Source organism: Ictidomys tridecemlineatus, chromosome 3 (assembly GCF_052094955.1).
Source record: "Ictidomys tridecemlineatus isolate mIctTri1 chromosome 3, mIctTri1.hap1, whole genome shotgun sequence".
Lineage (NCBI taxonomy): Eukaryota > Metazoa > Chordata > Mammalia > Rodentia > Sciuridae > Ictidomys > Ictidomys tridecemlineatus.
Genome location: NC_135479.1, coordinates 60,032,998 through 60,154,893, shown reverse-complemented (window position 1 = coordinate 60,154,893; position 121,896 = coordinate 60,032,998). Strand labels below are relative to the sequence as shown.

The following is a 121,896-nucleotide window of genomic DNA, read 5'->3' as shown; positions in this document are numbered from 1 at the left end:
AGCGACTCCCAAGGCTGAAGCAGGAGGATCCCAAGGTCCAGGCCAGCCTGGGTGACTAAGTGAGCCCCTCAACAATTTAGCGAGACCCTTTTCAAAACAACAATAACAACAACAACAACAACAAAAATCTGAAGGGCTAGGGATGTAGTTCAGTGGTAAAGTTCCTCTGGGCTCCACCCATACTATCCTCCTCCCATATCCCCTCCCCGAAAAAGAAATGGGTTAGAAAATGATGAATTAAAAAGAGGCGAGAAGTCTGCTTGCAAAACGTGGGAATTTTCTGTTATGGTGACACATGCCAGTAATTCCAGCGATTTGGGAGGATGAGGCAGGAGGATCGTAAGTCCAAGACCGGCCTCAACAATTTAGCAAGACCCTGTTTGAATATAAAAAAATTTAAAGCCTGGCAATGTAACTCAGTAACTTGTAAAGTGCCTCAGGGTTCAATCCTGGGTTCCTTCCACCCACCCACCCACCCCCCAAAAAAACCCACAAGATGTGGAAGTTTATTTTCAAATGCTTTTCCTTAAACACATTATATTGTGAGGCAGGACAAAGGTATTAAATTGGACCGCATCGGGTTCGGGTCAGCTCTGAAACCTAGCAGGCATAAGACTTCGTGTACAAAAGATGGAGAGAAGGTTGGGGATTTAGTTCAGCGGCAGTGCGCTAGCCCTGAGTTTGGTCCTCGGCTCTGAAAGAAAAATAAAGATGGAGAGAGCACAGTATGCTGAGAAGCTTCAGTGTCAGAAGACAAATCCTACTTTTAAGTCGCAAGCAAAGATGCACTCAAACGCTGAACGCGGAACGGAATTTCAGTGGGTGCGGTTTTCCTGCCGGAGTCAGGGTCAACTGCAGCCTTCCCAATTGCACAGGCGCAGTGCCACTTACCCAGCATGGAAGCGTTGTGTCTCGGCTGTGTGTTGGCGGCGGTTCTAACGTGGGGTTTTCTCTGCTTTTGCGACTCTGCAGAACGAATGAAGACTGCGGAGCAAGCAGGCCTGTTGAAATCCGGAAGCCGAACCCTTCTCGTGATCGCGCACCCCGATGATGAAGCCATGTTCTTTGCTCCCACAGTGCTAGGTTTGGCACGCCTGAAGCACCGGATGTCCCTGCTCTGCTTCTCTGCAGGTAGGAGGCCTTAAGTGATCGCTGGGAGCCTGGGCTGTGAGGGATTTGGGTACTAGTCAACCTCAATATACTCCTTCCCGAAGGGTTTTCAATTGTAGGGAGCTAAATGAATACAACAAAGGTCTTTCCTTTGAACTCCTTCCAGGCTGACAGGGAGCAGCTGGCCTCCCAGGTGAGTTTGGGGGGATGTCTGCAGCTTGCATACTCCACTCTCCGCTGGCAGGATTGAGGAGAGGAAAAGGAGTTTCTCACCATTGGTTCCACTCAGTGCCAGCATTTTCTTTGGGAACTGCGACTGTATTAGTTATGTTGGAACCTTTCATTTGCAGAATGGTCAAGAATAGTGATATTACTATGTAGTACAGCAAAAACAATTTATTCTGTATGGTGCCTGTTCAGTCCTTAAAATTTCGCTTCTAATAATAGCAAAGGACCTTCTTGCATGCTGGATCCGTATAAAGTTGCGTGTGTCAAACTGGAGGAGGGACTCAAGATAAATAGTAATTTTGTAGATAATTTTAGAGTTCATCTCTACCCAACTTTCCGTGAAAGAGCCATTCAACGAATAGGGATAGTATTCTGATACAGAAAACATCAAATGAGAAAAAAAAAAAAAGTGACCGTGGTGCTAAATCATGGCCTTAATTGCACAGCTGTGTAAATGAAGTAATCGAGCTGTATACAATATGTGGATTTTATAGTATGTCAAATTATATCTCAATAAATCAGTTGTTTTTAGTTGCTCATAACCTCTTTTCCTATTTGGTTTTGTTATTTCAATCCTTTCTATACAAATTTCACAGAAATCACATTTAATACAATTGTATTCTTTTCACTTAACATTTCTTTTTCACTTACCTAGCATATGTTAAACATTTATGGTAGGCCTATTCTGTCTGTCTCATGGAGCTCAATGTCTAAAATTGACTGTTTTAAGGCTTTGCATATAATTTGAATTCCCTAAGGCATACCAGTTTTACATTCTGAGTGGTAGTAATGAAGAGTATCTCTCTTACTTTTTTTCCCCGAAATTAATCGTTTATTATCAATAAGATTAAATTATCTTTATTATTTGTTGAGAATTTGGATCTAAGCACTTTTTTCTCTCTTAATGTTAAAGATATTATTTGCAAATAGTTGCAAGTAACAGCCTGATTTTTTCCTTGCTTTTAATCTTATTTATACTTCATACTACAACTATGGGAGTCAAATATAGGCAAGTTTTTGTTTCAAGATCTTCAAGAGAAGCCTGGATTTTATTTGCAAAATATTGTAGATGCAGTGTGATCTTTAATAAAGTTCTTATTTTTATGAAAAGGCTCATAAAAATTTAGTATCAGAAACCCAAATTTTTCCTGCCTCATTTTCTATCTTTTGTTTTTGTTTTTGTTTTGCTGCTGGGGTTCAAACCCAGAGCCTCAAACATGTTGGGCAAACACTCTACCATTGAGCTGAACCCCCAGCCTCCCAGGCTTTTTGTTGTTGTCGTTGTTGTTTGTTCTAATTAGTTATATATGGCAGTAGAATGCATTTTGACACATAGTACACAAATGGAGCATAACTTCTCATTCCTCTGGCTATAAGTGGTGCTGAATCCCACCAGGAGTGTAATCATACATGTATATAGGGTAATAATGTCCATCTCATTTTACCATCTTTCCCATCCCCACTTCCCCATCCCTCCCATTACTCCCCTCTGCACAATCCAAAGTTCATTCATTCTTCCCTATCCGCCCCCCTCCCGGCTTACTGTGGATCAGCATCTGCTTATAGGAGAAAAGATTCAGCTTTTGGTTTTAGGGGATTGGCTTATTTCACTTAGCATTATATTCTCTAGTTCCATCCATTTACCAGCAAATGCTGTAATTTCATTCTTCTTTAGGGCTGAGTAATATTCCACTGTGTATTTATATCACATTTTATTTATCCATTCATCTGTTGAAGGGCATGTAGGTTGGTTCCACAGTTTAGCTATTGTGAATTGAGCTGCTATAAACATTGATGTGGCTGTGTCACTGTATATGCTGATTTGAAGTCCTTTAGATATAAACTGAGGAGTTGAGTAGCTGGGTCAAATGGTGGTTCCATTCCAAGTTTTCTGAGGAATCTCCATACTTCTTTCCAAAGTGGTTGTACCAATTTGCAGTCCCACCAGCAATGAATGAGTGTATCTTTTTTCCCTCATCCTCGCCAATACTTATTGTTTGTATTCTTGATTATGTGCCATTCTGGCTAGAGTGAGATGAACTCTTAGAGTAGTTTTGATTTGCCTTTCTCTAATTCCAGCCTCCCAGGTTTCCCCCACCCCCTAATAAAAATTGTAATCCCAGCTACTTGGGACACTGAGGCAGGAGGATCTCAAATTCCAGCCCAATCTGGACAACTTAGAGAGACTCTGCCTCAAAATAAAAAAATACAAAGGGCTGAGAATGTAGCTCAGGGTAGAACACTTTCCTAGCCTATGCAAAGTCCTGGCTTCAAGCCATAAAAGAGAAAAAAAATGTGAGCATATACTTAGAAGCCAGCATTTTTTAAATTTATTTTTTATTTTTATTTTTTTATTTTTTTAATTTATAGATGGATACGATGCCTTTATTTTTTATTTTTTATGTAGTGCTGAGGATCAAACCCAGTGCCTCACATGTACTAGGTGTGTCTTTCATTATTTCCTCTGAATCTAAATTATCATTTTAAATTGTTCTATCTTGGATTTAGTTGGGCGCATTGGTGCGCACACTGAGCTACAACCCAGCCCCAGCAGTCAGCATTTTTGTTGTTGTCTTTCATTATTTCCTCTGGAATCTAAATTATCGTTTTAAATTGTTCTAACTTGGATTTTTAAAATTATATTTTAAATCACAACTCATTCAAAAATATGTATGGAACATTTTTCACACTTCTGACTTAACATTCTGATGTACAAAACAGGACACTGATAATTTATGACACAGTATAATGAAAGCTATGATGATGTAATGGAGAAAGTACTATGGGTACAAAATATAAAAATCCATTAATTCTCTTTGAGGAGACTAGATTAAGGAAAGTTTCTCCAAATAGGTTTTCTTTTGAGCTAGTCTTTAAAAATAATATTAGACTACCTATGACGCAGAGTAAGTCATTCTAGACAGTAGTAAAGACATCAGTAAGTCCTGAACTTGTATAAATAATTCATTCTAACTAGAGCCCCAGGTTAGGGAGAAGGGAGAAGCAGGGGAAAAGATAATTTTTTTGTTACTAATGCCTCTTTTAATCCTGTCAGTAACCCTGTGAAGAAGATAATACTATTATTCCCATTTTACAATTGTAGCAACTAAATCACAAAGAGTTTAAGTAACAACCAGAGTAGCTACAGCAGAGACCTAGGTCTCTGTAGCTTTTTTTTTTTTTTTTTTTTTGTTCTAAACCATTATACCCAATCTGCCTCTTGTATTGCTTTGCGTGCCATGTCAGTTATAAAATATCTGTATTGATTCCCAGTGTACATTTTTTAAGCTTTATTTTGTTTATTTATTTTGATGTGGTGCTGAGAATTTCTGCTATTTAAAAAAAAAAAAATACTTTGGCCTGACAATTTTAGGGAACTTAGCCAGATATGCTATCCCCCATTTAGAAGTTTGCAGTCCTTATGAGAATATAAACATCATTGAGAAGTCTTACTATTAAAATAAAAAAAGATCTAATTGGGCACAGTGGCACATATCTGTAATCCCAGCAGCTTGGGCGACTCATGCAGGAAGACCACAGGTTCAAAGCCAGCCTCAGCAACTTGGCAAGGCCCTGAGAAACGTAGTAAGATCCTATCTCAAAGTAAAATATGAAAAGGATTGGGGATGTGGCTCAGTGGTTAAGTGCCCCTGAGTTCAATTCCTGGTACAAAAAAAAAAAAATTAATTTTGTTTAATCCAGCATTTCTCAAATTTATGTAACCACCAAAATGCCCGCTAATATGCACATCCAATAATGCGGAATTGATATGATCAATTCTCTGTTTTAAAAAGCTTATTCTAAGGCTGGGGCTGTAGCTCAGTGGTAGAGTTTGCTTTGCACATGTGAGATACTGGGTTCGATCCTCAGCACCACATAAAAATAAATAAAGATATTGTGTCATCTACAATTTAAAAATATTAAAAGAAAAAAAAACTTATTCTAGCTGGGCACAGTAGTGCACACCTGCAATCCCAGCGGCTGGGGAGGCTGAGGCAAGGATGATTTTGATTTCAAAACTGGCCTCAGAAATTTAGGGAGGCTCTAAGCAACTCAATGGGACCCTGTCTTTAAATAAAATACAAGAAAGGGCTGGGGATGTGGCTCAGTGGTTAAGTAACCCTAGTACCAAAAAAAAAAAAAAAAAAAGCTTTTTCTAGGGGCTATGGTTTTAACTCAATTATAGAGCACTTGCCTACCAAGCACTATGTTCCATCCTCAGCATCACATAAAAAAAAAAATAAAAATAAAAGGTATTGTGTCTATCTACAACTAAAAAATAAATAAATAAACAAACAAGCTTATTCTAGTCTGGCACAGTAGTGGAGCAGGCTGTAATCCCAGTGGTTGGGGAGGCTGAAGAGGAGGATGAAGAGTTCAAAGATAGCCTCAGTATTTTGGCAAGGAGGCCCTAAGCAACTTAGTGAGACCCTGTCTCAACAAATAGAAAGGGCTGGGGATGTGACTCAGTGATCAAGGTGCCTCTGGGGTCAATCCCTGATACAAAAAAAAAAAACTCATTCTGATGGCAATGTGGAAAAGGTTTGAAAGGAAAGATTATAGTCAAGAATACCAATTCAGCCCATCATTTCCTCTCTAGATTGCAACTGCAGACTCAAACATTAGATTCCCTTGTATTTCTGGTCTATGTGCTGTTCCTTCAGTCTGACATTCCTATCTTAATTACTATAGCTTTTATAGCACTGCTATCTGATATGACCAGATTGCTTCGGGGCATGTTTGCTGATTTTGACTTTTTTTCCTTCTAAATACATTTTATAATTAGCTTGGTCATGTTCAAGGAAAAACTTTGCTGGCATTTTTATTGAAATTTCACTGACTTAATATAAGGAGACTTGACGTTTATATTGTAAAGTCTTTCCATCTATTATGATATGTCTCATTTATTTTGGCCTTCTTTCATGTCTGCTAATAGTTTCATTTTTGGTGTTAGAGATTAAACCCAGAGCTTCAAGCATGCACTTTACTACTGAACTACACCCCTAGCCCCAGTATTTTTCTTAGAAGAGACAAGGTCCTGCCATGTTTTCCAGATTGGCCTTGAACTTGAGGATCATCCTGCCTCAGCCTCCTGAGTAGGGAGGGACTTTAGGTGCCTACCAACATTCTAGGCTGTTAACAGTTTTATATTTAAGATCTTACAAATGTATGGAGATGGTAATTATGCAGTTTGTCCTTTAATCTGTGTCTAATGTCTAGAGGTTCATGTTTCAAATATTATAGTCTATGTTACCCTCTAGTATTTTGATAACCTCATTTCTTTAAATGTATAAAACACATATCTAATAATTCCAGTTTCTATAATCTGTATATTTGAGTCTGCTCTTTGTTCTGATAACTCATTCTGGGTGACACATTTCTATGTGTATTTTGTGATTTTTTTTTTTTTTTAGTAGAAGTAAACACATATTTCTCAGAACTGTATTTGTGATAATACTTTCATGATTTACTTTGGCCAGGCAGCTAAACACACCACCTACCTCAGAAGACTCTAAAATGTTAGATTGAGATTTTTCAGGCCACAGAGGAGGTATAAATTTAGGATCCAAAACCAGGCATATTAGTTGTCTAATATTATGTAACAAATTATCTGAAAACTTAGTGGCTTAAAACATTAAGAATACTTGTTCTTATGGTGTCATACTGAGAATACTGTCTCTGCTCAGTACCTTAATTGGAGGAACCAAAGACTGGAAACTAGAATCATTCGAAGATTCATTCTCTTAAGTCTCTGGCCTTCAGCTAGGACTTAGCTAGAGATACCAACCAGAACATCCACGTGTGGTATATCCAGTGTCTGTGTGTCTTAGGCTTCCTCACAGGTGTCCTGAGAAGGAATCTCTGCTGGGGGTAGTCATATTGTCTTTCATGACCTTGCCATAGAAATCATACAGTATCACTTCTGTTAACATTCTTCTTGTCAAGGAAATGTATCTCAATGATCTCTGTCTAGAATGGGCTTTTTTCTACTTCATCCTCTGAAGGAATTGCCTTTTGAAGGTCCTAGCTTTCGTATAAACATCTTATTTTTGTCTAAGCTTTTCTCCCTAACTTTAGATTGTCAACACACAAGTGCCCTAGGATCAACACAATAATACCTCTCAGGATTCACACTCACCTATTGTTTTGGTCTTTTAGAAAAAAGCCTTTGCTTTTCTGCTAGTTCAATCATACATCGAGAACATGTTTACCTTTATTTCACGTTCAGGTATTCTATACTAAGAGTGTTTCTCCAGGTATCAATACATCATGTTTCCTAAAGAAGAAATTATTTTTTTTGTTTCAGTTTAGTACCAGAGATTGAACCCATGGGTGCTATTTTATTTTGAGATAGGATCTCACTAAGTTGCTATGGACTTGCTAAATTTCTGAGGTTAGCTTTGCAATCTTCCTGTCTTAGCCTCCGAAGCTGCTGTTTTTGTGATAATACTTTCACAAAAGGTAAGTTTACTTACCTTTCTCTTATAACTAGCTTAGAATTTATATGCCACATCACCTTATACATACCCTCTATTTAAAACTCATCAACTGTGTAAGTGCATATGAAAATGTTGATGTCAGTGGGTATGGTGGTATACCCCTATTGTCCCAGCTTCTCAGGAGGCTGAGGCAGGAGGATCATTTGAACCTAAGAATTCAAGTCTGGGTAACACAGCAAAACTCTGTCTCAAAAAATAATAATAATTGTTGATGTCTTGCTGATTGCTTTTTTTAATTGGAGCATGTCACCCTTTTCAGAGCTTTTCATTATTTATGTAATGAGTTAGGTTTTTTGCTATAAAAAATAGGCAATTTGATTAAACAATGAAAAGCCCTAAAAGAAATGCTAATGAAACATTAGGGAAGAGATCATTTCAGAGACCAAAGAGAAAGAAATGCCACCGAGACAAAAAAAAAAAACAAAACAGTAAAACAGAGCCTCTGAATAGTAAAAAGAAAAGAAGCAAGTGTTTAAAAAGAAAGTACAGTAGTACTAATCTGAAAGAAGTATAGAGTGGGGCCAGGTGCAATAGCACAGACCAGTATACTTAAAATGATTAAAATGGGCCAGGCACTGTGGCACAGACCTGTAATTCCAGCAACTTGGGAAACTGAGGCAGGTAGATTGCAATTTGAAGTTTCAACCCTTACAACTTAGCCAGACCCTGTCTCAGGGTGTAACTCAGTGGAAGAGCGTCCCTGGGTTCAATCCTCAATATTAAAAAAAAAAAAAAAAAAAAGCATAGGATGGGAATCGTCAACAAATTTAATTCATTTTTGGTATTGAAAATACTTGCTGTAACATAACTGAGATGTGCTGGACTCTGTTCTGATTCTGTATACTTCTCATTCCATCTAATAAATAAATGCCTGCCATATTCAGAAAAAGATAGTTTCCCATATGTTTGGACTTGTTAATGACCAACTGCAAACAGAAAAGTTAACAAAAATTAACATTTCCAAAATTAAAGTTAAGATGAATGCAGTTTCTTTAGAAATAGTAAGACTTCTCCCAAGTACAGCTAGATTGGTTGATAATGGCATATGATAATGTCTTTCTTTCTTTCTTTTTTTAGTTGTTGATGGACACAATATCTTTATTTTTATTTGTTTATTTTTATGTGGTATTGAGAATCGAACCCAGGACCTCATACATGTGAGGCAAGTGCTCTACCACTGAGCTACAACCCCAGACCCAATGTTTCTTGATTTTAGCTGGATAGATGTATATATATTTTTTTATTTAAACAGTCCTTTAACTGTATTTGTTCATCAATTGTAAAGATATAATTTAAGTTTTATAATGATAACTAAATTAAAATATTTTTATTAATGTTTTATTAAGTTGTGGTAAAATATACATAACAAAATTTACAATTTTAAACATTTTTAAGTGTTCAGTTCAGTGGTAGTGAGTACATTCACAAGATTGTGTAACCATCACCTCTGTTTCATCATCTAAAACAAACACTGTAACCCATTAAGCAATAACTGTTCTCTCTTCAGCCTCTGGCAACTACCATTTTCTACTTTCTGTCTCTTATGAATTTAACTGTTACAGGTACCTCACACAAGTGAAATCATATAGTAATCATCAATTTATATCTATCTTAATGTTGATTAGAATAATTTTTTAAAATTCATCAGTGTTGTAGCAAGTATCAAAATTTTATTTTGTCTTATGGCTGAATATTTTATCTATATATACCAAATTTGTTTTTTCATTTGTCTGTTGGTAGACACTTAGATTTTCAACTTTTTTTTTTTTTTTTTTTTTTAAGAGAGAGAGAGAGAGAATTTTTAATATTTATTTTTTAGTTCTCGGCGGACACAACATCTTTGTTGGTATGTGGTGCTGAGGATCGAACCCGGGCCGCTCGCATGCCAGGCGAGCGAGCTACCGCTTGAGCCACATCCCCAGCCCGATTTTCAACTTTTTGACTACTGTGAATATGCTTCTTTGAACAGTGTTACAAGTATGTTTCAGTACCAGTTTCTAGTTCTTTTGAGTATATACTTGTGAGTACAATTGTTCAGTCATGTGGTAATTCTGTTTATATTTCTGAAGAATCTCCAAACTGTTTTCCATAGCAGCTGTGCCATATCACATTCCCACCACTGGTGCACTATGGTTCCACTTTCTTTTGTTTCTTTTCAGGACTGAGGTACACTCAGGGCCTTGTACTTGCTAGGCAAGCGTTCTGTTACTGAGCTGAATCGCCAACCCCAGTTCCACTTTCTTTATATCCTTTTCAATGCTTGTAATTTTCTGTTTTCAGAACTGTAGTCATCCTAATGGGCATGAAGTGATATGTTATTGTGGGTTTGATATGCATGTTCCTAATGACAATGATGAGCATCTTTTCACATGCTTGTTGGTTATCTTCTTTGGAGAATGTTTAGTTAAATCCTTTGGCCATTTAAAAATTTTTATTTCATTTTTGAATCATGATTTCTTAAGCTAGGGTATGTAGACACATTCTAATGGAAGGGAGTCAAGTCCTCTTGGTTTCAACTTCCTTTGGGAGCCCAGGCCTCTCTGTTTCAATAATACTGCCTCCTTCCTTTATCTTGGTAGTCACTTTTTGCTATCCCTAATCTCTTGACCACTTCACTGGTGCCTGTTTAGCCCTTCATTCTTTCATTGGTGATATATCAAAATCTTTGCATTAAATTCTCTATTACTGTATGATATGGTTTTTGTTATCCTGGGTAGACCTTGACAAAGCATAAGCTCCCTCATTTTATTTTATTTATTCATTTATTTTGGTATCAGGGATTGAACCCAGGGATGCTTAACCACTGAGCCACATCTCCAGCCATTTTTTATATTTTACTTAAGAGACGAGGTCTCACGGAGTTACTTAGGGCTTCACTAAATTGCTGAGGCTGGCTTTGAACTCACAATCGTCCTACCTTAATCTCCTGAGTGACAGGGATTACAGGTGTTGCCAACATTCCCAGCTCCTTCATTTTATAATGGGAAAAAACTTGGACCTTTTTTCTTCCAAATACTTTTTTTATTACTTGGTATTCAAGGGAAAACTGTACTGGAATTCCTGAAACTAAGAAGGAGGATCACAACAAGTTCAAGGCCAAACTCAGTAATTGTGCAAAAGTCTGTCTCAAAAACAAGATCCTGGGTTCAATCCCCAGAACCTAAAAAAAAAAAAGAATTTCTCCGAATTCATGTAGCTAGTGGGCAGCCAAATGTTGTAAGACCATAATACCTTGATTCTCAGTCCCTTTCTCATTCTAAAAAATTAAAACTTTCCAGCCAGACACATAGTGGCACATAGTGTAATCCCAGAAATTTGTGAGGCTGAGGCAGGAGGATTGTAAGTTCTAGGTCAGCCATAGCAATTTAGCAAGGCTCTAAGCAATTTAGTGTAACCCTGTCTCAAAATAGGGATGTAGCTCAGTGGTAAAGTGCCCCTGGGTTGAATTCCCAGTACTGCTAGAAAAAAGAAAGAAAGAAAACTGAGGGGAAAAGTATGTGGAAGACAGTCCAGAATTAAAACTGTTCTCTACAGTTTTTTTTAGGGTGTTAGCCTCTTTGTCAGATACAATGTAATGACTGTCTCCTATTGAGACAGTTCAGATCTAGGGTAACCCCAACTCAAGTTGAAGGGTTTCACATGGTAGTTTTTCTTTGAGTTACCTGTAGTAAGCAGAGCTTCTCTTAAAATTCTTCAAGAATACCTTCAGTATGCTGAATATTAGGGATGATACAAGTTTCATCACATGACTTTTAAGGTCAATGACATTTACAGGTTAATTAATAATTTGATAATGGAGAAAATTCATAGTTAGAAGTAAAATACTGGACATGATTACTTTCCAGGGAAAATAGAAGAAGGCATTTGACATATGATCTGGATGATAAAGATGAATTGTAATTCAGAAAGAAACAAAGAGGAAGCAGGAAGTAAAAGTAAAGATTCGTGGAAAGAAAAAACTAATTCAGTACCCAACTGGGTACACTGATATGTTATCTCAAATTACCCTCCAGAAAACCTTATGAGCTTAGCTATTTTAGAGGTAAAGAAACTGATCCCAGAAAGTTAAGTAACATGAATAAATCACAGGTCATTATTTGTTCGAAACTTGAATTAAAGGGGTATATTAACTAGGTAGTTGCTTACAGTGAATGTGCAATTTAAATGGTACCAATTTCATTATATTATTTATAAGACTGCAGAGGAGTCCTATATACAGAGGGAAGATTATTCTTAGGGACTGTAGTATATATGTTGGGAAAATAAAGAGTACAAAAACTTTGGATATACATAAAGTTTGGTTTTGAATACCAAACTTCAAGAGAGGATGTTTTCCCAAATGGTGCCTGTACATTTTCCTATAATACCCAGGAGTAGCACCCTCTTTTTTCATAAATGTTAGATAGTTGATGATTGGTGTGTGTGTGTTTGTGTGTGTGTGTGTGTGTGTGTCTGTGTGTCTGTTGTCTGTGTGTTTTGTTAGGGATCATACCAAGGGCCTCAAGTACACTCGACAGGCTCTCCACCACTAAATTATACCCCAGCCCAGGAGTCATAATTTAAAGCAGCCCAAACTAACAGTGTCACAGACCCCAACTGTCCTGAGTGATTAAATAAAGGTCAATTCTAAATCTTCAAATGCCTTGTATTCCCTTTATGACTGAAATGCAGATGACAAGCATACAGTTAGAGAGACAGACTGACAAGCATGTAAATGATGATTCTAAAGAGTATACTGCTGGGGGGCTGGGATTGTTGCTCAGTGGCAGAGCACTTGCCTCACAAGTATGAGGCACTGAGTTCCGTCCTCAGCACCACTTTAAAATAAAGGTATTGTGTCCATCTACAACTAAAAAAAATAAATAAATAAAAGAGTATACTGCTAGTAGTCTTCTCATAGGAATAGTTTATAACAAGCTTAAGTATTACATTTTTTTCAACTCCTTATTATAATCACACATTTTTCAGGTAGCTTAAATCCTATAGGGAACAAATGGGATGAGAATAAACAGGGAAAAGAAGAAGAAGAATAAACAGGTCTCCACTGTTAAAGAAATCTACTACTATATTTGTTATTCTCAGGAAATTACTACAATCAAGGGGAGATTCGTAAGAAAGAACTTTTGCAGAGCTGTGATGTTTTGGGGATTCCAACCTCCCGTGTTATGATTATTGATAACAGGTAATTTATCTTTTTTTTTTTTTTAAACACAAGTGGAGCACAACTTTTCATTCCTCTGGTTGTGCACGATGCAGAGTCACACCATTCATGCAATCACACATGTACATAGTGAAATAATGTCCGTCTCATTCCACCATCTTTTCCACCCCCACTCCCTCTCCCTCCCCTCTGCCCAATCCAAAGTTTCTCTGTTCTTCTCCCTCGCCCTTTATAAATCAGTATTCACTTATCAGAGAAAACACTTGGCCTTTGGTTTTTAGGGATTGGCTTACATCGCTTAGCATATTCTCCAAATCCATCCATTTACCCACAAATGCCATAATTTCATTCTTCTTTTAAGGCTATATAAAATTCCAGTGTATGTGTGTGTGTATGTGTGTGTATATATATATATATATATGTATGGTGTATATACACGGGTGTGTGTGTGTGTGTGTGTGTGTGTGTGTGTGTATGTGTGTGTTTTGTTAGGGATCATATCAAGGGCCTCAAGTACACTCGACAGGCTCTGTACCACTAAATTATACCCCAGCCCAGGAATCATAATTTAAAGCAGCCCAAACTAACAGTGTCACAGACCCCAACTGTCCTGAGTGATAAAACAAAGGTCAATTCTAAATCTTCAAATGCCTTGTATTCCCTCTATGACTGAAATGCAGATGACAAGCATACAGTACACACACACACACCCACACACAAACACACCACAGTTTCTTTATCCATTCGTTTACTGAAGGGCATCTAGGTTGGTTTAGGTATTGTGAATTGAGCTATAAACATTGATGTGGCTGCGTCCCTGGAGTATGCTGATTTTTAAGTCCTTTGAGTATATCCCAAGGAATGGGATAGCTGGGTCAAACTGTGGTTCCATTCCACGTTTTCTAAGGAATTTCCATGCTGCTTTCCAGAGTCATTGCACCAATTTGCCTCCCACCAGTTTATGGTTGCTTGTATTTTCTTTTTGACTAGAGTGAAATAAGATCTTAGAGTACTTTTGATTTGCATTTCTCTGATTGCTAGAGATGTTGAACATTTTTTCACATACTTGATGATTGATCATATTTCTTCTTCTGTAAAGTGTCTGCTTAGTTCCTTAGCCCATTTATTGATTGGGTTATTTGTTTTTTTGATGTTAAGTTTTTTGAGTTCTTTATATATCCTGAAGATTAGTGCTCTAACTGGATGTGTGTGAGATAAAGATTTTCTCTCATTCTATAGGCTCTCTCTTCACATTATTGATTATTTTCTTTGCTGAAAAGAAGCTTTTTAATTTGAATCTATCTCATTTATAGATTCTTGATTTTATTTCTTGTGATTTTTTTAGGAGTCTTGTTAAGGAAGTCAGGTCCAAAGCTGACATAATGAAGACTTGGGCCTACTTTTTCTTCAGTTAGGTGCAGGGTCTCTGGTTTAATTCCTAGGTCCTTGGATCACCTTGAGTTGAATTTTGTGCAGAGTGAGAGATAGGGATTTAATTTCATTTTGCTGCATATGGATTTCCAGTTTTCCCTACACTATTTGTTGAAGAGGCTATCTTTCCTCCAATGTATGTTTTTTCCCCTTTGTCTAGTATGAGATAACCGTATTTATGTGGGTTTGTCTGTGTGTCCTCTATTCTGTACCATTAGTCTACATATCTGTTTTGGTGCCAATACCATGCTCTTTTTGTTACTATAGCTCTGTAGTATAATTTAAGGTTGGGTATTGTGATGCCTCCTGCTTCATTCTTCTTGTTAAGAATTTCTTTGGCTATTCTGGTCTCTTATTTTTTCCAAATGAATTCCATGATTGCTTTTTCTATTTCTGTGAGGAATGACATTGGGATTTTAATTGGAATTGCATTAAATCTGTATAAAGTATAACGCTTTTGCTTTTTTTTTTTTTTTTTTTTAGTAGTGCTGGGGATTGAACCCAGGGACTTGTACATGTAAGGCAAGAACTCTACCAACTGAGCTATATCCCTTGCCCCTGTATAACGCTTTTGGTATTATGGCCATTTTAATAATATTAATTCTGCCTATCTAAGAACAAGGGAGTACTTTCTATCTTTTGAGGTCTTCTTTAATTTCTTTAGTGTTCTGTAGTTTTCATTGTAGAGGTCTTTTACCTCTTTTGTTAGGTTGATTCCTAAGTTTTTTTTGTTTGTTTGTTTTTGTTTTGTTTTGTTTTGTTTTTGGTGTTGTTTGTTTGTGGCTGTTGTGAATGGGGTAGTTTTTCTAATTTTCTTTCACTGAAGTACAGAAATGCCTTTGATTTATGGGTGTTGTTTTTATACATTGCTACTTTGCTGACTTAATTTATTAGTTCTAGAAGTTTTCTGGTGGAATTTTTTGGATCCTCTAAATATAGAATCATGTGGTTAGAAAATAGTGATAGTTTGAGTTCCTTTTTTTCCTAATCATATTCCTTTAATTCCTTTTCATTTGCTTAATTGCTCTGGCTAGAGTTTCAAGTACTATGTTGAATAGAAGTGGTGAAAGAAAGCAGGCATCCCTGTCTTGTTCCAGTTTTTAGAGCAAATGCTTTCAATTTTTCTCCATTTAGAATGATGTTGGCCTTGGGCTTAGCATAGCTAGCTTTTACAGTGTTGAGATGTGTTCCTATTATCCCTATTTTTTTTTTTTTTAGTGTTTTGAACTGTATTTTGTCAAATGCCTTTTCTGCATCTATTGAGATGTTCATGTGGTTCTTATTTTTAATTTTGTTGATATGATGAATTATGTTTATTGATATCCATATGTTGAACCTACCAACCTTGCATCCCTGGGATGAACCCCACTTGATCGTGGTGACTATCTTTTTTTAATATGTTTTTGGTTGCAATTTGCCAGAATTTTATTGAGAATTTTTGTATCTATGTTCATCAGCGATATTGGGCTGAAATTTTCTTTCCTTGATGTGTCTTTGTCTGGTTTTGGTATCAGGGTGATAATAGCTTCATAAAAAGAGTTTGGAAGGGCTCTCTCCTTTTCTATTTCATGGAATAATTTAAGAAGTACTGGTATTAGTTCTTCTTTGAAGGTCTTGTAGAACTCAGCTGAGAATCCATCTGGTCCTGGGCTTTTCTTGGTTGGTAGGCTTTTGATGGTGTCTTCTATTTCCTTTCTTGAAATTGATCTGTTTAAATTGTATACGTTGTCTTGATTCAGTTTGGTTAGATCATATGACTCTAGAAATTTATGTCTTTGAGATTTTCCATTTTGTTGGGAGTATAATTTTCGAATAATTTCTAATATCTTCTGTATTTCAGTAGTGTCATTGTGATATTGTAATTTATCTTTTAACAATGTAGAAATTAGCAATAAATATGTAGTTATGCATTAAAAAAAACAAAAAAATAGTATGGGTAGATAAAAACATTGACAATTCTACTTAAAACTATTTCACATTTATTTTTAAATGACATGGAAATTATTTTCTTCAACATGTGTTCAGGTGTTTTTGTCTTCTTATAGATATTTCTCTATATATCTATGTCTTCAAAATTTTTTTATTATAATTTCATAACCACACAAAAGTATAAAGAACAGTACCATGAACTCCCATATGCCTATACTACCTAATCCCAGTAATATCCCACTAATTTACTTTACTTGCTTCAACTATCCCCACTTAACATCTTATGTGTACATGAAGTATGTTGGGTTTTTTTTGGTGGGGGGTGGTACCAGGAATTGAACTCAGGAGCACTCAACCACTGAGCCACATCCCCAGCCCTGTTTTATATTTTATTTAGAGACAGGGTCTCACTGAATTGCTTAGTGCCTCACCATTGCTGAGACTGGCTTTGAACTCACCATCCTCCTGTTTCAGCCTCCCGATTATAGGCATGCACCACCACACCAGCTATGAAGTGTGATATATATATATATATACACACACACACACACACACACACACATACATATATACATATATATATATATATTAGTTGTAGTTGGACACAATACCTTTATTTTATTTATTTATTTTATGTGGTGCTGAGAATCGAACCTAGTGCCTTACATGTGCTAGGCGAGCGCTCTACTGCTGAGCCACAACCCCAGCTCAGCTATGAAGTGTTTTAAAGAAAATCCCAGACATTAGGCTATTTCACCCTTACATACCTAGGCATGCAAAACTAAAGAACATGAAAATTTGTCTATGGCTATAATGCCATTATCATCACATCTAACAAAATAAACAATAACTAATTCTTTGGTATCCTCCAACACCAAGCCCATATTGAAATTTTTCCAGGTAACTCAAAAACATTTTTACAGTTGGTTTATTTAAATCAGAATCTAAACAAGGTATATACATTATAGTATATTAATATTCTGCATTTAATTTTCCTTTCCTCCATGTCATTGATTTATTGAAGAAAATGAGTTTGTTTTCATATAGAATATCCTATATTCTGGATTTGTCTGTTTCTTCCTGGTATAGTTATTCCTCTATCTTCTGTATTTCTTATTCACTGGAAATTAAAGCCCGATTAGATTTGGGCAACAAGATTACTTCATAGGCTGTTCTGTGTACTCATATCACATTGTATCAAGAGATACAATAGCTGTTTCCTTCATTTTAAAGAAACCCATCAACTCTTTATGTAATGTTCTTATGATTATAACCTGAATCATTAATTAGAAGTGATAAAATAGTGGGTTTTTTAAAATCTTTATTTATTTATTTATGTGGCGCTGAGGATTGAATCTCATGTGTGCGAGGCAATTGTCTCCCATGTTACATATGTACTAGCTGTAATTCTTTTTTGCAGCACTTTCGTAATTAACTTGGGACTATTTAACTACCTGCTATATAATTTAAACCAATAAGGCAATATATTTATCTTTCCCTCTAATTGATGTTCTCAGAATAAGGAATTGATGCCCTAATTGTGATCCATTGTTTCTTGGACGATAGGGGACACTTTTTGATTTCATTAGAAATGTATGTGTTTTTATATATTCCATGTTTTAGGTTCAGTTATGTTTATGGTTTAGATGTGAGGTGTCCCCTAAAAGCTCATGCATGAAACAATGAAAGTTCAGAGGTCAAATGACTGGGTTATGAGAGCTTATTTAAACTAATCAGTACATTAATCTTCTAATAAAGATTACCTGTGTGGCAACTAAGTGGATAGGATGTGTCACTGGGGGCATGCCTTTAGGGTATATATTTTGTCCCTGGTGACTAGAGCTTTCTCTGCTTTTTGGTACATGTTCTGAGCAGCTTTCCTCCTCAACACCTTTCCACCATGATGTTCTACCTCACCTCAAGAGGCATAGAGGGGCTGGGGCTGGGGCTCAGCGGTACAGCGCTTGCTGTATGTGTGAGGCGCTGGGTTTGAGCCTTGGCACCACATAGAAGTGAATAAATAAAATAAAGGTATTGTGTCCAACTACAACTTAAAAAAAAATGGTGACTATTTAAAAAAAAAAAAAAAAGGCATAGAGCAACAGAGTTGGCAGTCTCTGAACCCTGAATGCCAAATAAACTTTTCTTCCTCTAAAAAATGTTCTTGGGGCTGGGGCTATAGCTCCATGGTAGAGTGCTTGCCTGGCACATGTGAGGCACTGGGTTCAATCCTCAGCACCACATAAAAATAAAGACATAAAAGGATACTGTATTCATTTACAACTAAAAAATATTTTTTAAAAATGTTCTTGTTAGGTCTTTTGGTTATAGCAGTGAAAAAGTTGACTAAAACAGTCATCATGTTCTTTAATTCCTAAGTTGTCTATCTCTGGCTAGTGAACTTCTTCATGATGGTTCGTATATATTCTGATGGCTCTCTTACATCTTTTATGATTTATGGACAACAAGACTTTCCAGTACCTTCTAATATGCCTCCCTGCCCTAATTCTGAAATCAGTCATTTCTCCAGGAAGCCTTGGTATGTCTTAGTAAGGAATGATATTTGAAGACTATAACCAACATCTAGGAGTATTATTTGCTATAGAGTTGTTATTTCTCATTGCTACCTGACCCTTATAGTGAATAGAGCTAGGATATATCTTTTTTTTTTTTTTAAGGGGAAAGAAAAACCAGTAACTTATACTGATGATTATACTTCAGCATTTATATTTTAGGGATTTTTGCTTAACATCTTTGATTTTTACAATTGAATCTTTACTCTTACACTGACCATCTTGCTTTCCAACAACACAAAAATAATTACTTGTTTTCTTTAACCTTAAGAATTTCACAAGACATAGAATTAAAAAGTCTTCTATTATATATAATATTCAGAAGAGCAGATGTTGGAAACCAGAGTTAAATATAACTGTCTGTAATTCACTTCAAAATAAGTGAGAAAACCAGGTGTGGTGGTGCACATGGGAGGCCAAGGCAGGAGGATTGCTAGTTCAAAGTCAGCCTCAGCAATGTTGAGGTGCTAAACAACTCAGTGAGACCCTGTCTCTAAATAAAGTACAAAATAGAACTAAGGATGTGGCTCAGTTGTTGAATGCCCCTGGGTTCAATCCCCAGTACCAAAAAATAATAATTAAAATAGGGCTGGGGATGTGGCTCAAGTGGTAGCGCGCTCGCCTGGCATGCGTGCGACCCGGGTTCGATCCTCAGCACCACATACCAACAAAGATGTTGTGTCCGCCGAGAACTGAAAAATAAATATTAAAAATTCTCTGTCTCTCTCTCTCTCTCTCTCTCTCTCTCTCTCTCTCTCTCTCTCTTCTCTCACTCTCTTAAAAAAAAATAATTAAAATAAGTCAGGAAATATGTGCATATGTATATATGTATGTGTGCATACATATACCCATATATGCATGTACACATACATTTTATATATATATATATGTATTTATACACACATATTTTGTATATACACATATGTACACACTCGTGTGTGTATATATAATAAATTAGCCTAAAATGGCAAGTGTTAACAATTTGAATCTTGGTAGAAGGTACAAGAGTATTCATTATACTCTTTTTTAACTTTTCTATTTGAAAATTTTTATAATTTTTTAATGTACCATGCATACTACATGCCTTTTCTCCTATTTTCTGGCATATATGAAAATATTTTACTGTGTGTGTTTCTGACTTGCTTCTTTAACTTAAAAAAAAAAGCTGGCATTTTTAAGTTTTACATTTTAGGCTTCAAAATCTGTTTCTGGTGAGCAAGATAGCTTTTGGAGTTTATTATAAATGAGGGAGACACAGTTCATTTGGCTTACTAGTAAGTGGTTTCCCTTATGTAGATTCCAGATGAACAACTATGGACCAGAGAAAAGCTGTCAAATAAGAAGTTGTCAAGTCTGTACACAAAGAATATCCTCATCACCCTCATTCACCACTTATTTATTTTTAATTTCTACATTTTTCCAACAAATGTGATCCCAGTTGTTTTTTGGTTTGGTGTGTGAGTTAGGGTTTTGTTTTTAGAGCAGAACCAGTACATTATTAGATGAGTGAAGGGAGTTACCACCAATAGGCACACATCCTAGGAATGTATAAAAAGCTAAAAGTGGTAGTTAGTCTCTGTGAGTAATAAATTACAAATGAATGCTCAGTCGGCTGGGATCCAGTTAGGTGGCTTTAACAGTAAGAGTTGTCCTCTTTCATATGAAGTCATCCAGAAGCAAGATTAAGTCCAGTGTGTCTCAATAGCATCATTAAAAATTCAAGTCCTTCCCATTTTTTACCGTGGCTATTCTATCAAATCAACACACCTCTCCTTGTGGTTACAAAGTGATTGAAGTAGTTTCAGATGTGGCATGTAAGCACAATTGTGTCCTGCCAAGAAAAGGGATATTTTCCTCCCACACATTTCTTTATGTTATGGAGAAAAAAACAGAAATCCCATTGGACTTTCTCTCAAGTCTCCTGCCCTGCATGGCTTACCACCACCACCTATGGTGGGAAGATAGTATTACCTTCCCAGCCACTGTAGCTGTTGTACACTAGGCAAAGTGGTATCTAATTTTTTCAGATTTTGTAATGCCAACAGGGTGTTAGGAATGGCTATAGGAAGGGAAAAGTGCTTAATTAGTTTCACTATGTTGAAAAACATGTATACTTTATACTCCACATAGACTTTTATTTTTTGTTGAGCTAGATTAATGAAGATCTAGGGGATTGACTTAGGCTGGAGCCTAGGTATACAACAACTTGGGTTTCAGAGCAAGGAAGTGTACTTCAAGTGTCAACTCCATAGCAAAAATGAACAAAAGGTAGGTTAAGTAGAGGGAATGAATGAAAGCAGCCCAAAAAGAAGTAGGGTGGTACTTGGAGATCTGCCTACCACCTTTAGAATATCTACAGTAGAGTTTGGAAGTGGGAAGAAATTATCAGTGGCTCTAAATTTTTTAAGAACACCTTGTTGAGAAAAATTCAATGGATTGTTAGGCTTAGATTGGCTCTCTGTATTCTTCATGAACTCAGTCATTCTCCTTGAGGTTCCTTTTTCATTCCAACTTCTTTAGTTAACTTTTCCCACTCCACACACTCATAAACACACAAGAATGGGAAATGCAGTAGAGTTCAGGTAAGCTAAGAATGAATTAGCCTTGGCGAAATATGCATCTCTTTCTCTTTGAACATTACATCAGTATAGAAAAGTGAACTGAATAGTGGAGAAGGATAATGAGTTTTATGCTTTAGAACAATCACCGATAATGGCATAAATTGAAGAGATTAGGATCATAGATCAGTTAATCTATTGCATTTGTCCTGGTAAAAGGAAAATATCTCAATTTAGAGTAACAGTGTCTGAGATGGAGATGATGGTATAAATCAAGTCTTACTTAAGAGGTTGTAATGGCAAGATTTCAAGGAATAGAATTTGAGATAATGGAAATCCCCCTAGACTTAAGAGTGGATAAAGATTAGCTAGGGTAGTATGCAAAGGATAATAGATGAGTTAACAGGGAAATAAAAGATTAGACATCCTTATTTATTTAAATCTTTAAAAGGAATGAGTTTACCCATAGATAAGTTGGAGTGATAAGAGAGTAAGGCTCATCAAAAGGAAAAGGAAGTAAAAACACAACAATGATAATAAAAAGAATTCAAAGTGTGGTGTCCTATAAACTGAGATGTGGGGAGAGGATACTTCAGAAAATTATACGGAAAAGGAGACTTGCCTGCCCAGTGTTAAACAAAATTAGCATCAGATGGTATAGAATATTGCATCCTGCTTTTTTCCCACAAGAGCACTGATCATATTCCCATGCCATTAAATAATACATAAGCCTTTGTAAATCAGACAATCTTTTATTTATATTCAAACTTCACATCTAATGTGATTGACAGATTCTAAATTCTTCTGAAACTCAGGTTTGTTCTGTTGTAATAACCAAATGAACTTGTATACGTGGAGCACTTAATATGTATTGTTTAAAACATATGAAGTATGATAACCAATTTTGTTTAAAATTAAATTAATGCTAAATTATTTAGATTTGATAACATGAATTCTTCATGACATAATATATGAGACTTTAAATATCTATTTATTTATTTATTCATTTATTCATTTATTGTTAGCAGGGATTAAGCACAGGAGTGCTTAATCACTGAGCCACATTCCCATCCCTTTATTTTATTTTATTGTTTTATTTTATTTTATTTTAAGACAGATTCTCACTAAGTTGCTTTGGGCCTCAATAAATTGCTGAGGCTGGCTTTGAACTTTCTTTTTTTTTTTTTAGAGAATTTTTTTTTTTTTTTAATTTTTATTTTTCAGTTCTCGGCGGACACAACATCTTTGTTGGTATGTGGTGCTGAGGATCGAACCCGGGTCGCACGCATACCAGGCGAGCGCACTACCGCTTGAGCCACATCCCCAGCCCTGGCTTTGAACTTTCAATCTTCCTGCCTCAGCCTCCTGAGCCTGTGGGATTACAGGCGTGTGTTACCATGCCTGGCTTAAAAATATTTTAGATGAGGCTAGGGTTGTAGATGAATGGTGGAGCTTGCCTTGCACGAATGAAGCACTGGGTTCAATCCTCAGTACCACATAAAAATAAATAAGTAAAGGTGTTGTGTCTGTCTATAACTAAAAAAAAAAAAAAAAATTTTTTTTAAGTGGAATTGAACATTTAAAACATATATATATTTTAGGTGATGCCCATCAAATGTAGGAATCTACCTTATTATGTTAAGTGCTTTCATTTTAAAAAAGCTCACCACTTTTAAGCTGCCAGTTCCATTTGACAACTGTCAAGGTTTATAGGAAACCCCAAATCTACTCACATTTTGATACTAGCCAGATAGGTAAGTGGGTAATACTTAAGTCCCTTCCCTTCCCTTCCCTTCCCTTCCCTTCCCTTCCCTTCCCTTCCCTTCCCTCCCCTCCCCTCCCCTCCCCTCCCCTCCCCTCCCCTCTCTTCCCCTCTCTTCTCCTCTCTCTCTCCCTCCCTCTCCCTCTGTCTCCTCTCTCTCTCTCTTTCATCTCTCTCTCCTCCCTCCCTCTCTCCCCTTTCCCCTTCCCCCTCCCCCACTCCTCCTCCTCCTTCTTCTTCTTCTCCTTCTCTCTCTCTCTCTCTCTCTCTCTCTCTCTCTCTCTCTCTCTCTCTCTCTCTCAGTACTGGGGATTATTGAACAGGTCTGCCTAAATCTTCCAGGCTGCCCTCAAACTTGCAATCCTACTGCCTTAATCCTCCAAGTAGCTGGGATTATTGGCATATGGCCTTAAGTCTTTAAAGGTTGTAAAGATTTGATCAGAAAGATTTACCACAGGGTTGGGGATTTAGCTCAGTATTAGAGCATTTGCCTAGCATTCTCAAGGCCCTTGGTTCGATTCCCAGCACCACACTAAAAGGAAAATCTGTTATTAGAAAGAAAGATGTATCAAAACTTATTTAACATTCTCTTATTATAGAATATTTAAATTTTTCAAATATTTAAGAATTTAAATTGTATTAGTAAATCTTTGAACCATAAGTAGATTCCTAGATGATGAATTATTGACCAAAGTAGAGAACTTTTGTAGTTTGTATGTATGTGGTACTGGGATTGAACCTAGGGCTTGGTACATGCTAGGTGAGTGCTCTCCTGGGTAACTAGAATTATAGGTGTGTACCCAGATTCTTATAGTTTTTTTTAATTTTGTTGATAGGATTTTAGTGTTTTTTTGCTTTTGGTTTTTTGCAATGCTGGTGATCCAACCCAGGGCCTCACACATGCTAGGCAAACACTTAACCAATGAGCTACACCCCCAACCCTGTAGTTTTCTTCCTTTATGTACTACACAGTTCTCGTTAAGGTGATTTTGACTGGTTTATTTTTTGTTGTTATTGTGAATAAGGTTTTTATAAGAATTTACTATTAGTGTGTAGATTTATTTTTTTTTCATGTTCATTTCTTTTCTGTTTATTACTTAAACAAAATTTCTGTTAAAAACCTACTAGTATTTCCCTTGCTTCTCTTAAGTTTTACAGGTAAATTATCTGCAAATAATAATATTTCCATTTTTTTTAATATATGCCTCTTATTTTTGTTCTACTTCTTATTGCTTTGGGAGAAATCCTTGAACTATAAGAAATCCCTTAAACTATGTTAAGCAACATGATTAAGATCAGGCAATTTTATATCTTAATGATTTGATTAAGAACACATCTAGTGTTTAATCATTAATGAATGTTTGTTGCTGGATATGAAATATATTCTTTATCATATTAGGCAATGTTAGGAATTGATGTCCATTTTATTAGATTAGGGGAGGGAATTCTGTTCATTTCTGTATCCTACAAAATGATAAGGAAAGGTTTAGATTTTTTTCTCAGTCTTATTTGGTTCAGGGTAAACTGTTGGGATCATCATGGGAGAATTTCTTCTCTTCCTATGCCAATGGGTTTTGTAATGTTTTAAAGAGCACAGATGTAGATAGTGCCAGACTACCCAGACTGAAACCCTAGCTCTATCAGCTTATTAACTGTATAACCTAGACAGGTTACTTTTTTTCTATTTCTAAATTTCTTCATCTGTAAACCTTGAAAAATATATGGTTTCAAGTTAATTTGTGGAAGAAATCATTAACTCCTGTTTTCATATATGATACGGCCCTTTTATTCTGTGGGCCTGTTTTTATTTGTTTTCTCCCTATTAACATTAGTATTAATGATATTTTGGGTTTCTGCCAGGCATCCCATTTGGACACAGACTCCTGCCTATACAGTGCCTGCTCTGGCCCAGCAACACAAGTTGTTTTCTTTTTAAGGGACAGATCTGATTCGTGAGAACAATAATGAAGCCAAAGACCTTTGGTTATCAAGATCTTTTATTACATTTTTAATCTGTTCTGGGAAGATCATGCAGTGTCAGCATCAGTTCCCTACTTGTGAAATGATAGAGTGGAGTGATAGTAAACTTGGTAGAAATAAATACTTTTAAGAAGCTAATTGCCTAGCATGTGTAAAGCACTGGGTTCAATCTTCAGCACCACATGTAAATAAAAAACTACATAAAGGTCCATTGATAACTAAAATATATATTAAAAATATATAATGTATATAAATATATATATGCTAATTTAAAGATTCAAGGAAAATGTGGTTTGGGCTGTTATAACAAAATTCTATAGATCAGGTGGCTTAAACAACAAAAATACTTCATCAGTTTTGCAGGCCAAAAATTCCGGATCAAGGTCTGATAGGGTCAGTTTCTGATGAGGGTTCTCTTTGCTTGCAGATGGCCACCTTTTCACTTTTTCCTCACAGGGTGGAAAGAGAGATCTCTCTTTTGCTTCCTCTTTGAAGACCCCCAGTTCTGTAAGTTTCATGCTAAAACCCTATCTCCAAATACAGTCACATCTGGAGTTTGGGCTTCAACATATGAATTTTAGGGCAACAGACTTTAGTTCGAAGCATGCCATTCCAAATCACCAAAATTCATGTCCTTATTACATGCAAATTACATTCATCCCATTACAACAGCCTCCAGAATTCTTGACTCATTCCAGAATTAACTCTGCAATCTAAATTCTATAGTTTAAACTAAATATTACCAAAAGCAAGTATGAGTGCAAATTTTATCCTGAGACAGACTTCCTCTCCAACTGCAAATCTGGGATATCAAACAAGTTATATGCTCATAAAATACAATGGTGGGACAGGGTGGGAAAGAGAGTCCTGTTTCAAAAGGGAGAAACCAGAAAGAAGGAAAGGGTAACAGAACTTAGGGTTCACAAGGGTCCAAAACTTAGAAAGCACATTCTGTTAGATCTTCAGGCTGGAGAATAATACTCTTTGGTTCAATATTCTGTCCTATAGGCCCAGTGGGGCCTATGATGAGAGTAGCAGCCCTGCTGATTTTTGAATCTCCATTGGAGGTCATATTTTCCTCTTTTTTTTTTTAATTTGTTCTTTTTAGGTATGCATGACAGTAGAATACATTTTGACATATCATATGTAAATGGAGTATAAACTTCCCATTTTTATGGTTATATATGATGTGGAGTACATTTCCCTCTTATTGAAGGATGGTGCATGTACATAGCCAGATTTTATTGTGTGCCCTTTTTTTTTTTCTTTTTTCGTCTCCTGGTTACTATTGAGATAGCCAATTTTATAATTTGCTCATCAAATGGTTATTTGGGCACACCCTACTGTTCTCTTCAGAACAGGCTTTCTCATTTTTTATAAAATGGAGAGGCTGAAATTTTTCCAAACTCTTTTTTAAGTTCTAATGCCTTTTTGCTTTAAGTTCTAGTGCCTTTTTGCTTTATAATTTCTTCTTCAATACATCTCTCAACTTAATACTTTACTATAAGCAATAGGAAGACTCAGGCAGCACCTTCAACATTTTGCTTGGAAATCTCAGCTAAATATCTAATTTTTTCCGTCACCAGTTCTAAACTCCACAAAACACTAGAATACAATTCAGCCAAGTTCTATGCAACTTACAGAGATGACCTTTTTTCCATTTTCCAATAACTTATTCCTCTTATCTGTCTGATACCTTATCAGTGTGGCATTCCGCATCCAACATTCTGTTCGGGATTATTTATGTATTCTCTAAGAAAATGGAGGATTTCTCTCCAGCTCTCCTTTTGACTTCTGAGCCCTTACCAGAATCAAATTTAATGTCCATATTTCTTTTTTTTTTTTTTTTTTTTTTAAAGAGAGAGTGAGAGAGAGAGGGGGACAGAGAGAGAATTTTAACATTTATTTTATTTTTTCTTAGTTCTCGGCGGACACAACATCTTTGTTGGTATGTGGTGCTGCTGAGGATCGAACCCGGGCCGCACGCATGCTAGGCGAGCGCACTACCGCTTGAGCCACATCCCCAGCCCCCTAATGTCCATATTTCTACTGATTGTCCCTTCATGGTAATCTAGGCTTTTCTAGCATACACCTTATAATTCCTACATTCTTTATTCATTATCTTATTCCAAAGCCACTTCTACATCGTTTTGGTGTTTGGTACTTAATGGTACATATATATATACCTTAGTCTGCATGGGCTACCATAACAAAACTCTGTAGATTAGGTGGTTTAACATAAATATGTTTTCTCACAGTTCTTTATGTTGACAGTCCCAGATTAAGGTCTGGCAGGGTTAGTTTTTGGCAAAGAGCTTCTTACTGCTTTCAGATGGCACCTTCTCACTGTGTCCTCACTTGTGGAGAGAGAAAAAAATGTATTTAATTACCTCCTAAAAACCATTATCTATAAATAAAGTCACATTGGAATGGACTTCAATATAACATGAGTTTTGGGTAGAACAGAAGTTAGTCTATAGAAATAAGTAGCCCTCGGTCTTTTATCCTCTCATAACCCAGAAAAAGCAAAACTTTGGAATCTTACTTTAGGCCATTTTAAATGTGTTACAGAGAAAAGTGAAGGGAAAGAATAGAGAGAAGTTTTGTAGAGGGCCTATAACCTATAACAATTAAGATATGTATAAAATCATTACTGTTAGTACCAAAAATGATTCTAATACATGGTCTTTCTTAATCTTCAAAATAATCCAATTATTTTTTCCATTTTACAGATAAAAAATGGACACATAGTGAGAGGTTGAGTAATTTGCCCAAGGTCACCCAGCTAACAACATGTGGTGGAGCTGGCATTTGAACTAAGTCCATCTGGTACACAGCATATACTTTAACTACTCTATTTCTACTCCATGCCTGACATATACTTTCACTATGTTGATTCATTAAACTAACTGTACAATTTTATTATCTTTTTTCATATGAACAAACAAACTCAAAGAAAGTAATAGAACCTCTAAGATCGTACATTTAATAAATGGCAGTACTAGGATTTGAAAACAGGGACATGAAATTGATTCTTGCTTTTTTTTTTTTTTTTTTTTTTTTTGGCGGGAGAGGTTACCAGGGTTTGAACTCAGAGGCACTTGACCACTGAGCCACATCCCCAGCCCTGTTTTGTATTTTAGATACAGGGTCTCATTGAGTTGCCTAGAGCCTCGCTTTTGCTGAGGCTTACTTTGAACTTGCCATCCTACTGCCTCAACCTCCCAAGACACTGGAATTACAGGAGTGTGCCACTGTCCCCAGCTTGATTTCTGACTTTCTACAGTGAAGTAGGTCAACACTTTATTACCATATTGAAATGCCATCATAGGCTTAAGAGTACATTTAGTAGACTTTGTGTATGGTTAATGCTTTCTTACTGCTCTGAACTTTAATGTTTGATTTCAGGGAAACATTTAACCAGAAGAGCTCACCCAAATAAACACTTTATAGGAAAAAATTCAGTTCCCAAGAAAAGAAGATATGATCTTAGCCATTAGACAATTAAATGGTTATTATCGGGAACCTTACCTAGTTTCTTAACAGATTAGTTCTGCTAATTTAATGAGTCATATAATATTAAAATGCATTTTCCACAGATGGTAACAAGTACCTATTATTAAATTCATTGAATGAGCAAGTCTCCAGTCTAGATGTTGACGAAAGAGAAACACAGTTTAGAGGGTAGGAAATGAAAACAGGTATTGGCGTGATAGTCACTGTGGCTACATTTATACATTGCTGTTCCATTGTGCATGTGCTAAAAGTCAGGCCTAATGGAGATTCGAGAGCCTTTCCAGAATACCTGGAAAGTTTATGGGGTTGGAAAATGCAACCTAGACTTAGTACTTTTTTGTGACTTTTGTGCTTCTTAACATATTATGAAGAATCTACGAAATTATTTAATTTGTATATCAAAACAAAAACACATTTTTAATTATTGGTAATTTCTAAAAGGATACCTAACAGACTCTTTAATAGCAGCCTACTATCCAATTGGGACCACAGAAGAGACAGGCTTATTTTAATTCCACACACTTCTGTACAATTTTGATTTTCCTTTGCAAGCCTATTTGCTTTTTAAATTATGTAGATTTTTTTTAAAAGATCATCCCACATATTTAATGCATCATTCCTCCCTCTCCACTCAGCTTCTTCTGCCTATTCAAATCAATACCAGATTAGAAATATTTCTGTATCCATTTTGATAATATTTGATTTGATAAGTTCAAAACATAGAACACAGTTCCTTGAAAATTTAACTGTGCTTTGAAGCTTTTTTTTATAACTACTGTGGTCTGCACATGGACCTCATTCTGGAGGGTGAGTGAAAAGAGGGATGGAAACACTGCTCTCAAGCCCTCAGACTGGAAACAGCTGGGAATTCAGGAAAGGCCTGATTATGAGGAAATAAACAAGGAGAGTCCCTCAATTATAACTCATGCTCCAGTCCATTAAGTGCTTTTGGACAGTGACTTGTTGTTTGGCAAAATTTATAAGTTCTCAAATGTGTTGTGATCAAAAAAGAAATACAAATTTGGACAGACATGAAGACCAGTGGTACAGAATAGAAGACACCGAGACAAACCTATGTAAATACACTTATCTCACACTAGATAAAAGCTCCATAAACATACATTGGAGAAAATATAGCCTCTTCAACAAATGGTGCTGGGGAAACTGGAAATCTGTATGTAACAAAATGAAATTCGACCCCTATCTTTCACTCTGCACAAAACTCAAAGTGGATCAAGGACATAAGCATTAGACCAGAGACCCTGCACCTACTAGAAGAAAAAATAGATCCAAATCTCCATCATGTTGGCTTAGGAACTGAATTCCTCAACAAGACTTCTAAAGTGCAAGAAGTAAAATCAAGAATCAAGAAATGGGGGGCAAGGGTTATGGCTCAGGAGTAGAGCGTTCACCTAGCACGTCTGAGGCCCTGAGTTCAATCCTCAGCACCACATAAAAATAAATAAAGATATTGTGTCCATCTACAATCAAAAAATAAATATTAAAAAAAAGAATCAAGAAATGGAATGGTATCAAACTAAAAAGCTTTTTCACAGCACAGGAAATAAGAAAGTGAAGAGAGAACCTACAGAATGGGAGAAAAGCTTTACTACTGCACCTCAGATATGTCTCCAGGACATATAAAGAACTCAAAAAACTTAAGAGCAAAAAAAAAAAAAAAAAGCAAATAACCCAATCAATTAATGGGCAAAGAAACTGATCAGACACTTCACAAAAGAAGAAATATGATCAGTCAACAAATATGAAAAAATGTTCAACATCTCTGGCAATTACAGAAATGCAAATTCAAACTACACTGAGATTTCATTTCAATCCAGTCAGAATGGCAATTATCTAGAATACAAGTAACGATAAATGTTGGCAAGGATGTGGAAAAGAGGTACTCTTGTACATTGCTGGGCGGACTGCAAAATGGTACAACCATTCTGGAAAGCAGTATGGAGATTCCTCAGAAAACCTGGAATGGAACCACCATTTGACCCAGTTATCCTACTCCTCAGCATATACCCAAGGGACTTAAAATCAGCATACTACAGTGAGGCAGCCACATCAATGTTTATAGCAGCTCAATTCCTAATAGCTAAGCTATGGAAGCAACCTACATGCCCTTCAACAGATGAATGGATAAAGAAAATGTGGTACATATATGGTATGGTATAATACTCAGCCATAAAGAAGAATGAAATTATGACATTTGCCAGTAAGTAAATGGAACTGGAGACTATCATGCTAAGTGAAATAAGCCAATCCCCCAAACCAAAGGCCATCAGATGTTCTCTCTGATATTCAGATGCTGACTCACAATGGTGTGGAGGCTGGGGAGGGTGATGGGAATGGGAAAGATAGTAGAATGAATCAGACATTACTTTCCTATATTCTTATATGATATATGACCAATATAACTCCCCATCATGTACAACCACAAAAATATATACATATGCTCCATGTATGTATGATATGTCAAAATACATTGTTCTGTCATATAAAAAGAACAAATAAAAAAATTTTAAAGGTTAATCTATACCACCAAGTTAAAAAAAAAAAAAGAAATACAAATTTGGAGTGATGAATGTGTGAATTAGCCTGATTTGATCATAATGTATATGTGTATCAAACGTCACATTGTACCCCATAAATATGTACAATTATTATTTGTCAGTTAAAAATAAAACTTTAAAAATAAAGTTTTGTTCCTGTTGTAATCCCTACCTCCCTGCTCGACCTCATCTTCAGCACCTGTTTACACATATCATCTCTGTTTTCACAACAAAATTAGTCAAGTACCCCAGTTTGTACCCCTTCTCTGCATCTCCTGGTCTCATATTTAAGCTGTGCCTCAAACATACTGTGCTTTCTTATGCATCCAAACATTTTTTTTCTTTTCTTTTTGTGGTACTGGGAATGGACCCAGGCATATTCTATACCACTGAGCTATATCCCAACCCTTTTTATTTTTTATTCTTATTAGGTTGCCAAGGCTGTCCCTGAACATGCAATCCTTCTGCTTTAGCCTTTCAAATCACTGGGATTATGGGCATGTACCACTGAACTCTGCTGCATCCACATCTTTGACGTGGTAGCCCCTCTCGCTAACATACTTCCCCCATTTCCTAATACCCTCACCTTTTCCTTATTTATCCTTCAAACTTCAACTTGGGAATTACCTTAAACTGAGGCACCATCCCTGATTTGCCCAGGTTTCCTTGGACTCATATCTCAAATCTCCTTGTCCCATTAAATCCTATACACATTATTTTCTTAGTCTAGATCAAAAGCCCTTCTGTATCTATTTATTACCTTTGTCATAACCCTTAATAAATAGTAGCTCAGTTATGTTACGTTGGATAAGTGAATCACTCCAGTTATGCCATAAGTTTTTTTCTTATGGTCAGCATGAAAATGTATGATCTGTAAGAACTCCAGTGATGCCTATGCTTTGCAGTACCTTTCCTTGTTTCTTCTCTATTTACCTAGAAATGGAGATTAGCAAACAGATTTCTGAGACCTAAAGGAAATTGTTTTTACTTTCTTTAATTAAAATCTAAGGGGCTAGAGTTGTAGCTCAACGGTAGAGCGCTTGCCTCACATGTGTGAGACACTGGGTTTGATCCCCAGCACCACATATAATAAGTAAAATAAAGGTATTGTGTCCATTTACAACTAAAAAAAAAAATCTGAATTCTTTTTTTTTTTAAAGATTTATTTATTTTTTTAGTTATCGGCAGACACAACATCTTTGTTGGTATGTGGTGCTGAGGATCGAACCCAGGCCGCATGCATGCCAGACGAGCACGCTACTGCTTGAGCCACATCCCCAGCCCAAAAAATCTGAATTCTTAACTTGGATAGTTATTTTTAACCTTAAGGAAAGTTCTAAATAGACGTTTTGATTTGGAAGCATTTTTCTAAATATTTATTTTGTCATTCAATAGGTTGGGCAACATTGCTTTCTAAGTTTCAGCAACATTAAAAATATTCATTTTTTTCCCCCAGTTCTTGTCTTAACATCAGTGTGACATTAAAAAGCCCAAGACTGGGCTGGAATCGTGGCTCAGTAGGGGAGCACTTGCCTCCCAAATATGAGGCACTGGATTCAATCCTCAGCACCACATGAAAATAAATAAATAAAGATATTGTGCTCATCTACAACCAAAAAAGAAAAAAGAAAAAAAAAGACTTTTACAGACTTAGTTTAGCTGCACAAGAAAATGGAATCCAGTACCTACTAGAAAACAAATGAGCCTGAGTTGGTAGTGATTCCTGGAAGAGCTTGTGTTTTCCAATAAATTCATGTAAATCATAGTGAAAGAGAGAAGCATAAAGAAGAATCTGAGACTATTGGGATCATGTTGGTAATTAAACCCTCTCTCCTCTTGACACCCAGTAAGAGATCTCCCCCTATAGTAGAAAACAAAAAAAAAAACCTATATGCTTATTGCCAAAGTGGATCTGACCAAGTGTCCTCTCACCTAAGTGATGAAAGTAAAACCTCTTACAGTTCTTTTCTCCAAATATCGAAAGAAGAGACTGGTTGAGGATCAAAGGCACAGTTCAAGTCCCTCTTGGCAAGAATAAGGCAGGGAAGGAGGAGGTATGGAGCCCCATACCTCCTAAAGGATACAAAGAACAAGAATGTTCAGGAAGGAGACAAAAGTGGACCTAGCTGATATGAAACTATTATGTGAAAACTGAAAGCTGCTATAGTATTGTTTTAAAGCCAGATTATTCTGCGAACCAAAGAGAAGTTTGAGCCTTCAAATAATATGACTAGGGTAATCAGTGCAAAAGAAGTAAAATGGGACCAGAGAGCATTTGTGTCTAACATTGTCTGTTGAAAGAGGTTGTTTGGAAAAGTTTTGCAAATATCACAAAATTAGAATTCAAGGTGATTTTGTGTATTGTGACATTCATTGCAGCACTATATATAATAGCAAGAAGATGCTAGCAACCTAAATATCTAGCAGTAGGCAATTTATTATATAGCCATGCTCCAGAATATGAAACCACAATCCAGCATCTTCTGTGTATATTTAACAAACCTGGAAATTGTTTATAATATAATATTAAGGTTTTAAAAGGAGTATACTTTTTTCTTTACACTTTTCTGTATTTTCCATAGTTTTGATAATGAGTGTGCATTAATTATGAAACATGTTTGTTAGGTTTATTTTATATTATACTAAATATTGCTTTTTCTGCTTTTATATTTGTTTGCTTGTTTTTAATAAAGAAACATGGAACAAAGTAACAAGGTGGTCAGATTTTTACTTTTCTTTGCCTTTTTTTTTGAACTGGGGATTGAACCCAGGAACGCTTTACCACTGAGCTATATGCCAGTCATTTTTATTTTTTTTGTTTTGAAACAGTGTCTCCCTAAGTTGTCCAGGCTGACCTCAAATTTGAAGTCTTCCTGCCTCAGCCTCCCAAATAGCTGGAATTACAGGTGTGTGCCACTGTGCCTGGCTGCATACGTTTTTGTTTTTGGTTTTTAGTACCATGGATTGAACCCAGAGGTGCTTAACCACTGAGCCACATCCCCAGCCCTTTTTATTTTTTATTTGGAGACAAGGTCTAATTAAGTTGCTTAACACTTAGATCCTGGTTTATCTTGTCTGTTCCATTAGCTTTGTCATTTTCGTCAACAACATTAATTAAAAAACATGTTAGATCTTCTTTGTCTTCCATAACTTATCATCTCTTCTGTAATCTATATGTCAGTGTTCTTTTCAATTTAAAGATTTCTTCAAACATTTTCATTATTTTTTTATTATTATTATTTTGGTTGTAGAGGGACACATACCTGTATGTGGACACATATTATGTACACATATCTGTATGTATGTATATATGTATGTATGTGGTGCTGAGGATCAAACCCGGTGCCTTATACATGTTAAGCAAGTGCTCTCCACTGAGGTAAAACTGCAGGTCACCATCATATCTTTTTTCAGTAGTTGCATATTTATTTTTTCCTTTCCTACTTTCAAAGCTGTTATATACTAACTTCCATTTATTTTACACAAAATCCTTTTCTTGAAGCCCTGAAATATCTTCTTTAAAACTCTCCTCCCTTTTTAAAAATTTATTTATTTATTTAAGATATCAGGCTACCAGAAATTCTTTGAGGCTCTTAAAGATATTTTGAGATTATATAAAGTTTTCCTCTCCTAATTTATTTTCTTCCTTCTTTTATTTTTGAAGTTGTCATTCATAGATTTTCTGTTGGTGGGTTGTTTGGGGCTTGTATCTCATGTTTGAATAGGGCCAGCTACCCTAGTGAATAATAGTTTTGAAGGACAGAGGAGGGCATAAGGACAGAGAAGGGCATATATCAAGCTGAAGGCATCTGAAGCTTCTTCTGAATCTTACTGTCATTACTACTAACTCATCTTACTGTCATTACTACTAACTCCTTTATTCTGGAGTCACCTATATTTTTTATATATTCTATACACCTCATGTTATGCTTCTGGGTCAAACAAGCTTAATATAGGCACTAGAAATAGGATTTTTGTTGTGGGGGGCTAGGTATTTGTTTTGTTTCATTTGCAATGCTAGGTTTGGAACCTAGGGCCTTGGGCAAGCTAGGTGAGCACTCTGCCACTGAGCTATATCCCTAACCCTAAATATAGCTTATGGCATCATTCCTTCCAAAGTAAGTTTGTCCTGGACCATTTATTGTCTCTAGATCTTGTGGCTTAATCAAAGATCACTGGGTGCCTTTGAGGTTGGTTAGACTCCGTTTTGAGGGATTTCTGTATCCTATTGTAAGTCCAAGGTGCAGCATGTGTTAGATGGCTATATAGCTTCTCTTTCTGGGCAGATTTCATAGTTTAAAGCAGTTGTCTCAGGTTTTGTGGTTTTCAGAAATGGTGGGGTTTTTGCTTCATTGAAGTTGATGCTGTTTAATTTTGATTTATTTTTTTTTCAACGAAGTTTCAGGGAGGAGAACAAAGTGAAAATAGTACTAGTATTTTAATTAAAACTTCATATTTCCATTTTAGACATATTACTGCTGGCAGTTGAAAGAACAATAGATGCAAAGAATGTGAGATCAAAGAAAAGAAAATGTGGAAAATATAGATAGTTTGATAGAGTTTTTGTCCAAGAGTCATAAAATTCAAGTTCTAGTTGTGGTTCTGCCATAAAACATCTGTGCATCCTTAGACAAATAATTTCCCATCTCTGGGCTCCTCTTTTTATATATGTAAAATAAGATGAGATGGTGATTTTACCTAAAGATCAGAATAGGGCATATTTAGATGTGACTATTCTTCTGTAAATGGAAGTTTTATCTTGTTTTTTCCTTTGTTGTTGTTTATTTTGTGGTACTAGGGATTTTACCCAGGTGACTCTACCACTGTGTTATACTCCTGGCCCTTTTTAACTTTTATCTTGAGGCAGGGTCTTGTTATATTGCCCATACTGGCCTTGAACTGGTGATCCCCCTGCCTCAACCTCCCAAGTCAGTGGGATTATAGGCATGCACCACCAAGCCCAGTTTAAAAATGGAGGTTTATGTGCTTTGCTCAACATATCTGATATTTTGCAAAACTTTCCATTTTGCCACCTCTTGTAATGACATTTAATGACATATTCATGTTAGAATATGTCCATTGAAACAAGCCGGAGCCCTCTCATGAGAACACTGGATAGGAATATAAAGACAACTCAGCATAGACCTTTTTTATTAACCAAAATTAATATAGCCATTTAGCTCTTGCCTATACAGAAATTGTAGTTGCGACCCAAAACTTTGTATATGGGGCAAGTACTTCTGTACAATGCAACAAATAATTATAGACAAATTAATATCCAGAAGAAAGGTTATTGGGTCAGTTTTTCATATAATTTCCCCAGAACATCAAGTTCCAAGAAATAATTCTTAGTTATTTGTGGGATGTTCAAGAACCCTTGGGATAAGAAAAGTTGCAGCTGCCCATGTGTGTTGCAATTTAAGACAGTGTGTTGTTCCATGTGTTTGGTCAGACTGTCATGGTTAGATAGACCTAATTCTTCAAGGCTGAGACAGAATTTAACCAGCTAGTTTCTGTAGTGGAATGATTAATGGGCATTATCATTTTTTCCCCTTTTTTTGTTGGTTGGTTGATTTGGTTTAGGCTGTTTTTGTTTTTGTGTTATGATACTAGGGATCAAAACCAGGGCTTCACACTTTCTGGGCAAGCACTTTTACTGAGTTAAATCCCCACCCCTCTAGTGGGTTTAATTTTGAGATAACAGATATGTTCCCAGAATTGATTGTATTGATGGTTGCACAACTCTGTGAAGATACCAAAGGGGGGGGATGATTTTAAGCTGTAAATGGATAAATTGTATGATATATGGATTATATTATTACATCTAAATAAAACTATTATTTTAAAAATATCAGTACAAAAATATAGCAAGTGAAAAAAGGATTATCTCCCTTTATTCTTCTGCCATCCACTTTGCTCCTCAGAGGTCCACTATTAACTATTTGATGTGTTGTAGTCCATTCACCCCATATTTACAAATATATATTTACATACAAATACAAATTATATTATTTATGGAATATCTGTGTCACAATTTATTTATTGGGAGCACTAATAAAAGTGTTCCAGGGCCTTCTAGAAGAATCATTAACCATTATGAAATAAATAATCCCCACTGCTACTTATCCTGGAGTTATACATAGAGTAAAAACAGTTCAGTTATCATTGGTGTCCTCAGTACACTGGACTTATGCTATTGGGACTGTTCTGATGGATGCTGATTTTGGAAACCCCTCTTCATTCATTTGTCTGCCCATAGTGTTTCAGTACCTCAGACAGATCAGCTGCTCTGAGATAACTGCCTCTCTTTGAAATACTTCATCTGGAATACCCCCACAAAGAATTTTGTTTTTGCCACACAACCTCTATTTTAAATGAAGGCACTCATCACAAACATACACTAATATTACTGAAAAGCTGTGAACAGATAGGCTCAAGTTTTTTTTAAAATTTTTTTAAGAGAGAGAGAGAATTTTTTTAATATTTATTTTTTAGTTCTCGGCGGACACAACATCTTTGTTTGTATGTGATGCTGAGGACGGAACCCAGGCCGAATGCATGCCAGGCGAGCACGCTACCGCTTGAGCCACATCCCCAGCGCCTAGGCTCAGTTTTATAATGTTTCAGGTCAACTTCTGTAATAGTGCTTCTTAGAGTCTCTCTGAGAAGGTAGGAAAGGGCTTTTGTAAGCAATCAGCCAACCAGCTCAGAGTAGTGGCATTCTTTATTCTTCCCTGTATGAAAGGAGAAGTGACACTGAGGTAACATTTTTGAGAATACCCCTAAGGAATAAAAAGAACAGTATTACCTTGAGAGTAATAGGTATGTTAGGAAACTTGAGTTTTTATTTCTAGCTAAAAAAAACAAATTCTTGCATGACCTTAAATAAATAACAAAAGTAGTTTTTTTAAAAAATGAGTAACATGTATGCAATAATGAAAGTAGGGATGATAATCAGGTCATCCTCATAAATGGGTTGAGGATGATGCAAAAGGACAGGAAGTAAGTTCTGATCATGTGGTGATTTGGACAGGTAATTTAGGGCTGGAGCCTCAGGTGTTCTTGTGCTGACTATATAGGCACTCAAGTCTGCCCAAAGTGGAGTTTTAGTCACTAAAGCTAAATTAAATCAAGAATAAAGGGAACTTTCGTAGAAACAGGTGGAGTTAACAAGCCCAGCAAGTAAAGGAGATTTTTCTGGATTTGGGATGCCAGGAATTCCTCCCCAGGCCCTTAAGGGCATCACAGACACTATGCTCTTTTTTTTTTTTTTGGCACCAGGGATTGAACTCAGGGGCATTCAACTACTGACACAGGACACATATCCCCAGCCCTTTTTTGTATTTCATTTAGAGACAGGGTGTCGCTGAGTTGCTTCCTTGCCATTAAGAATAATCAAAGTCCTAAGAATTCTGTTGGGAGCCATTCCAACACTGGGTAGCTAGCTTCTCTGTGTTCATCATGGGGAATGGGAATTAGAGTCCCTTCATCACAGAGGATTCTTCTCATCCTAAAGAGAAGTAAGTAGGCACACTGGAACATACACTAAGATATAGAGAATCCAGATAGTTTAGTTGATCTAAACTATCTGGATTCTCTATATTTAATAGCACTTAAATTATTCTAGACTCTTTCTAGAATAATTTAAGTGCTATTAAATATGATCTTATTCCTTTCTAGAATCAGACTGGAATTCTTCCATTACTTCATTGATTGTGCCAGATAATATTGGCCAACTGAAATCATGACTTTGTATCTACAAATTTTTTTTAATATTTATTTTTTATTTGTAGTTGGACATAATACCTTTATTTTATTTATTCATTTATTTATATCTGGTGCTGAAGATCGAACCCAGGAATTCACATGTGGTAGGCAAACACTCTACCACTGAGCCACAACCCAGCCCCTGTATCTACAAATTAAGGTAGTACTTACATCATAGGCTTCTTGTTGACTGAATCAAGAACTTTAAGTACTTGGGATACTAACTAACAAGTGTAGCTATTCAATCTTTTTCTTTTTTCTTTTCTTTTTTTCCCCCCTGGGGGATGGTGAAAACCAAATCACAAATCTCCTTGATCTCTGAATTCATCAAATAGCACCTGTCCCAGAAATTCCTTTTAATTATTATTGGAACTAGTCAGTTACAGACAGAGTTTCTTTGGCCTTAACCTGAATTTGTGTTTCCTAATTTGGCAAGTAGTCTTTCTCTGACCACTAAGACTCCATACTTCACTGACAACCAGCCCAGAGGGTGGATTAGTCACAAGTACAGAGGATTAGTCATAGTACTGGAGGATTCACAGTCTCTCCTGATGGAGGCAGGTTTTGTTTTGCTCTGCTCAGCTCTAGAGCAGATGTGTGTGTGAGTGGGGTGTAGGGCAGATTCCTTTTTTTTTTTTTTAGAGAGAGAGAGAGAATTTTAATATTTATTTTTCAGTTTTCGGTGGACACAACATCTTTGTTTGTATGTGGTGCTGAGGATCAAACCTGGGCCGCACACATGCCAGGCGAGCAGGCTACCACTTGAGCCACATCCCCAGCTCCCCCACCCTTTTTTTTTTTTGTCTTTTTTTTTTTTTTTTTTTTTTTTTTTGATGACTGGGGATTGAACCCAGGGGCACTTATCCATAAAGCCACATTCCCAGCCCTTTTTTGTTGTTGTTGTTCTACTTAGTTGAACATGAACCAGAATGCATTTCAATTCATCATACACAAATGGAGCGCAACATTTCAATTTTCTGATTGTACATAATGTAGAGATGCACCATTTATGCAATCATACATATACCTAGGGTAATGATGTCCATCTCATTCCACCATGTTTCCTAACCCATAACCCCTCCCAACCCTCCCTTTTGCCCAATCTAAAGTTCCTCCATTCTTCCCATGCCCACCCCGCCCCATCATAGATCAGCATCCACAAATCAGAGAAAACCTTTAGCTTTTTAGGATTGGCTTACTTCACTTAGCATAATATTTTTCAATTCCATCCAAATGCCATGATTTTATTTTCTTTTAATGCTGAGTAATATTCCATTGTGTATATATACCACAGTTTCTTTATCCATTCATCTATTGATGGGCATCTAGGTTGGTTCCACAGTTTAGCTGTTGTGAATTCAGCTGCTGTCAACATTGCTGTGGCTGTGTCACTATAGTATGCTGATTGTAAGTCCTTTGAATGTAAACTGAGGAATGGGATAACTGGGTCAAATGGTAGTTCCATTCTAAGTTTTCTGAAGAATCTCCACACTACTTTCCAAAGTGATTGCACCAATTTGCAGTCTCACCAGCAATGTATGGGTGTACCTTTTCCCCCATATCCTCTCTAACACTTATTATTGTTTGTATTCTTGATAACTACCATTCTGACTGAGGTGAGTTGAAACCTTAGAGTAGTTTTGATTTGCATTTCTCTAATTACTAAAGATGTTAAACACTTTTCATATATTTGTTGATCGCTTGTATATCTTCTTCTGAGAAGTGTCTGTTTAGTTCTTGAACCCCTTCATTGATTGGATTGTTTGGGGGGTTTTTTTGGTGTTAAGTTTTTTGAGTTCTTTATATATCTTGAAGATTAGTGCTCTGTCTGATGTATGTGTGGTAAAAATTTGCTCCCATATTGTAGGCTCTCTCTTCACCTCAATGATTGTTTCTTTTGCTGAGAAGAAGCTTTTTAGTTTGAATCCATCCCATTTATTGATTCTTGATTTTATTTCTTATGCTTTAGGAGTCTTGTTAAGGAAGTAGTGGCCTAATCTGACATGATGAAGATTTGAGTCTACTGTTTCTTCTATCAGGTGCACGGGAGATCTTTTCATCTTCTAAAGTCTTCTGAAGTCTTTTTCAATTTCTTTAGTGTTCTGTAGTTTTCATTGTAGAGATCTTTCACCTCTTTTGTTAGATTGATTCCCAAGTATTTTATATTTTTTTGAGGATTTAAAAAAAATTTTTTTTAGTTATTAGACTCAATACTTTTTATTTATTTTTATGTGGTGCTGAGGATCGAACTCAGTGCCTGGTATGTGCCAGGCAAGCACTCTACCACTGAGCCAGAACCCCAACCCCTAATTTCTCTTTCAGTGGATTCATCACTTATGTACAGAAATACATTTGACTTATGGGAATTTATTTTATATCCTGCTACTTTGCTGAATTCATTTATTAGTTCTAGAAGTTTTCTGGCAGAATTTTTTGGATCTTTAAATATAAAATCATGTCACGGCAAATAGTGATATGAGTTCTTCTTTTCCTGTGCATATCCCTTTAATTTCTTCAGTCTGTCTGATTGCTCTAACTAGAATTTCAAGGACTATGTTGAATAGAAGTGGTGAAAGAGGGCATTCCTGTCTTGTTTCAGATTTTAGAGGGAATGCTTCCAATTTTTCTCCATTTAGAATGATGTTGGCTTTGGGCTTGGCATATATAGCTTTTACAATGTTTGATATATGATCCTACTATTCCTAGTTTTCTAGTGTTTTGAACATGAAGAGATGCTGTATTTTATTGAATGCTTTTTCAGCATCTATTGTGTCTTTAAGTCTACTGATGTGATTTATTACATGTATTGATTTCCGTACGTTGAACCAACCTTGCATCCCTGGGATGAACCCCACTTGGTCATGGTGCACTATCTTTTTAATATGTTTTTATATGTAATTGGCCAGGATTTTATTGATAATTTTTGCATCTATATTCATCAGGGATATTGGTCTGAAGTTTTCTTTCTTCTTTGAAGTTCTTGTAGAACTCAGCTATGTATCTATCTGGTCCCAGGCTTTTCTTAGTTGGTAAGCTTTTGATGGTGCCTTCTATTTCCTTTCTTGAAATTGATCAGTTTAAATTATGTATGTCTTCCTAATTCATTTGGGTGGATCATGTTTCTAGAAATTTGTCAGTGTCATCAAGATTTTGTATTTTGTTGGAGTATAAATTTTCAAAATATTTCCTAATTATCTTCTGTATTTCAGTAGTGTCCGTCGTGATATTTCCTTTTTATTCTTTTAATGAATGAGCCCAGTGCAATGAACTTTCCTCTTAGCACTGCCTTCATAGTGTTGCAGAGATTTTGATTTGTTATATCGGTGTTCTCATTCACCTCTAAGAATTTTTTTATCTCCTCCCTGATGTCTTCTGCTATCCTTTGCTCATTCAGTATCATATTATTTAGTCTCCAGTAGCTTCTATTTTTTACCATTGATTTTTAATTTCATTCCATTTATAATCTGATAGAATACAGGGTAGTATCTCTATTTTTTTGTATTTGCTGAGAGTTGCTTTGTGACATAATATATGGTCTTTTTTATAAAAGAATCCATGTGCTGCTGAGAAGAAAGCATCTTTGCTCAACGATGGATGAAATCTCTATGTCTGTTAATTCTAACAGATTGTATTATTGAGTCCTGTATTTCTTTGTTTAGTTTTTGTTTGGAAGATCTATCCAGTGGTGAAAGAGTATGTTAAAGTCACCCAGTATTATTGTGTTCTGATCTATTTGCTTTTCGAAATTGAGAATAGTTTGTATGTTCTATTGTTTAGGTCAAAGATATTTATGATTGTTATGTATGGTTTCCTTAAGCAGTATAAAATTTCCTTCTTTATCTCTTCTGAATAACTTTCATTTGAAGTTCACTTTATCTGATATTAGGATGGAAACCCCTGCTTGTTTACATGGCCCATATGAATAATATATTTTTTCCCATCCTTTCACCTTCAGTCTGTGTATGTGTTTTCCTATGAGATGATTCTCTTGAAGGCAGCATATTGTTGGATCTTTTTTAAATCCAATCAGCCAGTCTATATTTTTAATTGATAAGTTTAAGCCATTAATATTCAGGATTATTATTGAGACATGGTTTGTATTCCCGGTCATTTTGGTTTATTTTTGGTTTTTAACTTGACTTGGTTTCTCCTTTTATTGGATTTTTCTTTAGTGTAATTCCTCCTTTTGCTGATTTTCATTGTTTTTCATTTCCTCCTCATTATAAATTTTTTAGTTTTTGTTTATCATACAAGGTTTTTATTTGATCATCAAGACTGAAGCTTACTTTTGATGGACATAGATTCTTGGTTGGCATCTATTTTCTTTCAGAGCTTGGTATATGTTGTTTCAGGATCTCCTGGCCTTGATGGTCTAGGTTAAGAAATCTGCTGAGGTCCAAATTAGTTTCTACCATATGTAATCTGAAACTTTTCTCTTGCGGCTTTTAAAATTCTATCCTTATTCTGTATGCTAGGCATTTTCGTTATGACATGCCTTGGTGTGGCTCTGTTGTAATTTTATACATTTGGTATCCTGTAAGCCTCTTGTATTTAATTTTCTAATTCATTCTCCATGTTTGGGAAATTTTCTGATATTATTTAATTGAAGAGATTATACATTCTTTTGGTTGTTTATCTCTGTTCCTTCCTCTATCCTGATAATTCTTTGATTTGGTCTTTTCATATTGTCCCATAATTCTTGGAGGTTCTGTTGTTCATGGTTTCTCATCATCTTCTCTGTGTAAGTCAACTTTATTTTCAAGATTATATATTTTGTCTTCATTGCCTGAGGTTCTGTCTTCCAGGGAATCTAGTCTGTTATTGATGCTTTCTATTGAATTTTTTATTTGGTTTATTGTTTCCTTCATTTCAAGGATTTCTGTTTGTTTGTTTTTGTTGGGTTTTTGTTGTTGTTGTTGTTGTTGTTTGTTTTGTTTTTTTGTTTGTTTTCACAGTCTCTATTTCTGGAAATAATCTTTAGCTACCAGTATTTCGTCTTGTATCTCTTTGTTGGAGAGGTCAATTGTTGTCTGTATTTGATCTCTTAAAAAATTCATCCTTTACTTCGTAGGTCATTCTAATTATGTACATCCTGAACTCCTTCTCTGACATTTCATCTACTGTGCTGTCAATGGAATCTATTATTTTATCAGCTTGGTTTGTTTTGGGCACTTTCTTCCCTTGTTTCTTCATGTTGTCAATGTGTCTTCCTCTCTAGCAGCATGGTTTCAAGATATTATAGTTTCTACCTAATCTTGTAGTGTCCCTGCAGGTTACCAGTATCTTGCCTGAAGGAACTGGATGATGCTCTTGTAGGTTCTGGCTGTTTTCACTAAATGGAAGCTGGCTGAGAAAGCCACCCCATGCATTGGTAGATGGGACTACAGCGCTGTTGCTGTCCTCCTTCTATGGAGGGGTCATCAGATCAGCTACCCAGCCCTTTTTTTTTTTTCAATTGTAGGTGGACACAATATCTTTGTTTCATTTTTATGTGATATTGAGGTTTGAACCCAGTGCCTCATGTGTGCTAGGCGAGCACTCAACCACTGAGCCACAACCCCAGTCCTCCCTAGCCCTTTTTACTTTTTATTTTGATAGAGCGTTTTACTAAGTAGCTAAGTAGACATAAGTAAACTTAAGTAGACATAAACTCTCCATTGGACTTATTTCCTGTTCAGATTATTAGTTCTCATCCATTTTGTAACTGGAATAGGTTATAAATAATTGTTTAGTTTAACAAAGCATCTTTCCATCAATAGTTCTACAGGCTGAGGAGCTTAGGGCCTTGCTAAATTGCTGAGGCTGGCTTAGACGTTGCAATTCTCCAGCCTCAGCCTCTTGAGCTGCTGGGATTATAGGCATACTCCCCTACATCCAGCCAAAAAGCAGATTCTTTTTTTTTTTAATATCTTTACTTTGTTTATTTATTTTTATGTGGTGCTGAGGATCGAATCCAGGGCCTCACATGTGCTAGGCAAATGTTCTACCATTGAGCCACAATCCCAGCCCCCAAAAAGCAGATTCTTGATCCCCTTAGATTGAAGATGGTATTAGAGCCTAGGTACCTTTGTTTTTTTAAAGGCCCAAGTAACTCTGACCTCACTCACTTCTTACAAAATCACAAAAGTAACTCACAGTTCTTGGTCCTTGATTCTTGTTTCTTGGATGGGGCTCCTGTTGTGTTCCATGACTAAACACTCAGGGTCACTCCTGATGAATTTGGCTACACAAAATAATCACACAGAGACAGAGAAATACCTTTTTTCTTTGGGTCTGGTGACAGCTCCTCTGACTTTAGGGGTCCATGGAAAGAGAGAAGCGCATGCTTAACCCTTTTATTGGGAAGAAGCCATTCAAATGAGGCAAGGGGTAGGATTACAAAGGAATAGATGAGTGTAGCTCAACCCCCCTAGGTGACACCTATACTTGAAGACCCACCTTGCTATCTGAGCTGAGACAATGCCCAAGTCACCACAAAATGTAGTAATTGGTCAGAGCCTCTGCTTCAGGACTGGAAGCCATGGTCATTCAGAGCGGCTCCCTAAGGCTCCCTTGGCTATCACTCCCATCTCACCCATCTCACCTTCCTCCTGCTTAATAGGAGAATGAAGTTTCACAAAACTACACTGCAAATTTAGTTTGTGTCCTCATTTTCTCATCATCTAATTCAATGTCTTCTTTAACTTTGGAAATCACATTTTTTTTCAGAAGAAAGCTTTGCATCCATAATGTAAGGCATAGGTACGTTTTTCATCAGTCTTGGCTTAGGTGAAGGAGAATCTAAATGTCTCTCATTACTCCTGTAATGAGACACTTCTCAAAGAAATGTCTGTTAAGCAGAATTGTGATAAGGCGACAGTGACATTGTAGACATTTTTAATCCCTCAGCCTCCTGGTGGGGCTGCAATGGCATACTTCAGGAGTAGAAGTCAGGACAGGGACGATTCCAGATACCAGGTCCAGAGACATGCACAGAGGCAAAAAAGTGCAGGGGATTCAAGCTTCTAGTGGCCCAAAGAGGCAGGAAGGACAGGAGGATTGGAGCCAGAAGACAGGTTTGGGGTTTGGTGAGTGGGCTGTACAGAAAAGGAGTGATGGGCTAGGGATATAGCTCAGTTGGTAGAGTGCTTGCCTTGCATGCACAAGGCCCTGGGTTCAATCCCCAGTACCACCACCAAAAAAAAAAAATTAACCTAAAAATGGGCTAGAGTTGTGGCTCAGTGGGCTGGCATGTGTGAGGCACTGGGTTCAATTCAATTCTCAGCACCGCATATAAATATATTTTTAAAAAAAAAGAAAGAAAGAAAAATAAACGGAGTGATGTTCTAAGCATTGCCAAAGCACTTAGTTTGCTCATCCAGTCCCCTGAGCTTCTGGTATAGTAAGCCAAGGATTTTTTTTTTTTTAAATAATGAGTCATTACATCTTCCAAATATTCAACCAAGAGTATCTTAATCTTGCATTTCATTCATCAGTCTTTACAAAGTTACACAGCCAAATCTGTGTCCTAACAAGAGTTTTCCTCAGCACTAATTTAAACTTTTAATCAGATGCCAACCTCACTATCATTCTCCATCTTTTTGCTACAACATATTTAATGCCCACTCTAGTTTTCAGTTCTTGGCCTATGTTCTTATTTTGCAGGTGGTTTCCTGGACTGATCTTCTGTGATCCCACAATAGTTTCAGGTTATTAAGTAGAACCTGGGAAGGTTTTATTCATTTTTTTTTCCATTAGATTATTATCAGCTTCCTGCCCTCAAGCATGCAAGATGTTACCCACGTAAACTTAAGTAGACATAAACTCTCCATTGGACTTATTTCCTGTACAGATTATTAGTTCTCATCCTTTTTGTAACTGGGATAAGTTATGAATAATTGTTCAGTTTAACAAAGCACCTTTCCCTCAATAGTTCTACAGGCTGAGGATATAGTTTAGTAATAGAGCATATTTAATATGCACCAAACCCTGAGTTCATTCCTTAGCACCCTAAAAATAAGAAGAAAGAAGAAAAAATAAATTCTTAACAGCTCCCAAAGAAGTCAGAGAATATATATTTATATTCTTTTTTTTTAATTTTTAAAATAGTTTTTGGTGCCAGAGATCTATCCCAGCGTCTTGTGCATGCTGAGCACATGTCTACAGCTGAGCTATACCCCAAGTTCCTATATTCCTATTTGTTTGTTTATTTTTTGGTGCCGGGGATTGAATTCAGAGATGCTTAAGCACTGAGCCATGTCCCCACCCTTTTTTGTTTTTTATTTTGAGAGTAGGCCTTGCTAAATTGCCTAGAGACTTGCTAAATTTCTGAGGCTGGCTTTGAACTTGTGATCTTCCTTCCTCCCCAAGCTGTTGGGATTACAGGCATGTACCACCATGCATGGCTGTATTTCTCTTTTAAATGAAGTTCATTAAAATTAATTAGCCTAGAGGGCTGAGGCTGTAGCTCAGTGGGTAACGGGCTTGCCTCACATGCATGAGGCACTGAGTTCAATGCTCAGCACCACATAAAAATAAATACAGATACTGTGTGTTCATCTACAACTAAAAAATACACATAAAAATATTTTAAAAAATTAATTAGCCTAGGGCTGGAAGCACACTTGTGTGGCATGTATGAAGCCTTGGGTTCAATTCTCAGCACTGGATATAAATAAATAAATACAATTTTAAAAGATCCACTTACAACTAAAAAGTATTTCTAAAAGTTGATTAACCTAGAATACACAAGACTCTTGAGTTTCATCCCCACATAGCACCACAAATTAATAAAGAAATATTAAATTAATTTGACTATAAGGCATTTCAGAAAATGTCATTGTGTCTCCAAAAGCTACACTTAAAAATAGACTTGGGCCGGGCGTGGTAGCATTACTTTTCTGTAGCAGCAGGGTAGGATATTGCCTCACTCCACCTTGTGTGACAGCAGGCAGGCATATCTGTGCTCTGATCATCAATCCTGTGTTTATAAAATATAAGTGGTATATTAGATTATCTCTTAAGGGCTTTTTTACAACAAAAAACTTAATGAGGTCTGGGGATGTGGCTCAAGTGGTAGCGTGCTCGCCTGGCATGCGTGCAACCCGGGTTCAATCCTCAGCACCACATACAAACAAAGATGTTGTGTCCACCGAAAACTAAAAAATAAATATAAAAAAAATTTTAAAAAGGTTAAGAAAAAAAATATATATATATATAAAAGATGCAAGACACACTTAAAAAAAAACACTTAATAATTCAACAAGCAATAATTGCCCTGCTAAAAGGTAGGTACCTTAAACAGGATTAAAGATAAATTTTAAGATGCCCAATTAAATTTCAATTTCTAATAAATAATTTATTTTTAATAGTAAGTATGTCTCAATTTTTTCATGGGACATATTTATTTAGAATAGTCATGATTTACCTGAAATTCAAATATGAACTGGCATCTGGTATTGACAACCCTCACCCCCAAAACCATTACCTTTTATCTCATTTTTTGAAAATCAGTTTCTCTACTTCCTACTTTGAATTTGCTTGTCTTCACCTGTCTTTTATCCTTACCCTGAAACAACTTGTGAATATTAAATTGCTGCTTACTCTGTTGCTTTACCTGTGAAAAAAATTCTCAGAATTCAGAGCGGATAGTTACCAATGATCTGTTTCCTAGAACTGGCTGCCAAGACTGCACCCAGACATCTGTTATTTATAGCTGCATTACTGGCATTTCATCAATAATCCTGACCTTTACTCCATAATTTCTTACACCCAGAGCATGCTTTAGTGGAAATTTTCACTTGCCTCTATTTGTTTTTATTTCATATCTGTTCATTCAAGATTCTTTTATTAAAAATAAGCATATAGGAACAGGGGTAGTGGCTCAGTGGTAGAGTGCTTGCCTAGCATGTGTGAGGCATTGGGTTCAATTCTCAGCACCACATAAAAATAAATAAAGTCCATTGACAACTAAGAAAATATTTTTAAAAATAAATAAGTACTTGGGCTGCGGTTGTAGCTCAGTCGTAGAGTGCTTGCCTCACACATGTTGAAGCCCTGGGTTTGATCCTCAGCATCACATAAAAATAAATAAATAAAAATAAAGATATTGTATCCATCTACAACTAAAAAAAATTTTAAAATAATGATAAGTACAATTCCAGCACCACATTTTCAAAGAAAGAAAAATGAAAACTTCTGTTTAATCCTCCCCATTATCACCCTACTTCTCTTTCTTCCTTTACAATCCAGTTTTATCTATACACAGGTCTTCTTGTCCTCATTTTCCCAGTGCAGTAAAACCCGACTTATCATGTTTCCTCCTCCCTCTGCTATTAAAGCTTCTCTTTGCCATGGTTGCTGGTCATTTCCTGGTTGTCATATCTGTGGGTACTTTGCAATTCCAATCTTATTGACCTCACAGCAGCTGTGGTCAATGTTGACCTCTGCCCCACCTCTGGAAACTACTCTTGACTTCTAGAACAGAATATAGCTCTAATTCCTCTACTCTTTCCTTACTTTTCCAGGCACTTGGTATCAGTTATTGTCAGCCACACTATTTCATCTCTTTGGGCCTTACCTACCAAAGGTTTTACCTCAAGTCTTTTTCTGCACTTTCCTTTAATCTATATTCTTAGTGTTCAATACACATCCTGCACTTGCAACTGGGGCTATGTACAAAACACCAGTGCCCCCATGGAGCCAGGTTTGCATGGAAGTCGGGAGGAAACAGGATCCTGAGAAGACATGAGATGCTCTTTTGTTTCAGTTTCCTTCAATCCATTTGTTCATTCATTTAGTCCTCATTAATACTCATTTTTTGAGCTTACATTATATCTCAAAAACCAGGTCCTAGGAGTACAAGATGACAAGTAAATTCTTGCCTTCTGGGAGTTTATAGTCTAGTTAAAGCCAACAAACTCATGATATGAGGACACAGGACTATTCCAAAGGCCAGCAGAAACAGGTAATCTGAGCTTTGATGGACAAATAGGAATTAGCCAGATGGGTTCCATGTAGAGTATATTCTTTCAGATTGCTGAGGTACACATGCCTGAGGGAATATAGGAGATGAAGTGAGACAGGTAGAGGGATACCAGGTCTCAAAGATTTTATGTTAGATTAAGGTTACAAAATTGAAACATTTTATTAAAACTATAAAAAGAGCCAAGCACAGTGATGCAGACCTATAATCCCAGTAATTTAGGATGCTGAGGCAGGAAGATTGCAAGTTCAAGTCCAGCCTAGGCAACTTAGATCTTATGTCAAAATTTTAAAAAGTGGGGACAGGGCTGCAAATGTAGAATGCTCAGTAGTAGAACGCTCCTGAGTTCCATCCCCTAGTACCACAAACACAGTCCCTCTCTCTCTCTCTTACTGGTGGGCAGAGTAACTGATGGGGAGAGTGCTGAGTGATAAAGTGATTGCCTAGCATGCTCAAGATTCTGGATTAAGTCCCCAACCCAGCAAAAGAGAAAAAAAATTGTAAGGAGCTATATAAGAAATATGTTAAATCAAGAAATGACTTGATCTGATTTGTATTTTATAAAGATCTCTCAGAGAACATTGTAACAAGTGGTTTGAGTTAGGGGGTCCAGACTTTTTGTGTGTGGCAGGGAGTACTGGGATTGAATCCAGGAGCATTCTGCCTCTGAGCTATATGCCTAGCCCTTATTTTGAGACAGGTCTTATTTAGTTGCTGGGATCACAGGCACTGTCTGCTACATGTTTTAGATGCCCATTCTATCAGTATTAGGGCCTTTCTATAGGCATAAGATAGGACGAGCATCAAAAGACTGTCTTCCAGATGATAAGATCTTTTGCTTACAAGGCCAGTGAGACCACTTAGGATAGTCTCAGGCTCAGCATTATTCTTGAACAAAATATTATCTAATTTAAATTCTCATTTGTTTTATTTTATTGTTCTTCACAAAAGGGGACTTTCTCTGCATTTTATTAATTTCTTCCTGCTATACCTAAATTCAATTCCCATTGTACCTCTCTTCCTTCATATTATCACATCTCAGACAGATGTGTATTCCAGAGGTGGGGGAACTTCAACAGCACAAGCCAGTGAGTCAGTTGTGAGATTTTAGTAGTATTAGGATAAGGTGAGTGAATTGGAGTAGTGCCTATTTCCAAGAAGATCCAGTCAAGTCAGTAACAATTACAGCAAGTGTTTTTAGCTAATGAGAGGGTCAAAGTTAGGCAAGTATTCCTATTGTGATTCTGGGTTAACCTTCTTTGGTGATAGACCATAGCCAGCATCTAGGACAGGAAACTAGTCGAAAGTCACTAGAATTTAACATGTGATCTTGCCAGATTCTATTAATGCCTTGACCAACATGGCTGTTTTAATTCTCAGTAGAGGAAAGGACAAGCAAATCAAGGCAGAAGCTCAAGAACAAAGACTTGGTAAACCATAGGAGTTATTGAGGGAAAGACTGGAACTTGATGCCCACACATTCATTGTGGTACTCATTTTGAAGTATGCCTTCACATTGGTAATTCTAGGATTGGCTTCTACCTAATGTGCCTGCATGGATCCATATTAACTCTATGCATAAGAGAAAGAGGCTTAGGATCCTAATGAAACTGGAGAAGAAAAGAGTTGATAAATGTAGACTAGCCTTTATTGTTTAGAAAACATAAGCTGGCATTCAACCCACAACATTTAATTGATATATGGATCTTTTTGTTTCTTCTAACATCTTTCTCTTCATTTTTAGCTTATATATAGTATTGGGTCCTTTTTCTATAATTTTTTTAATAAACTTTTTTTTTTTTTAAGTGCCGAGTAAAATTGAGCAGAAAGTACAGAAATTTCCCACAAGCTCCCTGGTCCCCACACAAACATACAGCTCTTCCATTATTAACATCCCCAACCAGAGTGCTACATAGTTTATATTAGGGTGTACTGTTGATATATGTATGTGTGTATGTATATACTGGTGCTAGGAATTAAAGCCAAGGCTTTGCAGGATGCTAAGTATGCATTCTACCACTGAATTACACTCCAAAGCTGAACTCTAGATAGATAGATAGGAAGGAAAGAAGGAAGAAAGAGAAGCAAAACAAAACTCAAATACTTTCAGAATACTCCTGTGTCCTCACATGTAAAAATGCAAGGCCAGGCATGGTGTTGCACACCTATAATCCTGTAGACCAAAGCAGGAACATATGAGGCCAGCCTGGGCTACTCAGCAAGACCCTGTCTCAAAATAAAAAAGGGCTGGGGATATAGCACAGTGGTAAAGTGCCCCCAGATTAAATCCCCAATGTCACACACACAACACACACACACACACACAACACACACACACACACACACACACAAAGCAAGTGCTAAAATCACATGAATGTATTCACTTTAAGTTGTCAATGAAATTGATCATAGAATTTTTATTATTATCTAAAGTGAAATTTCTATAAGAATTCATGGACCCCTGAGAATTTAGCCACAGACTATCAGGTATTTGTTGATCCCAGCTGGAAAACATTACTATGAATCATACTTCGTTTTGAACTCATTTTTACAAGGCTTATTTTTTACACACTTTTAAATGCTGGTTCTACGAACATTATATATTACCTAAGAAAAGTCTTAAGTATTTTTTTATATATTTATTTTTTAGTTGTAGGTGGACACACAATCTTTATTTCATTTTTTTTTTTAATGTGGTGCTGAGGATTGAATCCAGTGCCTCATGTGTACTAGGCGAGTATGCTACCACTGAGCCACAACCCCAGCCCATTAAGTATTTTTTAACTGCTCTGAAAGAACATCAACTGCCTAATTTTCCAAGAGGTTAATTTACAAAAAAAGCCATCCTGTTCCTGAGAATATATATATGAATTTGCTGTCTACAAAGCCAGATTTAACATATCTATTAAGAACAAATTAAATAATTTTTAAAAAGTTAAAAAGCTTGATTTAACATTTGTAAAACTGACTTCTTACAAAGAATTAGCCATACAGAATCAGTACAATTGGAAAAGATTTTGAAATGACTTGGATTTTATTCATTCATTCATTCATTCATTCATGTATTAGGGATTGAACCCAAGGCACTTTACCACTGAGCTACATCCTCATCCCTTTTTGTTATATTTTGAGACAGGTCTCACAAAGTGACCCAAGCTGTATTTGAACTTGTGATCCACCTGCCTCAGACACCTAAGTCACTGGAATTATAGGGGTGAGTCACCAAACCCTACTGAAGTGACTTGGATTCTTTCTTGTATATTTTCCCTATAAATCTCTAGTCCTGTAAATGTGAATATTTTCTGCAGCAATGTTTAATGCTTAGTTCTTTGTCTGTAACTAAGAAACATTAGTCTTAGAAGAGTTTGTATGCCAATATTGGCTAATTTTTATTGAAAAAGGAAGAAGACAAAGGTTCCCATGATAGAATTTTCTAGGAGAAATATTGGTCTAGGTGTAGCACAGAAGCAAGAGTAAACCAGCCAAAGTAAGCTAGATCAATGAAAACCTTTAGGTCATACTCCTCAGAAATTTTGGTATTGTCCTAGAGGGAGGAACAGGTATCCATGGGGGTCACTGCTTAAATGGGGTTAATAATAAGCAGGTCAAGACTATAACTCACCATGGAGGTGAGCTTCCCTATATGGAGATCACTGTTCTTTCAGGATTCATCTTGTAATACTATCCGACCATCAGCAGACAGGGTCTTCCTGGGAAATGGCAAGCATCTCAGCTTCCCCTCAGCCTTTCTGACTCATAGTCCCTGAAAGCCCTCCATTGTTCCAAGTGCCAGGGAAGTGCCTTAGGGTCTCTAGGCTTAGTTTTGTCCTTATCCCCCATGGCCAGGGTCTCAGAGAAAAAGTGCAGGAAGGAGGTAGAAAGAACCCATATTGTTGTTCTTTACAACTTTAGGAAAGCCCAAGTTTTGGGCTGGAGTTATGGCTCAGTGGTATAGCATTTCCCAGCATGTATGAGGCCCTGAGTAAAATAAAGACCCATCAGCAACTAAAAATACATATTTTTTTTTAAAAAAAAGAAAGAAAGAAAAGAAAAGCCCAAGTTTTAAGAGAGAGATGGCACAACAGAATACTGAATCAGAGATGATAACTGGTCTAGGGTTTGTTTGTTTGTTTCCTTACCAAATGGCTGATACTACTAGGGAATATATTTATTTCTACATAGACTAAATACCCATACCTACACCCCTTGAAAAGGGAACCATTTTATCTCTCAAACATACTGTTGGTTTCATAAAAGAGCCTTAGACTGACTTTAAGGCCAACAGTACTTAGGTTGTTGACAGAGTCCCTTGTAACTCTTAAATTCTCTCGCTAATGAATCAACACTATCACATAGGAAAAAGGCATTCTTTCTCAAACTACCACTCTTTTTAAAAACAACCTTAAGGAATGCAGAATGCCCATTAAGTTGGTGAATGGATCAGTGCAAAATGCAGCACAAATATTAACTTTCTGTTAATATAACAAAATACCTAAGATAATCAACTTATAAGCAGGAAAGGTTTATTTTGACTCATAGTTTTGAAGGTTTTAGTTCATCCCTACCTGGCCCAATTGCCTTTGAAGCTGTGAGGAGGAAACACTTAATGGCAGAAAACAAGTAGTGAAGCAAGATATTCTCCTCATGCGTGGGAAGCCAAAGAGAGAAAGAAGAGGAGACCAAGGCCCACATTCCCCTTCAAGAGGGCATGCCTCTAATAACCTAGGACCTCCCACAAGGGAGGATGGAATACAGGGATTGAAGCCAGGGTCACTTAACCACTGAGCCATATCCCTAGCCCTTTTTATTTTTTGATACAGGGCCTCACTCAAATGTTGAGGCTGGCTTTGAACTTGCAATCCTCCTGTTAATCTCTGGATTACAGGGGTGCACCACCATGTCTGGCTAGGCCCCATCTCTGAAAGCTTCCACACCTCCACATAGCATCAAGCTGAGGGAGGACTAAGCCTTTAACTCATGGCCTTGGGGAGACAGTTAAAATCCAAACCATAGCAAATGCATTTGCAAGAAGCTGGGGAAATTGTTCAAACTGGTCATAGGACTCAACCCCCATTATGGGTCCAGCAACCAGTAATAAAAAAAAATAATGCCTACTTCAAAAGATATTTCTGGGGCTGAGGTTGTGGCTCAGCAGTAGAGCACTTGCCTAGCACGTGGGAGGCCCTGGGTTCAATCTTCATTCAGCACCATGTAAAAATAAATAAAATAAAGGTAAAAAAAATAAAAGATATTTCTGAGGAGCAAAATATCATTCAAGATGCCATTGTTCATAGAAGAGATGTTAATCTATATTAAGCAATTGGACAATGTAAAGATTTCTTTTAAATATTTACTTAGTTGTAGAGAAACACACAGTATCTTTATTTATTTTTATATGGTGCTGAGAATTGAACCCAGTGCCTCACATATGCAAGGCAAGAGTTTTACCACTGAGCTACAGCTCCAGCCCCAAATATGAAGATTTTGTAAACATTTTTTAATCACTGATTAAACGTAAGCTCTAGGCCTGGGGTTGTGGCTTGGTGGTAGAGCACTTGCCTAGCATGTATGAGGCACTGGGTTCCATCCTCAGCCCATAAAAATAAATAAATAAAATGCGTCTATCTACAACTAAAAATATTTTGTTTAAAAATCATGAGCTCTTATTGAATTGTTAAGGAGTTTATGGTTATTAGTATTTTTTTTTTAAGTACTGGAGGTTGAACCCAAGGCCTTACACATACTAGACAAGCACTGCCATTGAGCTACATCCTAAGCCTTTGTGATTATTTATGCTATTGGATTCAAGTAAGAATACACTTCAGCTCAGTCAAAATCCACTGACCAAGCTTAAAGCCTTATCTTAGAGTTCACCTCGTGGTCTATGAGGGTTGCCTCCATACTCACAGATCAATCACAGCTTCTGAGTCACTCTTAACACTTCAGGAACCTCCACAGCTCAGGCACCACTCACTAGTTTTTCTTGGCCATCCATTAAACTCCTATGAGCTCCATACTCCCCTTCCTCCGAGACACTAGAATTTTTTACAGGGTAGGAATACATCCTTCATCTGACTTATGAACTGAGATGCCCACCAGAACATTGCTCATGGGAGCTGCTTTTATAAACTGTTAGGCCCTTTGCTCATCATGGCTTGGTCACCAGCACCCAGCCTAGCTCTTGGCATGCTGCTGGTGTTTGGTAAATGTTTATGTATTACCCAGAGCCAGTCAGACAGGCAATCTCCAACTGTTCCCTCTCAGTCTCCTTTGCTGACTCCTTTCTTGCTGACTTTTTCTTTGTAGATTTTTAAAAGCCTTCTTCTAGGACATTTTTATTTCTCACATCTGTGCTGCTAGCACTGTCTCCCTCCCTGCAGTCCCACTGGCAGATACCTCAGGCCCTCTTGCTCAGCCTTCCTCCCTTACTTCTCTTCTCTAGATAGGAGAGTCTAATTCTGCATCATTGCTCATATTTATCTTCATCTTCATATTCCCACCATCTTAATTGAGGCACTCATCATGTCCTGTAAGAACTTATGTGGAGACTTTTTTCCCATTCATATTTCCCCAAGATATATGCCTTTCTAAACCAGAGATTAAATTTTGACAAAGCTTTAAAATCTCCCTGTTGTGTTCAATCACTTAAGCAGAATATTGAAGGTCTTTTATGGCCTGGCTCTACTCCATCTCACTTTGTTAGAGTATGTTCTTTTAGATGGCAGAGGGACACATGCCTGAGGGAATATAGGAGATGAATAGGCCTGTCTATTGTGGATGGACCACCTTTTTGTGAGTTCTCATACCCCATTGCTCATTTCATTCCCTTGCATTAAATGAAATGAGCTTCTACTCTCAGAAATCAGTCCCACAGGCTGGGCACAATGGCTTAGGCTTGTAATCCCAGCAGCTCTGGAGGCTGAGGCAGGAAAATCGTGAGTTTAAAGACAGCCGCAGCTGGTTTTTTGTTTTGTTTTGTTTTGTTTTTTTTCTCTTAGACCCAAAGCAACTTAATGAGACCCTGTCTCAAAATAAAATTTAAAAAAGGACTAGAGACATGGCTCATTGGTTAAGCACCCCTGGGTTCAAAATGCCCTACCCTACAGCTAACATTTACAGGACACTTGCTAGGTATACATCTCAGGTCTGAGTGTTTTCCAAATATTACCTTATTTAATCCTCATAGCAACCAGATGAAGCAGGAAGAGCTAACCCAAAGAAAACCAATAGCTTTTTGCTTTACAGCCACAAATTGCCTTGTTTTTTTGTTGTTGTTGTTGTTTGTTTGTTTGTTTGTTTGTTTTTTATTTTTGTTTTTACCTATATCTCCTATTGTCCTGTCTCTGTTATTTTGCCCCTTTCAAGCGGCTTTATTCTCTACCAAACTATTGATTCTTTGCTTCCATCTTCAAACATCCCCAAGATTATAGAAACTCCCTCCCCAGACTGCCGCCTTTCCTAGACTGCTATTGTGTTGGCTTTCATTCTGTTTCTTCTTTTCTTAACATTCTCAAACTTATTTAAAGCACTGCTTGGCTTCTCACCACTCATTGACCCATCCTCATAATTTAGCTTCTGCCAACCCCCATTCTGCTAACACTGCTTCACAGTGTTCCTCAAGGGGAAGATCCAGTAACCTTTTCTTAATACTCATCTTCCTCAACCTGTTAGCAGCTTTGATTCTCTTGACTGCTCTGCTCCCTCCTTTAATCTCTCTCGTGACTTCCATCTTTTCCACACTGTCTTTGTTGTCTTGTCATTGAACCTGTCTATCCTCCCCTGTTTCTACTCAAGAGCTTTTCAAGCTAGAGTTCTTGCATACTTGATACAATGCTTGGGTAGTTTCTCTGTGGCCCCACTTTTTTTATTGTGTTTTGTTTTGTTTGGGTGCTAGGGCACTCAACCACTGAGCCACATCCACAGCCCTATTTTGTATTTTACTTAGAGACTGGGTCTCACTGAGTTGCTTAGTGCCTTGCTAAATTGCTGAGGCTGGCTTTGAACTTGCTATCCTCCTGCCACCACCTCCCAAGCTGCTGATATAACAGGCATGCACCATCATGCCCAGCCTGTGGTCCCATTTTTTTTTTTTTATGAGAATTTTGAATGTGCTGTTTTAATTTTGGTTATCTTCAGATGAGTTCTCTGGAACTAAGAGCTGCCAAAGATAGCTTTGGGATGCACATGGGCAAAAGAATTAGAAAAGCCTTAAAATAGTGAAATCCAAGGGAAAACAAACCAAACAACCAAAAAAGGAGTATAAGAAAGTCAACCAAATTGCTTATTTACCTATAATGGCTCTTCAGATTGTTTTACCAAATAATCACTAGATAGTGACAGCATTTGACTTTAAAAAGGACGCAAGGGGGGCTGGGGATGTGGCTCAAGTGGTAGCGCGCTCGCCTGGCATGTGTGCGGCCCGGGTTCAATCCCCAGCACCACATACAAAGATGTTATGTCTGCCGAAAACTAAAAAATAAATTTAAAAAAATTCTCTCTCTCTCTCTCTCTCTCTCTCTCTCTCTCTCTCTCTCTCTCTCTCTCTCTCTCTCTTAAAAAAAATAAATTGTGATTTTAAAAAAAAAAAAGGATGCAAGGTTTTTTGTTTGTTTGTTTGTTTTGTAGTGCTGGGTATCAACCCTTACTCATGCTAGGCAAGTGCTTTACCACTGAGCTATACCCCTGTGAAACAGTTATCCATACTGTAGAACCTTTTTTATCTTCCTTCTCTGAACCTTCACAGCATATTAAAGCATCATTTCTACTTAAAGCTTCACTGTAGTTCTCTCATTCTTCCAGTGAGTGCTTAGCAACCAGAATGTCTAGTGCCTAAAGAATGAGGCAGAAATTTTAGGCAATACAAGATTTAGAGATGAATCAAAGGTTAAGCTCCTGCCCCTTTCTTCTCTATTCAAACTAATATGACAGAGATTGGTGGCAGTAACTGGGCCAAGATTCTGTGGAACCTGCTGGGTCTTCCTCAGATTGCCCAGAGGACTATCAGCACTGCTTCACATAGGCACTTTTTTTTTTTCCAAACATTTATTGCTTCTTTTTCTTTTTAATTTTTTTAAACATTTATTTTTTAGTTTAGGTGCATACAATACCTTTATTTTATTTTTATGTGCTGAGGATTGAACCCAGTGCCTCTTGCATGCTGGGCAAATGCTCTACCTCTGAGCCACAACCCCAGCTCCTGTATAGAACCACCATGATTTTTACAGTTGGTAGAACAGCATTTGCCGTGTTGGCCATAGTTTTGTTTTCCAGAGAGCAGAACTGACTTTAGTCATCTCAGAAATCATTTGGTCCAATATCATGCAACTCTCTATGAACCCGTAATCAGATAAATAACTGAACTCTTCTTTTGGGATCAATATTTATTGACTTGTACTGCCACCAATAAAGCAGTCTTTACCATGAGGAAAAAAAAAAAGTATGACACGGTCTTTTCCTCTGAAGATCTTTTTCCCTGTTTCTTATGTCCAAGAATACTTGGAAACCCATTGCTACCACCAGTCTCCGTGGGAAATGAGGGGAGAGAGGAAAACAGGTTCAGATATAGGCATCTGCCTCTTAAACCACCCAATTGAGGCACATCAGGGCAAACAAAACTCTGAACCTCTTTGAAGTAGATTCATTGAATAGATTTTTTTCTGTTTTTAAAAAACAGACACATTCAACAGTTTTTTTTTCTTTTTCTTTTTCTTTTTTTTTTTTTTTTTTTTTTTTTTTTGGTACTGAGGATTAAACCCAGGAAACCTGCCAATGAGCCACATTCCCAGGCTTTTTTATTTTACATTTGAGACAGGGTCTTGCTGATTTGCTGAAGCTTGTATGGAATGTGCAATCTTCCTGCTTATCCTTGTGAATTGCTGGGAGTACAGACATGTACCACCATTCCTAACAAATTGGCAGGGTTTTTTTGTTTTTGTTTTTTAATTAATTAATTTTTTTAGTTGTAGTTGGACACAATGCCTCCATTTCATTTATTCATTTTTATGTGGTGCTGATGATCGAACCCAGCACTTTGCACGTGCTAGGTGAGCCACAATTTCAGCCCCAAATTGGCAGTTTTTGAAGAAACATTTCTCATAAAAATTCACGAGCTTTGTTGTAGTGATTTGAAGTGCAACTTTCTAAGAAAGATGTGCACAGGTAACTGATTTTGATACGGTACCTAATATTCATGATTTGCTGATTTGCTAATCTCTTGTATCCTGTGAGAAAGGAAAAATCTATCTTATGATTTGGTTTGGGGACTTGAAGTCTTACGTGGACCAGGGTCTCTTGGGACATTTGGTTAATGTTGAGGTTCCAAAACTGCTTGATCATGAGGCCCTTATCAGAGCAGACTTTGTAAAAGTGGATTTTGTGGGAGGAAGAGTACCGTGGATTGAATTTAGGGGCACTTGACCAAAGGGCCACATCCCAGCCCTATTTTGTACTTTATTTAGAGATAGAGTCTCACTTTTGCTGAGGCTGGCTTTGAATTTGTGATCCTCCTACCTCAGCCTCCTGAGCCACTGAGGTTACGGGATGTGACATTGTACCAGGCTAAAAGTGGATTTATTTTTATATCAATCTTTTTTCATTCCTCTTTGTTTTTCTCGGATCATCTTCTCCCTTCTACCATTTCTTTTTTTTTTTTTTTTTTTTTTTAAAGAGAGAGTGAGAGGAGAGAGGAGAGAGAGAGAGAGAGAGAATTTTTTTAATATTTATTTTTTAGTTCTCGGCGGACACAACATCTTTGTTGGTATGTGGTGTTGAGGATCGAACCCGGGCTTCACGCATGCCAGGCGAGCGCGCTACTGCTTGAGCCACATCCCCAGCCCTCCCTTCTGCCATTTCTTTACCCCAACCCCCACCCCTGTTTCTCTCTGTCTTAGGCTAGCCCTTGGTGACACAGAGAAATCCTCAAAGTTGCTGACCCCTCTTCTTTTTTTTCAATCTTTTGTTTTGTTTTAATTAGATACACATGACAGTACAATGATCTTGACATATCATACTTTTGAATCAGATGGGGTATAATTTCTCATTTTTCTAAGAGTACAGGTTGCAGAATCACATTGGTCATGCAGTCACATATATATATACAGCAATAATAAAGTCTATTTTATTCTGCTGCCCTTCCTTCCCCCACTTCCCCTCCCCTCCCCTCTCATCACTTCTCTCTACCCAATCTAATGTGACTCCCTTCTTTTTTTTCCTTTTTCCTCACATCATCATACATATATTCTGTATAATGATGAGGTTCTCCTTCCATCTTCCATGCAATTCCCCTTCTCCTCCCTTTCCCTCCCACCTCTCTTCCCTATCTAGTGGTAATCTTCTTCTCATGCTCTTCCTCCCTACCCCATTTTGAGTCACCCCCCCTTATATCAGAGAAGACATTCGGCATTTGTTTTTTAGGGATTGGCTAACTTCACTTAGCATAATCTGCTCTAATGCCATCCATTTCCCTGCAAATGCCATGATCTTGTTATTTTTTAGTGCTGAATAATATTCCATTTGTGTATATATGCCACATTTTTTTTATCCATTCATCCATTGAAGGGCATCTAGGTTGGTTCCACAGTCTAGCTATTGTGAATTGTGCTGCTATAAACATTGTGGCTGTGTCCTGTAATATGCAGTTTTTAAGTCTTTGGGGTATAACCTGAGAAGAGGAATAGCTGGGTCAAATGGTAGTTCCATTCCCAGCTTTCCAAGGAATCTCCATACTGCCTTCCAAATTGGCTGCACCAATTTGCAGTCCCACCAGCAATGTATAAGTGTACCTTCCACCCGCCTCATCCTCGCCAGCACTTGTTGTTTGACTTCATAATGGCTGCCATTCTTACTGGAGTGAGATGGTATCTTAGAGTAGTTTTAATTTGCATTTCTCTGATTGCTAAAGATGGTGAGCATTTTTTCGTGTATTTGTTGATTGATTGTATATCCTCTTCTGAGAAGTGTCTGTTCAGGTCCTTGGCCCATTTGTTGACTGGTTTATTTGTTTTTTTGTTATTTAACTTTTTGAATTCTTTGTATACCCTAGAGATTAGAGCTCTATCTGATGTGTTAGGGGTAAAAATTTGTTCCCAGGATGTAGGCTCCCTATTCACCTCACATATTATTTCTCTTGCTGAGAAAAAACTTTTTAGTTTGAATTCATCCCATGTGTTGATTCTTGGTTTTAACTCTTGTGCTGTAGGTGTCTTATTAAGGAATTTGGGGCTGACCCCACGTGATGGAGATTAGGGCCAACTTTTTCTTCTATTAGACACAGAGTCTCTGGTTTGATTCCTAGATCTTTGATCCATTTTGAGTTGACTTTTGTGCATGGTGAGAGAAGGGGATTTAATTTCATTTTGTTGCATATGGATTTCCAGTTTTCCTAGCACCATTTGTTGAATATGCTATTCTTTCTCCATTGCATGCTTTTAGCACCTTTGTCTAATAGAAGGTAGTTATAATTTTGTAGGTTGGTCTCTGTGTCCTCTATTCTGTACCATTGGTCTACCAGCCTGTTTGGGTGCCAGCTGGCCCCTCTTTTAAAATGTCAATCTCCAACTTTTTTTCAGCCTAGATCCAATTCCTTTGCATTCCCTGAGTTTCAGTATGCCCCAGGAATTGTGTTCCAGCAGCTATATTCTAGCATGGCCTCAAGGCCAGTAAACAGTTGCTGCCTCCCAGAGTGGTCCTGTTACTAGCAGCCAAGACCAGAGACCCTACCTAGATCCTAGCTGGCTGGATTCAGCAGCCTCCCACCCACATAGAAATAGACAAAAGTTGGGAAAAATGAATTTTATGAAGTTTGAGCAAGCTGAGGGGCTGGCTTTAAATGAAACCTATTTTCCTTCCATTCTGATTCCAGATATTTATGGAACAGTGAGCAGTGCAGCCTGTGGTCTCTTCTCCCTGCCCTCATGCCTGTCAGGCCCCAGGTAGGCTTTCATGTTCTGGGCCTGCATTAGAGTTTCATTGAACCCAACTGACCTTTGTCTGCTCTGGATGACAAAGGAAGTAATAGAGTTTAGAAATGTGCCAGAGGTGGTGGAGGAAGGGCAGCTCGGCCTTCCAGCCTGGGCTGTATAAGCCACAAGACCAAATAAGGACACGTGAGCTGCCTCCGTCTGTATTAAAGTTCAGAGTGCAGTGTGCAAAAGTGGGACTCGGTTTTAAAAGAGATAAGCTATTACCCAACCCTGGTGGAGTTCCAGCCACAGAGACCATGTCATCTGCCTCTGTATGCAGGACTCTGGGGGGAAAGTTCTGGGCCATGGGCTTTCTTGGCTCAAGAGGGGAAGGTAGGAGCCTTTTCTCACTTGGTGTCTAAAGGGACTGATCTCCCCACAGAAAGTTCTCCCGTAGTGTTTCCATGACTCTTCTGACCCTGCTCTAAAGAGTGCCAGCCAGAGTGAGTCAGAATGTGTAGAAAAGGTCAGAGTTTGAGGATATTCTGCCAGTAGGAAAACAAACGTTATTTTTATGAACTCCCACAGGCTGAGAGGCTGTCCTGTTTACTGAACATTGAGGTCTAGGGTGGGGCTGGGAGTTTGGGTCATTTTCTAACAGTATTAACACTATGTTTGCTAAATGTACCCTCAAGAAGGGCTTTTCATGCTTGTGGGTATCAAATCAAAAGAATCGTAAGAGTTGGCTTCCCCTGCCATGTTTGGTGGCTTCCGAAATATCAACCTTTTTCTCCTCAGAGGCCTTCATAGCCAAATAAAGAGCCATCTTCACCATGAGGTACTTGATGTGTTTCAGAAACACTGGCATATGGTTGTGGCACCAACCAGTCATGCTGCCACCCCCACCTTAAATTCGTGACCTCCTCCCTGTCCCCCTCTCCTTTTCCTGGCAAATTCCTTCTCATCCTACAGGATCCCAAACCTCTCCCCACCAGACCCAAAGCTTCCTGAGGAAGGGCCTATGACTTGTAACTGTCTTAGTCTCTAAACTTAGCCCCATATTTGTTACATAGTGTGTGCTTAGTCTGAATCCCATTAAATGAGCAGATTTTGTCCTCTCATAGCCCTGCCCTAGTGTCTTGGGTCCCTGGCAACCTTCCTTCTAGATGACTCCTCTCCAGGGTTATTTAGCCAACCAACCTCTAGTTGGTTCAGTTTGGCAGCTCACTCTGCCCCTCTTGCTTTCCTCCCCTAGGGTTTCTCTGCCATTTCTCAGGTGCCCAAGTGTACTCAATCCTGAACTTTTGGAAAGTAAACACTCTATGGAGAGAAATACTTCTTCTTTATCCCCCTGGACAGGTGAATAGGTCTGAGATGATTTTCATAAAACTTTCTAGACACTTCTGTAAAATTGTATGGCCAGTGCTCAGAAATGGGGCTGTGTCAATAATTGCCTCCTCTAGTGCTTCTCTCCCCCTGTAACTCATCTCTGCTTCTGGGGCTCACATTCCCCTGCAAAGGGTACACTGAGCTTAAGCCTTTGTTTTAGGCTCTGCTTTCTGGAAACCAAGACTAGGATATCTGGAGACTTGAATACATCCAGAGCCCTTTATGTAGAAGTTCTCTCACAGACTTATTTTGTTTTCAGAATTTATCTTCTTTAAATGTAGTTCTGTTTCTTTTTCCTGTGAGCCTCATTCTTTCTGAGAAGTCAGCAAAATTAAAGTTTAGGGACTTGGGAGGGGGTAGGGTTTTTTTATTGTATGTTAACATTTCATACCTTGGGTGCATCTATGCTTTCTTTCCTTTTATTCTGAACATGCCTAAAAAACTATGTGTTATCATTAATATTTTTTATAAGCCACAATTCAGGAAGTTAGAGAAATTGCTCCCTGGTGGTAAAACACAGAACTGCTGACCTCTTTCCTCTGTAATTGCAGTGAACACATTATTTCTGCCTGCTGTGACTTTGGCCTTTAAACTTCTCTATTTCCTTGCGATACATTTCTAGAAGGGCAGAGTCAAAGGGCAAACATAATCATGTATAGGCAAATTGTCTTCTTAGCAACTTAAACTCTCACCAGCAGTATATGACAGTACCTCTTCCCTGTGTTCCTTTCCACATATGCATCTTGCTTTAGTCATGCATCTATTTGATTCTTTGTAAGAATCAGAAAGAACTTACTATATTTTGGCAGTTTGCATTTCTTCCTTTATAAATTGCCTATTTTATTTAAACTTTTTTTTGTAGTGTTTGTTCCTGGAGGGGGTCATGTTGAGGACTGAATCCAGGGCAAGTGCTCTACCACTAAAATACATCCACAGCCTAAACAATCTTTAATAGGCCTTTTAAATAATTTTAAATAGTCCTCAGACTTCCTTTGAAAACAGCCTTGAAGGTTTGCCTCTCATTCTCAGTTCTTTGCTGGCTTTCATCCAGAAACATAACCTGATTGATTTGAGATGCAAAGTCATGAAGTGGAAAGAACATAGGTCTCTTCTCGATCAGAAGGTCTGGGTGCAAAGTATGACCGTTCAGGGCTTGTGTTTTGTTATTTCTGAGCTGAGAGGGCTGGGCAAAACGAATTTTATCAACTGGAATTCTGAAAGGACAGCAGTACATCCAGTAAAGAGGACTCATCAACTTCCTGATGTGATCCCTAGTTAGCTTTGTCCTGCAGTATCTGATGCCCCTTGTCCCACTCAGTCCTTTGGAATTATCATCCTCGACTTTTCTTAGACAAAACCTGGCTACAAACTTAACTTTATGGAGCTGGGGTTGTGGATCAGTGGCAGAGTGCTTGCCTCGCACCTGTGAGGCATTGGGTTTGATCCTGAGCACCACTTTTTTGTTGCTTATTTATAAAAAAAAAATTATAAAAATAAATAAACAACAACAAAAAAATCTCTGTCTCCATCAGTTTTTCTATATGTATTTTATTTCCATAAAATATATATTTTTTATTTCCATAAAATACATATTTCCAATTACTATTGGTACTGATTAAAAACATGGTTTGAAGAATTACTCTAAAACATGAGAATAATTATTTCTAACCTCATTTATTACAGCAGATTTGTGTTTGTGTTAATATAGGACGTCAAGGAAAACTTCATCTGTATAATTTGTTTTAAAATATATCTATTGGTATATTCCTGATATAATGGAAAATATTCAAATAATTCTTGGGCAATTTAAAAATATCTCAAGCTCCTTTTATGTCTAAAAATGCCAGCATTCTATAGTAATCAGGGGTAAAATGAGTGAGGGATACCCACATGGCCCTTTTTAGCATTCAAAATCAAACTTTTCTTTCTGTAATATATAAACTTAACTTTTTAGATAGTGAGAAGCAGGTGGACAGACTGCTGCTATCCTTTGAAAGATTAAGGCCAAGATTAAGAAACAAAAGTAAAAATCTCCCAAGCATCTCATCTGTTGGAAGCATGACATTATTGAAACCTTATCCCTTTGCTCTGCATCAGTGGAAGCTGTAGTTTCCCTTGTTAAGTGACTTCTGGATAAGTTAAACCAATAGATGGTGATAACAGAAGACTGAAAGATAGAGGAGGAAAAAAAAAAGGGTATTTCCCCCTCCTTCCATCCCAGAGACAGCTCCATCGGTGGCTCAATGTTCCCTGACTAGCTCCTACCAACCTAGTTCCCCCTCCATCACCCTGTTTCATGACTGGTGTCCATCATCAAGGTGACAGTGGCATCCTTCTTTGCCAATCTCTGGATTGTTTCATTGTTCCCTTTTGGGCCTCTTATCTCTTCCCATCAAGTGAGTAAAAAATTTTCTGTATTATAAATTCCTTCTAGACAGGCATGGTAGTAAATACCTGTAATCCTAGTGACTCAGGAAGCTGAATGGAAGGATCACAAGTTTGAGGCCAGCCTCAGCAATTTAGCAAGACCCTGTCTCAAAATTTAAAAAAAATAAAGGACTGGGGATATATATAGCTCAGTGGTATGGCACCCCTGAGTTTAATCTCCAGTACCACACACACAAAAAAAAATGTTTCCTTCTGCATACTTTCTGGTTTTCATTTTCCTGACTTGATCTTAATTATAAATTTCTAATGTCACATATATTTATCAGTGAACTTATGATAGGTTAGAGTCAAGAATTAAATAGCTGGGCATGGTGGTGCATGCCTATAATCCCAGCAGCTCAGGAGGCTGAGGCAGGAGAACCACAAGTTCAATGCCAGCCTCAGAAACTTAGTAAGGCCCTATGTAACTCTATGAGACCCTGTCTCTAAATAAAAATATGAAAAAGGGCAGGGGGTGATGGCTCAGTGGTCAAATGCCTCTGGATTCACTTCCCAGTACCAAAAAAAAAAAAAAAAAGAATTAAATAGATGCAAAAGCACTAGTAAAATAAAATGTGGACATTCTGAACAGTTACTAAAAGTCACTAAATTGTACACTTAAAACAGGTAGGTTTTATATTAAATCATACCACAATAAAATTGTTTTTAAAAATATACCAGAAAAGTAGCTGGGCATGATGGTATGCACCTGTACTTCCAGCTACTCAGGAGCTAAGGCAGGAGGAGGAAGATCACATTAGCCCAGGAGTTTGAGACCAGCCTGAGCCAAATAGCAAGAAGAGAATTAAGTAATAAAAAAAAATAAGTAATAAAATACCCAGAAAAGAAATTAAATAAAATGAACAGTGAGTAGATTAGACCAGTGATCTCCAAACTTTTTTTTATCACGCTTCCCAACAATAGAAAACACAATTTGAGTTTACACCTCCATATTTGTGGGTTTTTTAGTTTAAATTGCATACCTGTTGAAAAACTGTTCATAAAAGATATTTTCTAAAATAACTACAAAATAGAGATTCAAACAGATGGAAACACATGTAAATAAGAATTCTTGGGGCTGGGACTATAGCTCAGTGGTAGAGTGCCTGTGTCACACATGTAAGACACTGGGTTCAATCCTCAGCACCACATAAAAATAAATAAAGATATTGTGTCCATCTATAACTAAAAACATTTTTTTAAATAATAAGAGTTCTTATGATTTCCTAGTGGTATGGGGATATAGCTCAGTTGGTGGAATGCTTGCTTCACATACATAAGGTTCAATCCCTAGAACAACAACAACAATAAATGAAGAAGAAAAAGAATTTTTAGAATTTCCTGCTTTAACTATAGTGGTTTTTTGATACCTCACCTAAAATGCTCTGCAGAAGACTTCAGAGCAAGGAAGACAGAGGAGTTCTTTCTTTTTTCTAAGGGCTTAAATTAATCTATTCTAGCAGTAATGCCACTATTTTTACACTTGCATAGCTCCTTCAGTTTTAAGTGTTCTTCATCTGTGTTATCTCCTTTGCGCTCTCACCTAGAGAAGCAAAGTGGATCAAAATAGGGGGGAAAACTTGAATGCCTGACAAGAGGTGCTTGGACATAACAGTGCTGCCATATCAGATGTGTCACCTCACAGAGCAGACATTGGCAGTCCAGAGTCCCCCCAATAATTGGCTTCCTCAGCATGTCAGGGGAAGAAAGGTGTGGAGGTGTACCCTGCTCCAGGGCACCTCACTCAGCATGAGCTTCCCACTCTGGATTCATTTTTTAGCATTTCAGAACCCAGAATTAGTAGGCGTAGTCAACACTCTCCTGCCCTTTTTCTTAGACTGCTCCTCCATCTTGTGTGCTAAAGTTCCATGAGACTATTACTCACATATTCAGTCTCTAAAATGATGTTTTGATACATTTATCTGGCTCTCCCAGCCAAGAGCCATGTGTGTAGCTCTTATCACTTCAGAGTACTTTCTGTGGTTCCTATATCTCCACTTATCCTTCACAGTCTGAGCTCAGCTAGTCATATTTTATATTCCATATCCAGTTCCATTTCCAGAGAACAAGGCTGGATTTAATACTGTTCCTACTTTCTTCTTGACCCTTCCCCTACTTGCTGAAGTCTGCCCTTCTCACTGCATGAGCATCCTGAGAACTACATGGATTGGCTGACAGGACAAGACTTTATATAAAACTTTCCTCTATAGAAAGTACTGTGAGGGGTTGATAAGGTAGCCAGTGAAACAAAGGAAATGATACTATTTAATGTCATTTTCCTGATGAAAAAGCTCCAGGTTTGCCCAAGGTCCTAAGGGGGTCAAATAATGGCTCTAGTCCCTGAGGAGGTTATAGCAGCCTGCCAGATAGGGAGCAAAAAGAGTTCTTGAGTTCTCAGTGGCATTATGGGTATTACTCCTACCTGAACTGAGAGATGGGAATCTATTTTTAAGATTGTGAATAATGCAAAAGGGGTCCTGTTGAATCATTGGTCTCATATCGGGTAATTTCATAGATTCATGTACAAAAATTGGGGCAGAAAGTATTTCAGCAGGTAGGAGAAGATAAGTTTGACCTGGTGGAGGCTATGATAAATTGTAGATTACTCTGACACAGACCTCTGCTTCTATGACATAGTGGGCCCCATTCCTGGTGGAGGGAGAATATAACTGGTTCCTAGTGCTAAGACTTCTTGGCAGTCAGAAAACCAGAGTTCACGTCCAATTCTTAACTGCCTCACAAGCAGGCTATTCAACTTCCTCTGTAAAAGCTCCCTTCAAAGATGTTTATGAAGTTAAATGAAGTATCTTTGTACTTTTTAATCAAAGCAGATGGTTATGACTGGGTGTGGTGGTACATATCTGTAATACCTGTAATTTGGGAGGAGCACAGGTTCAAGGGCAGCCCAAGCAATTTAGGGAGACTCTGTTTTAAAAATAAAACATAAAAAAGACTAGTATTGTAGCTTAGTGAGTGGTAGAATGCTCCTGGTTCAAACCTTTAAAAAGGGGGCGTGGCATGGTTAATTTGTTTATTTATTTATTTTTAATTTTGAGATGGGTCTCACTATGTTGCCCAGACAATCCTCATGTCTCAGCCTCCCAACAGGTTGGATTATAGGCATGCACCACTGTACCCCAGCCTTTTTGTTATTATTATTTTTCTTAGGTGTAATTGAACACAATGCCTTTATTTTATTTATTTATATGTGGTACTGAGGATTGAACCCAGGGCCCACACACGCTAGGCGAGCGCTCCACCACTGAGCCCCAATCCCAGCCCTGTGCCCCAACCTTTTACTGTTAGTCTTAGAAAGTGCATAATACTGTCTTTGTTCAAGTTCACTGTTAGCACATCTGTCTCCCCAATTTATGGACAGAGCCTTGACACATTGATGCTGTTACTTCCCCTCAGCAACAAGCACAAAGCTCTGAAAGTATACTATATGGAATTATCCGTTGTTTCACATGTAAAATTATTTTACGTGTAAAGATTAATCTCTTTAGCTGAAATCTCAGTAACTCGAGGGTAGGGAATCCCCCCAACTTCCAATGTAATTCGTGTCACAAAACCAGACATATATCTACGGGATCTTAGGGAGAAGGTTGCTCTTGAATAAATGTTCAAATTGTGTGCTTCTCACTTACAGTGATTTCCCAGATGATCCAGGAGTGCAGTGGGACACAGAGCATGTGGCCAACATTCTCCTCCAGCATGTAGAGGTCAATGACATCAACCTGGTAAGTGTTCACATCCCTAGTGAAAAGCCTGGGATTCCTGTCCTGTCTCAACAGTTGGTTTCTGCAACTTGTCCTGTGACTGCCTTCCTACTTCCAGTTTTGCTCCAAGGCCGCTCCATTTAAAAAAAAAAAAAAAAAATTTCCAGTGCTCTCTTCTAAACCTGCAAGGAACAAACACACCTTTTAATTCTTATAGATCTTTTGTGAAACCAAACAGCTGAATGATCAATGTTTTGATAGAGGCAGAAGTTTTTTCAGATGATGTCTTCCCTCCCCTACCTCTGCCTCACCTCCTGAAAGCTTAGAGTCCCAAGAGCCTTCACTGTGACTCTCATTGATAAAGAATTTCACCTTGTGCCAAGCAGTTTCACATTTAGAATATCATTTTCACTTTTAAGGTAAATGTTATAATTTTAACTTAACATTGAGGAAATGGAGGTTTTCAAAGCCCAGACAGCTTGACCAGTGTAGGCAAGTGATGAAGATAGGAATTTTTGTTTTTGTATTTTTGCAGCACTGGGGACTGAACTCTGGGTGCAATACCACTGAACTACATCCCCGGCCCTTTTTCTAATTTTTTTAATTTCAAGACAGAGTCTTGCTAAGTTGTGGAAGCTGGCTTTGAATTTGTAATCCTCCTAACTTAGCCTCCCGAGTTGTTGGGATTACAGGCATGTAAAGCCAGTAAAATTTTTTGTTTTGTTTTTATTACTACTACTACTACTAATAATAATAATAATAATAGTAATACTTCATGGGTTAATATCTAAAATTCCACCATTTAAAGCCCTTCTCATTTGATTTAAATTTTGGGTAATATTCTTTAAAAGATGATTCCTTGCTGGGTGTGGTGACACAGGCCTGTAGTCCCAGTGATTTGGGAGAGTAAGGCAGGAGGATTGCAAATTCAAGGCCAACCTCTGAAACTTATGGGAGCCTCTCAGCAACTTAAAAGACCCTGTCTCAAAATAAAATATAAAAAGTGCTGGAGATATAGCTCAGTGGTAAAGCACTCCTAGGTTCAATCCCCAGTACAATGAATGAATGAATGAACAGATAAATAATGAGTTCTGCTGGCAGAGAAATATATTAAGCTTTTATAAATGATGAATTCATCATTGTAAACTAGACCTTTATTATTTTTTAATACTTTTTTAGTTGTCAATAAACCTTTATTTTTAAAATTTATTTATATGCAGTGCTAAGAATCGGATCCAGTGCTTCACACATGCTAGGCAAGCACTCTGCCACGGAGCCACAACCCCAGCCCCATAGACTGTTCTTAAATGAGGATTTTCACTAGTATATGAATCAGATTGTTTTTTGTTTTTTTTTTTTTTGTGGTCCTGGGAATTGAACCCAAGGGCCTATTTATTTTTCATTTTGAGACAAGGTCTCACCAGGTTTCTGAGATGGTCCCTAGCTTGCCATCCTCCTGTCATCCTCAAATAGCTGGATTGTAGGTGTGTGCTACCATGGCCAGTGAGACTGTTTTTGTTTTGTTTGTGTTGGGCATTGAACCCAGGGCACTTTACCAATGAGCTACATCCCCAGTTTTTTTCATTTTTTTTTATTTTGATACAGGATCTTGCTGAGGGACTTGCTGCTTTGCTGAGACTGGTAACTTCCTGCCTCAACTTTCCACGTTGCTAGAATTAGAGGCCTGCTCCACTGTGCTAGACCAAACTGTTTTCTAATGACAAAAATATAACTGAAACCATATACATAGACAAAATATCCATCTCACTGGCTCACTCTGAGTCACTTAAAGGTTAAGAAATAAGTAGGCCTCAAGATCCCTAACCCCGCCAACTTGTTCTTCCACTCTTTCTTTTCCTGAATGGAAAAAATGGTTTTTATGATTTTTCAGGCCTCTACATCCCACTGTCCCTCCCCAGAGGGTATAAGCGTGAAAGCAGTGTTAGATGCATGCATTAGGAGTCACATACCCAGTTGTGCTGACAGCGGCTGGCCTTGTTCCTCTTATCCACAGTTCCCCACCTTCACAGGGCCATAACCTAGATGTGTAGACAGAGCTGATCTTCAGGTTGGTCCTTCAGCCTTGGCACACCATTTTCCCATGGTAGTGGCTTCCCCAGAACAAATCCCCAAATACTATCCCTCCTCTGCTCTCTCGGTGTATAAGAGGTACTGGTCTCCCCCAGTCACTCCAGGTTTCAGGATATACTCTCATCTTGTTCAACTTGGAATTCAAGGTCCTCCCTGATCTGGCCCTTACTTTAATCCAGGACACTGGTAATTATAGTTTATCCTTGCTGAAGGGCAAAGTTTCTTTTTCAGAACATGTTGCAGCTAACCTGGGTCCTGAGTATTTGGGGTTGGGGAATCTTGAAGGCACAGACATCTCGGCATTCCTTTCTTGCTTTCAGAAAAGTTTCCTATATTTGAGTCCCAGAAAAGTGATTTGTGATCCAGAATCCATTCTCCAAGAAGCCTTCCCTGACTTCTTCAGCCTCTTTGGGATTCAATCCTCTTTGGGATTCCCACAGTATTTGCAGGTTGCACTGAACATATGGCATATTTTGCTGTTTATTCTTTAAGATGCAGACTTATATCTTGTAAACTAGATTATAAAGTCCATGAAGGCCAGGACCATCTTTAAATCTCCAAAAACTGGCATAAATCCCAAGAGAGAGCTCTCACTGCCTGGAGGTCTTTCCTGAACGTGTGCTGCTGTTCACATTCATTCAGTAAAGGGCGTTTATTGTCAGGAGAATCTTAATTTAATTGCAGTCAACAAGGAAATCACTTTAAAACAGCTCAAAAATAATTAATAAATTATGTGCAATATCCTGTGCTGTTAATAAGAAAATTTAAGATATCAAAGTGCACTTCCTTGGTCTGAACTTACTGTCACAATGGATGTATAGGAGCATCCTAAAACAGCCAGTGTGGCCATACCCAGCCATAGTGGAGCTAAGTATGAGTTTGTGTTCAGCTCCTAGTGACACAGTTAAGTGCTCTTTTACATAATCCCACAGCCCCTGAAGGACAAGGGCTGAGGGGTTAGTTAATACTAGGCAGGTGATAATTCTCAGGGGCAGTGTCCTGTACCCGGATGAATACATAAATCTTGGGAATCTCCAGGAGCCCTATTCAAACCAAAAGTACTAACTGCACAGCAATAAACAGTGAAGCACCAGTAAAGAAACATAGGTAGAAGTGGAGAGCATAGCGCTGAGAATTTATCACCTGAACCATGCCAGAATAAGACCAAAAGCACCCTTGTCTGAAGCAAAGCTGGCTCTGCAGCCCTCACTATGGTGTGATGACAGGAATTGGTTCCATCTGGCCCCATGTCTATCATATGCTTGCAAGCTGCCTGCTCTGCTCACTGAAAGAATATCATGAGAACCACAAAGAGTGGCTCTTTGTGGTTAGGGCTCTTGAAAATGTAAAGTTGCCCTCCACAGAAGGCAGCTCAGGAGGTTGGTCGTTGTCTTTTCTGGGTGTCAGGCTGGCTAGATACTGCACCTAATTCTCCTTTAACCCATAATTCAATACATATCTGTTAAATGCCTGTTATGGGACATTTACTGTGATGAGAACTGGGATTACAACAGCAAACTAAATCCACTTACTCCCTGCTCCTTTAGAGCAGGGTGTCTCAACTATGGCATTATTGACATTTGGGGCTGGATAGTTCTCTATTGTGGGGGCTGCCCTGTGCATTGTAGATGTTTTGCTACATCCCTGGCCTCTACCCCTTAGATGCTGGTAGCAACCCCTCTCCTCAGCTGTCACAATAAAAACATGTCCAGACATTGCCAATGTCCATGGGTAAAACCATCCCCAGGTTAAGAACCAGTATCTTGGGCTGGGGATGTGGCTCAAGCGGTAGCACGCTCGCCTAGCGTGCCTGCGGCCCGGGTTCGATCCTCAGCACCACATACAAACAAAGATGTTGTGTCCGCCGAGAGCTAAGAAAAAAATAAATAAATGTTAAAATTCTCTCTCTCTGTCCCCCTCTCTCTCTCACTTTCTCTTAAAAAAAAAAAAAAAAAAAAAAAAAAAAAGAACCAGTATCTTAGAAAGCATGCCCTAGGGCTGTGAGTATTACTCAGTTGTAGAGTACTGGTCACCCCACACACATGAGGCCCTGGATTCAATTCCCAGCACCACAAGAAAAAAAAGAAGAAGTAGAAGTAGCCAGACACAGTGGCACATGCCTGTTATCCCATTGGCCTAGGAGGCTGAGGCAGGAGGATCGAGAGTTCAAAGCCAGCCTCAGCAACTTAGTGAGGCCCTAAGCAATTCAGCAAGATCCTGTCTCTAAATGAAGTACAAAAAAAAGGCTGAGGATGTGGCTCAGTGGTTGAGTGACCCTGAGTTCAATCCCTGGTAACCCCCCCCCCGCAAAAAAATAAAATAAAATAAATAGAAGAAAGAGGAGGAGGAAGAAACAAACTGAGGTATCCCACTGATGTCTTTTTTATTTAGGGAGGGCGGTAAGATTTCCCTTGATCCAAAATTTCTGCAAACTAGGAAAGAAGAAAAGTGGATGGAGTTCTGTGAAGAACTACAAATGTGGGGCTGGAGCTGGGGCTCAGCAGTAGCCCACTTGCCTGGAATGTGGGAGGCACTGGGTTTAATTCTCAACACCACATATAAATAAATAAAACACAGGCCTATCAACAACCAAAAAAAAATTTTTTTAAACATTGTCATGTAAAAATCTACAAAAGTCCAGGGATATGAATACAATCAGCTCATCCCAGTTTGCAATAGAAAGGAGGAGGGAGGGCTGGGGTTGAAGCTTGGTGGTAGAGCACTTGCCTGGCCCATGTGAAGCACTGGGTTCAATCCGCAGTACCACATAAAAATAAATAAACAAAATAAAGGCATTGTGTCCATCTACAACTAAAAAATAATTAAAAAAAATAAAGAAGGAGAGAGAGTATAAGATGATATAGGATGAAAAAGAAACAAATACCTTGGAAAATTTCAAAAATAACATGGTCTGGAGAAGTAGCTTAGTAGTAGAGCATGTGCTTAACATGCGTGAGGTCTTGGGTTTGATCCCCAGCACCAAAAAAATAAAAGCAGTTGTGCTGAATTCTACATGGCCCCAAGTCCCCTAGCCAAGGGAATGGTCTCCAGCATTCCTCCCCATACCCATAATCCTCTCTCTATTCATTTGTTTTAGGGTACTAGGGATTGAACCCAGGGGTGCTTAACCACTGAGCAATATCCCCAGCCTTTTTTTATATATTTTGTTTAGAGACAGGGTCTTGCTAAGTTACTTAGGGCCTCAATAAACACTGAGGCTGGCTTTGAACTCGAGATCCTGCTGAATCAGCCTCCCGAGCTGCTAGGATTAGAAGCATGCACCACCATGAATGACTTTTCATTGGCTATTAAACCCAGGAGCTCATGCATGCTAAGCAAACACTCTACCACTGAACTATTCCCTCAGCCCTTTTTGAAATTTTGAGTCAGGGTCTCACTAAGTTGCCCTGACTGGTCTCTAGCTTGCCATCCTCTTTAGCCTCCCAAGTAGCTGGGATTACATGCAGAATTGTCAGAATTCCTTCTGATAACAATCTAGCTCCATCTGATGGTGACAGATTTAGAGTTAATACACTCTAGCACTGTCTGCTGTACATTTTTAAAACGCTTTCATGTGGCTTTGTTTTATCTGTACCTCAACCAATTTTACACATGAAGAAGTCAAGACATTCCAAGATGAAATAACTTCTATTAATACAGTTCTGTGATTTTCCCAAGGAACTTTGCATAACTAGTATCAGAGATGATTAGACTTGAGTCTCTCCTGGTTGGGTTACATGGAAAAGTCATGATCAGAACTGGAAATTAAACTTTTTTATTTTAATAGATTATTTTTTAGAACAATGCTAATGTTTTGTTGTTGTTGTTGTTGTTGTTTTATTTTTGTTTTTTACCATTCTGGAGGTTAAAATTCCCAAAATCAGTTTCACTGAGCTAGAGTTAATGTGTTGGCTTACAACCCCATCTTCCATAGCATATCATGCCAATTTCTGCTTCTCTTAACACATGGTCTTCTCCTCTGACTTTGATTATCTTCTATGTCCTTCTTATAAGGACCACTGATATTACATTTGGGCCCACCAACAAATCTAGGGTCATCTCCCCATTGCAAAATCCTTAACTTGAATTACATTTGCAAAGTCCCTTTTGCCACATGAGATAACATTTATAGGCTTCAGGAATTAGGACATATTTGAGGGATACTTATTCAGCCTAGCAAGAAATCTTACTCCAGAGCACTCATTCACACCAAGTCCTCAGAGACTGATAACCATTCTAAAGATAACTTTTCTTTAACTGGGATCTGAGCTTTACATTAAAAGGTTAAGATTTTAGGGGCTGGGGCTATAGTTTAGTGGTAGAGCACTTTCCTTGCACGTGTGAGGCACTGGGTTCCATCCTCAGCACCACATAAAAACAAATGAATAAAGGTATTGTATCCATCTAGAACTAAAAAATATTTTTAAAAAGGAAGAAGACAAAAAATTAAAAAAGAAAAAAAATTTAGTTGTGGATGGATACAATACCTTTATTCATTTATTTGTTTTTTTGTGGTGCTGAGGATCAAACCCAGCACCTCACACGTGTGAGGCAAACACTTTACCAATTGAGCTACAATCCCAGCCCTTTTTTCTTTTTTTAAAAGGTTAAAATTTGGGCTGGGGTTGTGGCAGAGTGGTAGAGTGCTTGCCTCGAATGCATGGGGCACTGGGTTCAATCCTCAGCACCACATAAATAAATAAAATAAAGGTATTGTGTCCATCTACAACTAAAAAATTTAAAGAAAAAAAAAGATTAAGATTTTAGAATGACAGTTCAGGGATTGGGCTGATGTTTGGGAGAGGTGGAAGTAGATGCTTCTAATACAAATGCTCAGTTTTGATTGACCCACTCCAGGTAAACTCTTCCTATGTAGAGTAATTGTTCCCCGGGAAACTGCAATAAGGGCCTGAGACAAAGGGAAGGAGAGATGGGCTCTATCAGAGCTTTACAGATTTCATGAAGAGGGTAGAACTCCTGGCAGAACCCTTCTCTCTGGTAGCAGGTAACCCTCTTGAGATCACTCTGAATTCACCTAATTCAGATTCATAATGTCCCAAAGAATAGATTCTGAATCTCAGGAGGGCCAATCAACATGTTTTATAATTAAAATAGAAAGACCTCCAGGCTCAATAGCATGCCCCTTATAATCCCAGCAATTTGGGAAGCTGAAGCAGGAAGATAATAAATTCAAGGCCAGCCTGGGCAATTTAACAAGACCCTATCTCAAAATAAAAAATTTTTTAAAGGTCTGGAAATGTAGCTCAGTGATAAAGCACCCTTAGGTTCAATCCCTAGTTCTAAAAATAAAAGCAAAGGAAAAAAAAAAGAGCAAGAGTAAATCCCTTCTCAAACTATTCTATGTCCTGTTCCAAGTCCCTTAGTCCTGTTTTCTATATATCTTTTATTATTCAGATTACTCTTTGGATTGTCTTATTCAAATATCATTTGGTCTTATTAATCCATCTGTGCTGAATTGAATTGTAAGAACCTAGACTGAACTTGGAGTTAATAAAGAGATGTTGACATAGCTATAAAAATGGAAACAGAGACAGTCTATGAAAAGAAAAGCCTTTTCCATGAACCCAACCCCAGAGTGGACATTGGCATTCTTGAGGCTTTTGTACCTTCAATATCGCACAAGGAAAAGAACCTAAATAAATCAGGCAACGTCTACCTGAACAAAGGTCATATAAGAGCCAACCAGAAAAACTAATATGCTCATAAATGACTAAGCAGAAAAGCAAAAAGATATTTCAAATCCAAGTTTCTGTCATGGTGAATTCTACTCTGCTGCACTGGCCAGGAGTACATGATAAACAGTAAAAACTCATAAAAATGGTCTCCATGGTATAATCAGCCAAACCAATAGATACACATCATTGATATGCTTAGAAGTCAGTTCAGCTATTCTCAGAATTTGAAAAATGCCAGCGTTCTTCTCTCTCCTTTACTTTCCAAGGGAATGGCAATAGCTACTTGGAAGCTGAGGCAGTAAAAGAAACATTCTGACAGTTTTGAGTGAAAACCCTGTCTGTCTCTACAGGTGGTGACTTTTGATGCAGGGGGAGTCAGTGGTCACAGCAATCACATTGCTCTGTACACAGCTGTGAGGTATGATTCACTGGGTGATGGAGGTGGGACAGGGTTTGTCCATTTGCTTAGGAATCTCAGTTGCTAAAGCACTTTATCCCTGGTTATCTGAGCTCTAGGAAATATACTACTGAATTATACCACCATCACTGGTTGTGTTGCTCACTATATCTCACTAAGTCCTCTTTATGAGAAATCTCTAATAAGTCTCAGTAGGAATGTTTACCTCCTAAAGAAGTGAATTTTTAAAAATCTCCTGGATACTGCAAATGGGATAATTGATTTTATTTCTCTCTTTACTTCAACCAGAGAAAGCTTCAGGGCCAATTTTGCAACCTCTGAACCACATGAACAGGACTTCAAGGAATGAGTCCTGTGAGTCAGGTGCCCCCAGCTTCATCTTCTTCCTCTCACTTCTTTCTTTCTTTATTTATTTAGGTGCAGATGGACACAACACAATGCCTTTATTTTTTATGTGGTGCTGAGGATCAAACCCGGGTCCCGCCCATGCTAGGCAAGTGCTCTACTGCTGAGCCACAATCCCAATCCACTCTCACTTCTTTTGACATCTTTCATTACAGATTTTGCTACTATCTCCAGTCTTTCTTTGTAAAAGGAGAATATCCACATCTGATAGTAAATCTCATTTGTCCTTCAAAGCTACCCTATTTTACTGATATTTGTCTTCATTTATCCTATAAAACCAAAATGGAACCTCAAAGATACAGAGTGACTTAGGATCATGCAAACAGAGACCATGGTAAAGTGCTTCTGTTAGGATCCAGATCAGCAGAGTGGTGGTCTTGTCTTAGATACTGAGGAAGGAAAAGGACAACCAGAAATGAAAGAGTTGTTTTATAACCTTCTTCTATATGTGTTCAATATTCTCAGTCTGGAGCAGTGAAATATTTGAACTTGGAAATGACCTCACAGTCATTAAGTCCAACTGTTTCATTTGACCGAGGCAATGAAGCCTTATGCCCAATGCTACAAGTCAACAATGGCAGAGACAGAACCAAAATCCAGGAATCCTGGTCCTCCACTCAGTCTTCTGGCAGAAACATGTCAAAACAAATCTACATTAGGACCCTCAAGCTTTTCTTAAATCATACATCACATAGTGGAAGATGCCAGAAATTTTTGTTCATATATTCTTTGCAGACAGCTCTCCCTGATTCTTTGGGATTCTAAGGAATCAGGGGAGGCAAGACTGTTCTCTTCCTGTCCCACCCAGGGGCCACAACTATAAAAATGTGATGTTCATTGCATTAGGTCCATTCAGATTCAGGAAAGACCCATCCCCCCATTATAGCCAGAGATGCAATTTTTTTAAAGATACATGGAAAAATAGGCAACCCAGAAATGGTCTTTCTAACCATGTGGTTACCCTGAACCTTGGGCTTCCAAGACTGGTATGCATGCAAGCTGCTTGGAAACTGGAATAATGTCTCCATTCTCACTCCAGGTACACACTGAGCCTTGTGACTTCTCACCAAGTATACAGATTGTACCAGAGAAAGGATCAGATTAGGTCTCCTGCAAACAAACCAAGAGCACTTTAGCAGTCAGGGTTGCCTGTGCACTTGAGGTTGACTTGACTGGTTCTAACCCTAGTATAGTCACCACTGAAGTGGGAAAAGCAGGGAAGGCTTCATTCCAGACAGAGAACCCAGAGGGACAACTTTCTGCTGACAGAAATTCCCAGGACCATTTTCCTTAAGTGACTGGAGTACTGCAGGCTCTCAACACTAGTGCAGGTCCTCTCCCTACACTAGTGGAAGTCACTGTGCTTCAGATAAAACAATCTGTAGACACACCTACCATCTTTGAAAACTGTTTTCTCCGTAGTCACCTGCCTGCTAAATAGACCAGATCCATTTTAGTGTGTTCACTTGTCTGGGCCTTTCTGTGACATTTGGCTCCTCCTGTCACTCATCAAAATGCTGCTTTGACTTACCTGGCACTGGCTGGTCTTCCCTTTTCTCTGACCTTTCTGGCTACCTCTCAGTCTCTTTCTGGCTTCCCTCGCACCTGAGGCCCCTCCTTGACCCTGTCCCTATGGCTGTAATAGCCACAAGTGCAATACCCAGGTTGTGTACACTTCAGTTTTACCTCTTCCCTTGGATATCCCCGAGCTCTGTCCGGGATGCAGAGCAAATCACCTCCTTCTCAGGATCCCAGGGCCTTTTTTAGGTTTTTCTACTGCTTAAGGTGGATTTGCTTTGACGTGTTTCTGCCAGAAGACTGAGTGGAGAACCAGGATTCCTGGATTCTGGTTCTATCTCTGCTAGGGAGTCAGTTCCATAGGCTTTTCAACTGTCTCTCAAGTCTGATACTAATAAGTGTGTATGTGTGTTGAATCAGAAAATTACCCACTCTCTCTTCTGTTCCTAAGCTTTCAATACAACAAAACAGAAAACAATTTGGAAATAACTGCTGTTGGTTCATCCTATCCCTTCTGGGGGTAGGGGAGGTCAGAAAAGAGAAAGGAAATATTAGGAAAGAAATGTCAATGAATATTTTAAATATTTAATGTATTTTAAAATATTCTCCTACTATACTCAGGTCACAATTACAAGAGAAAATTTTTGAAGAATCTGAGGTAATCACTTTCATCTCAGGCAAAGCTTGACAGGGTCATATAGACCCGCCTCTGGATTAGTTGTCCTTGGGTGAGGTGCCTACCCTGGTCCCTTCAACTGTAAGCCAGAGGTATGGAATCCCAGAAATTTGATGATTTATGCAAAAGAAACCACCTGGGAACCTATGTAAGGGGACCATGGGCCCTGTCACCCTTCCTCAGAAGTCCCCTCACCTTAGTACAAAGGACTATGTGATTCTCACCTTCTCTCACCCTTGTCCTTCCCTCTTCCAGGGCCCTGCACTCCGAAGGGAAGTTCCCTAAAGGTAAGACCTGTTCCTATTGCAGAAAGTCACTAGAAGCTATCCCTCCAGGAGATTTACCAGAGGGAAATTTGCAAATACTGTCAGCCAAATTCCTTAAGTTCCATATCCATGTATTTAACAACCATATATCAAAATTACTTGGGGTTGAAGGGATGCTGTCTGTACTGAATATAAGTGTAACAACTATTTACATAGCATTTACATTGTACTAGGTATTATAAGGTGAGATGTTTTAGAGTATACAGGGAAGATATGCATAGATTTCATGCAAATAGTCTTGTCATTTTCTTTTCTCTCTCTTTTTTGTAGCAGGGATTAAACCCAGGGGACTTAACCACTGAGCCACATCCCCAGATATTTTTTATTTTTTATTTTGAGACAGGGTCTCACTAAGTTGCTTAGGGCCTTGCTAAGTTGCAAAAGTTGGCTTTGAACTTGCGATCCTCCTGTCCCAGCCTCCCAAGTCACCGGGATTACAGTTGTGTGCACCATGCCCAGCTACTCTGTCATTTTCTATGAGAGACTGGAGCATCATGGTTTCTGTGCAGGTCCTAGAACAAATTTCCCTGAAGTTGAGAGACGATTGTACACAGAGGCTGCTCTCAGCAGAGTGAAGGCATACTTCCTGACTCAGATCTCTCAGGTTGTATCATTGGCAAGTGCCCTGTCAGCAGATTCTGGATGTGCAGAAAGACCGTGTTTGTCTCCTCACCTGTCTAGTTTTCTCATAGGGTAGGTCTTTTCCACTTCTGGTATTCTGCAATCTGTTTATCCAAACTCAAATTCTAGCTCCCATTAATTAACCAAGATGTAAGTGCCTGACAGGTGCCTCATAGAGTAAACTGCTTGAAAGAGAAACTCTTCCTAGCCCACAGGAAGGTATTTGACCCCATTTGATCATTTCCACATGACACTCCTGTTTAACCTTCTGAGCCAGTTTCAGGTTTGTCCTGCCTCACAGGAGAATATGAAAGTTGAATCAATAAGGCTGGGCATGGTGTTGCACTCCTAATCCCTGAATCAGGAGGCTGAGGAAGAAGGATTGCATGTTTGAAGCCAGCCTTAGCAACTTAGTGAGGCTGTAAGCAACTTGGTAAGACCCTGACTCAAAATAAAAAATAAAAAGGTCTGGGGATGGGCTGGGGCTGTACCTCAGTGGCAGAGTGCTTTCCTAGCATGTGTAAGGCACTGGTTCCATCTTCAGCACCACATAAAAAAATAAATTAATAAACAAAGATATTGTGTGTCCATCTGCAACTAAAAAATGTTTTTTTAAAAAAAAAAAAAAAAAAAAGGTCTAGGGATGTGGCTCAGTGGTTGAATGGCCTTGGGTTCAATCCCTGGTACCAAAAAAAAAAAAAAAAAGAATCAATGAGACCTAAGTAGCATGTGCCCTTTCCAGATGGCTTTACCAAACTGTTAAGTCTTTGGAACATGACTGTAATTCATTTTATTTTTATATCAATCCTACGAGAAGGGCAGGTCCCACACTGGCTATACAGAGCCAATGCAGCCAGGTGCAGTGGTGCACACCTATAATTCCAGCCACCTAGGAGGCTGAGGCAAGAGGATCACAAGTTCAAGGCCAGCCTCAGCAACTTAGATCCTGTCTCAAAACAAAATAAAAAGAGCTGGCATGGAACTCAGTGAAAGAGCATCCCTGTGTTCAATTCCCAGTACCTCCCCCCCCCCCCAGCTGCCACACACACACACACACAAGCCAGATTCAGGGCTGGGGCTGTAGCTCAGTAGCAGAGCACCTGCCTTGCACATATGAGGCACTGGGTTCCATCCTCAACACCACATAAAAATAAATAAATAAATAAATTATGTCCATATACAACTCAAAAAAATATTTAAAAGAAAAGAAAAAAAAAAAAAAGCCAGATTCAATGGCATCTTAGTCCCAGCTAATTGGGAGCCTAAGGCTGGAAGACACTTGAGACCAGAAGATCAAAAGCAGGCTGGGAAGGGAAGGAGAGAGGGAGGAAGATTGAGATTCAGAGCAGTTAAGGGGCTTTCCCAAGTTCTTGAGCAGTTAGTTTTGGACCAGTTCTTGTGCAACAGAGCTAGAAATATGTCTCTAGCTCCCCAGTATAGAAATTCCTGTTTCCCTCAGCCTTGAGGTAGCCAGATCCCGATCTCTAGCTGCCCATCTCTTCTCAATAAGACACAGAGTGAGGTAGAGGGTAGCCAGCCAGGTCTCCTGTGGCCCTTTCACTTTTCCTCTCTGAGGAATAATGGGCAAAGAGCAACTTTGGTGCTGTAAAGACACCTGGAAACTCCAGCCCTGCCCTAAGCCATAGAGGTGGTGGGAGTTTTCGGGGGAAAATCTGACTGGGAGCAACAAGGCTCTTTACTTTTCCCCATCCCCTCCCCACCAGGGTGTTCTGTGCTCACACTTCAGTCTGTGAATGTGCTGCGCAAGTATTTCTTCCTCCTGGACCTGCTCTGGTCTCTGCTGCATACTCAGGACATCCTCTTCGTGCTCACCAGCGAAGAAGTGGCACAGGCAAAGGTGAGGATTGCAAATTCCTGGACACCTTAGATCTGGGCCAGGCCTCTTGGCTTCTCAAAATTCTGCTCTGCAGAGGCAATTCCCATAGTCCTTTCACAGCGGCTTAGCATCTCCCCCTGAGTTTTACTACTAAGCCAGCTAGACCTTGGCAGGCAGAAATTTTCAATGACTTTGAACTTTTTTCCTGATTACAATAAAACAACAAAGAACCTAAAATACATATACTCCTTGTAGAGAATTAAGAAAATAAAAGTAAGAAATAAAAATTATCCACAGTCCCACCACTCAAAAGTAATCATCATTAACATGTTGGGATACATGCTACTATTATATAATGGGATCACACTTTGTTTACTGTTTAAAATCTGCTTTCTTTAACAAAATATTATGAATATTTTCTCCTATGTCACTAAGTGTTCCAACTGTAATGCCTGCCTATAATTCATTTGTATGGATATACCATAAATATGTTGTGAATTCCTGATCATTAGACATTTCAGATGTTCCAGTTTTCCAGTGCTCCTACCTTGAGTCTAAAAGGAATTCAGACCTGCCAGGATCCTCTGTAAAGAGCCAGTGGGGCAGACAACCGAAAGCCCATTTGCCAACTGAGGAAGAGCCAGATCCACCCATGCCCTCCTAGTGAAAGTTTAGCTGTCAGTGGGGCAGGTGATTGTCAGAATCATTAGAGATGAGGAGATGAGACGAGCTCCAATTTGTCTCCAGGTGCAATCTGTAGAAGACTTAAGTCCACCTCAGAGACACAGGTAGCCTTATTTTCTCAATTTTCCACAGTAAGCATTTATTCCTACTAAAAGGCACTTTGCTAGATGCTTAGAATGTATGTTGAGCAGAAATATTATTCCTCTCTTGTTGCTTTAATAGTTCATTAATTTTTTTGTTATTATTTCTGTCCTACTCTATTCATGTTTTATTCTGGGTTTTTTTTTTTTTTTTTTTTTTTTTTTGAAAGGTTAGGCTTCTTTTTATTTTCAATCTTTAAAAAAAACTATACTTTAGGGCTGGGGTTGTAGCTCAGTAGTAGAGTGCTTGCCTCACCACGTGAGGCCCTGGGTTCCACCCTCAGCACCACATAAAAACAAATAAATAAAAATATTGTTTCCATCTACAACAAAAAAAAAATTTTTTTTAAAACCATACATTAATACTATTAATTTCCTTTAATGTAATCCTTTAAGTTTCCATTGTGAGTTTCTTTTCAATCCATGAGGTTTCAGGGATGTAAGAGTTTGCAGATGTGTTTTTCAATCTTTATTATTTGCAGTTCCATTTTTGCCTACTTACAAAAATTTATCTGTAACTCCAAAATCAATTCTAGTGTGATCTCAAATAATACAAGCATATAGCCCAACATGTTAACAATGATTACTTCTACTACAATTCTTATTTCTTATTTTTTGCTTTTGTGAGCACTGACATAGTCATTTAAAAAGCAGTGGAAATTTTGAGCCACACATGCATGTTTCAAGGAAGATTAAGGCAAAACAACCTTGTTTCAGTCTCATACTACAGAAAAAGTATCCTTTTAGTGATGTATTTAATGCCACATTTTCTTATTTTATGATTTTTGTTGATTTTACTGTTTAAAATGACTGAAGTAGCCAGGCACAGTGGTGTACATTCAGGAGGATCACAACTTCCAAGGCCAGCTGGGCAGCTTAGCAAAACCTTATCTCTAAGGGCTGGGGATGTAGCTCAGTTTTTTTGTTGTTGTTTTTTTAAAGTCTGAAATACAAGGCTGAAGTTGTCCAGCGTCCTTAAACAAAATAGGCTATGATAGGCCTTATGGAAAAAACAGATATATTAGATAAGCTTCATCACAAACATGAGTTCTAGTGTAATTGGCACTAGTTCAGTGTAAATCAATCAGCAAAGTATATATTAAATAATTTCTCTTTAAACAGGAACACACATAAAACAATGTTATATATTGATGTGTTAATGAAAATGTGACCAGAGGCTCACAGGAATTAGCAGTAGTCCAGTATTCACTAATTCAGTGTTCTAGTGACTTTATAGAATGGCCACAAATAATGAGAATATTGCTTTGTTGTTGATTTTTTAATGTAACTGTTTTGTGATCAATGAGTTTTGTGATCAATTATTTTATGCTTTTATCAAAGCATAAAATAAGAAAATGTGACATTAAATACATCACTAGAAGGATAATTTTTCTATAGTGTGAAACCTGAAACAAAGGTAGTTTTGCCTCAATCTCCCTGACTCACAGCTTCAAGTTTGGGTCCCCAGTCTAACAGAACCCACAATGCCCCCAATCTTCCTGGGCCTTCAGTCAGTGAGCCCTCCACTTCAACCACTCATACTTGTTTATATTTTGTAGGTTCATGATACTGTTGGTTTTAGTTTTGACCCATCTGCATCTTTTTTTTAATCCTCTTTATATTTTTCTACCATGACTACAATATGGAACAGGAAGCATAAATTTGTCGCATCTTGACCAAGTAAGAACAGCCAAAGTATTTTGAGAATAAGAAAATTAAAAAGCCAGGCACAGTGTCACATGCCTGTAATCCTAGCAATCTGAAGACCGAGGGCAGAAGGATTGCAAATTCGAGGTCAACCTTAGGAATTTACTGAGACCCTGTATCAAAATTAAAAAACAAAAAGGCAGGGGGGCTGGGGATGTGGCTCAAGTGGTAATGCGGTAGCGCGCTCCCCTGGCATGGGTGCGACCCAGGTTCGATCCTCAGCACCACATACAAACAAAGATGTTGTCTCTGCCGAAAACTAAAATGTAAATAAAATATTTTTTAAAAAAAAGGGTTGGGGGTTTAGCTCAGAGGTAGAACACCCTGACTTCAATCCCCAGTGAAGGAAAGAAAAAGAGAGGGAAGGAGAAAGAAAGAAAAGGGAGAAGGGGGAAGAGAGGGAGAAAAGAAGGGGAGGAGTGGAAAAGAAAGAACAAGTAACTTATTTGAACTTATTTGCTAGCAAAGTGGAAAAGATCATTATTGAAGCTTTAAATGAAATGGGTTTATAAATTGTTACAGCCTTTCAAGGAAACAAAAGTAATGAATGTCAGAAGGGGTTTCAGAAATTGTTCTTACCTTTGCATGTTTTTGATACATTAAGCAAAAACCAACAGGTTACAGAACAGATTTATAGAGTATCTAGGTGTTGGAATTTAATGTGAATTTTATCTTTTTCTTTTAAAATATAACTAATTATACTATTTATAGAAACTCTCATCCAGTAATTTATACTTTTAGAATTTTATCCTAAGGAAATAAACAAAGATGTGTCCAGGAACTTATATGCAATGTTATCATTAGTATAATTTTTTAAAACTTTTTTTTAGTTGTACATGGACACAATACCTTTATTTTATTTATTCATTTTTATGTGGTGCTGAGGATCGAACCCAGTACCTCACATGTGCTAGGTAAGCACTCTACCACTGAGCTATAACCACAGCTTTCATTAGTATAATTTTTAAATATTTATTTTTTTAGTTGTAGTTAGACACGATACCTTTATTTTATTTATTTATATGTGGTGCTGAGGATTGAACCCAAGGCCTTGCACATGCTAGGCGAGCACTCTACCGCTGAACCACAACCCCAGCTCCTCATAGTATAATTTAGAGTAGCTAAAATAGGAACAATATTCAGCAGGTGAATGAAATAGTAAGCCAGCCTTATTTTGAAGAATATTTAGTGAAAATGCTCCGAAAGCAGAAACACAAAACTTTATACCCGATTTTGATTTTTATGGGGCTATTCCTTCTAACTTTTGAGCAAAAACAATAATTTAAAAAATACACTTGGTAGCTGGGCATGGTGGTGCATGCCTGTAATCCCAGCAGCTCAAGAGGCTGAGGCAAGAAGATCATGAGTTCAAAGCCAGGCACTAAGCAACTCAGTAAGACCCTGTCTCTAAATAAAATACAAAATAGGGCTTAGGATGTGGCTCAGTGGTCAGGGACCCCTGAGTTCAATTCCCAGTGCCCAAAAAACGAAAAATAAAAAATACAGTTGTTAAAAAACAATGAATAATTTATTATTATTATTATTATTTTAGTGGTCAATGGACTTTTACTTTATATGTGGTGCTAAAGATTGAACCCAGGGCCTCACACATGCCAGGCAAGTGCTCTATCACTGAGCCACAACCCCAGCCCCGACAATGAATAATTTTTGTAAGTGCCCATCTTATTGAAGGAATGTTAAAAGTCATTGAAAGATTTAAGCACTTGGGTACTATACTGTGGGAAACCCTTTTAACTTAGAATCTCTTCCAAGCTGACAGATCAAGTATGGTTTGGACTACAAAGGTCATCCGGTCATCCTTTCTCCCAGGGTTTTTTTTGTTTGTTTGTTTGGTTTTTGTTTTTTAGAGAGAGAGAGAGATTTTTTTTATATTTTTATTTTTCAGTAGACACAGCATCCCTATTTTATTTTATGAGGATCGAACCCAGCACCCTGTGCATGCCAGGCGAGTGCGTTAGCACCTGAGCCACATCCCCAGCCCTCTCCCAGTGTTTTTTTTTTTTTTTTTTAATAAATTTTTTTTTAAGAGAGAGTGAGAGGAGAGAGAGAGAGAGAGAGAGAGAGAGAGAGAGAGAGAGAGAGAATTTTTTAATATTTATTTTTTAGTTCTCGGCGGACACAACATCTTTGTTGGTATATGGTGCTAAGGATCGAACCCGGGCCGCACGCATGCCAGGCGAGCACGCTACCGCATGAGCCACATCTCCAGCCCTCTCCCAGTGTTTTTGTAAACATTTTGATTCTCGGCACCACATGTAAATAAAATAAAGGTCCATAGACAACTAAAAAAAATTTTTTAAATAAATAAATAAACATTTTATTTTTATTATGGTTTTCAAAATGTTAACATTATTCTCTTGAGTTCATGTGTCCTTTTTGTTTTCTTTTTTCTTTTTTTTTTTTTTTTTAGTTTTTTTAGATGGACACAATATCTTTATTTTACATTTATGTGGTGCTGAGAATTGAACCCAGTGCTTCACACATGCTAGGCGAGTGCGCTACCACTTGAGCCACATCCCCAGCCCCTCCTTTTTGTTTTCTTTTTTTTTTTTTTTTTTTTTTTTAAAGAGAGAGTGAGAGAGGGGGACAGAGAGAGAGAGAGAATTTTAACATTTATTTATTTTTTCTTAGTTCTCGGCGGACACAACATCTTTGTTGGTATGTGGTGCTGCTGAGGATCGAACCCGGGCCGCACGCATGCTAGGCGAGCGCGCTACCGCTTGAGCCACATCCCCAGCCCCTCCTTTTTGTTTTCTGATAGTAAATTTCACTTATAATTTTCATTGTGTTTGCTGTGGAAAAAATATTATGTAACATTTTGCCTAGATTGTATAGTGAGATAGTTCTATTCCGATTCCCTTTACCATCCAAATCACGATTATCACAAGTATGTTTACAGCTCTAAAACCACATATATTCTGACAATAAATATTTACATTTACATTAAGGATTACATAAAGGTTTGCAATAATATTAACTTAGTTAAGTTATGGTACTTAGAGAACAACAGCAATTTTTTATATATATGTCCTACATAGTTAAACCAGTTACCATGATCTGTTTAAAAATGGAACTGTACTAGGTCCAAATAACAAGAAAATATACATTTCCTCTGTTAGGTGGGAAGACTAACCCATACCTGTGTACCTTCCTTTTTTTTTTTTCCCAATAGTGATTATGTCTTCCAGTTTACCTAATTCAAAGAAGTCTGGGCATAGCATTCTAGCCTGCTTCCCCTCGGACACCTTTGTTTGTGTTGTATAGGTAAAGGCAGCAGAGCAAAATGAGGCTCTAGAGTCCATCAGATGGCTCTGGGTTTGAATCTCAGCTCTGCTACCTACTAGCTATTTGTGATTAATGAGTGTCCTCATCTACTTACTGGAGGGAAAGAAAGCAATAATAATAGTACATACTATTATTAGAATAACACGGTTATTCACATTGAGATGATGATTGTAGACTGTTGTGCCAATAGTAAATGCTTTAGCTACCCTTAGCATCATCTGCTTTAATCACAATGAAGTAAGTAGGAGATGAGAAGGGAAGGTCAATCCAGAGAGGTTCATGGGCTATAGAACGAAACCAAATAATGCTATAGCACAAAGTATATTAGTGGGAGGAGGGATTTCAGATGAGGAAACAACTCTGAAAGTAATAGAAATAGCTCTAGATCAAATGTACCTAACTGGTCCCCTTTGATTCTTCTAGAGAGCCATGTACTGCCATAGAAGCCAACTCCTCTGGTTCCGCCGCCTCTATATTCTCTTCTCCAGGTACATGAGAATCAACTCACTGCACTTCCTCTGAGGCTTTGAAGAGTTTTCAGATCTAAGGAACAAAGGAGAGAAGTAGACCAGGAAGACAAGGGGCCTGCCTGGAGATGGCTTATCTTTCCTGAGTCAAAGGAGTTCCCAGCTAAGTGCCTCTGCAAAGGGAGACTCTGTTGGCCAATGGGCTACCCAAACTCGCTTCTTCCTCTGGTGAGGGGGGCAGGGTGGAATGAAGAACTGAAAACAAACCAACCCAAGGATAATTCAAATTCTTGTGAAAAATAATTTGCATAATAACAAAGCGTATGTCAAACACCTAGCACAGAGCCCAGACAAATTGCTGTTATCACAAATGAATACAGAATGTACTAAAAACACAGATAGGATCTTTAATTGCTTCTGAAGTAGGCTGTCTTAGTTTTGGGTTGGTATAACTGAATACCACAGATTGAGTAATTTATAAAGAACTGAGGTTTATTTAACTCTTGATTCTGGAAGCTGGGAGCAAGACATAGGCTTCTGTTTGACATTTAATGAAGAGCTTCCTGCATCATAATAAGGCAGCGGGCATCACATGGCAAGATAGAGCAAGTGAGCCAAAGTGCTTATTTCTATAACAAAGCTAATCCCATGATAATTCATTAATCTGTAAGTGACCCAGTCCTCTCCCAAAGATCCTACCTCTTAACACTGATGCATCGGGGACCATATGTCCAACACATGGATGCCAGGAGACATGTCCAAATCATAGATATACTGAAAATACATGAGCCAGGTGCAGTAATGCACACCTATAATCCCAGCAATTTGGGAGGTTGAGGCAGGAGGATCCCAAGTTCAAGGTCAGCCTCGGCAACTTAACAAGACTCTATCTCAAAAATATAAAATAAAAAAGAACTGAGGATGTAGCTCAGTAGTAAAGTACCCCTGGGTTCAATTCCCAGTACCAAAAAAAAAAAAAATGCACACACACACACACAAATATTACAGTCTGTTGAATTAGTTCAACCATAATTCCCTAAATTTTTTTCTGGCTGGTTTACCTTTTTATCAGAGCTGGAGAAATCATCCTCTATTTAACGTGACAATCATGGATTGATGCACCCAAGTGTCCTTCACAGTGATGGGCTCTGTTGTATGCAGAACAGACTGCCTGAGCCTGACTCTCAAACAGCTTATAATTGAATATCTCAGCTTAGTCTTGGGAGAAGTAGGAAATAGGAAGATAAATCTGGAACTTTAAAAAAAAACACTTAAGAACCTGATGTCTTTAAATGGTTCAACAAATAAAACTTTCTGAGAGGATTGGCTTGTAAGCTATAGGCAAAGTCCCAACTCATGGTCCAGAAAAGTGGCTTGAGACAGGGAAGCTTAGTTGTGAAGAGAGAGACAAGTGACTCTAGGTTTGAAGCCAGAAGACAAGCAACATACCTATGACAAGACAGGAGATTCTCTATCTCAATTCTCTCATCTGCAAAATGGGGAAGAATAATGGGTTTAACTTCAGAGAATGAAAACAAAAGGATGTCTTAGGTTACATAACAAAGAATCTAGCTCTCAGTGCCAGGAAAGATTAGCTGCTGTTGTTTTTCTGAGAAATAATCAAGTAGGCATTAAGCATAAGGACTAACATACATAAAAGTCCTGAGACAAAAGATCCTGGTGTGCTTTGCCTGCCCAGTGAGTATCCCCTACCTGCAACATAAAACCGGGGAATTGCTTCCTTCATAACAACAGGTTGGAGATCTGCTTGTTTAGACTCTCCACCCAACTTGTACCACTTTACTCAATGTCACCATTATTTTATATGCCTCCTAAGACCACATGAGACTGACAGAACTATTAGGCCCTGAAGCTGAAATTGAAAAAGCAAATCTGGTTGTGTGATTTGTCCACTGAAAATTTGTCAATATCTCCTAAAATCTTCCACATAAAAGTATGACCAAAAGCAAGCTACTAACATTGGCTGGAATGTGGTGGCAGTGGGTGACCTCTGTCTTGCTACTAGGAAGACAAACACTAAACTAGTTTTTCCTTTCTGATCCAAGGTAATACTTAGAAAGTGAAAATGACACACACAAAGTTCATCATACTATTACTTACAATAGCAGTACTGGAAAAATCCAGTGATGTAATAGTTTTATAACAAAGAAAATGTTCATAATATATTAAAAATTTTAAAGCAAGTTAGGAATCTCATTTTTATTAAATGAATATACAAATATATAACATGCAAATATATACGTAGATATATATTTGATATCTAAATCCATAGGTAAATACTAACTAGGAAGGTCATCTTTCAACAGTGGACATTTACAGTTATAAAAGATTTATGGTTGTTTATGAATAAGTATTGTTTTGTTTTGGAAGATCCCCAGCCCTTGTTATTTTTTATTTTGAGAAAGGGTATCCCTAAGTTGCTGCAGGCTAGCCTCAAACTGCTTCAGTCTTCCAAGTTGCTTGGATTACAGGTGTGTGCCACCGCACCTTCTATGAATAGGGTTTTTGGGGGAGGTGTGGGGCATACCAGGGAATGAACCCAGTGGTACTTAACTAGTGAGCCACATCCACAGCCCCCCTTTCTTTTTCTTTTTTTTTTTATTTTTATTTATTTTTTTTTAAAAGAGAGAGTGAGAGAGGAAAGAGAGAGATAGAGAGAATTTTCAATATTCATTTTTTAGTTCTCGGCGGACACAACATCTTTGTTGGTATGTGGTGCTGAGGATCGAACCCGGGCCGCACGCATGCTAGGCGAGCGCGCTACGGCTTGAGCCACATCCCCAGCCCCCTTTTTTTTTCTTTAGATGTTGATGGACCTTTTATTTTTAATATACCTTTATTTTATTAATTAATTTATTTTTATATGGTGTTGAGAATTGAACCCAATGCCTCACACATGCTAGGCAAGTGCTCTACCTCTGAGCCACAATCCCAACCCCACTTTTTTATATTTTACTTAGAGACAGGGGTCTTACTGAGTGATTCAAGACCTCGATAAGTTCCTGAAGCTGATTTGAATTAACAATCCTTCTGCCTTAGACTCCCAAGCCGCTGGGATTATAGGCATGTGCCACCACACCCAGCCCTATGAATAGTTTTGATGTGAGAAATACTTTTTTTAAAATATCTTTATTTTTATTTATTTTTATGTGGTGCTGAGGATCAAACCCAGGGCCTCACACGTGCTAGGTGAGCGCTCTACAGCTGAGCCACAACCCCAGCTCCAAGAGAAATACTTTTGATACAATGTGAAGCCAAAATAATTTGTATAGCCAGTATAATGTCACACATAAAAAATCCAATTAATTAAAGAAAAGTTAGCTGTTTTTACACTGCTGGTGGACGTATAAAATTATGGAGGACAATTTGGTAATTTCTAGAAAAATTATATACACTTTTTTTAAAAAATATTTTTAGTTGTAGATAGACACAGTATCTTTATTTTTATGTGGTGCTGAGGCTCGAATCCAGTGCTAGGCAAGCACTCTACCACTAAGCCACAAACCCAGCCCCAAAATTGCATACGCTTTGATCCAGCATTACCATATCCATGAATTTATACTATAGATTTACTCCACATGACTAAAGAGGTATGTCAAAATAGACATTGAAACGCTACTTCTTTTTTTATATTTTTTTTAATTGAAGATGAACACAGTATCTTTATTTTAGGGGCAGAGGATTGAACGCAGTGCCTCACACATGCTAGGCAAATGCTCTACCACTGACCTACAACCCCAGCCCAAAAACACTATTTATTTCTCTTTTTTTTTTTATTTATTTTTTAGTTTTAGGTGGACACAATATCTTTATTTGGTTTTTATGTGGTGCTGAGAATCGAACCCAGTGCCTCTCGTGTGCTAGGCAAGCGCACTACCACTTGAGCCACATCCCCAGCCCCAAAATACTATTTCTAATAGTAAAATATTGAACTGGTTCAGAAGTCTCTCAGTTAAGCGTTCATTAAATAAACTTTGGACACACCAATAGAATAGATTATGAGTTGGCATGCTAGCAGACTCCCAAATCACAGCAGCTCAGGAGGCTGAGGCAGGAGGATCACAAGTTCAAAGCCAGCCTCAGCAACTCATCGAGGCTCTCAGCAGCTTAGTGAGACTGCCTCAAAATAAAAAGGGGGGGGGTGCGGGGGATGTGGATCAGTAGTTGAGCATCCAAAGTTCAATTCCCTAGTACTTAAAAAAGAGATTATGACAAAACTATTTTTTAAATAAATAAATAAAATACAAAATAGGTCTGGGGATGTGGCTCAGTAGTGAGTACCCCTGAGTTCAATCCCCAGTACCAACAACAACAACAAAAAAAGATAAAAAAGAACAGAGCCAACAGCCCACTGGAGAAATTAGGAAGGCAATTGTAATAGATTTACCAATTATAAGATGTTCCTAGCCCAGATGGTTTTACTACTGTTTAAAGCATAAAATAGACAATTCCTTCAATTCATAGATAAAACATGAATTACCACAAAAAAAGAAAACTGACAATTTTATTGTGAATATGGATGCAAAAATATAAAAGATTAGCATATTGAATCCAACAGTGCAACAAAAGAATCACTACTGTACAATCAAGTAGGGTATTATTCCAGGAATGCAAGAATGGTTCTACTTAGGGAAATCCATTAAAGTAATTCATCATATCAGCAAGTTAAAAAGAAAAACTACAGTCGTTTACTTAATAGATGCTGAAAGATGACAAGATACAGCCATTATTCCTGATAACAACTCCTAAGAAAAATAGAAGGAAAATATATATATATAAATAATGAAGACCCTACCAAAATCCAGCAGATTAAAACTAACTCAAGGTAGAATTTTCACTTTTATGGCTATTTATCCATTCTTTTCTCAATAACTATACTTTTTTTTTCTCTTTTCCTTAATTAGAGTTTCCATGTGTTGGCTTATTTCATTTTTCAAAGAAAAATATCCATATGTTTTGAAGGATCAAACTGATAAAGGGACACAGAAAAATAAAAAACTGGTATAAGTATTAGAAAAGACAACTGTGGGGGCTGGGGATACAGCTCAGTTGGTAGAGTGCTTGCCTTACATGCACAAGGCCCTAGCTTCAATCCCCAGCACCACACACACACACACAAAAAAAAAAAAAAAAAAAAGAAAAGAAAAGGCAACTGTGTTAGAAATGCAAGAAACACTAATAAAGTCTATAATAAAAGAGAGAATTTTAGATTTCTTATATTGGCTATTACTTGACAGAAATGAAAATGGAATGTCAAGAACTTAAATCAAGAAATAACTTCAGCATAAAAATACAAGGTTGGTTAGTTAATTTGTTTGTTTATAGTGGTCCTGAGGATCCAACCCAAGGCCTCACATATGCTAGGCTGAGCTACACCCTTAGCCTAAGGAAGATTTATATAAATTTTACAATTACTATTAAAATTTCAGTCATTTTTTAACAAAAATTTACAAGCTGATTCTAAAGTTTATATGGAATTCCAAGAGAATCAGAAGCCTAAACAATCTGGAAAAACAAAGTTCTTTAAAGACTCACACTTTCCAATTTGAAAAATTACTACAAAGGCCTAAGTGTAAGAATTAAAACTGTACAACTCTTTTTTTTTTTATTAAAGAGAGAATTCTTAATATTTATTTTTTTCAGTTTTTCAGCAGACACAACATCTTTGTATGTGGTGCTGAGGATCGAACCCGGGCCACACGCATGCCAGGCGAGCACGCTACCACTTGAGCCACATCCCCGGCCCTAAAACTGCACAACTCTTAAATAGTTATAGATCTTTCTGACCTTGTAATAGACAGTGGTTTCCTAAATTTAATACTAAAGGTCGACTTTAGCTCATGCTAAAGTCTGTCTAAATATAACACTAAAAGCACAAGCAACAAAAGAAAAAAAAAATGAAATCTGTCTACATCAAAGGACACTATCATGAAAGCAAAATGGGAGAAAATATTTCAAATCTTATATCTATCTGACAAAAGTCTTGTATCCAGATTATGCAAAGCAATCTTGCAACTAAACAACAACAAAATTTTAGGTAGGTAAAGGACTTGAATTACATTTCTCCAAAGAAGATATATAGATACCCAACAAGCACAAGAACATCACTAGTTATTAAAAAAAACAAATCAAAACTTCCATAAGAATCCATTTGACACCCACTAAGATATAATTTTAAAAGGAAAATAAGTGTTGGTGAATATGTGAGCCAGGCGTAATCCTGTAATCCCAGTGGGACAGGAGGCTGAGGCAGGAGGATCAAAGCCAGCCTTAGCAAAAGCAAGGCACTAAGCAACTCTGACCCTGTCTGTAAATAAAATATACATAATAGGGCTGGGGTTGGGGCTAAGTGGTAGAGCACTTGCCTTGCAAATGTGAGGCACCAGATTTGATCCTTAGCACCACATTAAAATAAAATAAAGGTATTATGTCCATATGTAACTAAAAAATAATAATAATTAAAAAAAATAATAGGGCTGGGATGTGACTCAGTGGTACAGTCCCTGAGTTCAATCCCTGGTACCAAAAAAAAAAAAGATGTTAAAAAAAAACTGGAGTCTTCATACTTGCTGATGGGAATGTAAAGTGGTATAGCTGCTGTGTAAAACAGTTTGATGGTTCCTCAGTACTTAAAGATTTACCTCATTGGTAAATATAAGGTCCTGGGTTTCATCCCAAGTACCACGAAAAAGAAAAAGAAAAAAAAAAAAAGTTACTTTGGGATGGGAATATAGCTTAGCTGTAGAGCACTTGCCTCTCTGGTCATGTTTTTTATATGAACTGGAGCAGTTTTCTATGCACAAGGTCCTGGGTTTGATCCATAGTACCATAAAATAAATGAAAATAAATTTTAATATAAAATAAAAATATATTCAAAAAAGAACTATCCAAGAATAGTCAGAATATAAATAATAAAAAGGACAGTAATGTGAGGACTGCCTTTCTATATATTAAAACATATAAAGCCATTGCAGTCAAAATATAGGCCCAAGAGTAAATAGATGTTGAATCAAAGAGAAAAATCCAGAAACAAATTGTGTGAGAAAACTACATGATAAAAGTGACATTTCAATTCATTGGAGAAAATGACGTCAAGATGGTTGGCCATGCACTGGGAAAGAAGTAAAGACTCCCAACATCATAGCATATACCAAAATACATTCTAGATGAATTAAAACTTATGGATAAACACTATAAAAACTAAAATATCATTTAAGAAATTTTGAAGACTAAATGCACACACACACATACTTGGAATATGATTGACCTTACCAAGCCAGGCTGCAAATCCATAAAGGTGAAGGAAAGGAGATTTCACAGTGAAGCTTTATTTTTTTGGTGGGGGGGTGCTGGGGAGTGAACCTAGAACCTTGATGCTAGGCAAACTCTCTGCCACTGAGACAATGTTTTTTAAAAAAAAATATAGTAACATGTAATAGCTGTACTAATATCCTTAACAAATGTCCTCAAAGAAAAACAGTTTAAGGCCTTGATGGTGAATGCCTATAATCCCAGCTACTCCAGAGGCTGAGGCAAAAAGATCCCAAGTTCAAGGCCAGCCTGGGGAACATAGAGACCCTGTCTCAAAAAACAGCTAAGGATGTAGCTCAGTGATAAAGCACTCCTGGGTTCAATCCCTAGTACCCGCCCCTCCTCAACACACACACACACACACCAAGGATTAAGGATGGAAAATTCACAAAAGAGGAAACCTTTGGCCATTTGGCCAAAACACGCGAAACATCTTTGTATGTGGTGCTGAGGATCGAACTCAGGCCGCACGCATGTTCTACTTCAGTAGCAGCCAAAATACAGAAATTAAGACAAAACTGAAAAATCCATTTGAATAGAATTATCCCTCTGAACTTTGAGATTGCTGACCCTTGTGTGTACCACCTGCAACCTTATTCTGCCAATGAGATTCCTATCCATGTTGAAAATATGATCATGATTTTGAAATTAAGTGACCAGCAATTAAAAACTGAATGACACACAGTTTTACTAAGTTCCACCTGGGAGAAATCTAAGAAGTTTCAGAGAAGTGAGGTCCCAAGGGCAAGAATTCTAGTTATCTATAAAAAGTCAGAACTTATAAGCTCAGAATTGCCAGTGTTAGTTCTCTTGAGGTTTTGGGTCAAGTTGATGGAAATAATCATATGAAATTATTGAATGGAAGGTAACCCCAGGAAACAGCAAAACCTGGAAAATTGGGGCAGGGGTGTGTAGTTAAGTTGTAAAACACCTACCTAGAACATGTGAGGCACTGGGTTAGATCCCCAGCCCTGCTTAAAAATAAATAAAGATATCGTGTCCATCTACAACTAAATAAAATTTTTTTAAAAGGTGGAATATCCTTTATGTTAACCTGAAATTAGAATCATCATAGTGACCTGGAACTTTGTCCTGCTCCTCCTGCCCCAAGAATGGCAGGACAGAGAGTCAATAGATATTCCTTGAGCTTTTCATCACTCACAAACGTAAGCACTGACCTTTGTACCTTGAGGTTTAAAGAAATGGAGGTTGATTTCCTTTTCGGGAAAGGGACCTGAAAGAATCTCAGCATTTGGACTTCTACCAACTATAGCTAGATGAATCTGACCTCAGAAATTCTTATAGTCCTTGTTTCCTTCCTTTATGAATTCAGAAGGAAAAAAAAAAGTTGGAACAAACAAGTCTCCAAATTCCTCAATGGTGCATGTGTAGGAATATCATAGGAAAGGCAGTTTCTGGGAAAAGAGAGGAGAGAGGGGCACCACATGGGTGGAGGCCTCCATTTGGCTTGTTCTCCAGGCAAGGACTCTCTCCAGGACAGCTAGGATGCTACCCAAGGCATGCAACATCCCTACTTACTGTCTTAGTCAGAGCTCCTCTTGGCTGGTATCAAATTCTTCCTTCCAAACAAGCAGGAAATTTCCACTTGATGGTGGCTAAGGAGACTTAAAGTAAGACAATTTCCACTTATGGGACCAATAGTAGTGTCTGACTTTGGCCAGTGACCTCACTGGCCAAATTGTGCACTGCAGAGGGATAGTTTTGGCAGGCTAGCTTAGAAATTCATCAAGGTGACCTAAATAAGTTCATTATAGCAAGGGCTGGGAGTATAGCTCAGTGGTAAAGAGGTTGCCTAGCATGTGCTCTACTAAAGTATTTTAAAAAAAAAATGCCAAGAATAATAGCATTCCTTTCTACCAGCAATAATCAAGTGTGAAAAAGAAAAGAAAAAGAAAATCTTGTCTTTACAAAAAAAAAAAACCTGTAAAGACAAGATCCCATTTGGACAAACAAAAAAATAAGATTGCAGGTGCTAGGGTTGTGGCTCAGTGGTAAAGTGCTTGCCTAGCATGTGTGAGGCACTGGGTTCAATCCTCAGCACTACATATAAATAAATAAATAGAAAATAAATAGGAATTGTGTTCATCTACAACTAAAAATATATATATATTAAAAAAATAAGATTGCTAGGGTTAAACTGTACTATCTGGATGGAGAGTAGCATAAAACTTATCCAAGAAACAGAACAACAAACCAACTGGTCATATGTGCCACATTTCAAACTGATATGAGAGCCAGTGGTGGAATAACAGGGTAAGGGCAGAGGTTAGTTAACTGATAAAAGATTGACAGAATAAGTTCTAGTGTTCTACACCACAGTAGGTTAGCTATAGGTATAGCTAACAATAATTTAGAGAGGTTTTGGGTTTGTGTTTTGTTTTGGATTGAACCCAGGGGCTTTATCCCTGAGCTATACCCCAACTCCTTTATATTTTTTTAAATTATTTTTTATTACTATTATTTATTTTACCAGGGATTGGACTCAGGGGCACTCAACTAGTGAGCCACATCCCCCAGCCCTGTTTTTATTTTATTTAGAGACAGAGTCTCACTGAGTTGCTTAGCGCCTCGCTTTTATTGAGGCTGGCTTTGATCCTCCTGCTTCAGCCTTGAGAGCCACTGGGATTACAGGCATGCACCAATTCGAACCTCAGAATTGCACTTCCTCCTGCCTCAGCCTTCCAAGTTGAGTAGCTGGGTTTACAGGGATGCACCATCATAGCTGGCTAGAAGAGAGGACTTTGAATGTTCTTCCCAAATACGTGATAAATATTTAAGGTGCTAGATATGCTAATTACCCTGCTTTGATCATTACACATTTGTGTATACATATTGAAATATCACACTGTACCCCATAAACAGTACAATTATATGTCAACTGAATAGAAAAAAGACGGAGTTCTATAAATCCTATTCTTTCCCAAATTATTTATAAATTTAATATGCTTATAATCAAAAGCCAAGCCTATAGTCCCAGTTACCTGAAAGGCTGAAGCAGGAGTATCACTTGAGTCCAGAAATTTGAAATTCAACTTGATTTTATATCTTACTTGATTTGCTAATTCTAAAATTAATCTGGTTGGTCCTGGTTACACACACCTGTGATCCCCAGAAACTCTGGAGGCTGAGGCAGGAGAATCACCCCAGCATCAGCAACTCAGCAAGACCCTGTCTGAAAATAAAAAATAAAAAGGGCTGGAGATGCCAGGCGCAGTAAGGCACACTTGTAATCCCAGCACTTTAGGAGACTGAGGCAGGAGGATCAAGAGTTCAAAGCCAGTCGCAGCAAAAGTGAGGCACTAAACAATTCACTGAGACCCTATCTCTAAATAAAATAGAGCTGGGGATGTAGCTCAGTGAGTGAGTTCCCCTGAGTTCAATCCCTGGTACAAAAAAAAAAAAAAAAAAATGGGGAGGGGATAGTTTCTTTAAGTACCCCTATATTCAATCCCCAATACCAAATAAGTAAGTAAGTAAATAAATAAAATCTGGAGGGCTGGGGTTGTGGCTCAGTGGTAGACAACTTGCCTAGCAAGTGTGAGGCCCTGAGTTCGATTCTCAGCACCTCATATAAAAAAAATAAAGGTCTATTGACATCTAAAAAAAAAAAAATTCATCTGGAATACAAAAATGCGTAAGAATGAATAATATGGGGGGATTTACCCTCTCAGATTATTTAAAGTACATTATAAAGCTTAAAAGTTTAAAAAAAATTGGTATTTGTAGAACTATAGAAAAAGAGATAATGAAACAAACAAATGAAGAGTCCAGGGAAAAAAAACTAAATGTGACTTTTTTTGGGGGGGGCTATATCCCCAGACCTTTTTTATTTTGAACCAGGGTCTCACTAAATTGCTGAGGCCATCCTCTAATTTATGATTTTCCTGCTGCTAATTTTGTACCTAGTAAATACAACATTTTAAATCAATGAGGAATGAATGGATTAGCCAACAAAAGTGTTGATAAACCAGTTATTAACCTCTTTCTCATATATTTGGTGAAATTTAAAGGAGAAAAAAAACTATCCCCTCCCAACAAGATAAAGAGCTATATGTTTTGGGGGAAAAAAAAAAAAGAGTTTTGAAAGTTATCAGAAGAAAGTACAGGTAAGTACAGGTTTCAGTAAAGAAGGGAGTCTCAAACAAGAAATGAATCATAAAGTCACAGGTTTGAAAGACGGGAGGGAAAAAATACATAAATTTGGCTCCATCAAAAATTAAAACCTGGGGGCTGGGGCTCAGTGGTAGAGTGCTCGCCTAGCACGTGTGAGGCCCTGGGTTCAATCTTCAGCACCACATAAAAATAAATAAAAGTATTGCGTTCATCTACAGTTAAAAATATTTTTTAAAAATAAAATTAAAACCCACCAGGTGCAGCAGCACACATATGTTAATTCATGGCTGAGGTTAAGAGATTGCAAATTCGAAGTCAGCCTTGCAACAGAGTGAAACCCTGTCTCGAAATAAAACATGTAAAAGGGGACTGGGGATGTTCAGTGCACCCTTGGGGTTATTCCCCAGTACCACAAACATAAATACTTTTAAATTAAAATTTGAACCCTGGGGCTGGGGTTGTAGCTCAGTGGTAGAGTTCTTGCCTCAAATGTGTGAGGCCCTGGGTTTGGTCCTCAGCACCACATAAAAATAAAGACATTGTGTCCATCTATAACTAAAAAATAATTTTTTAAAAAATTTGAACCCTAAAAAGAATAAGCTATAGATAATATCTGCAAAATATAAGAAGTATTCAAAAATTAATTTATTAATATAATTAATATAATCCCTTATTTAATTTTTTAAATAAATGTATCAAAAAATAACCCAAAGAAAAATGGACAAAGGACACAATCAAGTAACTGACAGGACAGAAAATAAAAAATGGCCCCAAACCCCAAAATGGTACTCACAGGTAGTCACAGTGAGGAAATTTTAAAAATAAACTTTTTTGCCCAAGAGTGGTCACAGTTAAAAAGACTGATAACATAAGCTGTCAGTGAGGTCACTCTGCTATATTAAAGATTGATGATCTTGCATACAGAATATACACTTTGAAGGAAGTTTAGAAGTTTTTTAGTATTTAAAATATGCATATCCTTCAATCCAGCAATTCCACATCTATATTCTCAGATAAAAGCCACATACACAAAACATGTAAATGATATATCATGAGCTTTGTAATGTTTTGAACCACCAATAAAAAAAAAACATGTAAAAGGATATTCATCAACACTGTATAATATTTTTTTAAAAAAGGCAACAAAATTTCCATTAAAAAAAAAAAAGTTAAACTAGGGGGTGTGGTTGTGGCTTAGTAATACAGCACTTGGCATAGCACACGGGGTTCCATCCCCAGCACCACATAAAAATAAAATACAGAGGTATTGTGTGCATCTCTAACCAAAATAATAAATAAAAATTTTTGAAATTTTTTTTAAAAAGTGGAACTATACCCATACTATAAAATGCCATATAACATTTGATGAGGGCGTATGTATTGGCATAAAAAAATTATTTTAAAAATACACATGGCAGAGCACAGAGTATAGAGGATCACAAATTCGAGGCCAGGCCCTGTCTCAAAATAAAAAATGACAAGGATTGGAGATGGAGCTCAGTGGTAGAGCTCCCCTGGGTTCGTTCTCTCTCTCTCTCTCTCTCTCTCTCTCTCTCTCTCACTCACACACACACACACACACACACACACACACACACACACAAAAGGCCACGTTCCTAAGACTAAGACGAAGACTGTCCATTCTGGCTTCTGTACTTGCTGTACCTCCATTTACAGTTCCTTCTCCCCTCTATCTTTCCTAGATAAAATGGAATAAAACTATTTAATGGAAAAAATTGTTTAATGGGAACAGAGTTTCAGTTTTACAAGATAAAGAGTTATGAAGGGAGCTGGGGTTGTGGCTCAGCAGTGGAGCACTCACCTTGAATGTGTGAGACTCTGGGTTTGATCCTCAGCACCACATAAAAAAAATAAGTGAAATAAAGGTATTGTGTCCAACTGCAACTAAGGAATAAAATAAAGAGAGTTCTGGAAATTCGTGATGGTGATGAACAACACTGTGAATGTATTTAACACTACTGAATTATAAAAATGTTTAAGATGATTCATTTTACTTTATGTGTACTTTACCACTATTAAAGAAAGAAAAAAAGTTTAGAAGCTGATTCACCTTCAAAAAACAATGTGACTGGGGCTGGAGCTATAGCTTAGTGGAAGAGTGCTTGCCTAGCACATTTGAGCCCTTGGGTTCCATCCTCAGCATCACATAAGGATAAATAAAGTAAAACTAAAGGTATTGTAGCCATCTACAACTTTAAAAAATTGTGACTGATTTACACTCTACCTCCTCCAAGTCTTCCCATACTAACCCTCTTTTGAACTCCCAGATCTGTACCTTCATAGTTCACATGAACTATGGTCATGCACAATCTTCTAGTTGTAATCACTGTTCATGTCTTCTCTTCCTATTTCGGTTACAAGCCATCTTGACAGTGCTCAATAGGTGCTGTTCAGTGAATGGCCTCAGGAGTAAAAATCAAAGTACAAATGAAATAAGGAACCACAGTGACTTCACTAATGTTAAAAATATTTATTTTCCAAAAGATCACACAAAAATTGGGGAAAAGAAGGAAAAGGTTCAACTAGTCTACATCAAAATCGGGCTGAGGAAGGACAAAGAGCTGCCTAAAGAAACTGGTAGCTAGAGCAAACTAGAGAAACCAAGGTGACCACAGGCCACCAGCCTGGGGTCAGCCACATCAAGGGTACCCACTGAAGGGCCCCAGGGGCCAGAGAGCTGCTGGCCCCACTCTTTCCTCCTTTGCAGGAAGGCAGAAGCAGAAGTTCACTCTTTAGACATGTTCTTGATGGTCTTGTGCTCCTTCATGGCCTTCTCCCAATTGCTGCCATTGAATTCCTCAGTGACGACACTCCGCACAGTGCCTTCATCCAGGCAGTGTGGGGCAATTCCTAGGGGAAATGGCATTTAAAGAGAGGTCCCAAGTATGCGTGAAAGCAGAGACTACTGGGGTTTTTTTGTTTGTTGTTTTTGTTTGTTTGTTTGTTTAGTTTTCAGTGGACACAACATCTTTATTTTATTTTTATGTGGTGCTGAGGATCGAACCCAGCGCCTCGCGCATGCCAGGTGAGCACACTACAGCTTGAGCCACATCCCCAGCCCACTACTGGATCTTAAATAAATCCCTATCTGAAGCATTCACTGTCCTACACACCATATATCTGAGTGATACCCTCCAGCTTGCAGTGTAAGTTTATAAGACTATTCTGATCACAACTTATATAACTTCAGCTTTCTGGCTTACAGTCCTTAACAGCCAGACAGGGTATCAAATTCCTTGAACCAATGATGGCCAAGACTGGACATCATTCAAAACCAAGCTGAGAAAAAGAAATAGTAGAAAGGCTCAGGCTTAGTGCAGTCTCTTGACTGACACCTGAAGAATTCTCAGGCTTTTCCTCTGATTAGCTAAATTAGCTTTCTAAGGATTATACCTCCCACCAGGCATGGTAGCACAGGCCTATAATCCCAGAGACCTGGGAGGCTAAGGCAGGAGGATTACGAATTCAAGGGCTATTTAGTAAAATAAAGCTGAAGTACTACAGGATTTTATACTTTTCAAAACTATCCTATTCCATAGGTAGGGAGGAAGGAGTCTCATGGGAACTGCTGGAGAAACAGGGTACAAAGGTGCTAGAGTGACGAACTGCCCTTCTCCTCCTTCCACATAAGGCAGGTGACAGTTCTGGTCACAGAGGTTGTATATACATAAGAACATCTTCAATCTCTAGTTTCTCCTCATTCTAACTGAAAATGGCATTTTTCTAAGAAACTGTCTAAGGGTTGGTTTTAACTTTGTAGCGCTCTTAGAAATTCTCTCCAGACCTAAGCAGGACCCAAAAACAGCCTTGGAGAGTCTCTTGATGGTTTTTTGAACACACAGGATTTTTTAATCTTAATTTTTGTGCTGGGGCCTTGCACATGCACTGCAGTACACCCCAAGCCCTCGAAAAAAATTTAAAGTGATATTAGCAATGGTCCTCATTTTTGCCTCCACTCCCTATTGTTACTGCAAGGTCTCCCCTGACTCCACAGACCCATCTCCCCATGGGCCCTCTCTATACTTGTCAGTGTTGGCCCCTGAAGCACAGAGCTCTGAATCAACATAGAATAGAATCTTGGCTGGACTGTGACAAAGACTTTGCCATATGGGAATGAAATATTTAACCAGAACCAGTCTTAGATGCTACCATTTGCAAAGAGCTCTGCTAAAGAGCTCTGTTCTAACACATACCTGTGAAAGCACCTAGCCAGGTAGAAGGCACACCAAATAAGCTAGTGCCCACCTGTCCAAGCGCTTGAACCTCAAGTACCCTGGGACATCCCCAGAGTTTGCAAACCATCCCCTGTACTCACCAAAGCCGCCAGGGTTGGAGCGGGGAGTGTAGAAGCTCTGAACACCACATTTCTTGCAGAAGGTATGCTGGGCTTTGTGTGTATTGAATGTGTAAGTCGTTATGCTCTCTGCTCCCTATAACAAACAAATAATCTTTTTTATAAAAAAATTTCTTAAAAGTCATTTAAAAAATAAATCTTTTAAAAGGATCAATGGGGGTAGCCTTTTTGTAAGGCTCTCAGCAGTATGAGGACAGGTCCCAACTCCCACAAAAGATTGGAAGCTTCTTCAGGATGGGGATCCATCTCCACTACTTGGGGATATGTCACTCTGGAAAGTGACAGCACATGGTCTCTCAGCCTTCAGCCTTTCCTGACCCACTGTAAGACAGAATGCCTTGTAAAAGTCAGGGAGTGACGGGGAATGAAGCCGGTTGCAGTGTCGCATGCCTATAATCCTAGAGTTTTTTGTATGTTTGTTTGTTGCTGTGCTGGGGATTGAACCCAGGGCCACTTTCCCCTACCCATACCCTAATTACTGCCCACCAGTCACAATGGCCATTGTTCAGCTCCCTAACATGCTAAGCTCAAGCCCTTGGTACAGGCTGTCCCCTTTGCCTAGAACACTTTTGCCCATGATCCTCCACTGTCTTTATCATGTGACTGAACACTTCAAAGGGACCTTTCCTAACCAAGCTAAAGTAGCCATCCATTTCTTCTATCAGATTGCTCAACTTTAACTCTTTGCAACAGCATTTTATTGATCTCCCCACCTGCAGAATGTAAACTCCAGAACAAGGGTCCTGTCTGTCATGTTAACTGGTATGTTTCAGAACAGTGCCCCATAAATATTTAATTTTGGGTGTAGGCATACCAGGGATTAAACTTGGGGGCATTCGACCACTGAGCCACATTGCAGCCCTATTGTGTATTTTATTTAGAGACAGGGTCTGAGTTGCTTAATTCCTTGCTTTTTTTCTGAGGCTGGCTTTGAACTCCTGATCCTTCTTGCCTCAATCTTCAGAGCTGCTGGGATTACAGGTGTGCACCACTGCACCAGGCTCCCGTAAATATCTGAATAAATACATTTTGTATTTACTTTTTAAAAAAATGTTAAAAAGCAGAAAATTGATCCTCTGAAGGGGTGGAACAGAAGAAGCAAATAGTGTCCTAGAGCACCAGGAAGACATGTGGTCAAGTAGATCCAAAGAAGAATCTTCCTAAACATCAATTCCTGACCAAGGAGCACAGGGCTGCCCCTGGTGGTATATTTAGAACCAGCTATAATGGATGCTTGAGGAAAAAAACTGAGGGGGGACCACAGCTGCCAGAAGGCTACAGACACACATTTGTGCTCTTCTGTAGGTAAAGGAAAGGTAAAGAACAAGAATGCTGCCCACCTGGAGTACCTCCCTGTCACCAGATACCCCACACAAAGAAAGGTGTCACTCAAGGGTCACAGGGCAGGCAAAGACAAGCACATAGTGATGCACACCTATAATCCTAGCCACTCAGGAGACAGGATTGCTAGAGTCCAGGAGTTTGAGGCCAGCCTGGGCAACATGGCGAGACCTATCTCAAATAAAAAGTTAAAAAAAAAAAAAAAAAAAAAAAGGAGGAAGAAGAAAAATGAATGGCCTTGCACATTTTGAATGTAATCTCACTAACCAGGACTCAAGACCATCCTTGTGAATTCAGTGACAGCCCACTCAGTGCCAAGCCCACCTGGCCAAGAACTGGGTCAGACACACAAAAAAAGTTCGTACTTGCCTTAGAGACACTTGCAGTCTAGTAAAGGAGACAGTCTTACAGCAAAACTCCCAGAGACCATGATGGGAGAAGTAAGAATGGAGAATGGACTTAAAGCCCTGCCCCACCCACATTATTTAGGAAGTGGTAAAAGCCTTTTATAATTTTGGATTTTCTGACCCAGAGATTTTTTTATTTCTAAGGAAATTGATCCCAAAGAAAAAGATTCTAAATTGTCAAATATTTATCATCAGAGAAGTTCATTACAGTTATGTTTATAATTTGAGGAAAATAAAACAAAAACCTGAGGAAGACCTTCAAGTCTAGGGCTGCAAATACAGGAATCATGGGAGAAGTCAAGAAGTGGATGACAGTGAATGGAGACTGGGGCCTGTGGAACAGTGGAGGGTGACTTTTCACTGCGTACACACATATTTTCTTCTACCTTGCTAATTCTGTACCAAGTGCAAAAAAATTCCTCAAAATAAAAGTAATAAAATCATGGTAAGTTTTTCATTGGAAAATGACAAAAATGGTTATAGAATGAATAGTAAACTTGTGGACTGGGGTTGTAGCTCAGTGATAAAGCACTTGCTTGGCACGTGTGGGGGTTCAATCCTCAGCACCACATAAAAATAAATAAAATAAAGGTATTGTGTCCAACTACAACTAAAAAATAAATATAAAAAAAGAATGAATGGTAAAGTCATACTTTGATAAAAACATGATAATATATTTAGATGAATTTATTTGCATAGAAAATAATGCACAAGGACATGCACCAAAATATTAACTAACTATGGTTATCTTTGATTTTAACTGATTAATTAACTTATTTCTGTAATACTTGGGTACTTACCACTGAGTTATGTCTCCAGCTTACTTTATTTTATTCATTTACTGGCTTGCATATTCTTTATAGTACTAGGGGGAAAAACCAGGGGTGCTTTAACCCAGCCCTTTTTCACTAATTTTGAGACACAGTCTTAAGTTGCCAAGGCTTCCCTAAAACTGATCCTTCTGCCTCAACCTCTAAATTCATGGAAAGGCATGCACCACTATGCCCAGATGCTTTTTATTTTTTGAGGCAGGGTCTGGCTAAGTTCCTGAGGCTGCATCCTCTACCTTAGCCTCCTGAGTAGCTAGGATTATGGGCACGTGCCACCACTCCCAACAAATTTATTTTTTTGAGTCTCTGAATTTGAAAATGTTTCCACAATAAAATCAAATATGCCTTTTTAAATCAAAGGGGGCTGGGGAGATGGCACAGTGGTAAGGTGTCTGCCCAGCCCACGTGTGGCACTGGGTTTAACTGCCAGTACCATTAAAAAAAAAAAGGAAGGGGACAAAAATAACATCTTTTAAAAGTAAACATAAAACCTGGATTAAAAGGGAAACCAAAGCCCCTGAGAAGCCCTGCTATGCTCCCTGCCCCTCCCAATCTATAGAGGGTATGCTAGAAGTTGGAGTTCACAAATCATCACACATGGATACTGCCCTCCCTTACCCTACTCTTATTATAAAAGCACTAACCTTCAGGAGCTTGAAGCGAGAAGCTGGAACAATGAAGTGTCTATTCTGCTTCTTCTTGCAAATACTGCAGCTACAATAAGAAAGAGTAAATTCCAGACTGTGAACAGCCATCTGCATCCCATGTGCCCAAGAAGCCCAGCCTGAAATGTTTAAAGAACCAGCTGACCTCAAAGGGGATACCCCTTTCAGCATTACCCAGGAAGGAGGGAGCTGAGGCAGATGGACTGGCCACCTGGTGCCTCTGCTTAGTGCAGCAGTGGAGCCTGCCTGCCCCAAATCTAGCATTAGAGGCCATGCCCCATTCAAAAATCCAGGACCAACAAGACACTCACCCCCTAGATCTCTAGAGTGAAAGAAAACATTGGATTTTAAAAACATTTAAAAAAGCAAATTTCAGACATTACTCTAAACTTATGCTTCAAAAACAGATATGGAAGCTTAGGTTTTGCTTTTTCCTCATCTCCAGAGAGTAAATCTAGCTTCAAGTAAAACAGGTCCCCAAAAATACCAAATTGGAAATTAAATCAAAATCCCATCTTTTTAGCCCACCATGTGTGTGTCTCTATGGGAATATATGTTGTGTGTGTGTGCATGCTGGGGACAGTGAACCAGGGCCTCCCAAATACTAAGCAGGCACTCCACTACTGAGCTATACCCTGAATCTTTTAAGCCACCTCTTAAAAATTCTGACTTAGTACAGGATTCTATAACGAATTATTCCTCAATGCTTCTTTCCAGATCTGGACTCTGTTACTCCATTTGAGTAATTCCACAGTATTGATTATTCATAAACCATTTAGGTACCATTCAGAGTCAAAAAGAACAGGATACTATTGAATAATTAGGTAATGCCAATGACTGGTCCAGAAGCCAGAGCCTGTTGTCTTGCTCTATTATAATGAAAGAGAAGGTGCTAAGAAGCAGGCCCTCCACACATGCTGGTGGTACCATCTGCCTCATCCCAAGAACAGAGGTCCAGTGCATGTGGAATTTGCAGGTGTATATTCCATCTCTCCCCAACTCTTGACTCCTATAAAAGACTCTGCCCAAGGCTTTTTACACAGTGTCCAGACGGATTCATCTTCAGCTAACCACTCCTAAATCATCAACAATATCAATCTGAAGGGAGAATCACAGCCACAAGCCCTGAGGACCCTGTTCTATGTCACCTGGGGCTGTGCTGTGGGAAATCTGTGGCACACACAAGCTCCTGAACATTCTCTCTCTCTATCCTGCTCTCTTCTCATACACACAAACAACAGGCTATTATTTTTAGCCTCTTCTCTAACATTTTTTATTATTGAAAATTTCAAGCCATACCTAAAAATAAAGAATAAAACAATGAACCCTTATGTACCCACCAGCTGACTTCAACATTACCAGCTCATGACCAATGTTATATACACAACTCCCCAAATTATTCTGAAAAAAAATACTGCATTTTTACTCTTAAGTTCTCTTAAGCCAATTTAGGTAAAGAAAATACTCACTTGCAATCAAAGATATGTAAGTCTGCTGAGGCCCAGACTTCAAAACGAACTGCTCCACAGTGGCAGCCTCCTGTGTGCTTCACCAGGCCCTGGTATTCACTAAATGAAACAAAAATCAAAAGATAAGAATTTCTGAATAGTCTGGCAGGGGCCTTATGGCATGGCTCCTGTGCACTCTCTGTTTTTGTTGTTGAAAGAAAGGCAAGATAGAACAAAAGTCTTTTCTACAGGACAAAGAAATGCATATCTGCTTTTTAAGGAGGCACAGTCAATTTTATAAAAGAATGAATTCAGTGCCTTTGTCCACAGCTCTTTGTGCTGTTTCTTAAATTTATTAAACTAAAAAAAATTTCTAGAATTCAGAAAGTAGAGGGAAAAGAAAGAAGCCTAATTTTACCACACCAACATTTTTATTCAGATGGCTAATAAAATTTTTTATGAGCCAAAGAGAGAGCAATACACAAAACACAGCCAACATAGTTGCTGCCTTTACCAACCTTAAGCAAATCAAAACAAACTGTCCAAATAATATTTAATTATGATTGTAATCAAGATCATATAGGCTGCTTTGGAAAAGCAAGACAGGGCACCCAACTGGGTCTGGTGGTTCAGAAAAGTCTTCTGGGACAGTAACAAAGGCTCTTATAATTCTGCTCTCTTCTCCAGGATCTTTCATAAACGTGACTTTTTACATAACTATAAACACACATTACATACAATTTGATCCTTTAAAAACATAAGCTACAACTGAACATTAAGATGAATAAAATACCAAATCACTTTCCAAAAGGACTGATACTCTTATCAACAGTGAATGAGAAAATATTTCACTGCACCTTTTAAGCAATAATCACAGAAAGAGCTCACTGCAGCTTTAATTACCATTATGTGATTGCAACAACACTTTTTTCACATTTCTTTAGAAGTTAATGTATTTCAATTTCTACTTGCATATACATAAGGGTTATTGTAAAAAACCCAAACCACCCTATTTGATGGCATTCAAAATGAAGTCTCCTGTAATCTTTACAGCAAAAGGGATCCACTATTTACTACATATTCCCTCCAACTTTTTCTACTCAATATTTTAATAAAAACCATATAAATGTTTTATACACTTTTGCACAAAATTAATGACTTAAAAATAAAGTACATGCTCATACCAATCTGATGGATGAAAAAAACATTTAGCTCATATCAATCTGATGGATGAAAAACATTTAGTCTTTTATGTCAATATTTTAATATCTTTTTCAGTTTGGTGTAGGATTAACCAAAAAAAATCTCAAATTTGAGTTTTACATTTCTAAGGCTCTTTATATCCCTACACCCACCAGCAGCAAGTGGCTCAAAAAATGTTCCTGGAACATTTTTAAAATGTTCAATTTATATCCCCAGACGATAGTTGAAAAAGTGAAGCACACACACACAAAAAAAAAACACAAATAAGTAGTCTCTGCGAAGATGCACCAAAACTATGGGAATTTCTTCTGGAACAATGACTTCTTTTGGAATAATCCTAAAGTTGTTCCACAATTGTTAGGTTACTCAGTCTCAGTTCCCAGATTCTTCAATTCGTTTTTTAAAATGGCACTGATATATATCGTTAAGATGTTAAAAATGCCTCTAAAGCACAATGGTTTTTACATCACATTTGGAGAAGATGGCAATCCTTGATAGAATAATGTCTCTTTCCTACATCATGGACCACGGAGATGCTCCTTTCTCCAGCTAAAATGATGGCGGTTCTTTTCTTTCACAAGTAGAGATGGGGAAGCGGAATGGTCAGAAAGCCACCAGGGAGCCCCTTTTGTTGGAGGACACTAAGCCTCGAACCCTGCCGCCAACCTCCGGGGCCCCGCTTTGCGCGCGCTTCCCTCCGGGATCAATCGTCCCCGCCCCCCCCCTCCTCCGCAGGCCTGCCCGAACAATACCGAGTGCGCTCCCCAGTGGGCTCGGGAGCCGTTCGCGCTTCTCTCCCTCCCTCTGCTTTTTCCCTCTTGCCCACCTTCCAAAAACACACGTGTTAATGCAAAAATAATAATAATAATAACAACAACCACAAAGAAGTTCGGGTATAAGAGAAATCGTGAGGTTTATATCCTAGTCACGGGGAAAGGTCCCTCGCACCCTACGACACAACGTCCCGAGCACGACGCTGGTGGCCAGGAGAGACCCTTTGTATGCCAACCAAGAAAGCCAAGCGCGGGCTCTAACAAAGACCCGCTCTACCCGCCTAGGCCCTTAGAATTAGGACCAAACTCGCCGCTACACCCGGGGGTGCGTCGGCGCCGTAACGTGGCGGACGCACAGCGGAAAGGTGCCTGCAGCCCGCACGCTGGCAGGGAGGCGACCTGCGCCAGCCCGACTCTTAAGCCCAGGGACGTCAGCGTGGAGCCCACTGCCGTGCGCCCGGCCCAGCCCGCACGCACTCACAAGGTGTCCAGCAGGAGTTTGGCGGCGCCCTCGAAGCTCAGCTTCTGCCGCTTCTGGAACGTCTCCCAGCGCTCCCGCTGCTCGCCCAGGTCTAGCGTGGACACCGAGGACGTCGGGGTCGCGGGGGTCGGCGGAGGCGGCGGTGGCGTCGGGAGCAACGCCTGCTCAGCCGGCGGCGACGGCGGCTCCTCCGGGCCCGCCTCCTGGGCCCGCGGCAGCGAAGGCTTCGGCCGCCGCTTCGCCGACGGCTGTCTGGTGGCCGCCGGGCTCCCGCTCCCGGCCTTGCTCGCGGAGCGCCGTGCCCGGCTGTTGCTGGAACCCGAGGAGGCGACCACCGGGGTCCCGGAGGCACCCGACCGCTTCTGCCCGCGCGGTTTGGTAGCCACAGCGCTCCTAGCCCGCCGCATGGCTCCCGCAGCCCAGCGCGCAGGCCTCGCACATCGGCGCGCCCCCGCCGCTCTGCGCGCGCCCCGCCGCTTGCCAACCTGCAGGCCCAGGGGGCGCTGCACTAGTCTGCCAGAGTCGGGCCCACTGCACCTGCCTACACCCAGCCTGCCCGCTGGAGGGGGCCCCCACCCACTCCGCCTGAGGGCATGCACCTGCCGGGCTGGGTCCAAAAGGTCTACCCGGACCGCGCTTCTGGCCTTTGCTCATATAGACACCCAGAGAGACTTTGACCTGCGAACCGCCCCTGCCCCTCATATCTTCCTGACCCAGGGATGCCTGAGTCAGACCTAATTCACAGCCACAATTTATCTGGAAACCCGGGTTGACTTCATCTCCAAGTTATAGACCTACCTGGCAGTAGCCATCGTGCCACTAACACAAGCCCACGTGTATAAAAGGCCCGGCATCTTCTACCTGCTGCATAAATGGCAGCTGAGGTCATAGTCCTCAAGACTTGGTCTTATCAGTCACATGGGTTTACAATAACTTATTTCAATTGATGAAGTACAACAATATATTAGGGATATGGGTGGTCAATAGATTTTATTTTTAATTCCAAATGAATGAACCCCGACCGCATCAATTTCCATTAGCGTGGTTTTATTAACACAGAATCAAAGTTTAAAGAGGAAAAAAATCAGAGACCCACTGATTGAACCTAGATACTCTCTAAACCTATTAGTTGCTCTATCTTATTCATATCTTCAAAAAAAATAGCATTTTACTTGTTTTTCTACATTTTTATTTTCTATTTCCATTTCAACTTTATAAATTCCATTTTTGTTCATTGTTATCTTTAAAACAGCTTATTGAAGTAAAAAGTCCATTTATTTTCAATATTTGTAATAATGAAAATATGACTATAAAGTTTTCTTTGAGTATAGCTTTATATGCCTATATAAAATATACAGTATGTTTATATACTATTTTTTTTTTTGTACTGGGGTTTGGACTCAGGGGCATTCAATTACTGAGCCACATCCCCAGCCCTATTTTGTATTTTATTTAGAGACAGAGTCTCACTGACTTGCTTAATGCCTCAGTGTTGCTGAGGCTGGCTTTGAACTCAGAATCCTCCTGACATGTAATATTTGATTCATGAATACGTATCAAAGTTTATTCTCCTGCTAATAGGTATTTGTGTTGTTTCCAATTTGTGCAAATTATGGATAAAGCTGTTATTGACATCTGCGTACAAGTCTTTTGTGAATTCATTTCTTTTTGGTACAAATTTCTGGGTCATAGGTTAGCAATCTGGTTTTTGTTGTGGTTTGTTTTGCAGTACTGGGGATGGAACCCAGGGTCCTCTATCACTGAGCTACATCCTCTTTTTTACTTTTATTTTCAGACACCATCTCTCTAAATTTCCCTGGGCTGACCTTGAATTTTTGATCCTCCTGCCTCAGCTTCTAAGTAGCTGGGATTCCCAACCACTGTGTGACCCGCCTCATCAGTTTCTAAATTTTGCCTTTCTGGAAGGTGTGCAGTGACATCTCCTTGTAGTATGTTTTTGCACCTCTTTGTCCAGTAGTGATGTTGAGCACTCTTCTTGTGTTTAGTGGGCATTGGGATCTCTTTTGTGAGTTGCTTGTTCACAAGCACTTCTCTGAAAGCTGACATATACACTGAAAATGTATTCTCCCTATGGCAGCTTACCTTTTCACTTCCTTAATCTTTTGATGAGTGGAAATTTTGTATTTCGACATGCCTTTTTAATCACCTTCTTGAGTTTTGGGCTTACGATAACTTATAACTTATTTCAATTGTTGATGAAGTGCAATTGAATTATTTTATGTTTCTTTGTTTGATTTTGAGTTTTTGAGGTTTTGGTGGTGGGTTTGTTTGTTTGTTTTGAAAGGATAAAGTTTCTAAGCTGCAAAGCCTGAGTTAAAATGTAAAAGACCGGGCATTGTAAAGTTTCTAAGCTGCAAAGCCTGAATTAAAATGTAAAAGACCAGGCATTGTAAAGTTTCTAAGCCGCAAGGCCTGAGTTAAAAAGTGAAAGACCAAGTATTGTTAAGTTCTTCTGCTATACCCAGAACCTGAAATTCCTGAGACAGTTAAGACAACGCCCTACTGGCCATTTAGCCTAGGGCCCTGTGCAGTTTGTCACGTAAGCATAAAGGGCCCGAACCAATCAGTTTGAATGTGTACCCCGCTTAGGAGTGACCAATCACCCCTGCCCAACCTGTTCCTGCCAATGAATGTACTAATCAAGTTTAAGAATTGTTGTTTGATTTTCCCGAGCCTCATGATGATTTGTCCTGATGTATGCAAAGCCTCCACCCTCCCCAAAAAGTGTACTTAAGCACTGCTTAACCTCTGCTCAGGGCTCTGGGCTGCTCTCCCTTCTTGAGTGAGCCTGGAGCCTCAGCGTGCTGAACTGGATCCTCAATAAATCCCCTTCTGCAATTGCATAAGTCAGTCTCTTGGTGGTCTCTTCCTCCGATGCTTCGATGGACCCTTACAGTTTGTTTGTTACTGGGGATTGAACCCAGATGTACTCAGCCACTGAGCCACATCCCCAGCCCTATTTTGTATTTTATTTAGAGATATGGTCTCACTGAGTTGCTTAGTGCCTTGCCATTGCTGAGGATGGCTTGAATTCCGGATCCTCCTGTCTCAGCTGGGATTACAGATATGAGCCACTGTGCCCAGCTATTTTATGGTATTTTTTTATATCATACTAAAAAAAAAAATCCTTGCCTACCCCAAATGTCATAAAGGTTTTCTTTTGTATCTTTTCTCTCTTTTTTTTTTCCTTTTCTTTTAACCCAGGAGCACTCTATCACTGACCTACATCTCTAGCCTTTTTTTTTAACTGAAGATTAAACCCAGAGGCACTTTATGCTTTACCACCGAGCTACATCTCTAGTCCTTTTTATATTTTTATTTTGAGACAGGATCTCACTAAATTCACAAGTCTTCACTAAATTGCTGAGACTGGCCTTGAACTTCTGATTCCCCCGCCTCAGCCTCCCCAATCACTGGGATTACAGGTCTGTGCCTCCATGCCTGGCCCTTTTTTGATTTTTTGAGACAGTTGCCCAGGCTAGCCTCAAACTTGCAATCCTACTGCCTTAGCCTACAGTCACTGGGATCACAAGCATGCACCATCACACCTGGAATTCTGTATTTTTCAGAAATTTTGTAGTTTTCTCTCATATTTAGATCTATTATGCATCTGAAATTAATCTTGACATCATTTAATGTCAGGCAGGTTCATTTTCCTCCCATATAGATATCCAGTTGCTTCATATCTATTTATTGAAAGATCTTTCTCTTCCCCACTGAACTGCAATAGCACCTTTGTCAAATATAAAGTGATCCTAGCAAGGAACAATGGTGCACTCCAGTAGTCCCAGCTACTCTGGAGGCAAATTTGAGGCCAGCCTTGGCAATTTAGAGAGACATTGTACCAAAGTAAATTTTTTTTAAAGGACTGGCAGTGAACTTCGCTCAGTGGTAGAGCACTTACTTAAAATACACAAGGCCCTGGGTTCAATCCCCAATACTGCAAAAAAATTAATTAATTAAAAATCCAAGCGTGGGTCTAAAAACAGACATGTAGGTCTATGTCTCAATTCTGGTCCACTGATTTACTTAACTATTTTTACACCAATACCACTGTTTTGACTATTTAGTTTAATCACTTAGTTCTGAAGTCAGATAAAGTACTCCATGTTTGTTGTTCAAGATTGTCTTGGCCCAAATTTTGTGCATTTCCATATAAAGTCAGTTTTTGATCTCTTTAAAACAAAACAAAACAAAACCCTGCTAGACTGTCAACCATACTTCTGTGAAAAACTCACTTCCCAGTCTTAACTTCCTTTAATTTTCATTCTTTCACTTCTCTTCTAAAAGTTAGACAAACTAATATTTTTCATCTTATTTTAATAACCCCTGGATTGAATCAGATTCCTTCCTAGAGTCAGACTGTTCCAGGCACATGTCTTTTTAATCACCTTCATGAGTTTTGGGTTTGCAATAACCTTATTAAATTGTTTCCTCTACCTCCACTTTGAAGCCAAATTATGGCATAATGTTCTTAAAATAAAAGCCCAATTCATGCTTTTCATTTTAAACCTGAGCTAAACCTTACATACATTTAATTATTTTTACATACATACAAACTTTTATATCTATCACCCAGATGAAGGTACAGAACATTTCCAGAATCTTAGAAGGGTCCTTTGTCCTCTCTCCTAGTCAATCCTCCCCAAGGATAACCACCACTCACATCACCATGAAATTGTTTGGAGTTGCATTGAATCTGTAGATTAACACAAGAGATTGACTTAACAGTATTGATTCTTCCAATCTATAAACACATTAAATCTCTTCATTTATGGAATCCAGCTTCATTTCTCTCAGCAATTTTGTAACACATCTTTTGTTAAAATTCATGCCCAAATACTTGATATTTTGCTATTACAATCGGTGTTTTAAAATTTTCCAATTGTTTGTTACTAGTATATAGAAATCAATTATTTTACAAACTGAATTTGTGTCCATTGGCCTTGCTAAATCAAATTCACTTATTGGACTGATAAATCCAACCTGATCTTTTATTAAATTGGGAGCCATCTTGCCACAAAGCCATGAAAAGCTAGTTTCGGCTTTACTATAAATTACTGCAAACTCTAAACCTGCCTGGAATGCCTGCCCATGCCTTGAACTCACCCATGCCTGGCTCTCTGACCAGATAGCAGCCCTCTCTGAAATTTTAGTGACATCTCATAAATATTGGCCTTCCCTGGCCAGACAACGACCCTCTCTGAGGCTCTAATGGTCCTCATAAATTCTGATGTTGGGGCCAGCAAAAAATGTAAACTACCATTAGTGTGATGCTTCTCAGAGTTCTGTTATCTGTAACCCCCACTTTGTGTAACTTTCTGGGCTATAAAGCTGGGCTGTAGGAAAGGTGGGGCGGCTGTCTTGTTCCCATCGTTTTGGGAGGAAAAGGCAGTCCGGCCGGTCGAAACAATAAGCTTGCTTTAATTTGATTTTAATTGGAGTCAGTGGTCTTTTCTTGCGTCCTGGTCTAACAGGACCACCTAGTAAACTTGATTTTCTTTTTGATCTGAATGTTAGACTATTTCTTAATTACCAAGCAAAGTTTTCGTTGTTGTTATTTTGGTTTGGTGGAAGGTTGGTTTTGTTTTAACAATGGGGTCTTGTAATACTGTCCAGAATGGCTGCAAACATCTGGGGTCAATGATTCTCCTGTATCCATTCCAGAGTAGCTGAGACTACAGGCATATACCACTGCACCTCACTTCCAAGTAAAGTTTATTACTTTATTTTTTGTGTGCTGGGGATGAAGCTCAGGGCCTTCCACATGCTAGGCAAGCACTTTACCACACCAACCCCAAGCAAAGTAAAAAAAAAAAAAAAAAAAAAAAAAATTGGGGGGGCGGTGGTTGACTTCTCAATTTATTGGGTTATAGTTAAAGTTACTATATTATAAAATCATCATGAAATTTATTATCTTTTCCTTTATAACCAGGCACATAAACTGATTTTCATGGACAGAAAGGACATAGTAACTGAAAATTAGAAAGCTCTCTTTGTGGGGCTGGGGATGTGGCTCAAGCGGTAGCGCGCTGGCTTGGCATGCGTGCGGCCCAGGTTCGATCCTCAGCACCACATACCAACAAAGATGTTGTGTCCACCGAGAACTAAAAAAAAAATAAATATTAAAAAAAAAAAAATTAAAAAAAAAAAAAGAAAGCTCTCTTTGTGGTAAAGCTCTATGATTTGCTTCCCCCTTCCAGGGGCACTTAACCACTGAGCCACATCCCCATCCCTTCTTATTTTTTATTTTGAGACAGATTCTAAGTTGCTTAAAGCCTTACTAAATTACTGAGGGTGGCTTTAAACTTGCAATCCTCCTGCTTCAGCTTCCCAAGCCCTGAAATTACAGGCATGTGCCACAGTGCCTGGCTTTCTTTTTGCCTAATTTGTGGAAGTCTGAAATTGAATATTTATGCCTTTGGCCATGTTTGGTACAAACATATTTGAGCCTTATGCTGTCTTTATGAATTTTGAACAACTATGAATTCAGTAAGCATGGAAAATGTATATTATTTTACATTACATATGTAAAGTCATGTCTTTTATTAAATAGTGGAATTTTCGCACTTGTGAATGTATCTGGTCTTGATTCCAAAGTATCTGATGACAGTTCCCATTTCTGCTTTCTTTTTATTTGCACTCATCTCCACTCCTCCCTATTTTCAAAACTTTAATCCTTTCAAATGCAAATAGGTGAACTTTTAAAATTCTCCTTGAATTTTTCGTTAATAAAAATAGAACTGTGTTCTTTTATGACTGTTATTAAACTGGAATCTTTGCGCTTTATTTTATCCATAAATTTATGTTTATATCTTGCCTTGTTGTTGAGTCTTTTTTTTAATATTAATATGGAAGTTTTTCTTCATTCCCTTTTGCCCTCTTGTTGATTGGAAGTTCTATTGTCTATGATGCTGGTGTTTCCCTTCCTTTCTCTAATAATTATGATGAAACCCGTATTCCTCTAATGATATTGCAAAATTGATCAATAAATGTTTCTGAATATTTTATCTGTTTATTCCCTCCACATGCTTCCCCTAGAATAATATTTCAGAATTTGAGAGTTTTCTACTTTATTTCACCATGGGCCCCATGGCCCTCTTAGGATACCTCATATTTAAGACCCTTTTCTGAACATTATACTATCTCTTATCTCATTAGTATCTCAACAGTGTCATGTCACAATGTCAGCTCCAAAAGTTACTGATGGATTTTATTATTTTGTACCCATAGCACTAAGGACTAATCCTGGTGCCCTAAATGTTTACAGAATGAATAAACTATTCATTTAGATGTAACTATTACATTATTACAATATTAATTGTTCACAAGTACTGTGATCATCATCTACACTATTTTGAGGTCATGTTTCTAATACAATTATCAATTTATTAGAGAACTTTATTTACCTCACATAGGGTACCTCAGTGATTAATTTAAGGACTTGATGTCTATAGCATCTTTCTTTTGCCCTAAAAGATGAATGACATTTTGTCTGGGAATAGAATTTTTGACTCCTTAATTGCAGTTTCTCTCTTCAAGTTTAGGATACTATTGCACTATCTTCTAGTTTTCAGTGAAGCAAATGAGAATTCTAAAGTTAGTTTTATTTGCTTTCTGCTTGAAAAAAAAAATAGTCTCTTCTTCCAAAGTAAAAACTTGTATATTGGGGCTGGGATTGTGGCTCAGTGGTAGAGCACTTGCTTAGCATGTGTGAGGCACTGGGTTCGATCCTCAGCACCACATAAAGATAAATAAATAAAGGTGTTGGATCCATCTACAATTAAAAAATATTTTAAAAAAACAACTTGTATATTTCTTCCTTTACCCTCGGAATCAAGAAATTTTGCTCAGATATGTATATCTTTTCTTTTTTTTTTTTAAAGAGAGAGAGAAGAGAGAGAGAGAGAGAGAGAGAGAGAGAGAGAGAGAGAGAGAGAGGGAATTTTTAAATTTATTTTTTAATTTTTTTTTTTTAGTTTTATATCTTTGTTTGTATGTGGTGCTGAGGATCCAACCCGGGCCGCACGCATGCCAGGCGAGCGCACTACCACTTGAGCCACTTCCCCAGCCCTCAGATGTGTATATCTTTTCAAAAAATAAAAAAACACTCCTATCTGAATATTGACAAGATGAATACCTGAAAAGCTTGATATATAAGAAGAAACAAAATATGCATTTATACATTAGAAATGAAAAAGAAATGATAATCACAGAAACAGAATGATGAAAAAGTTCTGAAAATAGATAATAGTAATGGTTGCACAATATTGTAAGTATACTTAATACCACTGAACTATACATTAAGAGTACCACCTCACTGGGCACAGTGGCGCACACCTATAATCTCAGGGCTCAGGAGGATGAGGCAGGAGGATTGCAAGTTCAAAGACAGCCTCAGCAAAAGCAAGGCGCTAAGCAACTCAGTGAGACCCTGTCTCTAAATAAAATACAAAATATGGGCTGGGGTTATGGCTCAGTGGTAGAGCACATGTGTGAAGCACTGGTTTTGATTTCAGCACTA

At 38.3% G+C, this 121,896-nt stretch overlaps 2 protein-coding genes and 1 non-coding gene across 39 annotated transcripts; 2 read left to right on the top strand and 1 right to left on the bottom strand.

Annotated features, from left to right (window-relative positions):
- Positions 1-854: 854 nt before the first annotated feature.
- Pigl (phosphatidylinositol glycan anchor biosynthesis class L) lies at positions 855-92,566 on the top strand. Of its 37 annotated transcripts, none has more exons than XM_078042939.1 (8): positions 855-1,131; positions 12,921-13,020; positions 70,401-70,491; positions 72,076-72,111; positions 78,608-78,675; positions 81,530-81,561; positions 83,946-84,079; positions 89,242-89,393. In XM_078042939.1, exons 1-8 carry the CDS (start codon positions 897-899, stop codon positions 89,332-89,334), a joined length of 789 nt encoding a protein of 262 aa, XP_077899065.1. In that variant the 5' UTR covers positions 855-896; the 3' UTR covers positions 89,335-89,393. The 37 variants fall into 37 exon arrangements, 27 of the variants coding, with proteins under 27 accessions (XP_077899065.1, XP_077899066.1, XP_021576236.2 ...); XM_078042940.1 differs by lacking the exons at positions 12,921-13,020; positions 89,242-89,393 and adding exons at positions 62,896-62,965; positions 90,319-92,566 and having other exon boundaries at positions 856-1,131; XM_021720561.3 differs by lacking the exon at positions 89,242-89,393 and adding an exon at positions 90,384-92,566 and having other exon boundaries at positions 856-1,131.
- On the top strand, positions 46,176-46,247 carry Trnaa-ugc (transfer RNA alanine (anticodon UGC)). The gene has a single exon. It is a non-coding gene; the product is annotated as a tRNA-Ala (tRNA).
- An 11,738-nt stretch (positions 92,567-104,304) lies between the features above and the next one.
- On the bottom strand, positions 104,305-113,934 carry Cenpv (centromere protein V). Its single transcript, XM_078042938.1, has 5 exons — positions 113,352-113,934; positions 110,916-111,014; positions 109,426-109,495; positions 106,165-106,279; positions 104,305-104,699 (listed from the first exon to the last, which is right to left on the bottom strand). The coding sequence occupies exons 1-5, from the start codon at positions 113,756-113,758 to the stop codon at positions 104,575-104,577; spliced, it is 816 nt and encodes a 271-aa protein (XP_077899064.1). The 5' UTR covers positions 113,759-113,934; the 3' UTR covers positions 104,305-104,574.
- Positions 113,935-121,896: the final 7,962 nt, after the last annotated feature.

Bases quoted from the DNA above. Each gene is read 5' to 3' on its own strand.
- Cenpv (XM_078042938.1), bottom strand. From the start codon at position 113,758: ATGCGGCGGGCTAGGAGCGCTGTGGCTACCAAACCGCGCGGGCAGAAG. The intron at 109,496-110,915 runs GTGAGTATTTTC...TTCTTATTGTAG, and splicing joins TTACATATCTTTGATTGCAA to CTGCAGTATTTGCAAGAAGA. The intron at 104,700-106,164 runs GTGAGTACAGGG...CATTTCCCCTAG, and splicing joins CTCCAACCCTGGCGGCTTTG to GAATTGCCCCACACTGCCTG.
- Pigl (XM_021720559.3), top strand. From the start codon at position 897: ATGGAAGCGTTGTGTCTCGGCTGTGTGTTGGCGGCGGTTCTAACGTGG. The intron at 1,132-12,920 runs GTAGGAGGCCTT...TGTTATTCTCAG, and splicing joins CCTGCTCTGCTTCTCTGCAG to GAAATTACTACAATCAAGGG. The intron at 72,112-78,607 runs GTAACTTCCTGC...CTGTCTCTACAG, and splicing joins TTGCTGCTTTGCTGAGACTG to GTGGTGACTTTTGATGCAGG.